Source organism: Molossus molossus, unplaced genomic scaffold (genome assembly GCF_014108415.1).
Source record: "Molossus molossus isolate mMolMol1 unplaced genomic scaffold, mMolMol1.p scaffold_m16_p_1, whole genome shotgun sequence".
NCBI classification, from domain to species: Eukaryota; Metazoa; Chordata; class Mammalia; order Chiroptera; family Molossidae; genus Molossus; species Molossus molossus.
Genome location: NW_023425344.1, coordinates 167,981,000 through 168,125,178, shown reverse-complemented (window position 1 = coordinate 168,125,178; position 144,179 = coordinate 167,981,000). Strand labels below are relative to the sequence as shown.

The following is a 144,179-nucleotide window of genomic DNA, read 5'->3' as shown; positions in this document are numbered from 1 at the left end:
CTGGCCAGGGCATAAATATGTGTTTTTATATAATTTTTTTTTTAACATTGCTAAATTTACCATTATTTGAAGCATTTCCGTGGTTAAAAGTGCTTGAAAATCTGTGACGGTGAAATATAAAAGAAGTTGTTTTTAATGTTAAAACATATTGAAACAAATAATAAATAATGAATATTTGAATTCTACAACATATTTAATTTTATTTATTTTAACCTCAAGAATATTTTCTAAAAGAATGTTACTCAGAGCTAACGCCACTGTTTCAATTTCCCATATCACTTTCCAGATTCCTTATATACATGCATATTTATAAATGTTTCTTTACATGTTTCTATCTCTGACTTCCAGATTCTTTTCCATAATGTTGATATGGCACAGTTCTTTATTGTTATTTTCATTAGTTGTACAGCAATCTGTTTCAATTACAAAAGATTTTGTATTTTAATTTTCTACAAATTGATTTATATAATTCCTACAGAAATGAAAGTTCAATCATTTTAATATGATGTGATTTGTTACATTTAGATTTGTTTTTTATCTATCTTCCACATTCTGCTTATATTAGCCATACCACTTATTACATAGTTTGTGATATTTATCAGTTATTATGTAGTCCTTGTATATTATATTGAGGCAAAGGCTGCAAGCTGATTTACTTATTCTTACATTCCCCGCAGTGCCTGAGACATAGTGGAAGCTTAGTAAATATTTGATATAGTCAGTCCCCCTATGGTATTCAAGAGCATCAAAATATAAATCTAAAACACGATATAATTTAATTCAGGTTTTGAGATTATCAGCATAGCACTTGTAGTTTGCATATACCGAGGTGAAAAGTCATGTCTCTCTTGCCTACTCTCTTGTCTCTCTTACCTCAGATCTTTCTGGGTACAAGTAGCAGTATTCTCTAAGGAAGCCACTGTGCCCACAGGGAGCAGTTTATCCTACTAACGTTTTATCCATCTCTCTACATGTTTATTGGGATAAAAAGAACTAGTTCACTCTTCCAAGAACAAAATTTAACTGATATGAATACTTCCTAAGAATTTTTTTTTTATCCCCAGAACTCTACATTTCTCCAAATTTAAGCTTTTATCTCCCATAAAATATCAGACTTTTCTGCCATTGGTCCCTCAGCTGTCACAAACTGCCTTAAAAAATAAGAGTATAGTTGTTCATCTGCTTTTTGCTCTAAAGTGGATGCCTTAAATGAACCCTTATTTCTCTTTTTTTTAATTTTCTTTCTGTATTGATTTTTAAAGAGAGAGATGGAAACATTGATGAGAAAGAACATCGACTGGCTGCTTCCTACATGCCCCCCAGTGGGGATCAGGCCCACAACCTGGGCATGTGCCCTGACCCGAAATCCAACTGGCGACCTCTTGCTGCATGGGTCAATGCTCAACCACTGAGCCACACCGGCTGGGCTTATTTCTCTTTAATATGATTTCCTGGATTATTTTAGAATTACCTCTTTCATTTTCCCCAAATTACCTCTCTGCTATAACTATCTTGATATTTCAGTAAGAATTTTTGAAACAAGATTTTTCTTTAAAATTCCAAATATTAACAATAGCCATTCTGACAGGTGTGCATTGGTATTTTATTGTAGTTGACTTTGGGTGGTAGGTACACAATGTAATATATAGATCATGTATTATAGAAATGTACCCTTGAAACCTATATAATCTTATTACCCAATGCCACCTCAATACATTTAGTAAAAAATTTCAAATGTGATTTTTTCACCCAAAACTATAGTTGTCATATGTATTATCATAAAATAATCTACCCCAAAAAAATATATTTCACTATGCTTTCCAATTTTTGAAAGCTTATATTAAATAGCATTCTTATATTACATAGCATTCTTTTAAGTGTTATAGCATTGAAATGTCAAATTGAGAGCACAATATTTCTTTGTGGTATTGGAAAATTTATAATTTAGTGTTATTTTTAAGAACTTCATATAATCAATGTAATTTATAATATAGGAATATTTGCACTAGTTTTGTTTTGCTAGTAAAGGTTCTGACATTAAAATGATTTTTAAATGATCTATAAAGTTTGGGAAGATTAGTGGTATTTATCTTTAATTTCCTTTATGGTTAATAATTACTTTGAACATCAATAGTCTAAATGCACCAACTAAAAGACAAATTGTCAGACTTAGTCAAAAGAAACTCAACTATATGTTATTTATAAGAAATTCCATTTTCTATAAAGACATAGATTAACATATACCAGGCTAACATTGATCAAAAAAAAAGCAAGACTAGCTTATTAATTTTAAATACAACAGACTTCAACGCAAGGAAAGATATCAAAGATAAAGAAGGGCATTACAGAATGATAAAGCACTCCAATTCTCTTAGAAGATATTATAATCCTTAATATGTATGGACCCAACAACAGAGTGACAAACTACATGAGACAAAAACTAATAAAACTGCAGGGAGAAATAGATAAATTCACTATCATAATTGGAGACCTCAATACCCCTCTATTATAAATGGACAGATTTAGCAGGCAGGAAATCAATAAAAGCAATGAACTGAATATAATTAACATTTATACACTACAACAGAATACACATATCATATCCAGCTAATTTATAGGTCCCAAATTTAAATAGTACAGGGGCAGCAAACTACCACCCATGGGATAAATCTGCCCTGCCATCTATTTTTGACCAGCCTGCAAAACCGAGAATGGTTTTACAATTTTTCAATCATGAAAAAATCAAAAGAATATTTTCTGATGTGAAAATTAAATAAAGTTTGAATTTCGCTGTTCATGAATAAATTTTCATTGAATTGCAGCCACATTTAATTGTTCATATATTGGTGATAGCTGCTTCTGTGCTACAAAGGCACAATGGAATCGTTTTAACAGAGACCAGATGCCGTGCAAACCTGTGGTGTTTACCATCTAGCTCTTCACATGAAAAGTTAGCCAACTTCTGTTTTAGTACAACACAAGCAGAATCAACAACCTGAGAAATCATACTAATGCTTTACGGATTTAAAGGCATTCTTCTGGATCAATAGCTCAATGTCTGTTATGTCTAGAAATTTCAAGTACAACAGTTTTTTTTTTATCAAGTAATATATATTTTTTTCAATTCTATCTATGAACTTCCATCTTTTTTCACTAGGTTAGCCAAACATATACAAAGTTTTATGTAACACATGACATCTAATACAGAAACTTTCCTAGATTCATGTTATTTTCTGGAACTCAAATTTATCAGCAATTTAAACCACTTTTTTTTCCCATAGTTATGAGAGCTTTAAGAACTAATTCTGAACTTTATGCTTCTTCCTCTATTTGAGTTGAAGAAAATTAGAAATCCCCTTTAATATAAAAAAAATAACCTTCATGGAGTACATTACTCATATATTAAGTCTCACTACAAAAGCATGTGAACTAGAGTGCCTTAAAAACAGAATGTATTACAGCTGCTGAAACTTTGCTCATTTTCTTATCAAATTTTAAAAACATGAATAAGAAAGCTTTGATAAACACTTGACAGCAAAGTCTTTTTTTTTTTTTTTTTTATCCTCACCCGAGGACATCCTTCCATACTTTGTTCAGATAGAGTGGGAGGGAGAGAGAGAGAGAAACATCGACGTGAAAGGGACACATCAAGTGACCGCCACCTACACAACCCAACCAGGGCCAGGGACAAACTGCAACCGAGGTATGTGCCCTTAGGGGGAACCAAACCTGAGTCTCTCTGGACCACAGACCGACGCTCTAACCGCTGAGCCAAACCAGCCAGGGCCAGCAAAATCTTTTATTACATTAAAAGGCAGCTTAAAAGTATGTGATATGTAAGGCTGGCAAATAATATTTTGGATAACATCTGTAAGGATACTTTCAACACTTACTGTCATTTTATGCACACTGGTGGAATGAGTTCTCCTAAAAATTGTTGTGGTTTTTTTCTCTATGGGGCAAAACATTTTTAAATTTTAATTCAAAAAAATTTAATTACATTTAAAATTAAATGTTTTTAATTAAAATTTAAATTTTTTAAATTACAGTTGAAATTCAATATTATATTAGTTTCAAGTATACAGTATAGTGGTTAGATATTTATATAATTTAGGAAGTGATCCCCCCAATAAGTGCAGCACCTACCTGGTACCATGTATAGTTATTACAATATTATTGGCTGTATTCCCTAAGATGTACTTTACATTCCCATGAATATTTTATAACTGCTAAATTGTACTTCTTAATCTTTTCACCTTTTCCACCCAGCTCCCCTAATCCCTTTCCCATCTGGCAACCATCAACTTGTTCTCTGTATCTAGGAGTCTGTTTCTGTTTGTTCACTTGTTTTGTTTTTCAGATTCCACATATAAGTGAAATTATATGGTATTTGTCTTTCTCTATCTGATTTATTTAACTTATCATAATACACACCAGGTTGTCAAAATTGATAAGATTTTTATGTTTAATATTCCATTTTATGTACCACACCTTCTTTTCCATTTATCTTTAGATTGGAGCATTTAATTCATTTGCATTTAAAGTAATTTTTGATAGGTATGTAGTTATTGCTATTTTATTGTTTTTGTAGTTCTTCTCTGTTCCTTTTTAATTCTCTTGCTTTCTTATATGTTGATGACTTTTTGTATTGTTGTGTTTGGATTTTTTTCTCTTTATTTCTTGTACATCTCTTGTAGATGTCTGGATCGTGGTTACCATGTGCTTCATATATACCCAGCTATGTATACAGCAGTCTATTTTAAGTTGAGGGTCACCTAAATTCAAACACATTTTACATCACTATCATTTTTACTAACCAGCCCATTTGCTTTATTATCTTTAACTTAGTGTGCTTCTGTATATACCTTAATTTACTGTTGTAATTATACATGATCTTCCTACTTCTGCCTTTCAACCTTTATACTAGCTTTTTTTTATTATTAACTTATTTTTGTTACAGATGTTTCGCCTTTTTTCACCATTGACACCTCTTTCCCAATTCACCCACCCTGTCCCCAGCTTTGTTGTCCAAGTCTATCGGTTATGCATCATACATATAAGTTCTGGGTTTATCTCTTCCCTCCCTTCCCACCTCCTCTTTTTTTTTTTTTTTTTTTTTTTTTTTTTTTTTTTTTTTTTTGATATGTGCCCCTAGCGAGAACTGAACCTGGGACTCTGGTCCACAGGCTGATGCTCCAACTGCTGAGTCAAACCAGCCAGGGCCCACCCCCTCTTCTGAGTTTTGTCAGTCAGTACCCTATTTCCACATCTCTCGGTCTACCCTGTTCCTCAGACTGTTATGTTCATTATACATGATCGTGAGATCATGTGATATTTGTCTTTCTCTGCTTGGCTTGTTTTGCTTAGGATAATACTCTCCAGATCTCTCTATGTCATCTCAAAGGATAAGAGATCTTTCTTTCTTACAGCTGCATAGTGTATATGTACCACAGCATTTTTATCCATTCGTTTACTGATGAATACTTGGGCTATTTCCAGATCTTAGCTATTGTAAATAGTGCTGCTATGAACATGGAGGTATGTATATTTTTTCTGATTGGTATTTCAGGCTTCTTAGGGCATATTCCTAGAAGTGGGATCACTGGGTCAAATGGCAGTTCAATTTTTAACTTTTTGAGGTAACATCATAGTGTTTCCCATAGTGGCTGCACCAATCTGCATTCCCACCAGCAGCGTACTAGAGTCCCCTTTTCTCCACACCCTCACCAACACTTGTTGTTTGATGATTTGTTGATGGTGGCCATTCTGACAGGTGTGAAGTGATACCTCATTGTTGTTTTAATTTGCATCTCTCTGATGATTCGTGATGTTGAGCATTTCTTCATATGTCTCTTGGCCATTTGTATGTCCTGTTTGGAGAGGTGTCTATTTAGTTCCTCTGCCCATTTTTTATTGGGTTCTTTGTCTTCCTTTTGTTGAGTTGTTTGAGCACTCTATATATATTAGAAATTAACCCCTTTTCTGATGTATCAATGGCAATTTTGCCCTCCCATACAGTGGGTTGTCTTTCTACTTTGGTGGTTGTTTCTTTTGCTGTGCAGAAGCTTTTGAGTTTGATGTAGTCCCATGTGTTCATTTTCTCCTTTGTTTCTCTTGCCATAGGTGATGTATCAGTGAAAATTCTGCTCTGTATGATGTCCGAAATTTGTTGCCTACATTTTCATCTAGGATTTTTATGGATTCACGGGTCACATTTAAGTCTTTTATCCATTTTGAGTTTATTTTTATGTATGGTGTAAGTTGATGGTCTAGTTTCATTTTTTTGCATGTAGCTGTCCAATTTTTCCAACACCATTTATTAAAGAGCTGTCTTTAATCCATTGTATGCTTTTGCCTCCTTTCTCAAATATTAATTGAGCATAGTGTCTGGGATCAATTTCTGAGTTCACTGTTCTGTTCCACTGGTCTATAAGCCTGTTCTTGTGCCAGTACCAGACAGTTTTTATTACAGTAGCTTTGTAGTATAACCAGATATCCGGTATTGTGATCCCACCTACTTTGTCCTTCTTTTTCAAGATTGCTGTGGCTATTCGGGGTCTTTTTTGGTTCCATATGAACTTTTGAAGTATTTGTTCTAGTTCTGTGAAATATGTCATTGGTATTTTGATGGGGATTGCATTAAATCTATAGATTGCTTTGGGTAATATGGACATTTTAATTATGTTAATTCTTCCAATCCATGAACAAGGTATGTGCTTCCACTTTTTATATCTTCCTCTATTTCTTTTTTCAATATCCTGTAGTTTTCTGCAAATAAGTCCTTTATTTCTTTGGTTAAGTTTATTCCTAGGTATCTTAATGTTTTTCCTGCAATGGTAAATGTGATTGTTTTTTTAGTTTCTCTTTCTATGAATTCATCGTTGGTTAACAAGAATGCCATCAATTTCTTGACATTAATTTTATATCCTACTACTTTGCCAAATTCATTTATTAAGTCTAGTAGATTTTTGATGGAGTCTTTAGGGGTTTCTATGTATTATATCATGTCATCTGCAAATAATGACAATTTCACTTCCTCCTTTTTAATATGGATCCCTTTTATTTTTTTTTCATGCCCGATTGCTGTGGCTAAGACTTCCAGTACTATGTTAAATAAGAGTGGCAAAAGTGGGCATCCCTGTCTTGATCCTATTCTTAAGGGAAATGCTTTTAGTATTTGCCCATTGGCTATGATGTTGGCTGTAGGTCTTTCATATATGGCCTTTATTACGTTAAGATATGATCTCTCAATTCCCACATTGCTGAGCCTTTTTATCAGAAATGGGTGATAGATTTTGTTGAATATTTTTTCAGTGTCTATTGATATGATCATGTAATTTTTATCTTTCATTTTGTTTATGTGGTGTATTGCATTTATTGATTTGCAAATATCGTTCCAGCCTTGCATCCCTGGAATGAATCCCACTTGGTCATGGTGAATAATATTTTTGATGTATTGCTGAATTCGACTAGCTATTATTTTGTTAATGATTTTGGCATCTATTTTCATCAGGGATATTGGCCTGTAGTTTTCTTTCTTTGTAGTGTCCTTTTTTGGTTTCGGAATTAGAATTATGCTGGCCTCATAAAACAAGTTTGGAAGTCTTCCTTCTTTTTGAATTTTTTGAAATAGTTTGAGGAGAATGGGTGCTAGTTCTTTTTTGAATGTTCAGTAAAACACCCCATGAAGCCATCCTGACCTGGGCTTTTCTTTGCTAGGAGAGTCTTGATTACATCTTCAATTTCCTTAGTTGTTATTGGTCTGTTCAAGTTTCTATCTCTTCCTGATCCAGTATTGGGAGACTATGTGTTTCTAGAAATGTGTTCATTTTGCTTAGATTGTCGAATTTGTTGCCATATAATTGTTCATAGTATTTGTTAACAATACTTTGTATTTCTGTGGTGTCAGTTGTTACTTCTCCTTTATTTCTGATTTTGTGTATTTGGGTTCTCTCTCTTTGTTTCTTGGTGAGTCTAGCTAAGGGTCCATCAATGTTGTTTATCTTTTTGAAAAACCAGCTCTTTGTTTCATCGATCCTTTGAATTGTTTTTTGGTCTCCATGTCATTTATTTCTGCTCTGATCTTTACTGTTTCTTCCCTTCTACTTGTTCTGGGGTTTTATTTTTTTTGCTTTCTAGTTCTTTACGTTGTGAGGTTAGGTAGTCAATTAAAAAATTTTTTTGTCTCTTGAGGTGGGCCTGTAGTTCTATGAACTTCCCTCTCAGAACTGCTTTTGCTGCATCCCATAGATTTAGTGTTCTGTTGTGTGTTCATTTTCATTGGTTTCAAGGAAGTTTTCATTTCTTTCTTGATCTCCTCAATAACCCATTCATTGTTTAATAACATGCTATTTAGCCCCCATGTGTTCAAATGTCTTTGCATGTTGTTGTTGCCATTGATTTCTAATTTCATGCCATTGTGATCTGAGAAGATGCTTGATATGATTTCAAACGTCTTGAACTTGTAGAGACTTAGTTTGTGTCCTAACATGTGGTCTATCTTTGAGAATGTCCCATGTGCACTTGAGAAGAATGTGAATTCTGCAGTTTTGAGGTGTAATTCTCTGTAGATATCTATTAAATCCATTTGGTCTAGCACTCATTTAGAGTCTCTGTTTTCTTGCTAATTTTTTGTCTAGAGAATCTATCCAGTGATATCATCAGGGTGTTGACATTCCCTGCTATGACTGTATTGCTGTCGATTTCCCCTTTGAAGTCTTCCAGAAGATTTTTAATATATTTTGGTGCTCCTATATTGGATACATATATGTTTATCAAGGTTATATCTTCCTGTTGGATAGATCCTTTCAATATTATGTAGTGGCCTCCTTTGTCTCTAGTTATGGCCTTCATTTTGAAATCTATTTTATCAGATATGAGTATTGCTACCCCAGCTTTATTTTCCTTTCTGTTTGCTTGGAAGATTCTTTTCTACTCCTTCATTTTCAACCTATGTGAGTCTTTTGTTGTGAGATGGGCCTCTTGTAAACAATATATATATGAGTCATGCTTTCTTATCCAATCAGCTACTCTGTGTCTTTTTATTGGAGCATTCAATCCATTTACATTTTTGTTTAGTGTGGTTATATTTTTCTTCCTATTTCCTCTACTAATTACCACAGTCCTTTTAACATTTCTTGCAGTGCTGGTTTGGTGCTAATGTATTCCCTTAGCCTTTTTTTTTTGTCTGGGGAGCTCTTTATTTGACCTTCTATTTTGAATGATAGCGATGATGGGTAGAGTAGTCTTGGATTCAGATCCTTGTTTTTCATGACATTGAATACTTCATGCCATTCCCTTCTGGCCTGTAGTGCTTTTTTTTAGAAGTCATCTGATAGCCTTATGGGGTTTCCTTTGTAGATAACCTGTTCCTTATTTCTTGCTGCCTTTAGGATTCTCTCTTTGTCTTTAATTTTGGGCATTTTAATTACTATGTGTCTTGGTGTGGGGCTGTCTGGGTTCTTCTTACTTGGGGCTCGCTGTGCCTTTTGAACTTGAATGCCTTCTTCCTTCACCAAATTAGGGAAGTTTTCTGTCACTATTTCTTCAAATATTTTCTCTAACCCTTGCTCATTTTCTTCTTCTTCAGGGACTCCTATGATGCAAATGTTATTACGTTTGAGTTGTCCCATAGTTCTCTTAAGCTGTCTTCCTGTTTTTTAATTGTTTTTTTCATTTGGTTTTCTGATTGGTCGATTTTTTTCTACCCTATCTTCTAATTCATAATCCGGTCCTCAGTTTCCTCTACTCTGCTGTTTAGTCCTCCCAATGTGTTCTTTATTTCTACTATGTCATTCTTCATTTCCACTTGGTTGGTTTTCAGTGCTTTTATATCTTTACTCATGGTGTTGAGGTCTTACTCATGATGTTGAGCTTCCTCAAGATCATGGCTCCGAACTAGATTTATCCTTTGATAACTTGCTTAACTGCATTTCATTTATCTCACGTTTGGTAGAGGTCTCTTGTTCCTTCATTTGGGATTTGTTTCTTTGTTTCACCGTTTTGGCTATCTCAGTGGGTTTTGTAGCCTGCCAAATTTTTTCTGTGGGTGTTTGTGTTCTGCTGTTTGTGGCTCCCTCTACTGGGTTTGGATGAGTATGGGAGGACCCACGTTAAACACCACTGTCAAGTCTTACTTTCCTGGGTAGATTTGCAAGCCCAGGAATGGTTCAGTTATCCTCTAGCTTTTTGCCTGGAGGCTATTAGTCTGGGTTACATGAAGTGCCTTGGGTTCTCAGTCAAATGAAAAACTCCCTCAGATGTTCAACATAAGGGGATTTCCCAATAGTGGGGCAGATGCTGTTTGTTAATGAGCCTCAATTTGCAATATTTTGGCCCACTGGGTGGGTTGAATCTCAACGGGAGGGGCTACTGCCTCTCCCCTGATCCCTGGGAAGGAGTAAGATGGCCACCATCCTGCGTGGCCACAACTCAGCAAAAGCTCTGAGTGCCCTCCAAATCCCGACTGTCCCCACACAGTTTCAGTCCAATCCGCCCTCCCTCTGCTGGAGCCAAGGTGAGTGGCTGTGGCTAATTTTGTGCTCTGTCCCGGCCCTCTGCACTGTGGAGCCGGCTTGGGATTTTAACCCCGAGTGCGCTGCTCACAGCTAAGATTACTACTGTCCATTTGCTCCCAGCCCCCTTCTCATGCCTCTGCAATCTTACCAGGATCAATTCAGTGTTCCTGGTTATATGGTCCACACAAGCTGCTTTTCTGTTGCTTTTTCCTGACAACTTATCTTTATTTTAGTTGTAATTCCAGTTTGGTCCTGGGAGATGGTTTGCATAGCTTCCATTCATTCTGCCACCATTTTTTCTCTATACTAGCTTTACTGTTGATTGATCCACTACTTTCATTATGTTTTTGCCTCCATCATTATGAACTGTTTTCTTTGCAATATTTTCTTATCTTAATTGTTTAATTTTTTTCCTTTTTCTTTTCAAAAAAGGCCCTTAATATTTCTGTTAATACTGGTTTGGTGGTTATGAATTTCCTTAGCTTTTTCTTGTCTGGGTAGCTCTTAATATTTCCTTGTATTCTAAATGACAGTCTTGCTAGGTAAAGTAATCTTAGTTGTAGGTCCTTGCTTTTCATCACTTTGTGTATTTCATGCCAATCCTTTCTGGCCTGCAAAGTTTCTATTGAAAAGGCAGCTGACATTTTTGTGGAAGTTTTCTTGTAGATAACTGTATTTCTCTTGCTGCTTTTAAAATTCTCTCTTTGTCTTTAACCTTTGGCATTTAAATTATGATGTGTGGTGTGGGCATCTTTGTGTTCATCATGTTTGAGACTTTCCACACTTCCTGGACTTAGGAGTTTATTTCCTTTGCCAGGTTAGGGAAGTTTTCAGTCATTATTTCTTCAAATGGTTTTTTAGTCCCTTGTTCTTTCTCTTCTTCTTCTGGTACCCCTATTATGCAAGTGTTGTTAGGCTTGATATTGTCCTAGAGGCCCCTGAAGCTATCTCATTTTTCTGGATTCTTTTTTCTTTTTGCAGTTCCAATTGGGTGTTCCACTATCTAATCTTCTGTTGATTTCATCTAATGGATTTTTCATTTCTGTCTGGTTGTTTCTTTGTTGTTGTTGACTTTTTAAATTGAATTTATTGGAATAACAATGGTTAATAAAATTATATAGGTTTCAGGTAAACATTTCTATAATACATCATTTGTATATTGTATTGCATGTCTGGTTCTTTTTTATGTTTTCTATCTCTATTTTTGTTTCCTAATTCTTTGTTCAACTTCTCACAGAAATCATCTCTTCTTCTCCTAAGTTTATTGAGCATCCCTTTTAAACATTGCTTTGAAATCTATATCTGGTGATTACTTGCCTCCATTTCATTTAGTTATTTTTCTAGAGTTTTATCCTGTTCATTCATTTGGGACATCTTTCTTTGTCTCCTCATTTTGGCTGCCTCCCTGTATTTGTTTCTTTTTATAAGGTAGATCTGCTATGTCTCCCAGTCTTGGCATTGTGGACTTCTGTAGTAGGTATCCTGTGGGCCACATTGGCACAGTCTCCCTATTCACCTAAGCTGTGTGCTCCAGGTGTGTCCCTTCTGTGGGTTGTGTGTGCTCCTGTTGTAGTTGAGCCTTGATTGCTATTGGCATATCAGTGGGTGAGATTGACTCCTAGGTTGACTAGCTATGAGGACTGGCCATGAAGACAGCCAATGATCTGTTGTGAGGGGGCCGACCCTACTGAGTGGGATTCACATCAAAGTTCTAGTGCCTTCTAAGTTCACCTTCTAGATGTGTTATTTGTGTTGCTAATAAGGTGGTGCTCTGGTGTGGTCTGAGGCAGACTACCAGATGTATTGGTTCTGGAATCTATTGGGCGGGGCTGTGGTATAAGCCAAGTTCAACTGCTGCCTGTGTCTGTCCTGGGGTCCCCTGGTAGGAACTACAAAGTGATCTGTGGTTGGTAACTGCTTGTGCTGGGCTTGGAGGTGCCTGGAATTGGTTATGTGAACCCAGTCTGGCTGCCACTAGTGCCAGGCCTGGGGCTGTTTAGCAAGGGTTACAGGGTATGCTGAAGCTAACTGCTGCTTGTTTGGGGTTTGTGGACCTTTGAGAGATTTAGGAAAGTCTGCAGCACAGGCCCAGACTGGCCGCTTGTGTTGATTAATCTCTGAAAAATTTTGGGTGCCTCAGGGTCTAACAGAATCATTGGGGTGGGGCAAAAGGAAGAATGATGTTAGCCAGATTTGGTGCCTGCTGACTGTGTGTGTGTGCAGGGGGTTGAGGGGGGTGCTGGTCAACAAAGGAACAGTGGTTCCTGCCTAGACCATAGTCCCAGAGAGAGCTGCCCCTCCACATTTTGCCCCGAAGGCACACAATTCAGTTTCTCCCCATGTGTTCCTAGCATGTTCATGGTGTTTGTCAAGCTGCTGTCCATTCTCTAGAGCTTAAGGCCAATGTTTGTGAGTGAGTCTGTGTGGAGTCCCTTTAAGAGATGCAGCAGTTTGCATCTCACCAGACACAATTCCCACCGATTTTTACAGCCAGATGTTGTGAGGACTCCTCTTCCCAGCACTGGTGCTCTGTACTGGGGAGTCCATTATGAGGCTGGGACCCCCTTGCTCCTCAGGGGGAACCATTGTAGCAGAGATATCCTTTCTGATTCTTAATTGCCTCACATGGGTATGGGATCAACCTGTTTTGCATCTCTGCCCCTTCTACCAGTCTCAATGTGGCTTTTTCTTTATATTCTTAGTTATAGGAGTTCTGCTCAGTTAGTCTTCAGGTGCCTATCACAGGCTACTGTCAGGAAAAATTTACATTAAAAAAGAAGAGATCACATTTCTTAAAATTCATGAGTCAGCATTAGGGCTGCTAGTAATGGTGACTGACACTCTTTTCTGTTTGGATCACCTTTTTGGATCTTTTAAACAAGATCCTTAAAGCCCTGGCCGGTTTTTCTCAGTGGTTAGAGTATCGGCCCCCTGGACCAGAGAGTCCCACGTTCGGTTCCTGCTAAGGGCATGTACCTCAGTTGCAGTTTGTCCCTGGCCCCGGTTGGGGTCCTGTGGGTGGCAACCACTCGATGTGTATCTCTCACATCAATGTTTCTCTTTCTCTTCCTCCCTCTCTCCCTCACTCTATCTGAAGACAAATGCAAAAATGTCCTCGGGAAGGATGAAAAAAAAGATCCTTAGATTCCAGGGGCAAACATGCTGAGGTTGGATCCATATCACAAAATAGCATGTTACCTGATTTTGAAAATTTTCTTTCATTACTGTACTAACTATTCTTTTTGTTTAATTTTCCTCTTTACTTTTTGTTTTTACAAATAGAGCCTTGCTATCTGTTTTCATGTTAAAATATTTACATAAAGGTTTTAATAACTTTACTGATCAATGATTTATTTAATGATGGTATTGTATCCACAAAGGTATGTGTGAAAGGGTTTTTTCAGTCACAGGATCATTTTATGCATATCTATTATTTTATACAAAATAATTATTGACTTCTATATGGTGCTTTATTCATATATGGATCTGGTTGCTTGGTAGGTATATTATAAAATAATGAAATTTTATCTTCAGGGGGAAAAATTGATTTCTTATATATAGTATAAATACTTTTATTTGAACATCCAAATTTACATGTATCAGTGAACTGATCGATTTCATAGCTGTGTCGCAGAATCCAGCTTCAGTTTCATCTCAATTTGCTATTTTGGTAAAAATACCTCTAAAAATTTAACAAAAATTCATTTTCTGATCATAACTGAGGGCTGACTGGTATACTAGGTATACTTTTTGTGTATCCTCATGGCACACAGGTAATACTAATACTCAGCATCTTCTCATACCAAAATGCCTATCAAAACATTTACCAAACCCTTCTCTTACCCAGGCCTCTGTTTTCCTTTCTTTTGCTCTTAATTTTTTGCTCAGGTATAAAAGTTGCAATATCCGTCCCAATCAGGTAGTGATGAAGATTTGAAAGTACCAGTGTTATTTCGAGCAAACATCTTTGACAGAGCTGAAGATATCTTTGCCAACATTTTAGATCCTTGTTTGGAAATACTGTCACTGGGAGTTTCTGTGGATAAAGCAAAAAAGTAATATGGATATTTATTTGGCATTTTAATACTACAGCATTAATTATTTAGAATTTAGAAATTGACATTTATAAAATACTTCATTGGGTTGAAAATCATTTGCAACGATTCTTTATTTTTCTGTGAATGAAACAAGAAGAATGATATATCTATTTTTGGACACTGAATATTGATGAGGTCAAATATCTTGCCTAAGGTCACATGAGTAGAAAGTGGCCAAGGTAGGATTAGGGTCCAGCTTTCTGACTCTCATGGCATCATTATACCTACTGAACTCTGATGCGTCTTTAGTCAGGTATGCAAAGAATGCCTTTCTTTTTCTAACAGAAAACTCTGAAAAAGCCTGATGAGCTAAACTCACCAGGGAAACTAGCTTTCAGTTCTATACAGTGAAGGTACCTATTTCAGAGTGGTCAAATGAGAGCAAAAATGCCTTAAAATTGCTATAATTTGTAGTAAATTTTTAGTTAACTAACTTCGTAATTTTTTTTGTCATGTGAAATAAGACTGTATAGATAATAAGAGTACTCATCTGAATTCATTTGTCTGGACCATTTATTTAGCATATGGACTCTTCGAGAATATATTTTTATTTAACAAAATTATTTTATATGTAAAGATAGAAGTGAGCATTTAAGTACTTTTGTGAAACTTTATGATACAATGTGATAGGACATGAAAACATACAGCAAAAGTTCATGTTTTCTTAAATCGAGTTCATGATTTACCTCCTGCAGTTACCTATATTTGCTTTTTCTAGCAAGGTATATCTTCTATGGTTAAAGCTAGAATAGCCAACACAAATATAACCATAAATAAAGATCAGGAAAGTCTGTTTATGGTTGTTGTTTTTTAATGACATAAGAGTGAAAGAGGAAAAGGCCACAATCTACAGCAGTGAAAACAAAAGCATGGATGAAAGAGAAAGATGTGCATCTGAAAAAGCAAGATATAAATTTTACTAACATGATTGAGGCATTGTTGCAAGATTTCTGAAGTTCTCATTTGCGTTGTAAAATCCATATTTGTTCTTGAAACTTGGTGGTTTCTTTTAAAATGTAGATTCATGCCCTGGCCAGTTTGGCTCAGTGGTTACAGCATCGGCCCGCAGACCAGAGAGTCCCAGGTTCGGTTCCCGCTAAGGGCACGTACCTTGGTTGCAATTTGTCCCAGCCCCAGTTGAGGTCCTGTGGGTGGCAACCAGTCGATGTGTGTCTCTCACATCAATGCTCCTCTCCCCTCCCCGCCCCCCATCTTCCTCCTGCTCTATGTGAAGATAAATGCAAAATAAATAAAATAAATTAAAAAAAATAAAATGTAAATTTTTGGACACTAGTACTCAGAGTTGTTAACTTAGCCAGTCTGAAGAGGGTCCTGGAATTTACATTGTTAAAAAGTATCCTGGATGGTTCTGCATTCGTTATTAGATTCTTGCATCTTTTTCAAGACTGGTGGGTGGCTGCCCTAGCCGATGTGGCTCAGTTGGTTGGGCATCTTCCTGAAAGGTGCCAGTTCTATTCCCAGTCAGGGCACATGTCCGGGTTGTGGGCTTGATCCCCTGTAGAGGGTGTGCAGGAAGCAGCTAATGGATGTTGTACTCACACATTGATGTTTCTCTTTCTCCCTCTCCCTTCCTCTCTCTAAAAATCAATAAAATATTCTTTAAAAAAAAAAAAAAGACTAGTGGGTGGCTGATATCCTAGTCTGGCATACATAAAACTCATCTGCAGAGAGTATAATGAACACTTATACCCTTATTAGTTAATAGTTCTTTTCACAGCAAAACTATAAGCTATCTTTGGTCATTATCCAATGTGGCCCTCATGCTGGGATGCTCTGGCAACTATATGGAGCCAAAATGTGGAGGGAAGAATGTAGGATCAAAGTCAGAAGACCTCTTTCTGAGCTCTAAAGGCTGTACTACATTTTTTGACTGTGTAACGTCAGGCAGTTATTTATCTCCATTCTCCCTTTTGTAAATTAGGGTTTTGAGACTTGCAGAGGGGAAATAGTATGGTGTCGTGGCTATGGACAGGTTTTTGGAGTTTTGTTGTGTTTTTGTTTTTGTTTTTGGTCCACAAAGCATTTCACAAGAGTTTTGAATTATATGATAAAATTTAAAAGTCAGGAATTTTCACATAAAACTTTCATCTCCAGCTTCTTTTGAAAAATGCTTAGACCTGAATTGGAAGACCTGGCAACAATCCAGCATGCCAGTGACTGGACCCGAGTAGCAACTGCCACCTTTAAATGGGGCATGACGCCTCCAGTGGACCACAGACCCCCTCGCTCAACCTACTGCTGCTCATTTATGTTACCTGCCTGGCTCCTGTGAACATTTGAGTGTGTGAACTATCGTCATGTTGAATGAGCTTAGGCTTTGAAGTTGGGAAGATCAATGTTTGAATCCCAGCTCTGCAGCTTATGAGCTATGGAGTGACCTTGCGTAACCTGCTCTCACTTTCTTCCTTAAAAAAATGGGGATAGCTGGTACTTAATAAATGTTTTTTTCATGATCTATTACTGTCCCTTTGGTTTGAGTTAAAGTAAGAGAACTACAAAATAAACTGCAAATTGCTATACATATAAATAGTAAAAATATTATTTCAATCTCATATTGATAATAGGTATAAATGTTGCAAGGGAGGAGCCACTCATTCCAGGAGGAAAGTTTTTAAAAAATAGTATATTTTGTTTCTGAAATGACTTCCTTTTAGGGTTACACACTGCCAAGACTATTATTCTTTCCTTCAGAGATGGTGATAAACTGCCAAGACAAATCAAAGTACTTAACTTAGTCTTTTGTTGGACACTAACACTAGAGATACCTAAAAATTTGCTGAGACTTAGGCCCATAATTTTTTGCAATATTTTGCCTAGTATTGACTATTTGGACCTTGGCTACCATTAAATTATTATCAAAGACTCAAACACCTTACGTCACAAAAAAATATCAGCTGTCTGGCTCCTCCCTCCCTTGACTAAATTGGAATAATTTATAATTTATAAACTCTTTTCTAATAATAGAGGTAATGATAAGGAGAGAAGAAAAATGGATGTTCACTAAATAACTCCAATTTCCTTTACTGAAAATGTTAACTCTGAGGTCTAGAGCAATAAAGTGGCTGTGTAGACCTGGTAGGCTCAATACTAGCTTTACTCTGTGAACCTTTATCACCTCCTGGAATGCAGAAGCAGCAATTTGCTTAGAAAGGCATAGAAAGTCTGAGGCAGAGAGCTGGGCTTCATTGTAAATATTCCATAATGCTAGCAATTAAAAACCAAGTGAAAAATCAATGAAATAAGGCCTAACTAAATACATGCAACATAAAATAAATTGTGTATAGATTATGTACAGACTTGAGGCAGTTTATACATTAAGATATTTTAAACAGAATACCTGAGGAATAGAATAAAGCAGAGACTATCTAAAATACTGATTCTCATCATTGTCTGCATAATAAAGTTATCTGTGAAATTTTTTTTTAAATAAATTCCTGGATCACACACCACCAATTAAATGGAAACCTCTAAGGGCAGATATTGATACTTAAAAATAAATGCCCGCATACTCTAATGTGTGAGAATAGTGTTAAGAATCCCTAATTCAAAAGCAGGGAGCAGATGCCACCATGTGTCTGAGATGAGTAAATATACTTAAGTTCTGTTCAGAACATCTGTCTTTCCATTTGATTTTAGTGTATCTGCTGTTACATCATGAACATTTTTATAATCAGAGCTTTAAAATTCTGGCATGAAAATTTCAAAATCATGGCTACATTGAATGTTCACATCTCTTGTCCTTTCCCTTAAAAGTTGTAGGCATTGTCTTGGTTCTTTGATGAAGAGCAACGGAAAAATGCTTGATAGTTGAGGATCTCAAATATTCAGGTTTAAGTTATTTGAGATCTTACTGTATATATTATATAAAACTAAGACTGTGTGTGTTCAGCCCTGATGTCTCCATTGATCTCCAGACTTAAATATCCTATTGCTTATGTGACACCTGAAGTTGAATATCTAATGCATACCTCAATCTCTCCAAAACCAAAACAGAATTTTTGTGCCCCTCCCTTAGTTACACCCATAGTCCCTCCTATTTTACTAAATGTCTCTTCCTACAATATGCCTGTTTTAGGCTCTTGGAAACGCAGCTGAGGTCTTCATGGAGTTTATATTCTAGAAGGAGATAGTGAATAAAACAAGCGACAGATAATAACAAAATGCCTGGGAGAAAAACAAGCAAAGAAGTAGAATAGGTAGTGCCACGGTATAAACAAGGTTACAATTTCAAAGAGTTTACTCAAGCACCTCACTGAGGTGATATTTGAGTCAAGATCTGAAGGTGAGGACTGAGTAATGCAGACATTGGAGGAAGAGCACTGCACAAGGATCAGTGAGTGCAAAGCCTTGAATATCTGGGTTGTTTAAGGAGCAGCAAGGAGGTCAGTGAGGCTGGAGCAGAGTGTGCCCAAAAGAGACTCCGACGAGGTGGTAGAGAGGTCATAGGAGAATTGGGGTAATGTCCTGATAATGTAGGGTTTTGCAAGCCATTGTGGTTTCTTTGGTTTTTGTTCCAGATGAGATGGGAAGTTCTTTTTATCTGAAATTACCCTGTTCATATTCTTACTCTTTGATGCCCTGCCCTCAAGTTACAACGCAAATTCTATGAGAGCAAGGACTTTGTCAGGTTTGTTTACACATGGGATATAACACAAAGGAGATGCTCAGTAAATCTTTGAATGAATGAACAAATGAACGAGTGAATGAATGAATTGGAAAGCTGCTGTGGGGTTGGGGGGTTGGAGGATGGATGTTTTATAACCTTGTGTTAAGCACTCTCAACCTTGTGTTAATGCATTCTCGGAATCCTAGCCCAGGGTAGGGGGGAAACCTGGCCAGCCCAGGTATGTTAGGTGCTTCATTTGCATGTGAATAAGGGTTTGTTATCTTTTGGCTTCAAGGTCTCTTCCTGTAAAAAGTAAGAGACAAAGCTAGGGTGTATGCAGTAATGCCATCTCAAGGAAATAATTTACTTAAATCCACTTGTGACCTGGGGGTACCAATCTGCAAATAAATGGGACTGCATCCAGAGAACTGGAGCATTTTGCTACCTTGCAGAGCTCCCCCTCACTCCAAGCAGCATGTGCTTGTAGTTTCATTGTGTTGCACCAATCCCAGCAGGTCAAGAGACTGCAGCTGCAATATTACTAAAGGATATAAGAATTAAGCATGATCATTGAAATGAAGTAGGAAAAAAAACAAAACAAACTGAATTTATGGGTCTAGACTAGACTCTGCCTCTGACTGAAAGAGCCTTGGACAAGTCATTTTCTCATCCTGAACTTGAGTTTCCTCATGTAAACAATGAAGGACATTGTATTAAGTAGTTTGTGTCTGACTCTAACAGCCTATGATTCCATAATACAGGTATCTAGTGATTATTGCAACACCTTCTGGTTATGGTGTGTTCATAGAATTCTGGCATGCTTACTGCTATGCTATGAACCATCTTAATGAAAATGATTTTCACTTCCATTTTATATTTCTCAACTAACTCCTTGAGTGGGTTGTATGTTTGAAATAGCCAAGGTAAACCTGCAGTTTGAATTTCAAGGCCACTTAACAGTAAACACAGCACTCTGTCTCTTGTACATGCTATCATTGTTAGAACCACATTGATCTTCTGAGGATTCAACAGAGAACCAAAAAGTCTTCACAAATGTTCTAAGGAATCGGTACTAAGAGATTTTTTAAAAAGTAAGGTCCATATTGGCCAGATGTTAATGTCAGCAAATAGATTTAGCTTGAAAAGTCCCCCCCACACACACATACACCCCGCTTTTGGTACATTTTTGTAAAGCTAAGCCAAAGGAATAACAACCTCTCAAAAAATTGTTAAATCCCAGTATCATGGATTCTGGCTCAGATAGCAATTATGCTATGTTAAAGCCTTCTTTTGTGGATGTCTCACAGGAGCATGATAAATGTAAATTCATAATATCATGCCATATTCTTGATCAAAATCCTTAAAAAAATTTAATAGCAATTCAGACAAGACAAACTAGTTGGCTCATTTTAATACCTCAGTGATGTAGGACTGGATCATATTTCCAAAAGTAGTTTAACTCACAGAAAAAACAAAACCATGTCAGATTTAATTTGATACCTAAAAAATGTATCAAAGAAGTAAACAAAGTCCTTTTTTGAATGCTTTCTAATTTAAGTTAAAGAAAACAAATCTAGCCCTGGACAGTTTTGCTTAGTGGTTAGAGCATCGGCCTGCAGACCAGCGGGTCCTGGGTTGGGTTCCCGCTAAGGGCATGTACCTAGGTTGCAATTTGTCCCTGATCCCGACTGGGGTTTGTGTGAGTGGAAACCAGTCAATATGTCTCTCACATCGATGTTTCTCTCTCTTCCTTCCTCCCTCCCTCCCACTCTATCTGAAAATAAATGCAAAACTGTCCTCAGGTGAGGATAAAAAAATAAAATAAAATCTAACCTTCTAATATTTTAGCATTTTATTTTCAGTGTATTTAATGAATGAAGGAATTACCGGTTAAGCAAATGAACACTATGTCATTCTTTGTATGAAAGTAAACTTGAAATACTATATCACTGAGTTTCCAAATTTATAAAGATGATTTCTAAATTGACTTTTTTCCCCCCACTTAAAATTTTTGGTTGAACACACGTAACATAAAATTTAACATTTTAACCTATTTAAGTGTATAGTTCTGTGCTTGAGTACGTTTACATTGTTGTGCAACCATCACCATTATCCATCTCCACTCTTTCATCTTCCCTACTGTTAGCTCTAACTTCCATATTACTGCCCCAAGCCTCTTAAATCTTTTACTTTCATATCGATGCCCCACGCCTCTTATCATTTAACCTTGCCCTAAGCCTCTCATTCCAGGAAACCAAAACCCATCACTCCAGTCAGGCGGAACGGAATGACAGAACTACCCTAACCCACCCAAAACTGCAAACCCTCCCTCAACAAGAAAAACAAGTTTCAGCCCTGGCCAGTTTGGCTCAGCGGTTAGAGCGTCGGCCTGTGGTCCCGAGAGACCCAGGTTCGGTTCCCGCTAAGGGCACGTACCTCGGTTGCAGTTCGTCGGTTGCAGTTCGTCCCTGGCCCTGGTTGGGTTGTGTGGGTGGCGACCACTCCATGTGTCCCTTTCACGTTGATGTTTCTCTCTCTCTCTCCCTCTCCCACTCTATCTGAACAAAATATCAAAAAATGTCCTTGGGTGAGGATAAAAAAAAAAAAACAAGTTTCAGGAGGCCCCAGCCCCGACCAATCAAGGATGACCACGATGACCACGACTCCTTGGCTGAACGACCACCCACCCCAGCCCTAAGTTTAAAAATCCTTAGACTGGCCCTGGCCGGTTTGGCTCAGCGGTTAGAGTGTCTGTCTGCGGTCCGGAGAGACCGGGTTCGGTTCCCGCTAAGGGCATGTACCTCAGTTGTGGTTTGTCCCCGGCCCTGGTTGGTCGTGTGGGTGGCAGCCACTCGATGTGTCCCTTTCACATCGATGTTTCCCTCTCTCTCTCTTCCTCTCTCTCCCTTCCACACTGTCTGTACAAAAAATGGAAAAATGTCCTCGGATGAGGATTAAAAAAAAAAAAAAAAAAAAATCCTTAGTCTGGACGAGCCGGTTGCTATTTTCTCCTTAGAGGTAGCCTGGCAGCTCTTTCCCTCAATAAACCTGCACTCTTCTGGTTAATCAGCACTGCCTTGTTCTTACACCTACTGATACTCTGTACCCATTAATTATTAACACCCCATTTTCCTCTCTCTTTATCCCCTGGAACCATGTTTCTACTTTCTGCCTTTGATTTTTTTTTTTTTAGGACACCAAGTTTTTTTAAATTATTTTTTGGGGGGGAAGGGACACCACACTTCTACTCAATTAAAAGAAATATTTTTTATCAGTACAAAGGTCTTCTTTTCACAGTTATCATGCCATGAATTCATAGGGATGGGTTCCATCAGCCCGGGCTCCTTTCCATTGGCTCTCACAGAGTGTGCTTCTCTGGGTGGAGCAGGCTGATGCTTCAGTTGAACCCAGGTACCTTTCTCTTTGGCTTCCTTCCTTTTCTGATCATTTTTCTTCACATGTTTCAGGAAACTATCTTGGCTCTTAGAGTGTTTAATATGCTCAATACGTACATTCATTCTCTTGGCAAGAATCTTGCCCTTAACTTGTTTGTTCACAACAATGCCCACTGCATGCTGGGTGACATTGTAGACTCTTCCAGTTTTGCCATGGGAATATTTGTGGGGCATTCCATTTTGAACAGTGCCCATTCCCTTTATGTCCACAATATCACCTTTCTTATAGATTCGCATGTATGTGGCCAAAGGAACAACCCCATGTTTTCTAAAAGGCCTAGAGAACATAGAGCAGGTGCCTCTCCTCTTTCCCTTTGTGTTCGTCATTTTGGCAAATTACTGGAAGGTGGAGAGGTTCTGGCTGAAAAGCTCTGCCTCTGATTTGACTGCTCTAAGTTTCTCATATAAGTGGAATCATGTAATATTTGTCCTTTTGCAAACTGACTTATTTCACTTAGCATCATGTCTTCAAGATTCATATATGTTGTAGCATGTCTCAGAATGTCCTCCCTTTTTTAAGGCTGAAGAATATTCTGTTGAATGTATATAACATTTTATTTATCCATTCATCCATCAGTGGAGGGGTTTCTGTGGTTTGTATTATGTATAATGCTGCTGAGTACAAATATCTGTGTGAGTCCCTGTTTTCAATTTTTTGGGGTGTATACTCAGAAGTGGAACTGCTGGATCATATGGTAACTCTACATTTAATTTTTTGAGAAACTGTCATACTGTTTTTCACAGTGACTTCACTCTTACATTTCCAACAGCAATATATGTTTCAATTTCTTTACATTCTTCATGACACTTGTTTATCTTCTGACTTTTAAAAATAATAGCTATGCCCTGGCCAGTTTGGCTGAGCAGTTAGAGTATAGACCTATGGGTCAAAGAGTTGTGGGTTTGATTCTGGTCAAGGGCATGTACCTTGGTTGCAGTTCAATCCCTGGCCCTGGTCAGGGTTGTGTGGGACGCAAACAATGGATGTGTCTCTCTCATATCAATATTTCTCTCTCTCTCTCTCTCTCTCTCTCTCTCTCTCTCTCTCTCTCTCTCTCCCCTTCCCTCCCTCACACTGTATCTGAAAATCAATGGAAAAATATCCTCAGGTGAGGATTTTAAATAAATAAATACATATGTAAGTAAATGAATAAAAATAATAGCTATTCTAATAAATGTGAGTAGCGTCTCATTGTGGTTTTGATTTGCATTTCCCTAATGATTAGTGATATTGAGCATCTTTTCATTTTTGAAGGGTATTTTTCTCATTTAACAGGTGTTTTTTATTTTTCTTTTAGTCCTTTATATATATATTTCAACCACTGCCTTTCAGCCTGAAAGGTTGCTTTTGAGGATTTCACTGATAGTTTTACAGGAATCTCTTATACATGACATGTCATTTCTATTGCTTCTTTCAATATTCTCTTTTTGTTGCTGGCTTTTGACAGTTTGATTATAAATGTCTCTGTGTGTTTACACTACTTGAAGGTCATTGTACGTGTCTATTCATACCTTTTTTTCAAATTTGGGGAGGTGTTAGCCATTATTTTTTCAAATAGTCTCCCCACCCCTTTATATCTCTCTTCTTTAGGAATTCCAAAGATGCATATACTGGTCTGATGACGTGAACCATAAGCCCTCAGGCTTTGTCCCCTTTGTTTTCAGTCTTTTTTGTTTTTTGTTTTTGTTTTGCTTCTCTGCTGCAATAATTTCAAATGACTTGTGTTCAAATTCACTGATTCTTCTTCCTGATTGAGTCTTCTCTTGAATCTTCTCTTAACTTTCTCTTGGTTGAGCCATCTAGTGAATTTTTCAATTAAATTATATTTTTCAGCCCCATATTTTCTGTCTGGTTCTTTTTAATAATTTATATCTCTTTGATTTTATTCTCATTTTGTTCATATACTTTTCCTCTGAATTCCTTTAGCTTTTGTGTGTGTGTGTTTTCCCATAGTTTTTGAACCTATTCAGGACTGTTGTTTGAAATTCTTTGTCATGTATGTCCAATTCGCGTGCTTCTTTATGGACATTTTCTAGAGCTTTATTCAGTTTCTTTAAAATGGCCCAATGTCCATGTTTCTTTGTGTGCATTGTGACCATATGTTGGAATTGGGCATTTGAAGAAACAGCTACTTCTCCCAGTTTGGGGAGATTGGTGTGGAAGCCCTTCACTGATTAGCAGGACTCTGAACCTTGGGAGCGGCCTGAGGTAGAGCTCTAACCAGGCACATGTCCTTCTGGGCCTATTTGTGTGTGGGGGTGGTGTTTGTTTGTTTTTCTTATTTAATTTTTCTGATCTACTTTTAAATGTTTTATTTCCCAAGAGTCTTTATCGTGTTTCTTCACAGGGTTTTAGATGGTCTATTGTATTCCTCTGCCCATAGTCAAACTCTTGCTTTTGGATGCTTATGCATCTGCTATCCCCTGTGATTTTCATGCACTGTGGCACCCATCAACTGCCTTCTGTGGTTTCCAGGCTTAGATCCAAGCTGTGCCACAGCTCCCAACCCGAGCTTCTATTCATGCAAGACAGAAACCATTCCCTCAGAAAGTTTGCAGATAGGCCAGAATATTACAGACAAGTTCAAGACTATTCTTTCCACCCCAAGAGAAAGAACTGGGAATTGGGCTATTTCTACCAAACTATGCCTTGTCATGTTACAGAGGGGGTTGAGAAAGGGCAAGTAAAAATCTGTGGAATTTCCTATCATTTTGAATGTAGATTTTCCTTGATTGGACATTCATTTGATTGCTGCTTACATATGACTGGTTTTCAGAGCTTCTGTGAAGTTGTTTAATCAGTCTGTAGTTGTTTATTTTTTGTTTGCCTGAGCAAAAAACAAAAGCCTGCAGTTTCCTGGTCTTCCATATGGTTCTCAATTGACTTTTATTTGGAATTTTCTCTACCCTTGTCTTCATCATTGATATAAATAGTAGAAAGGTGCTTACATTACTAATTATGTATGTTTAAATAACCACTATGCAGGAATAAAAGGCAATAATCGCCCAGGAATAAATGTCCCAAAATACGGTTAGTGTCAGTGTTAAAAAGAAATAATTCCTTCATGCTGTGTGGGGAAAAAACTATAACCAAGTATATTTTTTTTCCTTATTCCCAGTGCTTTTCCCACAATAGAAAATGCTACATCTCCCAGTTTATGCATATTCTTATAAACTTAAGAACAGTTTTAGATAAATTTTAACTGTTTTAGATGTAGTTATTAATTAGATGTCAAGTCTACAGTGCACTTTGTTATCTGTCCTCTATAAATGCCACACAGTCCAGTCTGCTCCTATAATCATCCTAACTTGGATTGGCTTCTCCTCATAGAAATGCTGCCCATCCTTACAATCCCACACCAAACTCCAGTGCTTTCTAGAATTATCTCTGAATTCCCCAACTTATTACACAGTTCCCTCTCACCTTTGGATTCTTCTTACAGGCAGTAATACTAAGAAAGAGATTAGAGCAGGATGCCTTTGGGCAGGTGACGCAGATGTGACTGTGACCCAGTGCTTATCTCTCATGTAAAATAAACAAACACACTAGTAAATTCTTGATCCAAATCACTGCTGCACTAGAAAGGATGTAGAGGCCAGGAGAATAAAAAATGGGGTATCAAGTAGAAAGGGGAGTCCTTCGGGAAGTATCCACAGTGGGGAGCTACAGGAGGGAAGAAAAAGGAATGAGGGAAGGTCCAAGACTGAATAATTGCCCAATCATAGTTTTATCAGGGAACCCATTCTTCCTATAAACATGACTTTCACCTCAGATTTCTACTTTTGTATTGCTTTAATTTCATGTACCTGGAAGATGAAATCAGTCTTGGTTGTATGAAGATGAACCCATAATTCCATATCTGAAGTGATGTGTTGGTTCAATAATAGTTCTTTCTTCTTTCTGAAAAAGTAAAAACCAGGTAATACAGCAGTCTAATCTACAATATGAGAAAAAGTTGGGTTTTTTTGTTTTTTTTTATCCTCACCCGAGGATATTTTTCCATTTTTTGCACAGATAGAGTGGGAGGGAGAGAGAGGAAGAGAGAGAGAGAGGGAAACATCGATGTGAAAGGGACACATCGAGTGGTTGCCACCCGCACGACCAACCAGGGCTGGGGACAAACTGCAACCGAGGTACATGCCCCTAGCGGGAACCGAACCCGGGTCTCTCCGGACCGCAGGCGGATGCTCTAACCGCTGAGCCAAACTGGCCAGGGCGAGAAAAAGTTTTAGAGATTATTTAAAAGATGGATGCACCCTTTAATTGTGATTAATTAAAATGTCTATTTTCAATATAATTCTTTGGAATTGGCTCAATGAAGATGATCTATATTATAACATTGGAGTTTAAATGGATTTTAAAGTCAAACCTAGCACAATGTTTGAAGAATATAGTTTTCCATTTCTGCACTTTACTAATACTTTTAGTCATATCTTACTGAGTTTAAAAATAAAAGGAACAGATGTATCTCAGGTTAATTCAGAAGCTTACCAGGTCAATCATTAAAACCAGTGCTCTAATCTATTTCTTGTGAAGTCATCTGTAATTTCATGGCCATAACTTTTATGAGAATACCTTTATTTTAATGTTTGTTAGAATCTCAAAAAAGGCTATTACTGAGATTATTATTCACACAATCTATTTTGACTTTTGCTAATGTTACACTAAAACATTGCTTTTCTAAAAATATAATTATGGCCCTGGCTGGTTTGGCTTAATGGTTAGAGCATCAGCATGTGGACTGAAGGGTTGAGGATTCAATTCTGGTCAAGGGCACATACCTGGGTTGCAGATTCCATCCCCAGCCCTGGTGGGAGTCATGCAGGAGGCAACCAATCGATGTGTCTCTTTCTCTCTCCCTCTTTCTTTCCCTTTAAAAAACCAAAATATATATGAATATATATATACACACATATATATATAATTATGTAAGTTTCAGGTATATAACATTATAATTCAACATTTGTTTATACTAAAAAATAATCATTTCCAAAAGTCTCATTACTATCCATTACTATACAATTTACTCCCTTCTCGGCTGTCACCAATCACCTTATCCTTTTACCCTTTGTCACCACCAATCTATTCTCTGCATCTATTCAATTTTTAATGTTTTGTTTGTTTTTATTTCTATTTTTTATTTTCATATATGAGTGAAATAATATGGTATTTGTCTTTCTCTTTCTGACTTATTTCATTTAGCATTACACCCTCAATATGAAAGACACATTGATTTGTTGCCTCCCATACGACCCTGACTGGGACTAGGGATCGAACCCGCAAACCTGGTAAGTGTCCTTGACCTAGAATCGAACCTGTGACCCTTCTGTCCTCAGGCCAATGCTCTAGCCACTGAGCAAAACCAGCCAGGGCACAACAACTTCTTTATCCATTTATTCATTAGTGGGCAAGTAAGATGCTTCCATATCTTAGCTGCTATAAATAATGCTGCATGAATATAGGGGTTCATATATCTTTCCAAATTAGTGTTTTTATATTCTTCAGATAAATATCAGAAATGGAATAGCTGGATCATGTGGTAGCTCTATTCTTAACTTTTCAAGGAAACTTCATACTGTTTTCCATGTGATTGCACCAATTTATAGTCCCACCAACAGTGTATGAGGATTCTCTTTTCCCCATATCCTCGCCAACATTTGTTGTATCTTATCTTTTTTATAATAACCATTCTACAGGTGTGTGGTTTAGATTTGCAATTCCCTAATAATTAGTGATGATGAACATCTTTTCATGTGCCTGTTGGCCATCTGCATATCTTTGTTTGAAAATTTTCTATTCTGATCCTCCACCCATTTTTTGATTTTTTTTATCCTCACCTGAGGACATTTTCCTATTTTTTGTTCAGGTAGAGTGGGAGGGGGAGAAAGGAAGAGAGAGAGAAACATCGATGTGAAAGGGACACATCAAGTGGCTGCCACCTGCACGACCAACCAGGGCCGGGGACAAACTGCAACCGAAGTACGTGCCCTTAGCGGGAACCGAACCCGGGTCTCTCCGGACCGCAGGCCGACGCTCTAACCACTGAGCCAAACCGGCCAGGGCTCCACCCACTTTTTAATCAAGTTTTTTTTTTTTAATTATTATTGAGTTGCATAAGTTATTTATTTATTTTTGGCTATTAACCCTTTATTGGATGTATGATTTGCAAGTATCTCCTTCCATTCATTAGGTTATCTTTTTGTTTTAATGAAGGTTTCCTTCACTGTACAGAAGCTTTTTAGTTTGATGTAGTTCCTTTTATTTATTTTTGCTTTTATTTTTATTTTGTTTCCCTTGCATTTGGAGTCAGTTTCACAAAAACATCCAGGAGCTTGCTGCCTCTGTTTTCTTCTAGAAATTTTATTATTTCAGGTCTTACATTCAAGTCTTTAATCAATTTTGTGTTAATTTTGTGTGTGGTGTGAGATGGTGGTCTAGTTTCATTTTTTTGCGTGTGGCTGTCCAGTTTTACCAACACTATTTATTGAACAGAGTCTTCTCCATTATATGCTCTATATTTGTGTGGTGTGTTGTCTGGTTTAGTATGAGGGTGATGCTGGTCTTGTAAAATGTGTTGGAAGCATTTGTTTGTCTTCAAGTTGGGGGGCAATTTTTAGAAGGATTAAGTATTAATATTCTTTGAATGTTTGAAAACATTCATCAGTGAAGCAGTCTGTTCCTGGACTTTTATTTGTTGGTAATTTTGGTTATTGATCCAAAACTTTTACTAATAATTTATCTTTTTTTTTCATGATTCAGTCTAAGAAGATTGTATGTTTCTAGTAATTTATCCATTTCTTCTAGGTTGTTCAATTTGTTGGCGTATAATTGTATGTAGTAGTCTCTTGTGATCCTTCGTATTTCTGTGGTATCCATTGTAACTACTACTATTTTTTTTCCCCCTTGATTGATTTTAAAGAGAGAGGAAGTGAGAGGGAGAGAGAGATAGAAACATCAATGAGAAAGAACATCAATTGGCCACTTCTTGCATGCCCCCACTGGGGATCGGGCCCACAACCTGGGCATGTGTCCTGACTGGGCATCGAACCACCAACCTCTTGGTCAATGCTCAACCACTGAGCTACACTAGCCAGACTACTTGTCTTTCATTTCTGATTTTATTTGAGCCCTTTTTTTTTCTTGGTTAGTCTCGCTAAAGGATTTTTTAATTTTATCCTTTCAAAGAACAAACTCTGTTTCATTGTTTTTTTTCTATTGCCTTTTTAGCTTCTATTTTATTTATTTCTGCTCTGATATTTATTATTTCCTTCCTTCTACTAACTTTAGGCTTCCTTTGCTCTTTTTCTAGTTAATATAGATGTAAAGTTAGGTAGTTTGAGACTTTTCTTGTTTCTTAAGGTAGGCCTGTATTACTCTGAACTTCCTTCATAGTACTGCTTTTGATGCATCCCATAAATTCTGGTCTGTTATATTTCTGTTTTCATTTGTTTTAAGGTGTTTTTTTTATTTCTTCTTTGATTTCTTTTTATGACTCATTGATTTTTCAGTAGCATGTTGTTTAATTGCCATGTTTTTGTGGGTTTTCCAGTTTTGTTTTGTTGGGTTTTTTGTCATTGATTCCTAGTTTCATACAGTTGTGGTCAGAAAAGATGCTTGATATAATTTCATTCTTTTTGAATTTATTGAGGCTTGTTTTGTGACCTAACATGTGATTTATCCTGGAAAATGTTCTAAGTCCACTTGAGAATAATGTGTATTTTGCTTGTTTGGGATTGAATGCTGTGTATGTGCATGTACAGGGTGGGGCAAAAGTAGGTTTACAGTTGTGAGTACAAAAAACAGAATTTATTCTTGTATTATTATTTATTAGTTGTATTAGTTTCCATAAAAAACTGTAAACCAACTTTTGCCCTACCTTGTATATATTTATCTGGTATAATATATTATTTAAAACTAATGTTCTTTATTGATTTTGATCTATCTATTGATATAAGTGAGGTGTTATAGACCCTTACTATTATTGTACTGCTGTCAATTTCTTCCTTTAGGTCCATTAATATTTTGGTACTCTGATATTAAAAAAGTGCGCATATATATATTTATAAATGTTGTAGTCTCTTGCTTGGTTGCACTCTTTAGCATTATGTAGTACCATGCTTTGTCTTTTATTACAGTCTTTGTTTTAATGTCTACTTTGTTTGATATGATTATATCTATACAGCTTTTTGTTTTCATTTGCTTAGAATATTTTTTCCATCCTTTTATATTCAGTCTGTGTGTGTCCTTACTTCTGTAATGAATCTCTTGTAAGAAGCATATAGATGAGTCTTGTATTTTTATCCATTCAACCACTGTCTTTTGATTGGTAGATTTAGTCCATTTACATTTAAAGTAGTTATTGATAAGTATGTATTTATTGCTACTTTGTCACTTGTTTTCCAGTTGCTTTTGTAGTTACTTTGTTTCTTTCTTCTCCTCTTTCTCTTCCTTTGTGGTTTGATGGTTTTGTTTAGTGTTATGTTTAGACTCCTTTCTCATTTTCTTTTGTGTTTACTATAGTGTTTGTGTGTGGTTCCTGTGAGGTTTCCATATAACATCATAAATATATAACAAGCTAGTTTAAGTTGTTAGCAACTTAAATTTAAACACATTTCAAAGCTTTATATTTTTATTTCCCCTTTGTTTTATTTTTTATGACACCTTTTACATTTATTTTACTTTATGCTTCCCATAATTATTGTGATTTTAGTTAATTTTACTTCTTGTATTTCTTAACCTTTATTCTTGTTTTATAGATGATTGATAAACTACTTTTACTATATATCATTCCAGTGAGATTTTTACTTTCATGTGTTTTCTTTTTTTTTTTTTTTTTTTTTTTTTGGTACATTCCCCTAGTGAGAACTGAACCCGGGACTCTCTGGTCTGCAGGCCAACGCTCCAACCACTGAGTGAAACCAGACAGGGCTGTTTTCTTATTATTAATTAGTGCATTTTCTTTTCAGCTTAGAAAAGTCCTTTTAACATTTTTTTGTTAGGCCAGTTTAGTGATGATGAACTTTAGCTTTTGCTTATCTGGAAATCTCTTAATCATTCTTTCAAATATGAATAACCTTACCAGATAGAAAATTCTTGGTTGGAAATGTTTTCTTTTCAGCACTTGGCATAGATCATGTCATTCCTTTCTGGTCTATAAAGTTTCTGCTAAAAAAAATCTGGTATCCTGATGGGATTTCCCTTGTACATAATAAGTTGTTTTTCTCTTGCTGCTTTTAAGACTCGCTCTTTATCCTTGTTTTTTACTATTATAATTATAATATGTCTTGAGGCTCTCTTTGGGTTCATCTTATTTAGAACTTTCTAGACTTCCTGGAGCTGGATTTCCCAAATTAGGGAATTTTTTAGTCATTATTTCTTCAAATAATTTTCAATTCTAAGCTATCTGAATTTGTGTGGATCTTTTTACTTCCTCCTACCTTGGCCCACTTTCTGGTTACGTCCTACCTTCATAAGCCTTCTCTCCACAGAATTTTCAATGGGTATTTACTAGCTAAAATACAACAGGGCTGGAATCTAAAGTAATAGATATAATTAGCTTTCACTTCTCTTAGATGGTTTCCATTTTATGTTCTCCTTGGACTTCTAACTAATCTAGTCCTCTATTATCTGCATTCCCTCAGTTGAGTTTTATGGTTAAATCTGTTAATTATTTCTCTTATGCTATAAATATTACCAGGTTTAGGAGAAGACTAGAACCATTTTAGTATTCTTTTATGCCAAATTAAGGTACATTCTGGACAGAATTTCTAAAGATTTCTACTCTTTCCATAGATATTTGGTCACTGACAGTCACATTTCTTATGCTGTGGCTTTTTCTCCCAAGAAGAGTCTGTTACAGCCATGGTTGTTGAGCATGTGGACATGTCAAGCTCAGCAACAGGTCTTTTAACTTCTCTCTCCTTGGGTTCTATTACATGAACTGATGTTGCTTCAATGCTTTGAATTTGCTTTTGTGGCTTCTTTCATGTTCTCCCCATCGGAGGAGCCACCCTGGACTTACCAGCCATCACCACTGCCACCAGCTACCACAGCTACCCTAAAGCCAAGCCGCTGGGCCCCACCCCATCAGAGGTCAAGGACAGGAACTGTGCTTAAGGCTGGGGAGGGAGCTATAGCCTCCCCAGCCCGGGGTTTGCTGGAATTGAGGACCAGACAGAGATTCAAGAGGCTGCAGATCTGTGGGTAAGACGGGAGTGCCTGGCACGGAAAAAGATGACACGGAGGGTGCTGGCTTTGGAGATCTCAGACTGGCTGCAGCAACAGAAGCCTGGTGCTAAAATCCCTCATTGGAGTTGCACTAGCTTCCACTGATGTCTAGCCTGGGAAGTTGGCCTTCATCTGTGTCAGCAGGAAGGACCACAGAGTGGAACTCGGGGCCAGCCTCCAATGGAGTGTTCTGAAAGATACACCCAGCATTGAATCTAGGGGACCCTTTATTTCTTGGAGAAACTTATGCTAGTGTGCAGAACAGGGACTGGACAGTAGGATCAGGAAGGAGGATCAGCCCTGCCCACTTGGAGCACAGGGGAGGTGCCCTCTCTCCTACCAGCAGAACAGCTGCTTCTCACCCACCTTGCAGTGACTTGACGCAAGGGGGAAGAGCCTGGGGCTGGAAATCTGTGCCCCTGCAGGTGTCAGCGAAAAGGTGCCAGCAAGCCAACCCCAGATGAGGCACAGAAAGGAGAGGAAGTGCCCAGCCCACCCTCCTACAAGCTATGGGCACCACCGCCAATACAAGTCTGATCAAACAATCCTGGCCAAGACTAGGATACCCTAGCAGAGCCCAGCTCTATGGGAGAAGGGAGAACAGCCCAGAACAGGTACACTCAAGGTGGAAGACCTAACCTCTGGGCTAAGAAGGCCCTGCCCTCCAGACTACTTGGGGCTCCAGCCTATTGGGCCTCAGTCAGGCTGCCCAGGACCAGAAAGGGACAGCAACTCACATTGGTCTGCACTAGAGAAGCTCCCAGAAGGCCTAGGTTAGACATATTAAGGGACAAGATTCAGCAACAGAGCTAAATACAAGCTCCACAAATAGCAGATCCAAAGGTGTGTGTGTTTTTTTATTTGGGGAACTTCTGGTATTTTTTTTTTTCCTCCATTTTTGTTCTTCCTTCTCTTTTTTCTTGCATATCTCTAATTTTTCTTTCCTTTTATTCTATTTTTGGTTTCTTTCTCTTTTCTTCTTTTTATTATTACTTATCTCATCCTCTTTTCTTTTCCTGGTTTACTTTTCCTATTTATATGTTCTTATATCCATTATTATTATTATGTTCAAATATCATCATTATTATTATTTCATTTGTTTTCTTTTCTTTTTCAGTCTTTCTTCTTTGTTTCCATATTCTATTTTTTATTCTTTCTTTATATCTCCTCTAAGTCTTTGCTCTCATGTCTTTTAGTATTCTTTTTTTTTTTTTTCCTTTTTAGCCTGTTTTATTGTTGCTTTGCTTAGTTTGCTTCTCATGGTGTTTTGGTTTGGTCCTGTTGTACCTTGTTTTTTTCTGTCAGCACCTGTATAAAAGCTAACATAAGGTTGGGGTTGACCCTCAGTCAGCAAGTCAGAGGGGATATCCCACCCACAAACAGGACATCAACAATCAAATTTCAATTACAGCAGAAGATCCCAAATAACTCACACAAAGGACATGCTTAAAGCATCCAGCTAAGGAGATCAAAGAGACTGCACCACTGGGCCCCTCAAGATACTTTCTACATAAGGCATCCCACAAAGACTGGAAGGCATAACAGGTCCATCTACTACATAGAAACAAACATAAAGAGACAGCTAAAATGGGGAGACAAAGAAACAACCTCCAAATGAAAGAAAAAGAGGAATCTCCAGAAAAGAAACTAAATGAAATGGAGGCAAGCGAATTATCAGACATAGAGATCAAAGCCTGGTTGGATTGGCTCAGTGGTTGAGCATCGACCCATGCACCAAGTGGTCTCAGTTATATTCCCAGTCAGGGCACATGCTCATGTTGTGGGCCTGATCCCCAGTGGGGAACATGAAGGAGGAGGACAATCAATGTTATTATCTCTCTCTTCTTTATTCCTCTCTCTCTAAAATCAATAAAGAAAAATTATTTTTTTCAAAAGGTAATGGTTGCCCTGGCCAGTTTGGCTCAGCAGTGAGAGCATCAGCCTGCGGTCCAGAGAGACCCGGGTTCGGTTCCCAGGCACGTACCTTGGTTGCAGTTTGTCCCCGTCCCTGGTTGGTCGTGCGGGTGGCAGCCACTCAATGTGTCCCTTCACGTCGATGTTTCTCTCTCTCTCTCCCTTCCTCTCTCTCCCTCCCACTCTATCTGTACAAAAAAATGGAAAAATATCCTCGAGTGAGGATAAAAAAAAAAAGAAAAAGAAAAAAAGACTCAAAGGACTCAATATATTTTTCTCACATTTAAGATTTATTACAAAAAAAGAATACACTATAGGGTAAGTAAGGGGAAAAGACACAGGCTGAGTCTGTAAACAATCCATGCATAGTCTTCCTTATGCTCTCTCTCTTCTGTGGAAGGGCATGCTTGGACATTTTCTCTTCTCCAGCAATATAAAAAAAAATGCAGAAATGAGTGCAATGTTTCTGCCCAGGGAAATTCATTATAAACTTAGTACTCAAGTGTTGCGGTTCCTGTATATTGGGAAGAAGGGAATGAACACAGAACACAAGACACACACAGACAGTATATAGCTGCAGCCCCGAGTGCTTGCAGCAGTTTATTTTTAAAGGCAATAGTTTGGCAACCTGCCCTGCTTACTGTTCAGCTTTATTGGACTTTGTTCCTTATTCTTTCCTTGAACCCTTTATCTGAATAACACAGTCCCTTGTCTGTGCATGTACTGTTCTTAGTAAGAATATTCCCAGGAAGGTCAGTGCGTGCAACTGCTCCTTCAGGCTCCTCCTGTTTGCAGCATAGGAGCACCTGAGCTCGTTTGCAAAACTTCAGGCATGATCATGGGAATGCAATAAGGTTCAGCTGTTTGCAGCTGCCCTAGTTGTCTTTAGTACGTGGATCTCAACTTCTGTGATCCTCAGAACTCCTTCACTCAAGGTTTTTCTTTAAAGCTGGTCATGAAGACACCCCGCCTTAGTGCATACGAAGTTTCCAGCCTCCCAAAAGGTTATCACATGTTCAGCAAAAATTACATTCTTTTCAGAATCTAGGTACAGTGCCCCACCTATTCAGTTAGAAAAAGTTCTATGTCAGGTAGGGAATATTAGAAAAGCCAAGTTCCAAAACATTGGCCAAAAGCCAACCGTGCAAGCAGGCCCTTCTAAAAACTAGTCTCAAACCTGCTATGTTGACTCTTTTCTGAACAATAGTGTTCACTAGTATTCTAAGATTAACTATCTCTGCCCTGGCCAGTTTAGCTCAGCGATAGAGCATCAGCCCATGGACCAATGAGTTGCGGGTTTGATTCTGTCCAAGGGCACATACCTTGGTTGCAGTTCATGCAGGGAGCAATCAGTTGATGTATCCCTCTCAGGTTGATGTTTCTCTCTCTCTCTCTCTCTCTCTCTCTCTCTCTCTCTCTCTCTCTCTCTCTCTCCCTCCCCCCTTTCCCTCCCTCTCTATCTGAAGATAAGTATAAAAATATCCTCAGGTGGAATATTAAAGTTTTTTTAATAAATAAAATTAACTATCTCTGGAGTGCACTGATCAATAAGGAAGTTAATCAACTCAATGGGACAAAAAGTTAGTTTTTTAACAAAGCTAACAATATAGGAAAGTAAGTAACGTTAGAAAACACATCAGGTTATCTGAATACATAGAGACATAGCTCTCTAGACTTGTCCAAGAATTCAACCTGCTCGTGGAGGTAAATCCAAAGTAATAGACTTCTCTTTTTTTTTATCCTCACCTGAGGACATTTTTCTATTTTTTGTTCAGATACAGTGGGAGGGAGGGAGGGATGGAGGGAGGGAGGGGGAGAGAGAGAGAGAGAGAGAGAGAGAGAGAGAGAGAGAGAGAGACATCAATGTGAAAGGGACATATCGAGTGGCTGCCTTTCGCACAACCCAACCAGGGCTGGGGACAAACTGCAACCAAGGTATGTGCCCTTAGCAGGAACTGAGCCCGGGTCTCTCTGGACCGCAGGCCAATGCTCTAACCGCTGAGCCAAACCGACCGGGGCAGCAGTACATTTTCTGACAGTGGTAGCCTGTGTACAACATGTTGGAAACAGGATGAATAGTTACATTAATGAAATGCTGTTTCTCATAAATTAGATATTTATGGACATTTGATACTCATTTAAGATCAATGTGAATGGAAAATTTAATAATACACAGATTACCCAAAAAGAGTCAATTATAAAATATAAACACTGTTTTCAAAGGAGCTTTTTTGTTTTGTTTTGTTTTTAGTTAAGGACATAGCTTTAGAAATGTGTTGCACAGTATGAGAACTTTAAATGTCAAAGTTGTTAAATATTCTTACAACCCTTAGCATACTTAATGTAGATAATGATGTAGAATACTGAACTTTAAAATATTTATTTATACTAAAACACCACTACAGAGAAGCATACCGTAATATACATTATAATAAACACACAACATTTTATTTTATTTTAATCCTCACCCAAGGATATTTTTCCATTGATTTTTAGATGGAATGGAAGAGAGGGTGGGAAGAAGAGAGAGAGAAAAACATCAATGTGAGAGAGACATATTGATTGGTTGCCTCCTGCATCACTGCAACCAGGGCCAGGGATTGAACCTGCAACAGAGATACATGCCCTTGACTGGGAATCAAACCCATGACTCTTAGGTCTGCGGGCCAAAGCTCCCAACCATTGAGCCAAACCGGCCAGGGCAACATACTATATTTTAGAAGTGATGCATAATGTAGTCTGTTATATATTATGCATTAGAGGACACAGAAAATGATGCCACTTTTCACCCTCATCAGGTAGAATTCATTTGGAAAGAATTTAATAAATTTCCAGTTTACTGAAATCTCTATCAACCTATGTTACCTCTTTAGCACAGTTGAACCAGTTAACACTGTGCTACTAACGGAATGGAAGATGTAATGAGTCCTATAATAACAAGCTGGCAAGCCATAAGGGGAAATTATGTTGTATGCAGAAGCTGTACCCTGAATCTTTGCTGGCAGCTTTCCAACAGGTAACTGATCACTGGTCAAAGGGAATTGGGAGAGATAGTATGGCTGTCTTTGAACAATCCAGTCAAAGTCAATTAAAGAAACGCAATTTGATACTTCCTCTTAAGGCCACTGGTACATTCTGTGAACTGCCATGTTGTACTCTAGGAAGGATATCCTAGGACTATTAAAATGTTATGGCACAATTAATTGCAGGGAATAAAGCTGTTCTGTATGATCACTTTATGAATTTTTTATACCAATGATGATGTTAAGATGGTTCCTCATTAATTCTGTTTGCATTTGGGGCAAAAAAAAAAATATTATATCCGTCAACTTTTGTAGGACCTAAATAAGAATATGAAGGTCTGGGAAAAGTTCGTATGGGTGAAATTTGAGCTGAAATAGTTGAATCCTGAGCTGAGATGTACATAAGTCCTAGAAAAAGAAGAGCTATTTTTAAATATGAGAACATACTATTGCTGGAACAAGAGTGAATATTAATGAATAGAATTGATGCAGTATTCTCCCTGCTGAGAAACCACAATCACTGGATTACCACAATGGGGTATTTATTTGAGTTAAGGAAGTGTCTAAAAGGATAACATGACCTATTTTAATGATCACTGCCTACAAATTTCCAGTGGTTCACCATCAGTTCCAAGGACAAGTCTCAAATTCTTAACTTCTGATCCTAATTTATTTACTATCATGACCAGTTTAACCCCTATAACTAACCACAGACCATGGCCAGAAAAACTGTTTTCATTTCATTCAGTCTGCAATGGAAAACCACTAAAAACTTGAGTAACCAAAGCTGTCTTTTAGGAAGATTGCTTTCACAGCAAATGTTTGGTGGATTGAAAAGAGGAGGAAGAGCCCAGCTGGTGCGGCTCAGTGGACTGAGCATCGTCCCATGGGCTGAGCATCATCCCATGGACTGAGAGGTCCAGGTTCCATTCACTGTCATATGCCGGGGTTGTGGGCTCCATCCCCAGTAGGGGGCGTGCAGGAGGCAGCTGACCAATGTTTCTCTCTCACATCGATGTTTCTCTCTCTCCCTTCCTCTCTCTAAAAAAATCAATAAAAACATATTTTAAAAAACATCTTATTTAAGTATGATTAAAATATAATAAACTATGGTTATTTAAATTGAATGGTTTTATCAGTTTTTAAATGTCTACAACTGTGAAATCATTACTGCAATCAAAATATTTCTAATACCCTCAAAAGATTTCTCACCCACCTTTGTAATCCATCCATCTTTCTTCTACCATCCTTTGACAACACTGCTCTTCTCACACAAGATTATCTTGACTTTTCTAGAATTTTATATGAATGAAATCATATAGTATATACTCTTATTTTTTTGCCTGGCTTCTTTTACTCAATATAATGTCAAATGTATTAATAATTTATTCCCTTTTTTTCTGAGAATATTTCCAGTGTACAGATAGGTCACAATTTTTTTTATTCATTTTCTATTGTTTGGGTTGCTTACAATTTTGGCCTCTTGCAACTAAACCTTTATGAATTTTCATGCACAAGTCTTTGTGTGGACATATTTTTTTCATTTCTGTTGAGTAAATACCTAGTAGTGGGATGACTGGGTCATGCAGTATATATGTGTTTAACTTTTAAGAAATGCCGAACTGTTTTCTAGAATGGTTTTACCATTTTACATACCATTTAATAGCGCATTACATTTTAATTCTTCCACATCTTGTCAATACTTAGTAAGCAGAAAAAAGGAAATAGTAAAGACCAAAGTAAAAATCAAGGAAATAGAAAAATAAAAGAGAAAAATGAAACTAACAGCTGACTCTGAGATCAAAAAGAGATAAGCCAGATTGATCAGAAAAAAGAGAAGACACAAATTTCTAATATCAGAAAAATAAGAGATAACAGCACAACAGAGCTTACAGATAATACTAAAATAATAATGGAATACTATGAAAAATGTATGGCAATAATTTAAAAATATTTATATGCAAGTAAAAATTCCTAGAACACAAACTACCAAATTTCATTCATGAATAAATAGATAATATGAAGAACCTCATCTCTATTAAAGAAATTAAATATATAGTAAAAAACATTTCCACAAAGAAAACTCAGGCTCACGTGACTTCACTTCTGAATTATACCAAATAGCTCAGAAGAAATTACACCAATTCTATACAAACTCTCCCAAAAAAAAAAACTGAATACGAGTAGATGTCTTATCCAAATCATATTTTGAAACCAGGATCACTGTGATACCAAAATCACTACAAGAAAAGAAAACCTTAGGCAATATTCCCCATGAGCAAATACAAAAATTATAAATAAGCTGAAAAATAATGTATAATAAAGATAATGAATAAATAAGGTTTATCCTAAGAATACAGGGTTGGTTTAACATTCAAAAATAAGTCAAAGTACTCATGGACAAGGACAACAGTGTGGAGACTACAAAGATTGGGGGGGGGGGGTAGATGGAGGTGGAAGAGGACATAGAGGGGATAAACGGTGATGGAAAAAAATAAATAATTTTTAAAAATAGGTCAAAGTAATTGACCACATTAAGTGAAAAAAGGAGAAAATTTAGATCATTATCTCAAAGATGCACAAAAAATAATACGATAAAATTCAATTCCCATTCATGACCAAACCTCTTAGTAAACTAGGAAGATGAGGGGGCGATGTCCTTTCTGTGAGAAAAGCTGTCTTCAAGGATCTAGAGCTAATATTCGAATTTCTATCTATCCCTTTCCCTTATGTTTTGGAACAAGATTAGGATGTATGTACACAATCACGATTTTGTTTAACACCACCTGGAGGTCCTCACCAGCAAGAAAAAGAAATGAAAGATAAACCCAAATAAAATCCCAACCGACTATGTAGAAATTGGAAAGCTGGTTCTAAAATTTCTATGGAAGTGCAAAAGCCCTTGAGAACTAAGTCAATCTTGAGAAATAACAAATGTTGGAGAACACAAACTGCCAAATTTCAAAATTTATTATAAACTTACAGTAATTAAGAGAATGGTGTTAAGATTAAGACAGACAAATAGATCAAGAAAACAGAAGAGAATGTCCAGAAATAGGTCCATCTATATATGGTCACTTTATCTTTCCAAAGATGCCAATAAAACTCAATAGTGTTGAAGCAATTAAAAGTGTACAAGATAAACTTGGATAATCCTGTCTTTCCAGATAGCAAAAAATCTATCAAAAATCATTAGGGTTATGTCACAAAGGACTCAAAGAGTTATACTTAAGGGGCTCCCATGGGCCAGAGCTGTAACAATTTCAGCATTAATAAACATAATAACAGCAACATATTGAAGCACATCAAATTTATTTAAATTCATGAATTCATAATGACACAAAAAATAATTGCTTAATATTGGAGGATCCTACTAAACCATTCATTATATTGAAAACTAATAAATGATAGTAAAATATTAAGCATCAGTCTGCTTTTCCTAAGCATCCTATACCATAGTGTAACCAAACATTAATTGAAGGGAAGTTTCTTTTTGCAGAAATATTCCAGCTTATCTACGATAAAGGAATGATAGAATTTAAAACATTCCAAGATCTGGGTTTTGAACATAAATGGCAGCTAATACCACAAAGAGAAAGACAATGAGATATTACATGCCTCCTGGTGAAAAGACACCCCATCATGTATTAATCAGTTTTGCTAAAAAAAAAAAATGAAACTAAAAGTGCATAGATCTAATCAATATTTATAGGAAATACAGAAGAAATAACATACATAATTACACCATATAGATGCAATTAGCAAAAGTTCAGTCTGAGGAGCTCAACAGGACAAGTAACTCAGCTTATTCAACAAATACAGTACAGCTTACAAAAAGAGGTGGCAGGGAGGTAGAGGGATATATAGGACAAACTATTGCAATGTGCATCAACACAGATTCAAACTAACATTAAAATATTTTATGATATTCACGATAATGGAAAGTTAGTGATTAAATATTTGATTACATTAAAGAATTATTAATTTTTGCAATGTAAAAATGATATTGTGGTTATGTATTAAAATATAATGTTTAGCCCTGGCCAGTTTGGCTCAGCAGTTAGAGCGGCGGCCTGCGGTTAGGAGAGACCCGGGTTCGGTTACCACTAAGGGCACGTACCTCGGTTGCAGTTTCTCCCCGGCCCTGGTTGGGTTGTGCAGGTGGCAGCCACTAGATGTGTCCCTTTCACGTCGATGTTTCTCTCTCTCTCTTTCTCCTCCTCCCTCTCCCTCCCACTCTATCCGAACAAAAAATGGAAAAATGTCCTCAGGTGAGGATAAAAAAATAAATAAATAAATAAAATATAATCTTTCAGTTACATCCTGACATACTGATGGATGTGCTTTAAAACAATATGGCAGCAGAGAGAGATTAAGTGTATAGACAAAACAAAACTTTTCATGAGTTACTGCTGAAGTTAAATAAAAGGCACATAAGGGTTCTGTTGTTGTTTTCTTATGTTTGAAATGTTTAATAAGAAAAGCTAAAAAAGTCATCGACAAAACTGTGGAAATATTTGCCACATAAATAAGACAAAAGAGTAATACATTTGCCATATCAAAGGTTACTAATATAAATTGAACTCATAATGAAATAGCCCTGGCAGGTTTTCTTTAGTGGTTAGCATGTTAGCCCATGGCCTGAAGCGTCTCAGGTTTGATTCCCAGTCATGGGCATACCTGTGTTTCAGGTTCAATCCCTTGCCCCAGTTGGGGTTGTATGGGAGGCAAACAATTGATATGTTTCTCTCACATTGTTGTTTCTCTTTCTCTCTCTTTCTCTCTCTCTCTCTCTCTCTCTCTCTCTCTCTCTCTCTCTCTCCCCCCCCCCTCCCCATCTCCCTCCTTTCTCTTCCTTCCTCCCTTCCACCCTATCTAAAAGTTAATGGAAAAATATCCTTGGGTGAGGACTTTTTAAAAAGTAACAAAATATACACACTATGAAGGAACACAATGTAAAATTTTATTATATTGAATCAAGAACTTCTTTCTATACATCAAAAGATAAAGAGAATATGTCCAGTCAGTGTGGCTCAGTGGATTGAGCGTCATCCCATAAACTGAGAGGTCCTGGTTTGATTACCGGGTCACTGCACATGCCCTGGGTTTCGGGCTTGATCCCCAATGGGGCGGGGTGGGGGGGGAAGGGGGGTGTGCAGGTGGCAGCCAATCAGTGTTTCTCTCTCATATGGATGTTTCTGTCTCTCTCTCTCTAAAAAATCAATAAAAACATATATTTTTAAAAAAAGAAAGATGAGAACAGAAACAAACCATAAATTGAAAGAAAGCTGCTATACCATATATATGTATATTTTGAGTGTCTGGTATTACTAAAAAAAAAAAAATCTTTCAAATCCATAACAAAAACAACCCAGTAGAAAAATGGACAAGATATTTGAAAAGATAATTTCTCAGAAGAGGAACATGACTCATAAATCCTATACCTAGGTATATAACCCCTAAAGAATCTCTTGTCCATGAGTACCAGCAGTTATATATGTACAAAAATGTTCAGCATAAAATTATTCAAATAACAGATAATTCTATCAACAATAAAAATCCAATGTGTAAATTGTGGTACATTCACATAATGGGATAAAATTTATAATGAAATGAAGTGTCAGGCAGCACATAGATAAAACTTCTGAAAAATAAAGCAGAGTATAAAAAGCAAGTGACGACAGCATATTAGTTACATAAAATATCTTAATAAAGGTATCTATACATATATGTCTACATATGTTTAAGGGTACATATCCATGTAGTAAGTATATTTTTAAATAATGGTTATGATAATCACCAGATTTGGATAATAGTTTTCTTTGTTCAGGAAGGAGGTCTGCTTAAGGAAAATTTGGCAAAAAATAAAAACAATTTAAAGAAATTCAGTGAAGGTTAAAGAGGGGGAGAATGTAAACAAAACAATCCACATCAAGATACATCATAAACTGCTGAAAACTACCCCCTTACAAAAACAAAAAATCCTAACCACTATAGAAAAATGTCACATTACTTACAGAAGATTAACAATTCAAACACTGTAGTTATTTCATTGGAACCATGAGGATCACAATAAAGTGAAACATTTTTTAAGATCTGGAAAAAGAAAAAATAGCACCTGTCAACTTGCAATTCTATATCAAATGAAAAGAGTATCTTTCAGGAATGAAGGTAAATAAAGACAGTCTTAGATGAAGAAAAACTAAGATAATCCAGTCCCAGAACATCTGTTCTAAAAGAGATGTTAAGAGAAGTTCTATAGATTGGTGAAAGAAAGAAACCTGGGATATCAGGAATTAAAGGACAACCAAAATGGTAACTATTAAAATCAAATGTATTACATTGTCTAAGTGGATGCGTGGTGTATGTAGACGTAATACATAACAACTATAACAAAGGGGAAAGAGATAAAGAGCCATATATAGTGGTAAAGTTTCTACATTCTACTTTAAAAGGTAAAATATTTATTCATAATTTATTGTAAAATGCTAAGCAAGTACACTGTTACCTAGAACAATACCTAAATAAATATATGTGTGTGTGTGTATATATATATGTATATGTATACACATATATATGTATATGTACACACACATATATATATTGTGTGTGTGTACACACACACACACAAAAATATAATAACAATAGCCATGGACCATTGGAAGCCAAATTTTAAAAATACCATGTATAATAGCATCACAAAATGATTTATAGGCGGCCCTCGTTTATCGCAGTTAATCAGTTCCAGACTCTACCATGATAAATGAACTCCCGCAAATTAGGATTCTTTATTTATATACAGTCGTCCCTGGACGCAAAAGTCCAAGGGCAAAGTGGCGAGGGACGACTGTATGTATAAATATAACACAACGTATACAAGATCTCTGTGCGGAAAACTACAAAATCTGTATGAAAGAAATCAAGGACAACCTAAACAAATAGAGATACCATATTTATGGACTGGAAGCTCCTGTATAATAAAGACTTCTTTTCTCCTCAAATTGATATGTAGATTGATTTAATGTACTTCATTCAAAATCCCAACATAATTTTTGTAGACAAGCTGATTATAAAATTTATATGGAAAAGGCAAATGAATTAAAATAGCCATAAATATTGTAAAGAAAAAAATGCATTTGGTGGAATTATACCTGATTTAAGACAATAAAAAGCTACAATAATCATACAGTGCAGTATCTGCAAGGAATAATCAATGGAACAAAAAATGAAAAGGCAAGTCACAGAGAGAAAATACTTACAAATTACATATTTGAAAAAGACTTGATTACAGAATATATAAATAACTCTCAAAACCCAACAGTAAGAAAACTAGCCAATTAAAACTGAACTAAAAGCTTCAAAAGATACTTTTCCAAGCAGGATTTACAAAAGGCAAACGGCATATTCAGCATCATTATCCATCAGGAAATGCAAATGAAAACCACAGTGAGATACCACTACATCTATTAGAATGGCTAAAATGAAAGTTGCAGATAATACCAATGGTTACAAGGATGCATAGCAAACGAATCTCTCTTGCACTACTGATAGAAATGCAAAATATTATAGCACTCTGGAAAACTGGGACAGTTATTTATAAACTTTAACATACACTTACTATATGATCTGATAATCCCTTGTTCACACAAAATGCTGAATACAAATACTAATAACCTTTCTATTCATAATCACCAAAACCTGGAAATAACCCAGATTTTCTTCAACTGGTGAATATATAAACTCTGTATACATACAATGGAATACTACTCATTAATAAAAAGGAGTAAACTACTCACACAAGCAATAACTTAAATAAATTTCAAAAGCATTATGATGAGTGAAAGAAGCCATTATCAAAAGGTTCAATACCTTGTGATTCTGTTGTTTTGTTTGTTTGTTTGTTATCCTCACCCAAGGACATTTTTGCATTTATCTTCAGATAGAGCGGATGGGAGGGAGGGAGGGAGGAAGAGAGAGAGAAACATTGACGTGAGAGAGACACATCAAGTGGTCACCACACACATGACCTCAACCGGGGCCAGGGACAAACTGCAACTGAAGCACATGCCCTTAGCAGAAACCTAACCCGGGACTCTCTGGTCTGCAGGCCAACGCTCTAACCGCTGAGCCAAACCGGCCAGGGCCCTTATGATTCTGTTTATAAGACATTCTCTAAAGGAAAAAAAAAACAACACCATACTGATGGAGAACATATCAGTGGTTAAATGGGGTTATTAGGGAAGGAGATGTAACTACAAAAGGAAATGTTTAGAATGTTGGAACTGTTCTTATGTGATTGTGACAAATGTCACACAAATCCATGCACATGTTAAAATTCATGAAATTGTACCAAAAAAAAATTCCATTTTGCTTTAGGGTAATTTAACAGCAAATAAATACCACAGGATCTTTTTTGAGAATGAAAAAATGCACAGACAAGACCAGAAGCAGGGGCTCGAGGGAATTCAGGGCTCTGACTCTACTTGAGAGTTGCCAGCTACAAACTGCGGAGCCCACTGCCCATAAGGGCATAAAGGTGGTGACACTGTACAGAGTCTATACTGAGGGTTCAATGATAAAATTGAAACTAGAAGGTTTGATTATGGTGAATGTGAAAGAGAGGCACTTCCAATAATATATAACTTGTGATATCACTACTGTACATTTCTAAAATTCACAAAAAAGAATGACTCACATGCCATTCTTCTTAGAGTGGAGAGTAGATAGATAACCCCCACCCCCCTTCCCAATATGTATCAATATAGTTTTAGAATTCATCTTTTAATAGAATATGTCTCCCAACTATGCTTAAATTTACAGGTGTGATCCCGGACAGTTGTCAGATAGACTGGTAACCCGGTGAGACTGAAAACAATATTTTCCATCTAGCATCCCTTTTTTGAATTCTACTGAGATTTTTTTCTATCAGTAAGACCAGTCTGGGCTGCATTAAACCCTAGAGTTTTAGAAGACCATCCTGTGTGAGACAACTGCTTTAGATACTCAGAATTTAGATTGATTGTCCACATTTTGGTAGATATGTGGCTGGTGTTGTCATAACTGTTCGGTGTTTTATACAAAAATCTTGAATTTAAAAATAGGATCCTTAAGCTTAGAGATAAATTACCTCAACCTCAGTGGTTCTGAGAATGAAATACAGCTTCAGCTAAGGCAACCCTGTTTATTCCCAGATTTCTGAATCTTGTTGAGACTGACTAATCAAATTATAGACTCAGGGAGAAAAGATTTTGGACTTTATTCTTGAAAGAATTAGTAATGTTTTAAAGGGTAAAGGTAAAAGCTTGCAAAAGGTGGAAACTGTGAAAAATTGTGTTGTTTGCATGACCTTTGCTCAGCCTTCTGTTGAGTACAGATAAGGATTATCTGGATTATCTGCAAGGCAATGAATCACCCAGCAGATGCAGGACAAGATACTAGACCAGTCCAAGAAAAAGTGGACAATGGGCCAGGTAGAGTGTGTCAGCAGGAACTGCCAGAAGCTAAAAGTCGAGTATATAACCTACATGCCAACTGTTATTTGAGGCTCAACCCTTTTCAGCTCAGTCCGCCTGCACCCAAGCACATGCAATAAAGCTGGTTTGCTCTACATTGGCCTTGTGTTGTGGATGTGATCTCCCATAGGCTCAGACCTCTTAATTCTTTAGGTTTTAACTGATAAAAACAAAGAGATTTAACTTTTATACTTCAATTTTTTTCCCCTGGAAATTTAATAGTGGGAGAAGATTAATACTGTTCGATTTTGATCAGTCTTTTACTTCTGATAGTGTAATATTTGAAAGATTTTTATGCTGTCATTTTGGCTCCAGTGAGCTCTAATAGACAACATGAATCAACACAGTATGAGATGAATAATAAAGTGATATTTCAATAGGGTTCATGGTGGCTGTGTTATAGGATAGTAAGAAGTGAGGATAATTTTAGGGCAGGAGGAATAGGGAAACCGAGACAGGAAAATTAAACAAAGCTAAAAAGCTTTGCAGGCACATGTAGCAGGGTCTTATCTTGAGAACGAAGGGTTAAAACCTCTCTTTCTCACAAAAGAATGTAGAAGAGGAGGGGGAGGGAGGGGAGAGAAGAAGAGGAATCCTAATTCAACTTCTCACTAACCAAAGACTGAGAGCAAATCACCCTGAACCTATTAAAACAGCGAGGAGTGGGGAGAAGGAGTGGGGGGAGGAGTGGGGGGGAGGAGTGGGGAGGAGTGGGGGGGAGGAGTGGGGAGGGGGAGTGGGGAGGAGGAGTGGGGGGGAGTGGGGAGGAGGAGTGGGGGGGAGGAGTGGGGAGGAGTGGGGGGGAGGAGTGGGGAGGGGGAGTGGGGAGGGGGAGTGTGGGGGAGAGGTGTGGGGAGGGGGAGTGGGGGGAGTGGGGAGGAGGAGTGGGGAGGAGGAGTGCGGCCTCATCTCATCCACTGTTTAAATAGAGAAGTCAACATGATCTCACTTATTTGTGGAATATAATGAACAAGGTGGGCTGATGGACGAAATAGACCCAGAGACATAAAGAAATATGGTTCAGACTGACAAACCTCAGAGTAGGGGGTGGGGCGGGGGATGAGATGAACCAAAGAACTTATAGGCATGTATGCATAACCAATGGACACAGACACAATGCTGGGGGGAGGCAGGATGGGGAGGAGGGGGTCTAGGGGGGGAAAAGGAGAAACATCTGTAACAAAAATAAATTAATATCTTAATTTCTTAATAAGGAAAGAAAGAAAGAACAGAAAATGGAGAAAGATGAGAGAACAGAAGAGAGGAAAAGAGGAGAGAGAAAGAGAAGAAAATGGAGGAAAGATGAGGCAAGAGGAGAGAGAGAGGAGGAGAGAGAGAGAGGAGAGAAGAAGAAGAAGAAAGAAAGAAAGAAAGAAAGAAAGAAAGAAAGAAAGAAAGAAAGAAAGAAAGAAAGAGAAAGAAGGGAGGGAGGGAGGGAGGGAGGGAGGGAGGGAGGGAGGGAGGGAGGGAGGGAAGTTAACAATCTTGGAATTTAATTGCCAGCTTCTTCTCATAAATTGTGGAAAAGCCATAACAAAGAAGAGACCTTCACAGTTAACCTGTACCCAGATATCTACCAGATGAATTTTTAAAAAACTTATAGACAGGAGGGTATAGAAGGCAGAAACCCCCACCCGCCTCACTCTTCAAATTAGCTGAAGGCCATCTGCACTTCCAACCCAGATGTATAGATTTGCTTGCCTTGCTTCTTTAATAAATGTGCAAGCTTTAATTTTCTTAATAAATTCACTTTCTTTAATTTTTTTAAATAAATTCACTTTAACACAATGCAAATATTATCTGGAGTCATTCGTTTGAATTTATTCCTACAAACATGACAAGAATTGAGGTTGGAACAGCCCTCTCCCTATGACTCAGGAGACACCTCTCTTGTGTCTGTGAGAGGTACCTGTCACAGTTTTGCAGTTAATGTACTTAAGTTATGACTCACTTCAGAGTTTTCTAAAATCATTTTGAACATTAAAAAAAATTATTTTGCAATTTGTTGTTTCACGTACTGTTCATTTAATAGCAATAGACTCTTTATTTAATTTTTCTAAAATGATACCATGTTAAGTTCAAAATACTAAATCAGTAACTTTAGATCAAATTCTGAAAGCAATAGAGGTTGCATCATAGTTGTTAAGGTTCACTCTAAACCAGTCATTCGACAACAGAGAACAGAGGATTTATCTGCACTTAAGCAAAAGAGGCCATCTAAACAGTCTTTTCCCAAATTACTATTTAGTATTTCTTATCACACTATTCAATTACTATAAACTCTTTTATTTGCTTTCTGGTCACTAACAGGGCAAGTTATCTTTATATCATCAGAAATTTTCTTTTTCTTCTTTAGAGAATAAGCTTAAAGAAATAAAATATTTTTTAATAATATAATTATTTTTAATAATAGTGATGACAAAATTACCCAAGACAGACTATTTTTTCATGCCCCAGAGGAATTAAGCCATATGCTCATTTACATGGGGGACTGTGGGGAAGTACTAGAGAAGACGGAGAGATGTTAAATAGAAAGAAAGACAATAACTCTTGAAGTACAATCCCTTCAAGTTCAATGAAGGAGAGAATTTTCTTCTGGCAGAGAGGAAAAGCTACACCCAGCTCAACTGTAAAACGTCATCGTCTCCTTGTGGGGATGCATACCAGCACAGCTGCTGGCTGGAGACCCACCAGCCCAGAGTGACTACTGCAGTTCTTTGATGTGCCCCACAGCCTGGCATAAGCAACCATATCCATATCCCTTCTTCATGATCCAGATGATTATAGTTCCTGTTCCTACCCATTTGGGAGGGCAAAGGATCCTCACAACCTGTGAGTTCAGTGGATTTTATTAGCAATATAAAATGTGAGAGCAATCTGCCTCTCCACTGGAGCAGATTCACTGGATGGTCCCTCCCTCTCCCATTCTCTCTGTGTCCCTCTCGAAGCTGTTTACAGGAGTATAATTCCATTTCACTTGTGAAACAAATATTCTTATTCTCTGTCACCTTGATAGTGTAAATTAATTTATATTCTACTTCAAAAGAGGGGATTTGAGGTAACAAATGTTTAAAATATCTACTTGAAACTTTTTTTCCTATTAAATGAGAAAGTTAATGTTGAAGACTAAGGAATGTATATAGTTACTGAAGTGATTTCTTTTCTGAAGCATGACATTGCTGTCATTATTTCAATGAGCTGGATAGATTAAATTAGTTCATTCAGGAAATATATATTTAGCCTATACTTACAAGCATACATACAGTACTAGGTGATCTGTGAAACACAAAGGTTATAATATCATGGGTGATTAAGACAATTGGATGTAATAAGTGCATCAAGAATGACACAAAGTACCATAGGGATTCAAAGGGGGGAGATGTTCCAATTAGGGTTATAAAGAAAGACTTTATGGAGTTTCATTTACAGTGGATCTTAAAAACTGTAGGATTTGGATAGATGGTTAGTGAGCATGTCAGTCCAGGCTGAGAAAATTGGAAAAGTGAGGCACAGAAGTATGAAATGTAATTTGTATTTTAGGAATGTCAGTAGTCTCATTTGATTGGACAATGAAATAAACTGAGTGTTTATTATGGTCTAGAATTTTTAAACTCTTTATAGGAATTATTTAGGAGTATTATCTTTATTTTCCAATGATGAAACTGTGGCTTAGAGAGATTAAGTTATGTGTCCAAGTTATTTACATGGTTAGAAAATGAAAAAGCAGGGCTTGGAGTTCAGTAATTTGGCTCAAGAGTCTATATGTGAAACACTTAAATTACAACTGCCTTCTTCAAGGAGATATGTGAAATAAAGTTTAAAAAGTTAGATTTGGTTGGGACTCTGGATGGTGATGAATGGTTGGTTGCCTAAGAAGTCTGAGCTTCATTTGAGAGGGAATGGGGATCTTCAAGTTTGGGGGCCAGGAGAAGAAACAATCAGAAGAGAGTTTAAAGTATAATTAGGTAGCAGTATAAAAAATGAATTTGAATTAGGTTAAATTAAGAGCCAGTGGAGATTATTTAGTAATTTACTGGAAAGACATACGTAGGCTCTCACCTAGAAAGAGGATTAATGGGACAGAGATAGGATTGATGGGATGCTATGATGATAACGGCATGGAAGGTGATCATGTTTTTTCTTATACTACATAGTCACAGATAATTAAAACAAGTCGACATTTCTGCCTTCTGGCCATGAAGTTAAATTAATATTATTGATTAAATTGATTTGATAAAGTTCCCTACAGTTTTATAATGTTATAAGTAAAATGAAGGTGGTAGAGATCAGGCATAGCAAAGTTATGACCTGATGTTGCTCTAAACTTTCTTAATTTCCCTTCATCCTTCCTTACTACCCTTCCTTCTCTAAATCCTCCCTTCCTTCTTCCCTTTGTTTTTCTCTGGTACTGTCTACTATTCTTTCTGAATGGCAACAGAGCAGAAAACTATGTTGGTATGTAATACCATTATCTTACACATGACTTTTTCAAGTTTCAGTAGCAAAAATTACATTATTTTAAGTATAGGGAAATTGGTTAGAACTGCAGTATACAGTGATACCTCGGTTCTCGAACATAATTCGTTCCAGGAGGACGGTCAAGAACCAAATTGTTCGAGAACCGAAGCAATGAAACCCAATAGGAAATAATGGAAACTGGATTAATTCGTTCCAAGCCCCAGAAAATGCCTATTTACTGGCCTAATTCGTATATAATATGTAGAAAAACATAAGTCTCAACAAGAAATAAAAGTGCACAGTATGTATTAAAAAAAATAAAATAAAATGTACTGTAAAGTACAGTAAATTGTGTTTCATTTACTGTACCTGTACCAACCTTTATTGTCTTGAAGGGGAGTCCTCTTCAATAAAAACAGAGGGTAACTGCTCTTCGGGTGTTTCTGTTCTCTGTATCTTTTGCTGAGGAGAATCAGAATCTTTCTCTGCAGTTACTTGTCTGATTTCTTTACGGAAGAATTTTTCAATTGTTTGCTGTTTTTTTCTCCTTTCAGAAATTTTGCGGAAAGTGGACATAACATTGTCATTAAAAATGTTAACTGCTCTATTTGCTACCACTTTATCAGGGTGATGTTGTTCTACAAAGTTTGCGATTTCTGCCCATTTTGCACACATTTCATGAATAAGGCCACTAGAAATATCCTCCACTCTCTCCTCTTCTTCAGAAGAAATTTCTTCCACCATATCCTTCTGCTGCTGTTGTTGTAGGTGCATCAGTTCCTCGGCGGTTAACTCAGCAGCGTGACCTTCCACAAGTTCGTTGATGTCATCTTGTTGGATGTCAAGGCCCATGGTCTTTCCTATGGCCACAATATCATCAACTACAGCAACATCTTCATCAACGACAGGAGCTGACTCAGCTTCTAAACCCTCACTGTCCCTTTCGGGCCATAGTTTTCGCCATGCCGCATACAATGTGCGATGAGTGACATTACTCCAAGCAGTGTCAATCAAGTTTACACAATTTAGGATGTTGAAGTGTTCTTTCCAAAATTCCCTCAGAGTTAACTGTGTGTCATTTGTCACTTCAAAGCACTTCCGGAAGAGGGCCTTTGTGTACAATTTCTTGAAATTGGATATGACCTGTTGGTCCATGGGTTGCAGAATAGGGGTTGTATTGGGGGGTAAGAATTTTACTTTGATGAAGCTATAGTCATCAACTAGATCTTCCTCTAAAGCTGGGGGGTGAGCAGGAGCATTGTCCATCACTAATAGACATTTTAAAGGCAATTTTTTTTCTGCCAGGTATTCCTTCACTCGAGGTGCAAAAACTTCATGCACCCACTCTGTAAAGAATTGTCTGGTAACCCAAACTTTGGTGTTAGACCGCCACATCACAGCCAATTTACCCTTCATTACATTGTGCCTTTTGAATGGCCTGGGATTGTCTGAATGGTAGACAAGCAAGGGTTTTACCTTGCAATCACCACTTGCATTTGCACAAAACAAAAGAGTAAGCCTATCTTTCATAGGCTTGTGCCCTGGTAGCGCTTTCTCCTCTTTGGTTATGTAGGTGTTGGCTGGCATTTTTTTCCAGAATAATCCGGTCTCATCGCAGTTGAACACCTGCTCAGGAACAAACCCTTCTGCCTTGACATAGTCACTAAATTCTTTAATGAAGTTATTAGCAGCCTCCTGGTTTGCACTAGCTGCTTCCCCATGCCTAGTGACGCAATGCATGCCACTTCTATGTCTGAAATTCTCAAACCAACCTCTGCTGGCTTTAAACGTGAAAGCACCTTCACCACTTGTACCAGGTGTTTCTTTGTTCAGATCACTGAATATTTGTAGTGCTTTCTCACAAATAACGACCTCATTGATGCTGTCACCTGCTAACTCTTTTTCTTTAATGAAAATAAGGAGCAGCTTCTCCATTTCCTCCATTATCTGAGGCCTTTGCTTAGTTATCAGCGTTACACCTTTGGCAACATTGGCAGCCTTTATAACAGCTTTATTCTTAAGGAAAGTAGAGATGGTTGATTTTGGCACGCCATACTCAGCAGACAGATCTGAAACACGTGTGCCCTGTTCATATTTGGCAATGATTTCTTTCTTCAGCTCAATAGTTGTTCTCACAGCTTTCCGCTTACCTTTGTCTGCATTACCACTTCTGGCTTTCTTTGGACCCATGTCTAAGGGTTAAATTCAGTGAAAGCGTGACTCTCTCCACAAAGCGTGACTCTCTCTCTGCACTCACACTGATGCCGCAAGCAAGGCGCGCTGGGCCGAATGAACGCCATTCGGCTCAACTCGGCTCATCTCGGAAGTTCGAGTTCCAAATATTTGTTCGGATTCCAAGACAAAAGTTTCTCGAATCTCCTGGTCGAATACCGATTTGGTCGAAAGTCAAGGCGTTCGAGAACCGAGGTATCACTGGCAAGTGTGTCCACTGAACCTCTTGGTTTGTTTTAATTTTTATATATATGTCTACTTTTTACCTTGAACTATAATAGGGAAATGCCTACAACTGTGCCAAGTACAAAGCAAGTAGAGCAAGTATAAGCAAAGTTTTACAAAAGAATTTTTATATAAATACACAGAAAAGTACTTTCTACAGAACAACAGCTTTTAACGTTCTTACATTCACGTGTTCCATCTTGTCCTCTGTAATCAGATATATGTTTTCCCATTATCTTCTTTTTTAAAGCCATTTTCTTGAATTTTTTTTAAATGATAAGTCATTTTTTTCTCTAAAAGGGCTTGTTTCTAAAACATTAAAGAAAATATATTGGTTAACATCAACTTGCTATTTAGAAATGCAAAACAAATACTTATGACAGTATATTGGAAATGAACAGTCATTCCTGTCTTGTGACTTGTAAGGTCACTCTGAGTACAAATTTGGGAAGGTAGTGAAGGGTAAATTCCACTTGTGGTCAAACATGACGAATATACATATTTATCACGTAAATGCAACTTACGTCACTGCACATATTCAGGGAACTGGTCCAGTTTCAGATCTGATAGGGTCTGTGTGTGGTGTCAGCCTCGTTATCATAAAAAGTTCAGGGAGAGAGTGTGTGTATTTGTGTGTGTGTGTATTTTGTTTTATTTTTTTACCATCACCATTTATCCCCTCTATGCCCTCTTCCACCTCCACCCATCCCCCTCCCCCCTGCAGTTACCACACTGTTGTCCATGTTCATGAGTTCTCTCTTTTTTTCTTTTCTGTTCAATCCCCTCACACCCCCACTCCCTGATCCCCTACCAGAGCTGTCTGCCTGCTCTCTATCTTTGAGTCTGTCTCTATTTTCCTTGGTAGTTCAGTTTCTTCATTAAATTACACATTAAGAGTCGAATCATATGGTACTTGTCTTTCTCTGACTGGCTTATTTCACTTAGCATAATGCTCTCCAGGTCCATCCATGCTGTCACAAAGGGTAAAATCTTTCTCCTTTTTAAGGCATAGTATTCCATTGTGTAAATGTACCATAGCTATTTTATCAGTCCAAGTTTCCATCAGTAGATGAGTGGATAAAAAAGCTGAGGGAATTTCTAAATCAACTGCAATTGGAGGATTTATGAGTGACTTAACCACAGTCATTCAGGCCTACCACAGTTAAACATAATATAATACATGAAATGTGACTTCCCTCTGTGAATCTCTGGACTAATATTGATCCTGCATGTACCAGAAGGGATATAATTGCACAGAGCAAGAACCTCAGAACTTCTCAGATGGTTCCCTACATAGTCAGTATATGCATGTGAAAAAACTACCCAAGGCCACAGAAAGGGCCATCCTAAAGGCTGTCTCCCACACCACCCCAACTGGCCAGGGATCAAACCTGCAACCCAGGTACATGCCCTTGACAGAGAATCAAACCCATGACCCTTCAGTTTGAGGGTCGATGCTCTAACAGCTGAGCCAAACTAACCAGGGCTAAAACTACTTCTATTTACAGACAATATGATCATTTATATAGAAAATCAGTTGGCATCTGGAGAGAGATTTTAAAACGTATTAAATTTTAAATTTGGAGAGAAGAAATAAAACTGCTTTTATAAGTTTTAAAACGTATCTTCCTCACACTAAGGACTATAAGGGGAGTTAAATGGTGTCTAGTAACTTTCACAATCATCTCTTTAAGAGCATATATTGGCTCAGCTATATAGCGTGTGGTGTCAGCCTTGTTATTTCATGTAACAACTCGTATACTATAGCTGTGAAGAGAGATTAGTGTAGATAAATTATTTAGACCTGAAATGACTTCAAGAAGTATAATAGACAGCTAAAATTATTTACAAATAAAACACTGCACACAATTTTTCTCTTAATAATTTAAATGTACTTCTCACCTCTTTGTTTTTTCTATGAAGACTAAGTTTTCTTGTTTGTCCCACTGTCGTCTTTCTTCTCTGCCCATGCAGAGTAGCTGCTGCTCTTCTGCTGTGCGTTCACATTGTTCCTGATCCAAATGTCTAAATAAAAGTGCCAATACAAGTGAAGGTGAATTGGATGTTTTCCTTTCGGTGGCATCAGCTGTTTAGATATGCCCAAACCACCTCCTCATTCACTTTTTATTTCTTGAACTACTGGAATTTTAGTTTTTCTATCAGTTCTGTTCATGGACTTGTAAGCCAGCTCTCACCATATTTTGTTACACAGATCTCCCTACCATTTGAGTATCTGTTCTTATGGCCAAGACAATGGTAAATAGTGGAGCAGACTCATTAAAAACATTTTGCACAGTAATTATTCATAACTCAGTGGGATTAGGGATATGAGTTTGCAAAGAAGGCTAAAATAACTGAAAACTGATTTCAAATCTGGAAAAAACAACAGATTTGAATTTCCTAAGAAGATGTATCCTGGGTTCCCTGCGACTTACAAAGCCTTGAACAAATCTTCCATCTATAGTCTGGGTCTCTGGTATGTCAACAGCTTATGGCGCTACCACAAAATGAACCCATGGAATATAAAAGTCAGGCTGTGCAGGCCCATCCCTCACCTTAATGAAGGAGAAAAGAGGAGAAGGGGAAAAAATGTAAATATCCCTTCACTTCCTAAGATATGGGCTTGACCACAGAATGATAATGATTGAACATGAGTAGGTAGTATCTGAAGAGCTTACATATTTTCTTTTAGGGACAATGCATATTTATATTGGCATTAGAAATACTTTAATCAAATCTCCATTTTTGACTTTGCACTAACTTCCTCAAATTTAATGCTGTCGGCCCTTAAAGATGAATCATATAAAGCTACCAGTAGGGGCATGTGGTAAAGGATTCTTTTCCTCCATTTCCAACTACAGGAAGGATTTGGGATCTGATTTGTTCTTTAGTTGTCAGTTTGGATTAACTCTTAATCTCCCAGAAACCCTGTAATCTCCAGTGGATACTGCTCTTCCTTCCCTTGGCATCAAAGTTCCCAATTTCTGTACCTCTTGATCTTCCTTCCTCTCTATACTGAGGGCAATAGTGGAGTTAAATAGTGGCTGGTTCACCCTAGCCAGTTTGGCTCAGCAATTAGAGCATCGGCCTGCAGACCAGAGAGTCCCAGGTTCAGTTCCCTCAAAGGGCACATGCCTTGCTTGCAGTTTGTCCCTGGCCCAGATTGGGATCATGTGGGTGGTAACCATTCCATGTGTCTCTCTCGCATCGATGTCTCTCTCTCTCTCTCTCTCTCTCTCTCTCTCTCTCTCTCTCTCTCTCTCCCCCCCCCCCCCTCCGTCCCTCCGTCCCTCCCCCTCTCCCTTTCCCTCCTGCTCTATCTGAAGATAAATGCAAAAATGTCCTTGGGTGAGGATAAAAAAAAAAAAATAGTAGCTAGTTCATTTAAAAAATGCCTAAGTCCAATTCCTTCTTATATTTTTCCAACTTATTTGAGTCCACAATGTATACATAAAGTATGCATTAACTTCAATCTTACCTGGGCCTTATTAATCACTCCTGGTTTTTAAAAGAGTGGGTATTGGCAGTGAGGGAGGGGACCATGGGAAGGAAAGGCTGAGACACGGGGGAAAAAAATAAAATAAATAAATAAAAGAGTGGGTGTTCTGCCCTGGCCAGTTTGGCTCAGTGGTTAGAGCGTAGGCCCGCGGACCAAAGAGCCCAAGTCCAATTCCAGCCAAGGGCACGTACCTCAGTTGCAGTTCGTTTCCAGCCCCGGTTGGCATCGTGTGGGAGGCAACCAATTGATGTGTCTCTCTCATATCGATGTTTCTCGTTCTCTCTCTTTTCCTCCCTCTCTCCCTCCTGCTCTATCTGAAGATAAACAGAAAAATATCCTCAGGTGAGGATAATAAATAAATAAATAAATAAATGGGTGTTCTCCTATAACAACCAATTTTCAAACTGTGCAACATCAGAAAGTCCAGCTAGTTGATTGTTTTCTTGTAGCTTATTTACTTGTTTTGCAAGTGTTTTCTATTTTTAAAAAGTGGGTATCATATATATGCATGTATCTGTATGTATGTGTACATATTTATATAAAATGGTTTTTAAATTTAAAGAAATAAAACTTTGATATGCATTTTAATTTAGTTTAGTAAAATTCCTGTACTTTCTAAATAACTAATTCTGTTTAACTGAATTTAAATCTATTTTGAATCTATACAGACTATTAACTAAACCAAAGTAAAAATTTCTCTCTCTCTCTCTGAAAATGAAAGATAAGTATTTCATCATACATTTCCAATGTTCCTGAAAAAATTAAATGAAAATATGGAAGAAGGGCAGGATAAACTCTAGACACGGAGGGGGAAATATAGAACACTTAAAGGTATAGGTTAAGTTATTTTCATTTCTATACCACTCTCTCAACCTTTGAACAAAAATCTGTAAAAGTACACACACACATACCTTTATAATTTTTATTCAACCCTCTTGATCCTAAACCCCAAACTCACTCATGGATGTGTTTGTGCATCACACACACACACACACACACACACACACACGAACTTCAAGTCAAAAATTGAAAGGAGCCTGGCCAGTGTGGCTCAGTTAATTGGGTGCTGTCCCATGCTGAGAGAGATTGCTGGTTCAATTCCCAGTCAGGACATTCCCAGTCAGGGCATTCCCAGTCAGGGAACATGCCTGGGTTGTGGGCTCAACCCCCATTAGGGGGTGCAGGAGACAGCCCATTGATGTGCTCTCTTATCAATGTTTCTCTCCTCTCTCTCCCCCAAAAAATGAATAACACTATTCTTTAAAAAAAAATAAAAATAAATGGAAAGGAAGTCACTATACCCACTCACTCTATACCCAATCATTCCACTTTACCTTTATAATATAATTTTTTACTTGATGAACACAGCTGCACGTGCGTGGGTACGAGCACAGTGTATACATGTTCTTTGAGTCGCCCGTAGGACATTGCAACTATTCACACTGGTCCTCTCCTGTTACTCAAGCTCTTTTGGGTTCCAGCTTAATAATCTTGCTGCCACAGTAGACTCTTCCTATTGGCCCCAACTCAGATAAAAGGAATACACTGGAGTAGCAATTTAATTACTAAATTATATCAACTACCACTGACATATTAACATATGACCTAGTCCCTTTCCTTTTCTTGGCCCAATAACGCAACCTCAAATTATTATTTATTCCTACTTTAAATTTTCATTTGGAAAAAATACGTAATTCATTTGTCAAAATTAAAGGTAAAAATATTATAAGAAAATACTTTTCATACAAATAAACCTTTCTTCCAAACCCTACATAAGAAATCAAGTATTTAACTTACTTGTTCTCTTGCATAGTTTCTTTCATAGTCTTATTTTAAACTGGTAAGATATTGCCTGAATGTATTAAATTCCCTCAAGTCACATACAACCTAAAAAACAAAAAATATATATATATATAAATACAAAGATTTAAAAAGCATAGCAATCATTTTCATGAGGAAAAACATTGTAATAATATATAATTTTGATAACATTTTGGTATCAAGAGTGAAAAAATTGCTAACAAATTTTGTAAGTAGTATCTCTCTACAATTGTTAAACAACAAGAAAGATCTATCCAAATCTCATTGCTTTCTAAAATATGACATGAATTTAGTACACACAATTGGAGTTATTAGAATAAAGTACCAATGTAATAATAATGCTCAATACAAATTAGAAAATAATACTATTCTTATGTTCTATCAAGATTCTATCAGGCTAATTTTGCTGTATTCTATTTTGTCTCAAGTTTTTAAAAATTTCATAGGACATAATCCCTTGACAAGCATACAGAACCATTGGAGACAGAGAAAGATAATTATGATACAGTTGAGAAATTATCTTTATATCCTCAAATTATTTGGTAATCATCTTTTGATTTTACCAAAAAAAGAAAAAAGGTAGAAGAAGTAGTATCATTTAGAAACAACTGTTGTCTGATTTCCCTTGACCTAAAATACTAAATCATTTATAGAATTTCTTATTAAGGATCTCTCATGACCAAGTTAAAGGTGAAGTCCTACCCCCCACCCCAGTGAGGTATAGAAGCAAGCTTACATCAAGTCTTGAAGTCTTTAATGATTAAAAATAAGTACTCTTCAACCCACTTTATCACTAGTGATATAGCTGTCTTTCTTTAATTTCCTCAGGATAGATTTGCGTGAATGGTATTCTTCCTTTTTTTTTTTTTTAATCCTCATCCGAGGATACTTTTCCATTTATCTTCAGATAGAGTGGGAAGGAGGGAGGGAGGGAAGGAGGGAGGGAGAGAGAGAGAGAGAGAGAGAGAGAGAGAGAGAGAGAGAGAACATGTAAAAGACGCATCGATTTGTCGCCTCCTGCACGACCCGACCCCGACCAGGGCTGGGGATAATCACAACCGAGATACGTGCCCTTGACCAGAATCAAACTCGAGACTCTGGTCTGAGGGCCAATGCTAACCACTGAACCAAACCAGCCAGGGCAATAATATTCGTTTAAATGTAGATCATGGAGACCATTTTATTGCCTTTCCAGAAGTCAACAATAAGGATCAGTCAGGTTAAAACCATAAGAAGGTCGAAAAGGCTACAAACATAGATTTAAAAAGATGACAAATGTAAAATTAATGAATTTCATTTTTAAATATTAACCTATTAAAATGACTAAAATGTTCATTAAAAATAAAGCATGCAAGAATCTGAAGTGGGGAAAACTAGCAACAGAAAGATTTGGAGTGAGTAATACTAATTACTTATTCCTACCCCCCCCCCCCACCGGAATTATTCTAAAAACCCACCCTCACCAGCCCTTGGCCCTGAGCCAGACGAAGAAAAAAGAGAGAAAAAGAAAGAGAATAGGGTAACATTTGTTGTAATATATAAAGCTAATGCTTAGTTTCTCCATTTCCCTCCTCCCTCTTCCAGGTCAAGGCACTGTATTCAAATAATAAATAGATTAATATTAATAATGACTATTATATCTCAATAATCTGAAAATAAAGAAAATGGAAAATCTTTTTCCAAGATGCATGGAAACAAGTTTATCAAAAAATAGAGCCCTGGCCGGTTTGGCTCAGCGGTTGGAGCGTCAGCGGCTGACGCCTGTGGTACAGAGAGACCCGGGTTCGGTTCCCGCTAAGGGCATGTACCTCGGTTGCAGTTTGTCCCCAGCCCTGGTTGGTCGTGCGGGTGGCAGCCACTCGATGTGTCCCTGCACATCGATGTTTCTCTCTCTCTCTCTCTCCCTCCTGCTCTATCTGAACAAAAAATGGAAAAATGTCCTCGGGTGAGGATAAAAAAAAAAAAATAGAAGTAAAATTCAGATGTTAAATATGATGGATTAAAGAGTTATTGTGTCTTGGGGTCTTATCTAATACAAGAAACCCAACAATCTGAGTGCTACCATCAGGAAAAAAAATTCAAGATCTGAATGATAAAGGTCAATATACTGAGGAGCCAGTTACAAAGGATATTGATAGGGGTTGAGATTTCTCCATATGTGTAGAGACCAAATACAACCTTGTGCAATAGCCATTAGCATATAAAAGAAGAAAATGTTCAGCTAATAGTCATATTTCTGTATCTGTTACTTTAGAGGAAACAGCTCAGTTATTTAATCTCATTTGTAAATTAAAACATTACCAAAGTGGGTGGGGTTTTGTTTTGTTTTTGTGTGCCTGTGTGAGTTCCCAATCCCTTTTTCAATAGCAGGATGGTGTTGATGCATTAAGGGAGAACCTGTGAAAGGGAAAAAGTGGAGGACAGAAGTAGGGGGTCGATATTGTCCCAATGTCTTTACATTATTTTTGTTTTCCTTTATGTGTTTTCGGCCAGGAAAACTAAGTTTTAGTTTAAAGTAATGTCAAAGCAGGAACTGACCCAAGTGAAAGGCAACTGAAATGTGTGGGGGATGTGGCAAACCTGAGAGCATCTGCCCTGTTTGCAGGCATCCAATTCAACTGGTAAGACTCCACAGTCCTGACCTGTGCAGGTACCAATTTCTGACCTCTGTGTTGTTCTGTCTGACAGTAGCCACATCAGTCAAATTCTAAACACTAAGGAGCCTGGCTGGGTGGGATCCTAAAAGGAACTCCCTGAAGGTAGATAGGAAGATGCTTCATACATGGCAAAGGGGCAGATTGATAGAACCTGATAGGATGCTAGTTTTTCTTTTCCATTTAAAGCTTTCTTGGAAAATTCCTATTCTCTTGCTTAACACCAGACTTTAATCCCTCCCAAGGGGCCTAAATCATAAAATGTAATAATTTCTTAATCGCCAGTGCTTCCCTGAGAAGACAAAGAAAGGAATTCTATAGAGCAACGTCTTAAATTCAGTGAAACCAGATATGAAGCAACCAACAATCATGAGTCAAGGGTTGATCTAATTGTTTCTTTTAGATGTTGACAATTAGCTGTTGACTTATTTTAGATACTGACTTTTAGATGTGATGAGATGTTTCTCAAGATCAAATCTGGGCTACTGACCTATAAACAAAGAACACCTTTTAAACAAATCCATTCACTGGAGCCAGGGTTAACTTTTGCTGTCAGTTAAAACAACTGCTTTGTTTCCCTTTTAAAAATGAAAAACTAAAAGTATAAATGTAAAGCATTACTCCATTGAGGAGCTTTCACTGAAAGAAAAGGAAAGCTGTCACAAAGACAGTCTTCAAGGAAATAGTTTGGTTCTTAAATATAATTAAATGAAGACAGTTTGGGGGAATAAATGTAATAAAGAATAGAAAGAACATCTTTTTAAAAAGTAGTTGACAAATAAATTAATATTTGACAGAAAATGGTAATATAGCGAACAATATATTTGAGGAAGCAGACAAAAAACACAAAAGAGTGATACGGGTTTCAAGCATGTTTTCGCTAGTCTGTGTGAATGTGACTCAGTTAAATCAGATGAGGTACGCATGTTTTTAATTAGCTTACTCTATCCTAGTAGAACAGATTCATTTTTATTTGTTTTTTAATTTACACATTTTATTAATGACACATTCCCCAAACATTTTTGAAAGGTGGTATGGTTGAATTTAAAATGTCCAAATGTGGCACTGAAAATCAAAAGACATTATTCATTCATGACTGAAAGAATTCCACAAATTATAATAATTGAAAATGGCTTTGATCTATACTTTGGGAGTTTAGACCTCTCCTAGAAAAATTAATGCCTATTTGTTCACATAGACCCATAGGGCATGGGATCTAGTATAATTAATTATGACACTTATTAAACAAGGTTTTTTCACAGACATTTGATGATAGGGGTAGGGAACAGATTTGTTTTTAAAAACAAATGTTTCCCAGAAGCAAAACTTGCTTTAAGAAATCATGTTTACCAGGCAAGTATCAAATGCTAGTGATTGAGTCAAGGGTTGGGGAGGTTTGAGGGTGGGAGTAGCCTTGAGGACTAAAAACAAAAAAGGGCTTGAGGGAAGTACACACTATAACCCAGTGGAATTTAAGTTATAAAATTATAATCATAGAATTGTCTTGTTGAATAAAATTATACAAACCAAGAGCAATACAAATTATAAGGAAATATAAGCTCATTGATAGTTCAGAATAAAATCTTGAAAGATGACTGAAATTCATAGATTTTCTCCTCAGAGGAGAGAAGGGTATGCCAGGTCTGGGAGCAAGGTCAATAAAGGCATAGAAGCATTAACATGGTATATGTGGGAGCATATAGAAGATCCCAACTGGAGAAAGCTGGGGTTCTTGGTTGGAATAAAGACTGGATAGAAAGATTGGGGAAAATCATGGAGTCTCCTCAGAGGCAGAGCCTTCTTCCATTAAAGTGAGGTTAAAGTACCTAAACATGTTAACTCATTTCAATTCGTTTTTCCTAAAATCATAGAGAAGTTTCTATATTGAGGGTTTTGTCCAAATTATTATTAGTTAAAATCATAACATAATTAAATGCCAGCCAGTATCAGTGATTTTCTACCTTTGAACTAAACATTTATTTCTAATAAAATCTCACTAGATATATCTTGTGTTGTTATAAAGAAAAGTTAACATGCTTCCATAAATTAAGAGAGGACTAAACATCTAAACTTTCTAGGCCATGATTTTGTGCAAGCCTTACTAGATGAGGATGTTTAGCATGAATCCTAAACAATACTTGGTTTTAGATGTAGGTTTGATTGTTTTGATGTTGTTTTTGCTGTGAATGTTAATACATATTCCCTTAATGGAGTTTGTGGAATGTAGCAAGCAGACTTTAACAGCAAGCAGAAATAGGCAAAGACAACCAATGTTAATACAAAAATTACCTTTTCACTTAACTTCGTAGTATAATATAAAGTATTGCTGCCGGGGATCTCACGCAGCTTGACCTCAAGAAGCGGATCCAGTAGTTCAGTCGCTCCAATGCCTGGAAAGTGGGTTTTGTGCACGCCCTGTCAGGAACAATTGGAGACTTTTGTCTTTCCTTCTAGGCTTTATTTACTTAGTTTAGGGCGATCTACTCCTACTTTAAACAAAGGAAGCGAAGAGTCGACGGTCTAGGTTGAAGGGTCCCGCCCTGCCAGAGAGCCCTGAAGACCCCACCAATCCATCACCAGCCAGTTGCGGCCACTGTTACCCAACGCGCTGCTGCGCCGCATGAGGGCACCCGAAGCCCGATGGTTAGGAACCGCGGGACCTGTCTGAGGCTCTTCCTGCCCCGCCCACCGGAAGACAGAGCCGCTGGGCATCCTGCCACTCATATCTCCGCAGTGCTGGCTACGTTAAGCCAGACTGCTGGTGGCCGTCTTGGTGGCAGCAACGCTGGCAGCTTTGGAGCAGAAGCTGAGGTATAGTTCCATAAGAGGCCCGGGCCCCTTCCCTCCTCATCCCTTGTCCTCAAGGGACCCGGAATAGCCAGTACCCCTCATCCCCAGGACCCCACCCTCAAGGCGGTCCAGGTTGAAATGTGGAGGCCCCCAAAGGGCGGGATGTTCAGGGGGCTGGCCCCTCGCGCGCGCTGGAGGCTTGAGCACCCGGAGTTGGAGAAATCAATCCTAGGGCCTGGTGTAAAAATCATTTTTCTTTGAAACCAATACCAAACCAACATTCAAACCAAACCAAAAAATCACAACATACTTTTGTTATTTTTTAAATTATATAAGCTTAGGGAATGAGTAAAAGGAAAGTAGTGGCCAAGTTGCTTATTATGAAATAACCTGCAAATTATTATGATTTTTGTATCGTTTAAAAATCAAAGCAAAATCTAAAACTCATAACAATCATATGTATATATTTAGCCTAAAATGTATCAAAGTTCAAAATAATCTTGAATTTATCAACCTGATTACTACAAAAAGAGTTAAGACGGGAAGGCCTGAGACTGCTATATTTCAGAAAAATGTGCTGGCAAGGTTCTCTCTGGGCTAGCATCTGGAAACTTGGCAAATGAGCCATTGCACCATATTTGATCAAATGTATGCAATTAAAACAATTTTTAAATGTAATTCCATCTCACAGTTTAGTTTTGTAATGAAATTTTATTTGCTTTTTTACAAAAGATATAGACTTATAAATACATCTTTATATGATTGTTGTTGCAAAAATTATTTTTATAATTGCTCTAAATTGGTAATATCAAACAATGTTAATTGAAATGTGAAGGAAATATGCTTTATGTCATTTATTTTGTTAAATACAAGTGAACTATTGGTAATATACTTTTGAATTAACATTTAGAAGCAAATTAGTGGCAAATTGCTGGCAAAATTTTTTGTATTATTTAAATCTTTTACACTATTTTTTTTATTTTTCATTCTCTCTACTTTTATCTCTCCTCCCTCTCCTACTTATTCTCTTTCCTTATTTCTTCCTTTTATTGTTGTCAAATATCTAGAAGGCAATTTGTGGTTTGTAATTTTTTTGTTAAAATATGCTTCCTAAGAAGATATTTTCCACTCAGTAATTAGAACAAAATGAATATAAGAGGAAATCAACAGTTTTGCATTTTGCAAAACTAAGTACATCTTTGATTTTTCTACATTACTGTCAACCACTTGTTGACAGTAAATAATATGAATTGCTATTAACACTGTTAATATTTTAACAGCATTGTACTAAGTGCTTTACATGGATTAGCTCATTAGAGTCTTATAAAAGCAGCTAGTATGTGTTATATTGATATAAATATGTCATATCAAATATATTATTGATAAGCAATATATAGTATATATGTATTATATCTTTATGACCTATTGTATATATTATACAAGTATCATGTATATTATATATTTTTTATAATGTATATATTTGAGAACAAAAGACTAGTGTGGATGTAGATAGGATCCCAGACCTCTCCCTGCTTTGCTTGTGCTTTTTTACTGTATCCTTGAAATTAATTAGGAAAGCTTTACTCTAGGTTAGATCTCTGAATTATGTAAGTCTGATTTGAAAATGGAAACCTTTGTGTCATCTCAGAGTTAATAACTTGTTCAAGTTTACAGAATTAGAGAGTATTTCGTATCTCACTCCAGAGTTCTTATATATTAGTGTGTTTGTAAAAATAATTTATTTTTTCATACTACTATAAAAAAATCTCAACAGGCTTTTTCTACATGATAGTTTGAAGTTCACCTTTACTCTTTTAACTTTTTTTTTTTTTTTTTTTTTTTTTTTTTTGTGGTACGTGCCCCTAGCAGGAACCAAACCCGGGACTCTCTGGTCCACAGGCCAACCCTCAACTGCTGAGCCAAACTGGCCAGGGCTCTATTAACTCTTAAATGAATGGGCTGTGAACCTCAGTTCCTTAATTGATAAAATGGCAATAATATTAATATTTATTTTAAATCATATGGTTTTAAGAAGATGGAATATCATATGTAAAGAAGCTGTGCAATGGTTTACAGATAGCCCTAAATAAGTGTAATTTTTCTTCTCTTCTCATATATATATATATATTTTTTTTTCCTTTTTTCTCTATGAAAGTAAGAATTCTTGTTAGTTATAATGTCTGCCTATGACCAAAAGTTTCAAATACATATTCAGTTTCTTTGGGTGCTGTTCACTTTTCCACTAATTTTTTACTCAAATGATAGTTTTCTGTGAGTTTTATCAAAAATTACTTGAAATATAGTATTTAATCACAGCTATTAGACTATTTTACTACTAAGTAGGACGCTCTTACCAATGAATATCTGGTTGTCCAAAGATGGTTATTTGGCATATTTAAATTCCTACCTTAGCCCTCGCCGGTTTGGCGCAGCAGTTAAGAGCGACCACCAGAGGACCAGAATCGTGGATTCGATTCCAGTCAAGGGCACGTACCTCAGTTGCGGTTCAGTTCCCAGCCCTGGTCGGGTGGTGCAGGAGGCAGCCAATCGATCATAAATAAAAATACTTTTTTACCTTTGCTAATTGACATCATTCTAACATTGCAAAATTCTAACTTTGCAAACTTTTATTATCTATAACTATTAGCTTCATAAAGTATATTTCAAAATAAAAATTATAATAAGTGACTATCCCTGTAATCTTCATAAAGTTCAAGAATTAAAAAAATATATATTTATTACAGAAAATAATTCAAGTTTTTTCACTATGTGGTGCAGTTTACAAAGTCTTTTAGAATGATAAAGGAAGCAAACCCACCTTTAAAATTAAGAAGTTTGTTGCAATATTAATTGTATGTCCATACAATTACCATATAGAATATAGAGAATATTCATTCTTGTCTAACATTCATGTAAATCTATAGAGGCAGAAAGTGGATTAATGGTTGTGAGGGCTTGGGAGTTTGGGGAAAATGAGGAGTGTCTATTAATGGTGATGGGATTTCTTCGTGGAGTGAAAAAATGTTCTAAAAATGTTTGTGAAATGCTAAAAATGTTCTAAAATTGATTGTGACTGCACAACTCTGTAAATAAACTAAAAACTACCTAACTGTACACTTTTGGTAAACTGTATAAGGTATATAAATTTTACTTCAGTAAAACAGTTAGAAAATACTATTTGTCATCTTTGGATGGTAAATACTAGTAATTTTTATGTTATTTATATCTTTTTGTGATTTCCAAATTTTTGGCAATGACTAGGTGTTTTTTGTTTTTGTTTTTTGTTTGTTTGTTTGTTTTATCCTCACCCGAGGACATTTTTCCATTTTTTTGTTCAGATAGAGTGGGAGGGAGAGAGGAAGACAGAGAAAAACATCGACGTGAAAGGGACACATCGAGTGGCTGCCACCCTCACAACCAACCAGGGCCGGGGACAAACTGCAACCGAGGTACGTGCCCTTAGCAGGAACTGAACCCGGGTCTCTCTGGACCGCAGGCCGACGCTCTAACCGCTGAGCCAAACCAGCCAGGGCATCAAAGTGATTCTTGTGAGAACTGGAGTGATATTATATTAGGAGTTCAGATGGAGTTGCCATTTATAGTCATTTAGTTATTCACTCATTAAACACCTCCTATTTGCTCCAGGAATTGTCCTAGCATGTGAAAAGTCGTAACTCCAAGTCAACAAATTACATCAACTTAACACAGATAAAACTTCTATGTTAACTTCAAAGGATAAATTATGCATCACACCACCAATGACTTTGCTGTCTTAATTTTGCACCAAGGGTTATATTCAATTATGTCAAAAAATCTCAGAAAATCCTTTCTCTGTTAAAATAATTGTTTTCAAATTTTAAAACTCATTTTAATGTTAAAAATAAAATCACTGCAACATACAACAGTTTAATAGCAGAAAAGATATACCAAAAATTCAACTAGCAACAAGAGATAATAACTCAAAAACACTGAGTTAATCATTTCTTTAAGATACTTTTGGTGGCAGGTCAATCATTAAAACACTCTTTATGTAAAACTGTTAGCAAGGAAAAAATTAAAACAAAGTCAAAAGAATTCCTTTGAAATAGTTTGCCTTGAAGTTGAAAAGAACATATGGAGGAGGAGGGATAAGTAATGGGTTATTTCAGTGACTTTTAGGTAACACTTATCAGCTAAAAATTAAATAATCAGAATCTTCAAGGATATTCACGTCAGGTTTTCACAGGAGTGGCTTCATCTAAATTTTTTATTAGAAGAGCAAAACAGGGTATCTATGTTTCAAGAAAAATTTGAGAGCAAGGAGACTACTTACACTAACAATACTCCAAAAATCTAGTGGAGAACTAGGGAAGCAGAAGGCAAAATGGAGAGAAAGGGTTGGAGTCAAGAGCCAGCCCATAAAAGCAGAATCTATAGGACCTACTGACCAAACAATTGTGGAGAATGAAGGAAAAACAGAAGGCAAAAATGACTAAGTTCTCCAGACTGAAAAACCAGATGGCTAGTGATGCCATTAGGCAATGATTGGAAGGCCAAAAGAGAAGACGCTGTTTTGAAAGTTAGAGTTACTAGAGAAAAGGTTCAAGGAGTTTAAAGGCTATTTGTAATGTTCTACTACTTAAGTTGAATTTTGAATACATAGGTATAGACTTTATTATCCTTTTTTTTTTAATTGAACATACAAATAACATACAAAATTCAACTAGAAACAAATGGCCAAAACTCAAAAACACACTTGGAAATCACTGCTTTCATACACTTTTGTATCTAAGACACAGGTAATAATGAAAAAGAAGATGGAGATCAGGAATTTGGTTTTGGACCTAGACTATTTGCAGAACTAAAGAACTATATCACTCAGAGATAAAAGTTAAAGAAAAAGATTTGGAAATGGTTGGTATATATGGATAATACCTGGAAGCTAAAAGGTCTTAGCTGGTGGGAGATCACATCCACAACACAAGGCCAATGTCTCTAGAGCAAAACGGTTTTATAGCATGTGCCTAGGTGCAGGCGGGCTGAGCCGAAAAGGTTCAGCATCGAATCAGGGTTGGGGTGTCAGTTGTATACCCTACTTCTAGCTTCCAGCAGTTGCTGATGACATACTCTGCCTGGCCACTTTGCAATAGGACTGGTCTGGTATCTCGTCTGGCATCTGCTGGATTATCCATTGCCTTGCAGATAATCCGTATCCATACTGGACAGAAGGCTGAGCAAAGGTCATGCAAGCAACACAATTTCCACAGTTTCCACCTTTTGCATACTTTTACCTTTACCCTTTAAAACATTACTAACCCTTTTATTCCCAACTTTTGATGATGATTAAAAAGGGGCGGGGGGCAAAGTTTTGTCTACTTCCTGCAGATGCGGGGTCGTTGTGAACTCCTAAAAAGAATTTGTTAGATAATTTCCTGGGGAATGGGGTCATAGGGTCTTTTTACCTGTGCTTGAACAAACTGTCCAACTGTCTGGTTGACTAAAATCTGCAGTCAATTTTGTACAAACCTGGTGATCAGGCGCAAGAGGTAGGGTCCGAAAAGCAATAATGAGGCTAATACCTATGAAGGGGAGTAGCCAGGTTAGTTTCGGCAAGACTGCCTCTATACTTGTTCAGATAGATTGGGCTAGGTGATCCTGACTGAATTCTTTTAGCCACTGGGCATTATCTAGGATTCATTGTGTCCTCTCTTCAACCTGTCCAGTTGAGTTAACATAGAAACAACATATATTTGCTATCATTCCTAGAACTCCTTCTTTGACCAGTAAATAATCTAGTACAATGTGATTATCTACTACCACGCAGGCAAGAGAGTCAAGGGATTTTTAAAGAAGTTTGAAATTTTCACCTGTATCTCTACCTATATTTGCCATGGTGGCGGTTACATTTTTTGCTCTTACAGCATTTTAAGTAATTCCTCCCATGAGGCCTCAGTGGTAATTGCAGCTATCACTCCTGCTATGAGGAGACTGATTTCCCTTTTTGCCCTATGATAGCTCCCGGGCTCAGGGCTTGCTGAGGTTGAATTAAGGGTGAAGGAATAGATTAAGGTATTGGCTGGGGTGACATATCCTACTGCCCATAAGCCACCCTGTTATTCTGGGTTTAGGAATTGAATAGCAATTCCTCTCCTGGGGACAGAAATGTTTAGTGCACCTAAAAACATCGTTCCCGCTGGTAGGCAAAGCAGTCCAGTCATATTTGGGCCTAGGGAGGTGTTCCCACAGTAAGTCTTGAATGATTAAACCACGATAGAGGGAGGAGAGGGCTAGTGCAACTAGCAGAATTGCACCCTGGACAGTGACTAATTTCCCTGGTATGATTTTTTGGTATTGCATCAAGTTCCTCTGAGCTTGCACATATAAATTCCCATTGCAGGGGTAAGACACATCATGAATAGTTAGATTACAGGTACCCCTTGTAAGGTTATAGTGAGAGGTATTATGCGTGGTGCCTGCTTTCATGGTCTGTATTCATACTGAGAATCAAGATCAAGGGAGTTTTTGCCCTTCTGCTCCACAGGAGGTTTGTCTTCCCTGAGATTGCCTTAGGACTCCTGCCTTATCAATTGACAGGTGTACTGTCCCAGTCAAGCTCCCCAACTAGCGCTGTCCCCAAAGCAGGTAGCGCCCAGCCAGCCCAGCCAGCAAAGCCTAGCACTTGGCGCCAGATGCGAGAGCCCCTCGGGGCTTGTCCCCCATGCCCCGCCTCACTAGGTGAGTGAAAAAAAAAAACAATAAGAGTAGTGGTATTTCACCAGAGGCCATCAAGGCCAGCAGACCCCACCCTGCCCTGCCCCCTCAAGGGGACAGAGGGGCTCCGAGTGTTTATGTTAGGAGAGGGAGCAGATTCTTAGAGGAGACAAAGTAAAGAATGAGAGTGGTTGGTTGAGAGAGAAGGAGTAAAGGTTAAAGTAGCATGTAATCTAGATAGAATGTCTCACCCTAACAAGGAAGTGGGGCAGGCTGGTAACACTAAAAAAAAAGAGTGGAGAAAGATGTAAGGGCCTAAAGAATAAGTTGAGTGTCTGAGTTGCCCTAGGTTGCAATATTTGGCTGTCAGTTCCCACAACTGAAACCCCAGAGCATTGAAGAGGTCCCCTAACTCAGGGAGGGCAGAGTAGGTTGCCCAAGTAACAATTAAGAATGAAATTGGCCTGCCCTGGCCGGTTTGGCTCAGCGGTTGGAGCGTCGGCCTGCGGTACAGAGAGACCCGGGTTCGGTTCCCGCTAAGGGCACGTACCTTGGTTGCAGTTTGTCCCCGGCCCTGGTTGGTCGTGCGGGTGGCAGCCACTCGATGTGTCCCTTCACATCTATGTTTCTCTCTCTCTCTCTTCCTCTCTCTCCCTCCCGCTCTATCTGAACAAAAAATGGAAAAATGTCCTCGGTTGAGGATTTAAAAAAAAAAAAAAAAAAAGAATGAAATTGGCCTACCTGCTATCATCAGAGTTACCCAAGGTTCAGAGTTCGAGATGATGGTTGGGGCATCTGTTCCTGGGCACCTTCAATCATCAGCCACAAGGCCAATCAGATCTAGGCCTGAATTGCCTGTTCTGCCAGCCAGAGGAAGGGATGAAGACTGACTCTGTGCAGTCTGACTTCCAGTGGGGTCCGCCACATTGAGGACCTGGCTTAGGCAGTGGTCGAGGATTGGGGCATTGCCTCACCCAAGGGCCAGTCTGATTGCATTTGAAGCAGGGACCTTGGGGGTCTGCTCTGCTGATCCTGGTGGGTGCCCTTCTTCTGTCCCCTGAAGAGGGTTTGCTGACCCCTTTGATTAGTGGGGCCTCTGATGGCAGAGGCAAGCATTGGAATTCTGCTATTCTTTGCTGTTTAGCCTCTTCATCGCGATTATTAAAAACCTTAGAGGCTAGCCCTGGTCAGTTTTGCTCAGTGGTTAGAGTATTGGCCCATGGACCAGAGAGACCCGGATTCGGTTCCCACTAAGGGCATGTACCTTGGTTGCAGTGAGTCCCCAGCCCTGGTTGGCGTTGTGTGGGTGGCAACCAGTCGATGTGTCTCTCTCACATCAATGTTTCTCTCTTTTCCTCCCTCTCTCCCTCCCACTCTATCTGAAGATAAATGTAAAAATGTCCTTGGGTGAGGATTAAAAAAAAACCTTAAAGGCTAGATTTAGAAGTTCCCATTGAGGGGTTTGAGGGCCATCTTTAAGTTTTTGTAACTTTCTCCTAATGCCTGGGGCTGACTGAGAGATGGATCTCAGGTTTAATATGGCAGTTCCTTCTGGGCTAGTGGGCTCTAAGCTAGTTTATTTTCTCAAAGCCTGTGTAAGTTGGGATAGAAAGGTTGCAGGTTTTCATTCCTTTCTTGGATTTTTTTCAGACAGTTTTTCATAGTTAACTGCCCTGTGTGAGGTGTCTTTAAGTCCCTCAATGAGACATATTACAATATGGTCCCTGGCTTTCCTACCCACCCCACTGTCCTGATCATTCTACCTGGGGTCCTGGCTAGGGACTGCTTCGGCTCTTACTGGGTTAATGGGGGCCTATCACCTCAGGTTATTGGCATGGCCCTAAGCATTAACCCAGACTCGATTTTTATCTTCCGGATTAAGGGTGGAAGAGAGAATAACAAGAATATCATTCCAAGATAGATCACAGGACTGGGTAAAGTACTTGAATTCCTGAGTATAATTGGTGGGATCCTCAATAAAGGATCCTAGTCTTTTATTTATTTGGGACAAATCTGAGAGAAGGGGACACAAACTCTGACAATCCCTTCAGCTTCTGCTACTTCCCTCAGGGGGCATTCTAAAATGGGGCCGAGGTAGGGGATGGATAGGGACCAAAGATGGTTCCCGATCGCGTATGTGAGGGAGTTGTTTGCTGCAGTAGAGGAGTTAGAGCCAGAGTAGGAGGTTCAGGGTAGGGTGAGGGCCCACAGAAGGGGTTGGAGGAGGAGGGGCTGAGGGAGGAGGCTGAGGAGCAAGATCAGCTGAGTCAAAGGAGGAAATAGGAGAAGTTAGCAAGCTGTCTTCAGAGGGAGGTTTGGGAGGATGAAGGCAGAATAGGAAGATTTGGGAGGGGGAGCAAGAATCGCATAAAGAGGGGTGTGATCTGAGTGCAAAGGGGCCTGGATGTGAGGAACCTCAGACCGTTTTCCTTGCCTTTGACAGAAATTGTCTAGGTTGGTGGACTGTCAAAAGTGCCGTTCTCGGGCTATTGTGACCCATTGTCTAATTTGTACTGAGGCCACTCAGTGTTGCAATAAAAAATGAGTCACGTGGGACATAAGTCCTGAGCGAGCCCTAAGGTCTGTAGATTTTTTAGGAGACATCCTAGGAGTGTTGTGCCATATTGCGGTATGAGATGTCATGGCCTAGCGGTCTGATGGATACAGTAGAGGAAGAAGAAGGCATCCCCCCTTCTCCGCTAGAGTAGAGAGACATGCAACTCACCTATATCAGGAGTCCCTAGCTATATGGTGAGCTGAGGGAACCTAGTTCCCAAGGAACATGTCCCAACCAGCGCTGGATTTCAAGAGGGGCGATCACATAGGCATGACCAAGAGACCTGGCTCTCATGTCCTGGACGGGGGATAACGAGACAGCCCGGAGAATCAGACTGGTAGGCAAAAAAAAATACTCACCAGTGAATTAGTGTCTGGTGTTGATGCTGGACCGGCAGGAAAGGTTGGAGGTCCGGTATCTATCTGGCTGAGGATGTGATTGATCCCAGTCCAACAGGAGGCCCAGAGGACTCTGGGGACCCGCGGTTGCCCCCTATGTGGGATCCTCACACACCTCCCGGGTTTCAGCACCAAATAAAAGGTCTGAGCTGGCGAGAGATCACATCCACAACACAAGGCCAGTGTAGAGCAAAACGGCTTTATTGTATGCGCCTGGGTGCAGGTGGGCTGAGCCGAAAAGGGTTCAGCATTGAATAAGGGTTGGGGTGTCGGTTGTATACCTTACTTCTAGCTTCCAGCAGTTCCTGCTGACATACTCTGCCTAGCCCATTGTCCTCTTTGCAACAGAACTGGCCTGGTATCTTGTCTGGCATCTGTTGGATTATCCCTTGCTTTATGGATAACCCAGATAATCCTTATCCATACTCAACAAAAGGCTGAGCAAAGGTCATGCAAGCAACACAATTTCCACAGTTTCTGCCTTTTGCAAACTTTTACCTTTACCCTTTAAAACGTTACTAACCCTTTCAGAAGCCATGAGTGTAGATGAAAACTCTCCAGGAGAAATCTGTAGAAGACCATTTGGGTTATAGCAATGGCAAAGGGCCAACTAAAAGGAGAGAGTCAACTGAGATTTAGAACAAAAAGACAGAAGCTTTTACTAATTCCCTTTCCCTCCCCAAAGGCATACAGAAGGGAATCAACTTTAAAAATTATAAAGTCCTGGCCAGTTTGGCTCAGCAGTTGAGCATCGGCCTGCGGACTAGATAGTCCCGGGTTCGGTTCCCGCTAGGGGCATGTACCACAAAAAAAAAAAAAAAAAATTACAAAGCTAATATTTATGGTTATCTTACTATATTCCAGTGGCAGGTCCAGAATTTCCAAATAGCTGGAGTTAGAGGAGTAATCTGTTTGAACGAGGGCTTGAAGATGCTTTTGCATAGAACTAGATTAAGCCAGAAAATACTAATTGTCCATATCAAAAAATCAAGGGAAAGAGGTCCACTGCTGTACTGTAGGAATTGCACCAAACATGTTACCTAATCTTTCAATCCTCATATCTTTCTTTTGTAAATTTTAATTAATAGACTTTACTTTGGGGGCAGTTTTAGGTTCGCAGCAAAATTTAGTAGAAAGTATATAGTTTCCATATAACCCCTGTCCCCACACATGTACAACCTCCTCTTAATAAACTTATTGGGTAGATGTGGAAACTGACGCTAGATTAGAATTGCAACTTTGCTTCCTCCAGGTCACAAATCACCTGTAGCTCTCACCTGTATTCCCACAGCTCTCATAGTTCTTTATACCTTACTAGAGTTCCTCATCACTCATCTAGATACAGAGTATATTTATGTGCTTGTCTTTCATTGTACTGTTAGCTCTTCAATGACAGGGATTGTGCCATTCATTTCTGTATCCCTATAGGTAAGAATGGGTAAATATTTTGTTGAATTAAGCATATGAAAAAACTGGGTGAGAATAGCATCAAGAAAGCCAGTAGGGGAAAGAGTTTCAAGAAATGTAAGGATAGTAGTGTCGAATGCTACAAAGAGCCATCGGTACATCCTAAGTCATCATTGACACTGAACTGATATTCTTTATGCATTTATTGAACACCTGCTATATGAAGAACAATGTGTTAAGCACAACAAACATGAAAGGTTTTCCGGGAAGCCGTCATACCTAAAGTCTTGATCGGGAAAACAAATCAAAGAGTTCAGGCCTGAAATTGCCTACACATGTAATATGGCTTTGGGTAAATATGAGGTCAACTTAAAAGGGTTACAGTGCATCTTTAAATAAAACTTCTGATGGGGAACATGAGATGAAAAAGGGCCCGAGCACCTCAGGGTCGGTGAAGACAGCAGGTGGCCAGGAAAGTGGAGTCTCCGGAGTCTCTAGCCCCCAAGCAGGGTTGGGGCTGCCGCCAGCTGCCAGCCTGCGGTGGGAAAAGGCACACACTTACCCCAAGAGCACCGCCAAGGCCGTGGCCCAAAGGGGCCAGGAATTCCTTCGCGAGGCCCCACGCCGTGGGGTCAATCAGAGGAAAGCAGGGATCAGACAGGCAAGTACGACGCCACAGACCGACTTTCCAAACTATATAAACGAGGGTCCCAGAGCCCAGCACCGCGACGCCAACTCCCACCAGCTGGAAGACGGACGACTGCCACCGAACCTTCCGCCGAGAGGATGCACTTCCGCTTCCGGGTCACCCGTAGTGTTCCTTCAGTGCGTTTATTGAAAGTGTGTATTGAGATGCGTCTTCGCTCCCACTGGCTTTTGACATTCCTTTTCTGTCGCTCAACGACTGCGGCAGCAAGGTGAAGATAGGAGGCGACCTCGGGAAAGGAGTCGGCCTGGAGGAGCCGCCTGAAGAAAAAGTGACTGAGCTGAGCACTGCTAGCGAAGGGGTATGATGAGGGCAGTTACGTGTGGGGATTCCCCGCACCCCTGAGAACTCCGAGGGGGCGGGGCTTAGGGATAGCGCAGCCAGGAAGGCGGGTTCCACCCCGGGCCTGATCAGGTGTCGCGCTGCCTCTCGCGTGCGCATGCGCGATGCGGCCCTCCCCCGGTGGCGCTTTCTGCTGCAGCATGGAATTCCGCTCCGCTCGGCAAGCGATACTGCAACTGCTTCGTACCGTGGCACCGGCCGACCTCCCAGCGCTGCTCAAGTGGATGAGAACTACCCGTAAGTGACCAGAGCCAGCGGCAGGCGGCTGAGTCAAGGATATGTTATGGGGACTGACTTTGGGGGCTTAGGCTGAGGCCAAAAGCCCTCCACAGGGTCTCTACTCTGCTACCAGTCAGGTTGAAGGGGGCACATCTCAAACCTTGGCAGGTTCAGAGTCCAGTGTGGGAGTAGGTGCACGAAGATTAAATGCAGGCTCTGTCTGGGTTGTTTGTGATTGCGCTGCAGACTTCAGACAAGCCGCTAGAGGCTCCTTGTGCCTAATCCTTTTTCTGCAGGATAAAAGTGGGGAGGGTAGCCCTCATTGCCCCCCATAACTCCCGCAAACTTGTGACAACCAGTAGCGGACTACCTGAAAAAACACTTTGAAAGGGAAATTTTAGGCTGTAGAGCTGGAAGCTTTCACCCTGCAGGCAAAATCACCTGTAGTCAGTGAATTTATTTTCTCAACAGTACTATGCACCATTGATTTAATGAAACTTGTATGAAGGGGAGAGAAAAAGGGGGTAAAGATTTTTCTTTTTTTCTTTATTGATTTTTTTTTTTTTTTAGAGAGAGAGGAAAGGAGAGGGGGAGAGAGAGATAGAAACATGGATGAGAAAGAACATGGTTTGGCCGCCTCTTGCATGCCCCCTACTGGGAATTTGGCCTACAACCTGGGCATGTGCCCTGACCCAGAATCAAACCAGCGACCTCTTGGTGCATGGGTCCATGCTCAACCACTGAGCCACACCAGCCAGGCTAAAGATATTTACTTTAAACTGTTAACAAAACTAGTAACAGTAGCCCTGGCCAGTGTGGCTCAGTGTGGTTACATCTGCCTCTGGACCTGAGTCCTGGATTGGTTCCAGCTAAGGGCAGGTACGTGGGTTGCAGTTTGTCCTCTCCCGGGTTGGGGTTGTGTGGGTGGCAATCAGTTGATGTGTCTCTCTCACAAAGATGTTTCTTTCTCTCTCTTGCTCCCACTCTCCCTCCTGCTCTATCTGAAGATAAATGCAAAAATTTCCTCGGGTAAGGATTAAAAAAAAAAAACTAGTAACAATAATATTAAAAAGCACAGGTTAGAATCGAGGAAATGTGATAATTAGGTCTAGTTATTGAACAGTGGGATCCATCTATGTACGCAAAGTAAGGCCTGGTGAAGGCACAAGAAGATAGGGTATTGCTTTTGTTTGGGAAGTATGCCAAACCATACTATACCTCTATGCCTCTAAACGTTGATTCCCATGTTTATTTTCATCCAGACTCATGACTTGAAATACCTGTTTGCTAATGACTCCCAATTTTAGACTTCCAACCCTGACTTCTTCCTGGAATTCTCCATGTGATGTTAGAGACAGTCAGTAGATTTGGGTATTATTATTATTGTTATTATTATTGCTATTATTACACACTTGGGGGATCATTTTAGATAAGATGCCTAATTAAAATTAACCTGAACATCTAATACTAAGGTTGTAGCCTGGAAAGGAGAGAAAACCAGAGACTTAGCTTCATATTTATGCACATATGATTTGCAATAGGAATTTCCAAAATGTGCTGAGTCTCCTGTAACTTAATTTAAACCTGTCTTGCTCCATCATATCCCCCCCCTGTTTATAAAACAATGCCAATTTCCATTTGTTTTTGGTTTTGTTTTTTGTTTTCTCTGCATTTCTAAACACAAGATCTTTCGAAAAACCCTGAGTGCCTACAAAAATGCCACCCATTGCCTTGTTCTGGCAACTGCACATATGCTAAATAATCCTTGCCATCAAGATTTCAGTTCTTTGCAACCATTTGTAGTCTAAATCTTGAGTTTTACAGGCATCACATGAGACTCCATTTTTCAAAATCAGGAACATTTCAATGCATGTTTTGGGAGATTAGAATGTGAACAAGAAGACACAGTTTCAGTGGCTAAAAATACATTTTTATTTTTTTTAAAGCACTTTCTCTGCCTTTCTCCAGCAGACCCTGTAGTTAGAGGAGTTCAAGCAGTTTTGTTAAAAAAAAAAAAAAAATTTAGAAAACTACCTGAGTTTCTGAAGAATGTTATTAACATGAATATTTTTAAGTAATTTTTCAATTACAGTTGATGTACAATATTATATTCATTTCAGGGTTGCAACCCAGTGATTAGACATTTGTATAACTTATGAAGTGATCACCCTGGTAAATCTAGTACCCATCTGACACCATACATAGTTATTAAAATATTACTGACTATATTCCCTATGTTGTACTTGACTACATTTCCATTACTGTTCTGCAGCTACCAATTTGTTCTTAATCCCTTCACCTTTTCACCCATTCCCCTATCCCACTCCCATCTGGCAATTGTCAGAATGTTCTGTGTATCTATGAATCTGTTTCTGGCCTGCTTGTTTGTTTATTTTGTTTTTTAGATTCCACATGTAAGTGAAATCATATGGCATTTGTCTTTCTCTGTCTTATTTCACGCAGCACAATACCCTGTCCATCCAGACTGTTGCAGATGGCATGATATTCTTTTTTATAGCTGAGTCATTTTCCATTGTATATGTGTACCACATCATCTTTATTCATTATCTTCCATTGCATATATGTACCACATCTATATTCATTCATCTATTGAAGGGCACTTTGGTTACTTTCATATCTTGGCTATTATAAATAGTGCTGCAATGGACATATGGATATAAACTGTGTGGGGCAAAAGTAGGTTAACAGTTGTTCGTATGGAAAATACATAATAAATAATAATGTGAGAATAAACTGTTTCATATACTCACAACTGTAAACCTTCTTTTGCTCCACCCTGTATGTCTTTTCAATTTAATGTTTGGGTTTCTTCAGATAAATGCCCAGAAGTGGAATTTCTGGGTCCTTCTTTATCTCTTGTTGTAGCCTTTTCCATCCTTTTACTGTCAGTCTGTGTGTGATTCAATCTGAAGTGAGTCTCTTATAGACAGCATATATAAAGGTCTTGTTTAGTTATCCATTCAGCCACACTGTGTCTTGTGATTGGAGCATTTAATCCATTTACATTTAAAGTAATTATTGATAGATATGTAGTTATTGCCATTTTATTCATATTTTTTTATCTTTTTCTCCTTCTTCTTAAAGAAGTCCCTTTAGCCCAGCCAATGTGGCTCAGTGGTCAAGCGTCGACCCATGCACCAAGAGGTCACCAGTTCGATTCCCGGTCAGGGCACATACCCAGGTTGTGGGCCCAGTCCCCAGTGGGGGACATGCTGGAGGCAGCCAATCAGTGTTCTCTCTCATCGATGTTTATCTCTCTGTCCCTCTCCCTTCCTCTGTCTAAAATCAATAAAGAAAAAAACATTTTTTTAAAAAGACTCTCTCTTTGTCTTCAACCATTGGCATTTTAATTATGATGTGTCTTGACATGGGCCTCTTTGGGTTTATCTTCTTTGGGACCCTCTGTATTTCTTGCACTTGTATGTCTATTTCCTTTGCCAGGTTAGGGAAGGGTTTTTTTGTTTTTCATCACTTTTTTTTCAAATGAGTTTCATTTCCTTATTGTCTCTCTTCTTCTGGCACCCCCACGATGCAAATATTGATATGCATGAAGTTGCCCCAGGATCTTTTTAAATTATCCTCATTTTTTTTTTTTTTTTTTCTGTTTTGATTGGGTGTTTTCTGCTTCCTTATCTTTCAAATCACTGAGTTATTCCACTGTTTCATTTACTCTACTGTTGATTCCCTCTAATATACTCTTCATTTCAGTTATTATATTTCTGCATGGTGTTTCTGCGTGGTCATTTCTGACTGGTTCTGGTTATGTTTTCTATCTCTTCACTGAAGTTCTCACTAAGTTCATCTGCTCTTCCTCTTAAGTTCATTGAGCATCCTTATAACCAGTGTTTTGATCTCTGCATCTGGTATATTGCTTGTCTCCATTTTGTTTAGTTATTTTTCTGGAGTTTGTTCTATTTCATTTGGGACATGTTTCTTTGTTTTTTCATTTTGGCTGTATCCTTGTATTTGTTTCTGTGTATTAGGTAGAGCTGCTACATCCCCCAATCTTGGTAGAGAGGTCTCATGATGTAGGTGTCCCATAGGGTCCAGTGGCACAGCCTCCCAGTCACCTGAGCTGTGTGCTCTAAGTGCACTCTCCACCGCCCCCCTTATGCCTGGTGTGGGCTGTGTGCACCTTTCAGTTGTAGTTGAGCCTTGATTGCTTAGGTTGGTCAGCTGCAAGGACTGGCCTCAACCACTGTTGAGGATCTGCTGTGCCTCAGCTGACCCTGTGGAACAAGATTCAGTTCAGTAGGGCTTTGGTCCACCCACTGAGTGTGTCATTTGTGGAGCTGGTGGGATGGTGTTTCTGCGTGGTCTGAAGCTGTCCACTGGGGCCTCCTGGGAGGTGCAGGCCAAGATCATGTGCCACAACAATCTGAAGATGGCTGCTACTTGTGCTAGGCTTGGAGATGCCCAGGAGAGGCGAAGGTGCAAACTGAGGCCAACTGCTGCTAGTGCCAGAACCAGGACCACTTATCAAGAGTTGCAGGTCACGAGATGCTGCTTGTTTGGGATTTGCAAACCTTTGAAAAATTTTAGGGAAGTCTGAAGCATGAGCCAGGACAGGCTGTTTATATGCAAAAGCCACTGGAAATGGCTTGGGTGGGCCCACACATTGGGTGGGACAGGGTCTCAGGGAATCACCAGGGCAGGGTGAACAGTGTTAGCCAGGTAGGTGGAGACTCAGATATGGCACCAGCCTGCCAGCTTTGTGAGGGAAGGGCTAAGCAAAGGAACAATGGCCTCTGCCAACACTTCTGTCTGAGAGAAAGCTACCCCTCCAGCCCTCGCCCAAAGCCAGATAATGCAGTTTCTCCCTGTATGCCCCTGGCATCTTTGGGGCTGCTGTACCAAGGGCTGGAGCTCACAGTGAATGAGTCTGAGTAAGTCCATGCACAGGCCCTTCAAGAGGAACGCCTGAGACTCCAGCAACCTTCTTCTCACTCAGCTACAGCCCCCACTGGTTTCATAGCCAGAAGGTATGGGAACTTCCTGTTCCCAGCACTGGAACCTTGGGCTGGGGAACCTGTGTGGGGCTGGGACCCTCCACTTTTTAAGGGGACCTCTGAAGCTGTGATGTCCCTCTCAATTTTTAAGCACCACATGTGGGTGTGGGACCAGCCTGTTCTGCATCTCCGCCCCTACTACCAGTCTCCACATGGCTTCTTCTATATATTCTTAGTTATAGGACTTCTGTTTGGCTAGATTTTAGGCGATTCTGAATGATAGTTCTGTAATTTAGTTGTAATTTTTAAAAATATTATTATTATCATTTAAATCCTCACTAAGGATATTTGTTATTGATTTTAGAGAATGAAGAAAGGTGTGGAGAGAGAGAGAGAGAAACTTCGGTCAGTTGCCTCCCATATGCACCACAACCGGGGATCAAGCCCACAATCTAGGTGTTTGCCCTGAACAGGAACTGAACCCACAAACCTTTGGTGCACAGGACAATGCTCCAACCAACTGAGCCACCCAGCCAGAGCTAGTTGTAATTTTGATGTGGCTGTGGAAGGATTCCAGTGCTGTGTTTACCTACTCCACCATTTTAACCAGAAGCCTCAAGTTAATGTAAATATTTTTTAAAACATGACTATTGCCCAGCTGGTGTGCCTCAGTGGTTGAGCATCAATCCATGCACCAATAGGTCACCGGTTTGATTCCCGGTCAGGGCACATGCCCAGGTTGTGGGCCAAATCCCCAGTTGGAAGCATGCAGGAGGCGGCAGTCAATGTTCTCTCTCGTCAATGTTTCTCTCTCTCTCTCCCTCCCTCCCACTCTATCTGAAGATGAATGAAAAAAATATCCTTAGGTGAGGATTAAAAAAAAAAAAAGAAATGTGTCACTTAGCTTAAAATGAAGTAGTGTGGTTTAATATAAATCTTAAATAAAAGTAGTGTAATGTATTAGAGTACCTTTTCTAGTGGTAAAATATACATAACATAAAATTTACCATTTTAGCCATCTGTAAATGTACAGTTCAGTGGCATTAAGTGCACTCACATTGTGCAACCGTCACCACCCAGCGGCTCCAGAACTTTCTCATCTTTTCAAACAGAAACTCTCAGTAGATCTTTTTATGAAGTGGCTTTAAATACAGCATGGAAGATTCTTTCATTTTGTATTTTTCTAATTAATTTCCTTCCAGGAGAAGTCATTTTTTTATCTCTAGCATTAAGTCATTTGCATTATGTTATGTCTTACTTATATGGCATTTGTTTAGACCTTTAGTAATTATGACTCTCCTTGAATTTTTATATCATTTAATGGAATATCAAGAGACAGTAATAGTAATATGACTTTGGTTTTGAGTTTCATAGAGTTTAATGAAACTAACAAATATCTGCTAGCAGGTAAAATCACAATAATTTTAAACACACAAAAGGCAGAATAGTATTCTTGGTCTTTGAAAGAATGGTGGGATTATTAAATCCTGGGATCATTTAGGATCAGGTTGGTAGAACCAGAAACTTGAACCAAGGCAGAGCCAAGCACATGTCAGTGTCTAATGTAAACTGAAGACATACAAGAAATAAAGGTAGAAGCCTACATTTTTACCTTGGTAACAGCTTAGGCCAAAGGTCTAGGAAACAAATGAATACCGTTATAGGAAGGATGGACCAAGTCTGAGGGACAAGCACACAAGGATACCCCCCAAAAATGAGTGAAAAATACAGCAGGACCTCAGCTCATTGATTATGATCTTGTGGCAGGGAATCTGTATGTGTATAAAGGGGGCTCTTGATCTCGATTTCAAAGTGTAGGAGGGTGATTGCAATCCATGAAGGAAGCTGAGAGCCAGACCTGCAAGTGAGATCTCCCGTAAGCACATAAAAAATATATTGGAACAGCTAACTGTTAACAAATGCTATTCTGAAGACTCTGAATTTTTTCAGCATTAGCAAATACAAATGAGGAAGTCAAACCAACAGCCCATAAAAGTTTCTATTAAGAATCAAGTTAAAAAAGATAGAAAATTGTATTTTGCTACAAGAAAATTAACAAAATCGTCAAGAAAATATTTAAATGCTTCAGGAAAATAACAGTAGGTTACTAGAAGCTTTTAGAAGCCTCTCTCTATCCTATATTTTAAATATACCTTCACTGAGCAGAGTTGGACATGTTGCTGAACATCAGCTACAGAGCTGTTAAAGATTCTTTGAAATTCCCACAAATCTTAAAAAGCAAAGCCTGAAAAAACAACAATAAAAAGGCTCACTTAAAAAAAATTAAAATAAAAAGCAAAGCCTTTATCTACTTCCATTTGTCAGACAGGAGATTGCTCCACTGAGGTAGTATCCACATAACTTAAAGATTTTCCTGTCTTTATTGAGACCATATGAATTTGTGAGAGTTATCAAGTATACGCGGCAATAAAATAGATTGTTTTTTTCAAAAACTAAAAAAGTATATCGATCAAATGGTTACTTCTTAAAATTTTTTTATCAAATAAAAATAGTTGCACTTTTTTCTCTATCACATTTGTTGTATATTAAAAATGGCCATGCCCTGGCCAGTTTGGCTCAGCGGTTAGAGCATCGGCCTGCGGTCCGGAGAGACCCGGGTTCAATTCCCGCTAAGGGCACGTACTTCGGTTGCAGTTTGTCCCCGGCCCTGGTTGGTCGTGCGGGTGGCAGCCACTCGATGTGTCCCTTTCACGTCGATGTTTCTCTCTCTCTTCCTCTCTCTCCCTCCCGCTCTATCTGTACAAAAAATGGAAAAATATCCTCGGGTGAGGATAAAAAAAATAAAAAAAATAAAAAAAAAAAAATGGCCATGATACATCAAGAATGAGTAGATTTATTCCAGGAATGCACTCTTGGTTTAACATTAGAAAATCAATCAAAGGAATTCACCATAGTAACTAACAATAGATACTGTCCAGGCCAGTGTAACTCAGTTGGTTAGAACGTAGTCCAATGCACTGGAAGGTCTCAGGTTCAATTCTCAGTCCGGGCACATACCTAGGTTGTGGGTTCGATCCCTGGTTGGGGTGCATATGAGAGGCAACTGGATCGATGTATCTCTCCTACATTGATGTGTCTCTCTCCCTCCCTCCCTCCCTCTCTCTTCCTTCCCCCCTCTCTCTCTCCCTCTTCCTTTCCCCCTCTCTAAAATCAGTTTTAAAAAAGAAAAGCTATGATTATCTCAACAGATATTGAAAAAGCATTTGACAGTATCTAGCATCTTCACCAGATAAAAACTCTCATCAGACTAGGAATAGAAGGGAACATTCTCAGCCTGATAAACGGCATCTATGAAAAATCAAGTATGACAGACTTGATGTCATACTTGAATTCAAGACTAATTTCTTTCCCCTACGATGAGAAACAAGACTAGGATGTGTCATCATCACTTCTGTTCAGCATCGTAATAGAGCATCTAGCTAATCCAATATGGCAAGAAAAGGGAAGAAGGGAGGCATCTCAATTAGAAACAGGTGAATGGATAAACAAATTGTGTATCTTTATAATGGAATACTACTCAGCAAATAAATGGAGTAAAGTGTTTCTAAGTGCAACAACATGGGTGAATTATGATAAGTGAAAGAAGCCATACTAAAAAAGGACTGCATTCTATATGGTTTCAATTATATAATACTCTGGAAAATGCAAACTAACCTATAATAATAGGAAATAGATTGCTGGGGGCTTGGTGGATAGGGGAAGATTGGAGAGGAGTAGGAGAGATTACAAGTGCACATGAGGAAGCATTTGAGGATGAGGGATATAGTCACTATCTTAACTGTAGTGATGGTTTCATGGCTGTATACATACGTCAAAACATGTAATTGTACATTTTAAATGTGTACAATTTATTGTATGTCAATTCTACCTCTATAAAGCTTTTTTTTAATGGCCACAAGTTCTTTGACCCTCATTCCATGAGAGGTCAAGTCTGTGTTCTCCTTGAATCTTGGTGGGAGCTGTGACAACTTTGGTCAATAGAATATGGCAGAAGTGACAACATGCCAGTATCAGACCCAGGACTTAAGAAACTGGCAACTACTATTTTCTGTCTCTTGGAATGCTTGCTCTGGGAGAAGCTAGTCATCATGTATGTAACCCGACTACCCTGAGATTATCATACTGTCAGGAAGCCCCAGCTAGCTATGAAGAGTGAGACGCCCAACCAGCCTAAGTGTTCTGCCATCCTAGCCTAGGCACCAGTCTTGAGTAGTGTATCCAGCCCAGTAAAGCCTTTGTTACAAATAATATTTCTGTGAACATTCATGTGCAGATTTTTGGATTAACATAAGTTTTCATTTGTCTGCGATAATGTCCAAGAGTGTGATTACTTATAGTAAGTGCAATTCTAGTTTCATAGAAACTGCCAGACTGTTTTCCACAGTGGCTATACCATTTTACATTTTCAACGATATATGTGTAATCCAGTTTCTTGTCAGCATTTTGTATTATCAGTATTTATTTGAGTCATTCTGATAGTTGTAAGTGATATATCATTGGGTTTTAATTTCCATTTCCCTAATGATACAGAACATCATTTCATGTGTTTATTTGCCATTTGTATATCCTCTGATGAAATATTTGTTTGTCGTTTTTACTATTGTTTGGGGAGTTCTTTAGATATTCTGCATATAAGCCCTTTGTCAGATACGTGACTTGCAAATGTCTTCTCCCTGTCTATTTTGTCTATTCATCTTCTTAAACAGGCTTTGCTTTGCAAAAGTTTCTCATTTTGATGCAGTCCAATTTATTTATTTTTTCTCATTTGATATCAAGTTTAAGAACTCTTTATTTAGCCCCAGATCCCAAAAATGTTTTCCTTTCTTTACTTTTCTCTTTGTTTAAAAATTTTACAACACTACATGAATAGTTTCAGGTCGTGGTTTTGTTTTGTTTTTGCCTAAAGGAATTGTGGTTTGTGTCTTACATTTAATTTTTGTACAAGTTAATATTTGTACAAGGTATGGAATTTAGCCGAAGTTTGTTTGTTTTTCTCCCTAAAGATATCCATTTGCTCTGGCTTGTTGAAAAGGATATCCTTTCTCCACTGAATTGCTTTTGCATCTTTGGAAATTAGCTGGACATTTTGTGTGGATCTATCTCTGAGTCCTCTATTCTCTTCCATTGTTTTATATCTCTCTCTGACCAGTACCATACTGTCTTGATTACTGTAGCTATTATTATTTAAAAGTGTGATGTTTAATTTCCAAGTGTTCAGAGGTTTGTCTTCTGTCTTTCTGTTACTGATTTCCAGTTTGACTCCATTATGGTCAAGAACATACTCTGTATGATTTTTAAATTTTTGATATTTGTTCTATGACCCACAGTATTTTTTGGTGATTGTTCTGTGGGTACTTGGAAGAAACTATATTCTGCATTTATTTAGTTGAGTATTATATAAATACCTATTAGATCTTGTTGGTTGAAGATATTTTCAGTTCTTCTATATTTTCTGCCTAGTAGTTCTATCAGTTGATGAGCGTGGAATGCTGAAGTCCCCAGCTATAATTGTGGATTTATCTATTTCTCCTTTCAGCTCTATCAGTTTTTACTCCATGTATTTTAAAGCTCTGTTGTTTGACATATGCAAATTTAGGGTCACCGTGTCTTCTTAATGGATTGATTCTTTTCTCATTAGGTAATGTTCCTCTTCGTTCCTAGTAATTTTCTTTGCTTCAAAGTCTACTTTGTCTCAGTAAATAAATAAAGTTTACTTTATCTCATATTAATATAGCCATTCCTATTTTTTAAACTAATACTTGTGCAGTATGTTTTTTCCATCCTTTGACATGTTTGAAGTGAATTTCTGTTGACAGCATATACAGTTTGGTTGTGTTTTTTATTTTTTATTTTTCTTTATTGTTGAAAGTATTACAAAAGTCCCTCATTTTTCCCCGGTTGACACCTTCCTCCCCACCCCACCCCACCCCCACCTTCACTGCACTGTTGTCTGTCCATTGGTTATGCATATATGAATATAAGTTCTTTGGTTTATCTCTCCCCACCACCCCACTCCCTTCCCTCTGAGGTCTGTCAGTCTGTTCCCTACTTCCATGTCTCTGGATCTATTTTGTTGGCCTGCTTATTTTGTTCACCTGCTCATTTTGTTCATTATATTCCACAAATCAGTGAGATCGTGTGATACTTTTCTTTTATGACTGGCTTATTTTGCTTAGCATAATACTCTCCAGGTCCCTGCATGTCACCTCAAAGGGTAAGAGATCTTTCTAGATCTTAGCTATTGTAAATAGTGCTGCTATGAACATAGGGGTACATATATTCTTTCTGATTGGTGTTTCAGGCTTTTTAGAATATATTCCTAGAAGTAGAATCACTAGGTCAAATGGCAGATCAATTCTTAATTTTTTAAGGAAATACCATATTGTTTTGCGTAGTGGCTACACCAGTCTGCATTCCTACCAGCAGTGTACTAGAGTGCCCTTTTCTCCACACTCTCTCCAGCACTTAATTGTTTGATGATTTGTTGATGGTAGCCATTCTGGCAGGTGTGAGGTGATGCCTCATAGTTGTTTTAATTTGCATTGAGCCTGAAACCCAGGCACGTGCTCTGATGAGGAATCTAGCTGGTGACCTCTTGGTTCATGGTCGACATTCAACCACTGAGCCACACCAGCTGGGCTTAATTTTTATAATCCTCACCCAAGGACATGCTTAGAAGGAGGAAGAGAGAGAGAAATATTGATATGAGAGAGAAATATCAGTCAGTTGCCTTCCATATGCACCCCATCCAGGGTTCAAACCCACAACCCAGGTATGTGCCCTGACTGGGAATTGAACCAGCAACCTTTTGTTGCACAGGACAGTGCTCAGCTAGCTAAGTCACACTGGCCTATCTGGGTTGTGTTTTTTAAATCTACTTTGCCAACCTTTGTCTTTTTTTTTTTTTAATCCTCACCTGTGGATATTTTTCCATAGAGTGGGAGGGTGAGAGAGAGAGAAACATTGATGTGAGAGACACATTGATTGGTTACCTCCCACACAAATCCTGACCTTGGCTGGGGACCCTTGACCAGAATCGAACCCAAGACTCTTTGGTCCAGGAGCCAACACTCTAACCGCTGAGCCAAACTGGCCAGGGCCAATCTTTGTCTTTTAAATGATATATTTTGACCATTTACCTTTAAAGTAATTGTTGATATGTTAGAACTTACGTGGCATTTTGTTTTCTGTGTATTCTATTTCTCAACATCTTTTTATTTCCTCTTGCCTTCCTGTGGGTTATAAGCATAGTTTTAGAATTTTATTCTGATTTATCATGTGTCTGAGTATATCTCTTTATGTAGTTTTATTGTGGTTGCTCTGAGTATTACAGTATAATATGCAACTTATCAACATCTGGTACCAACATTTTATCACTCGAATGAAATATTGAAATCTTCCATTTAGATCCTTTTACCCTCCCCTACTTTTTAAATATTACTGGTTTATGTATTTCCTCTATATACACTGAGCACTATATTACATGGTTTTATAACTTTTGATTTAACCATCAAATATGGTTTAATAAACTAATAAGGAGAAAGGTAGTTTATATATTTATTCTATTTTTACCCATTTTGTTATTCTTTCTGTAGTTCCATGTCTTCTTCTGCTATTTCCTTTTTGTTGTAGAACAACCTATAGCCATTCTTTAAGGGTAGGTCTGCTGGCAACAGATTCTCTTAGTTTTCCTTTATCCTAGAATATCTTTATTTTTCCTTTATTCCTGAATAATAATCCCCTTAGTCCTTTTTTTCCAGCTCTTGAAAAATATTGTAACTTTATTCTTGCTCCTGTAGTTTCAGGTGAAAAATTCATTGTTGTTTGAATTGGTATTCCCCTATACATAATGAATCATCTCTTTCCTGTTGCTTTTAAGGTTTGTTCTTTGTCTTTTATTTTCAGAAGTTTAATTATGATCTGTCCTTGTGTGGATTTCTTTGGTTCTATCCTATTTGGATAGGACATTCAATCTGTAGATTTATGTCTTTCACCAAATTTGGGGAGTTTTTAGTTATATTTTCTTCAACTACTTTGTAGCCTACACTCTTTTTCCCACTTCTAGAACTCTTATACTAATGTAAGGTCCTTTGTTGTTGTTCCACAGATCTGTTCAGTTTTTGTTTGGGGTTTTTGTTTTTTTAAGTCTATTTTCTCTGTTTTTCACATTTTTGTTGCTCTGTCCTCAAGTTCACTAATTCTGTCCTCTCATCTCTATTGAGCACATCCAGCAAGTTTTTATAAATTTTTATTATTGCACTTTTTAGTTCTATAATTTCTATTCTAATATTTTTTTTACAACTTCTATTTGCTGAGATTTTCTGTGTTTTCACTTGTTACAAATGAATTTTTAATTGCTTATTGAAGCATGTTTATGATGGTTGCTTTAAAATCCTTGTCTGATCATCCAAATTTTGATTCATTTGAATATTAGCATCTGGATTGCCAGATTCAACTTATGATTTTTCCTGTTCTTGGTCTGGATATTGTGCTAAGACTCTTTATCTTATCAATTCTTCTATCTTAGTAGGTAGTTGCCCTGCTTAGGTTCAACCAGTTGGTTCTGGCCTACTTTGGTGGGCTGCAGCTTTAATTACAATTTATTTTTTCAGTGCCCTTGCAGTGTTATTTAGGTCTGCTTTGGCAGTATCGTTTGGCACTGCTGGGATTCTTGCTCAGTCTATGTTGGTGTCATCTGCATAGAGAAACTCACTTTCCTGAACTGCTCATGTCACTGAACTGCCTTCCACTGGTTAGGAAATGGAGACAAGCAATACAGGGCCTGGTTTGCTCTCTGCCACTAGGCAGAAGTCTGGGAGCTGCCAAGTCTAGGTCTCTTTATGCAACTAGGTAGAGGGCCTGGAGACAGCAGGCTCCCCTGATACTGCCAGATGTAACCTGCCACTGCCCAGAGGTGTGACACAGGGTATTGGGGCTCCTCAGTAGGTCTCTTACTCCTCCCCTTTATCAGCCTTTGGTAAGAGAAAGCAGGCTTTTCTTCGTTCTCTTTTTGGTCTTTGCCTATTGGTGGTTCTGGAATGCAGGTCTCTCCAGTGCTCAGTCCAGGCTATATGGAAGATAACAATAAAACCCAGGGAACTCACTCAGTGACCTTCCTTAAATTCTGAGGCACCTAGATAGTTCATATTCTTCTTTCTAGCTTTTAAAGTCCTTTATGAATTATTTCCAGGATATTTCGTGGTATTTAGAGGGGAGGAGCAGGGGACAGTCATGTCTAGAACCAGAAGTCACTTCAGTAAATTTTTAAAGTTTGAATAGGAACTTCAGAGTAATATATGATATGAATGAATAATAGTTAATATATAACCCAATGTTTAATTATGCATCATAAGTCATTAGAGGTAAGGGTATGGGTGAGTGAAGGCTAGAGATCAAAAGTAAAGCTTCATGGAGACAAAGTAACTTGGACTGATCCTTATTGCAGAAAGCAACATTATACAGTTGAAAGGAACAGTATGAACAGGAGTGAATATGAAAAACAACTGAAGAGATTTGCCTATCTTGAGATTAGTTTAAAATAGGTGTGTAAGGTATTTTATAGTGAGGAGAAACTGATGTTAAGGAGCTAGTTGTGCATTTGAAATGGTATTCTAAGTCTGAGGTGATGTCTGTGGCTATGAGGTAGTTGAAATGGGAATAGAGGAAAGTAGAATTTAAAAGACAGCCCTGGCCGGTTTGGCTCAGCGGTTAGAGTATCAGCCTGCGGTCTGGAGAGACCCGGGTTCAGTTTCCGCTAAGGGCATGTACTTCAGTTGCGGTTTGTCCCCGACCCTGGTTGGGACGTGTGGGTGGCACACGTGTCCCTTTCACATCGATGTTTCTCTCTCTCTCTCCCTCTCCCTCCCTCCCACTCTCTCTGAACAAAATATCGAAAAATGTCCTCGGGTGAGGATAAAAAATAAAATAAATAAATAAATAAAAGACAAAGTGAGGGACTTAATACCTGACTAGATATAAAAAGTGGGGTTTTGTTTATAGACTATCAGCTTTGGTGACTTCTCTTTTTCCATATATTTAATTAAATATAAGTAGGAAAAAATTTTTACTGATTTTTAGAGAGAGAAGAAGGGAGCAGGAGAGAGAAACATCTATGTGAGAGTAATACATCATTTGGCTGCCTCCTGCACACCCCCTACTGGGGATTGAGCCTACAACCCGGGCATGTGCCCTGACCAATCAAATGGGCAACCTTTTGGTGCACAGGATGACGCCCAACCAACTGAGCCACACTGGCCAGGGCTAAGTGGGAAACTTTTAAAGCATTAATATTACCCTTTAGAGAAGTTCTTCTTTCTCTACTCCCTCCCCGTCTACATACACAGTTTGAGAAAAACTTTACTGTCCTTAGGCAACTGATTAACACCTTTCTTTAATCTTTCTCCAACCAACATACTGTTACCACACATTCTGAAATAGCTATTATACGTGTTAAAAGATGTTCAGCCTCACTAGTAATTAAAGAAATGCAAATTAAAACAACAAAGTTTGTTTTTATGGTAATATTCAATGCTGTAAGAATAAGAAATATTCTTCTATGTTAAAGTAAATTGGCATAATCTTTCAGGAAACAAATTTGACAATATATAGCAAAAAGCCTTCTAAGAATTTATAATAAGGAAATAGTCAGAAATGCAGAGATAGTGTATATCAAATTGTTAGTTGCAGTGTTCCAAATTTTTCACAATTATAACTATATCTGAATCTGTAGTAAGTAGTAGGAGTAAATGGTTAAGGCATTGGTGGGGGCGGGGTAGAGGGGTTAGTGGGGGGGAGGGGACATCTGTAATACTTTCAACAATAAAGATAAATTTTAAAAACTATACATATAATGGAATATTTAAATAACTTTTAAAAATAATGTTTAAGGAACTTAATTTTAATAACAGAGTAAATACTTATGTGTTAAGTAAACTCCAGTTTTACATACTTCAGTAAAATCATATGCCTTTTTGATGTTTTATAGTTGTTGTTAGGACAAAAATATTGTTCTTCTTTTCAGAAATTATTTGCCAACCACCACAGATAGATAATAAAACTAATTTTAGCCCTGGCTGGTTTGGCTCAGCGGTTAGAACGTCGGCCTGAGGTCCAGAGAGACCCGGGTTCGGTTCTCACCAAGGGCGTGTACCTCAGTTGCAGTTTGTACCCGGTCCTAATTGGGTTGTGCGGGTGGCAGCCACTTGATGTGTCCCTTTCACGTCGATGTTTCTCTCTCTCTCTCCCCCCTCTCTCTCCCTCCCACTCTATCTGAACAAAAAAATGGAAAAATGTCCTTGAGTGAAGATAAAAAAAACAAACAAACTACTTTTAGCCTTATTGAGCTGAAAATTTCCACAGTGCCTTATATGTAGCATTCAATAAATACTGGCCATAATTTTCAAAGACCTCTTAAGAACTTTCTTTCTAGAAGAGTATACATATTTATGTACACAACCAAGCATGCAACTTTAGACCCTTTATGGACCATATACAGCCTATACATGGATCCTCTTAACCTGGGCCATATTGAAGAATCTCTGCTGTAACTGAAGAAATCTCTTTCACCCTTGAATGTGGTTAAATCAGAAGTTGTTGTCCAGGACAAGAAGTGCCAATTCTCATTTTTACTTGATATCTTTGATATTAAGATAAAACAAATGCAGTCCTCATTAATACTGCCTTTTTAAATGACTGAGTATAATTTAATAAATAATTTTATGGTATCATCTTGACTGGTGATACATGTTTATTGGGGGATTGACTCCCAAATAAACGTATTTAACTACGGAGATGGCTAGAAATCCATTGTGATGGTTCAGATTTCGCAGGCATTCTCACCTTTCATTTTCCAGCTCCCTACAGCTTCACGTATTACTATTTAAGACATTTGCCCTTCACTAATACCACCGTCACCGTCACCCCTTCCAAATCTATTAATAACCCAGTTGCAATAGCGATCAGGGTCCTAGATGTTACAAAGTGATAGACGAAAATAAACTGAAGTAGTAGTGGATTAGAGAACTAGATTGTGCCAAATTGTGTTCATTCTAGGGCCATGCTTAAAGGATCTGTTGAACACGAAGACAGCAGTCAGATGGCAAAGGATATGGTTGTCACATCATATGAAGAACCATGGTCAGAGCTAGGGAGAAGAGAAGACTAAAGTAGTGATAGAACTGTTACAAGCCAGCTGCCTTGTTTGCCACTTTAGAGAAGCTGTATGGTATAGTAATTAAAGAGTTCAGGGTTAGACCTGCATTCAGTCCCAACTCAACAGTTTTCTAGATGATATGACCTGGGGCAAGTAACTTAATCTCTGACCTCATATATTTTTTTAATAAAATAGGAATGATAATAGTATCACCTATAGGATTCTTAGGTGTCTGACTGAAAAGCACTGCTCAAAATCTAACGTGCTGTAAGTGCTCATTCAATAAATGTATAGCGTTAAAGATGATATTTTCTCTCAGGCTGAACTTGAAAAAATGAATTAATGTTATAGAGAGGCAGGTTCTGGCTCAGCATGAGGAATAAATGCTGACCCTGAATGTGTTCAAACAAACACTGAACAACTGTCATCAGAGATGGGTAGGTGGATTCTGCCATTTAGTAATAGGTCATAGTCTAAGTTCCTTTTCCACTGTAAGGCTCTTGTTTTATAAGGCATAGCCACATGAAAATTCTGTTTTATTAACATGGTTATTTATGCTACACGATTAAAGTCCGAAGGATATGGGCTATGAAATATCTTAGTTTAACATAATGAGATTTTTTACTGGCTTCTGTAATCATACTATTTAAAAATTGAGAGATCTTGCTAAGGATCACTGGTGTGAGTGATATTATTGGAATTAAATGTGAGTCATAGAGGGTTCTAGTGGTTTATCATTGGAGGCAAGCTAAGCAGATGCTAGGTATTAATTAGCACCTTGAAATAACTTAATTAGATTTTGAAAATGAAAATGGCCAGGTTTTTTTTTTAGTGCATCACAGATGCTATTTAAGTTCCACCCAAAACAACCTGGAATGTTTTTTTGGGTTGTTTTTTTTTATTCTCACCCAAAGGCATGTTCATTGATTTTTTAGAGAGAGGGTAAGGGAGACAGAGAGAGAGAGAGAGAAACATCTATTGGTTGTCCCAGCCAGGGATCAAACCTACAACCTAGGTATGTGCCCTGACCAGGAATCAAACCCACGACCTTTCTGTGTACAAGACAAAGCCCCAACCAACTGAGCTACTCCAGCCAGGGCTGGAATTAATCTTAATAGTACTTTTGTTTTGCTAGAATTCATATTCAGCCTCCTTCCGGAAATACTTTAAAGCACCCACTTAGACTACACTGTATAGGTAAGGAAAGAAAGAAAAAGACCTAAAATACCTTCCTTCCCACGTCAGTTCAAAGAGCCAAGTAATATATCTTTATAAATACCACTGCTGCTTAAAGGGAAATTATGCAGAGAAAGAACCTTTGTATGTAAGGACACAGAGTGAAAAAGAGGAGTATCTTTATTTAGAGGCAGAAGACCTAGGTTATTTCCTTGCACTGCCATTGGCCTGCTTTGTAACTTTTCACAATTCATTTAATTTTAGAAGACTCATTTACCTTAGCTATCAATCAGGCAATGTAATCTTGCTTTGTCTTCCTCACATGGATTTTTATAATAGTTAAATAATCTTGTTTCTGTGTGAAAGAACTTTGTAAATGATAAAATATTATAAATATTAATTGTCATTTGTGATATAAAAACAGCATTCTGAACAAACACAAGAATTATTTTATGTTTAAGAGGGGAATCATGAGCTTACTTAAAAACAACAACAACAAAGATCTAGCCTGGCCAGTATGTGGCTCAGTTAGTAGGAGCATTGAAAAGGTCTCGGATTCAATTTCCAGTGAGGATACAGTACCTAGGATGCGGGTTCAACCTCTGGCCCCAGTTGGAGTGCCTGCAGGAGGCAACCAATCAGTGTTTCTCTCTCTCTATCTCCCTTCCCAGATCTTTAAAAACCAATGAACATGTCTTTGGATGAGGATTAAAACAAATAAAGATTTGGGTGGGCAGCGGATATGGCGACAGATGACCTTTTTTTTTCAGGATCTTTATGTTTTCCTTCTACAGTTATTTTAAAACAGTAAGAAAGACACAGTCCCCTTCGGCTCCTTTTACTCTAGTGAGAATTCAATATAAGAAAGTCTTTTAAGAGAAATGTAAAATATTGTCATTAGTAGTCCTTTCCATTTACATTTGGCATCCCAGACAGTAGCTAACTTTAAGAGTATTTTACTTACACATAAGTTACATCCTATTTAAAATTATATATGAGCTACTTAGAAATCATACATTTTTAGAGACAATTAAAATAATTCAAACATTCAGAGAACAAGTAACACCTATTCTCCTCAAACTATTCCAGATATTCAAGAGGAAGAAAGACATCCAAGCTCTTTTTTTTTTTTTTTTTTAATTTTTTTTTTTTTTTATCCTCTCCCAAGGACATTTTTCCATTTTTTGTTCAGATAGAGTGGGAGGGAGAGAGTGGAAGAGAGAGAAACATCTATATGAAAGGGACACATCGAGTGGTTGCCACCCGCACAACCAACCAGGGCCGGGGACAAACTGCAACCAAGGTTCGTGCCCTTAGCGGGAACCAGACCTGGGTCACACTAGACCGCAGGCCAATGCTCCAACCGCTGAGCCGAACTGGCCAGGGCCATCCAAGCTCTTTTTATGAGGCCAACATAATCCTAATTTCAAAACCAGATAAAGAACTACAAAGAAAGAAACTTACAGGCCAGTATCCCTGATGCATGTAGACACCAAAATCCTCAACAAAATACTAGCAAATCGGATCCAGCAATATATTTTTTAAAATTATTCACCATGACCAAGTGGGATTTATCCCAGGGATGCAAGGCTGGTACAGTATTCGCAAGTCAATAAATTTGATACACCTCATAAACAAAATGAAAAATAAAAATCATATGATCATATCAATAGATGCTGAGAAAGCATTCAACAAAATCCAGCACCCATTTTTGATAAAAGCACTCAGCAAAGTGTGAATAGAGGGATCATACCTCAACATAATAAAGGCCATATATGACAAACCTACAGCCAACATCATATTCAATGGGCAAAAAATAAAAACATTTCCCTTAAGAACAGGAATAAGACAGGAATATCTGCTTTCACCACTCTTATTCAACATAGTACTGGAGTCTTAGCCACAGTGATCAGACAAGAAGAAAAAATGAAAAGCATCCAAATTGGAAAGGAGGAAGTGTAACTGTTATTATTCACAGATGACATGATATTGTACATAGAAAACACTAAGGACTCCACCAAAAAACTACTAGAGTTAATAAATGAATTTGGCAAAGTAGCAAAATACAAAATTAACATCCAGAAATCGATGGCATTTTTGTACACCAATAATGAATACTCAGGAAGAGAAACATTTTTAAAAATTCCATTTGAGAGATTCCAAATTGGTGGTAGAGTGAGTGGAAGCAACAAAGACCATTTCCCAGGACCAAACTGGAATTACAACTAAAATAAAGACAAATCGTTGGGGGAAAAAAACAACAGAAAAGCACCAGGAGAGGACCCATATAACCAGGAACAGAAAAAGGACACTAAATCGAGCCTGGTAGGAACTATGGAGGCACGAGAGGGTGGGCTGGGAACCCACGACAGCATCTGTTTCTGCTGTGAGCCACTCCCTCAGGGTTAAAATCCCAAGCTGGCTCCACAGTGCAGAGGGCCAGAATAGAGCACTAAATTAACTACAGCCACTCACCTTGGGCTCAGGCAGAGGGAGGGCCGACTGGAACTGTGTGGAGAGACTCGGGACTTGGAGGGCACTGGGAGTTTTGTGCTGAACCACTCCCACACAGGACAGTAGCCATCTTTCTCAAAGAGCCCCTTCCCAGAGCCCTGGGGAGAAGCAACAGCCCCTCCTTCAGGAATTTAACACCACCTGGCCAGGCCAGAGAAATGCAAATTGAGGTTCATTATCAGCCAACAAGCATCTGCCCCACCCACTGGAAATCCTCTTACCCTGAACACCTGAAGGATTTTTTCATTCATTTGAGGGCTACAACCCAAGGCTCATCAAGTAACTGAGATTAATAGCCTTCAGGCAAAAAGCCAGAAGATAACTGAACCTTCCCTGGCCTTGCAGACCTATCCAGGAAAGTAAGACTTGACAGTGGTATTTAACTTGGGTCCTCCCACATTCATCTAAACCTAGAAGAGGGAGTCACAACTAGCAGAACACCAACACCCACAGGAAAAATTTGGCAGGCTCCAAAACCCACTGAGACAGACAAAATGGTGAAACAAAGAAACAAATTCCAAATGGAAGAACGAGATAATTCGACAGAAGATGAAATAAATGAAAGGGAATTGAGCAAGGTATCAGAGTGAGAGAGTTTAGAGTAATAATCATGAGGAAGCTCAACAGCATGAGTAAAGATGTAGAAGCACTGAAAACCAACCAATCGGAAATGAAAAATGACATAGCAGAAATAAAGAACACATTGGAAGGAATAACCAGCAGAGTACAAGAGGCCGAGGATCAAATCAGTGAATTACAAGACAGGGTAGAAAAAAAATCACCCACTCAGAGAACCAAAAGGAAAAAAATTAAAAAACTGGAAGACAGCCTAAGAGGACTGTGGGACAATATGAAACGGAACATATGCATCGTAGGAGTTCCAGAAGAAGAAAATAAGCAAGTGTTGGAGAATATATTTGAAGAAATAGTGATAGAAAACTTTCCTAACTTGATGAAGGAAAAAGGCATATAAGTACAAGAAGCACAGATAGCCCCAAGTAAGAAGAACCCAAGCAGGCACACACCAGTACACATAATAATTAAAATGTCAAAAGTTAAAGACAAAGAGAGGATTCTAAAGGCAGCAAGTGATAAGCAAAAGGTTACCTACAAAGGAACCCCCATAAAGCTATCAGCTGCCCTCTCAACAGAATCACTACAGGCCAGGAGGGAATGCCGTGAAGTAATCAAGGTCATGAAAAACAAGGATCTGAATCCAAGACTACTCTATCCAACAAAGCTGTCATTCAAAATAGAAGGTGAAATAAAGAGCTTCCCAGACAGAAAAAAAAAAAAAAAAAGGCTAAGGGAATATATTAGCACCAAATCAGCACTGCAAGAAATGTTAATGGGACTGCTGTAATTAGTAGAAGGAATAGGAAGAAAAATATAACCACAATAAACAAAAATGGCAATAAATAAGTACATATGAATAATCACCTTTAATGTAAATGGATTGAACGCTCCAATCAAAAGGCAAAGTAGTTGATTGGATAATAAAGCATGACTCATATATGTTGTTTACAAGAGACCCACCTCACAACAAAAGACTCACATAGGTTGAACATGAACGAATGGAAAGAAATCTTCCAAGCAAATGGAAAGGAAAAAAGAGCTAGGGTAACAATACTCATATCTGATCAAATAAACTTCTAAATGAAGGCCATAACTAGAGACAAAGAAGGCCACTACGTAATATTGAAAGATCTATCCAACAGGAAGATATAACCTTAGTAAACATATATGCACCCAACACAGGAGCACCAAAATATATTTTAAAACTTCTGGAAGACTTCAAAGGAGAAATCACAGTAATACAATCATAGCAGGGAACTTTAACATCCCACTGACATCACTGGATAGATCCTCTAGACAAAAAAATTAACAAGGAAACAGAGGCTCTAAATGATGCACTAGATCAAATGGATTTAATAGATATTTATAGAGATTTACACCTAAAAACTGCAGAATTTACATTCTTCTCAAGTGCACATGTGACATTCTCAAAGATAGACCACATGTTAGGATACAAACTAAGTCTCTACATGTTGAAGATTGAAATCATATCAAGCATCTTCTCAGATCACAGTGACATGAAACTAGCAATCAATTACAACAACAACAGTCAAAAACATTTAAACACATGGAGGCTAAATAGCATGTTATTAAACAATGGGTTACCAAGGAGATCAAGGAAGAAATCAAGAACTTCCTGGAAACGAATGAAAATGAACACATAACAACACAAAACCTATGGGATGCAGCAAAAGCAGTCCTGAGAGGGAAGTTCATAGCACTACAGGCTACCTCCAGGAAACAAGAAAAATTTCTAATTGACTATCTTCACAACTTAAAGAACTAGACCATCTGGACGAATTGGACAGATTTCTAGAAACACATAGTCTCCCAAAATTGAACTGGAAAGAGATGGAAAACTTGAACAGACCAATAACAACTAAGGAAATTGAACATGTAATCAATAAACTCCCAGCAGACAAAAGCCCAGGCATGGACGGCTTCACCAGGGAGTTGTACTGAACATTCAAAGAACTAACACCCATTTTCCTCAAACTATCCCAAAAAATTCAAGGAGAAAGAAGACTTCCAAAATCGTTTTATGAGGCCAGCATATTCTAATTCCAAAACCAGATAAAGATGCTACAAAGAAAGAAAACTACATGCCCTGGCCAGTTTGGCTCAGCGGTTAGAGCGTTGACCTGCGGTCCGGAGAGACCCGGGTTCGGTTCCCGCTAAGGGCACGTACTTCGGTTGCAGTTTGTCCCCGGCCTTGGTTGGTCGTGCAGGTGGCAACCACTCGATGTGTCCCTTCACGTCGATGTTTCTCTCTCTCTCTCTCCCTCCCACTCTATCTGTACAAAAAAATGGAAGAATATCCTCGGGTGAGGATTAAAAAAAAAAAAGAAAGAAAACTACAGGCCAATATCCCTGATGAAAATAGATGCCAAAATTCTTAACAAAATATTAGCAATTCAGATCCAGCAATACATTAAAAAAATTATTCACCATGACCAAGTGGAATTCATCCCAGAGACGCAAGACTGTACAGTATTCACAGATTAATAAATGTGATACACCACATAAATAAAATGAAAGATAAAAACCATATGATCGTATCTATAGACACTGAAAAAGGCATTTGACAAGATCCAGCACCCATTTCTGATAAAAACACTCAGCAGTGTGGGAATAGAGGGATCATATCTCGACATAATGAAGGTCATATATGAAAAACCTACAGCCAACATCATATTCAATGGGCAAAAACTAAAAGCATTTTTCTTAAGAACAGGAACAGGCCCTGGCTAGTTTGGCTCAGCAGTTAGAGCATCAACCCATGGACTGGAGGGTCCCAGGTTTGGTTCCCGCTAACGACACCTACCTTAGTTACAGTTTGTCCCCAGCCCTGGTTGGGGTCATGTGGGTGGCAACCACTTCGTGTGTCTCTCTCACATCGATGTTTCTCTTTCTCTCTTCCTTCCTCTCTCCCTCCTGCTCTATCTGAAAATAAATGCAAAAATGTCCTCAGATGAGGATTAAAAAATAAAAAGGACAGGAACAAGACAGGGATGCCCACTTTCGCCACTCTTGTTTAACATAGTACTGGAAGTCAGCCACAGCAATTAGACATGAAATAAAAATAAAAGGGGGATCCAAATTGAAAAGGAGGAAATGAAACTGTCATCATTTGCAGATGACATGATATTGTACATAAGGAAACGCTAGACTCCATCAAAAATCTACTAGATTTAATAAATGAATTTGGCAAGGTAGCAGGTAAAAATTAACATCAAGAAATAGCATTCTTATACAGCAATAATGAACTCACAGAAAGAGAAACTAAAAAGCAGTCCCATTTACTATTGCAGCAAAAAAATTAAGATACCTAGGAATAAACTTAACCAAAGAAGTAAAGGACCTACTTGCAGAAAACTATAGGACATTGAAAAAGGAAATAGAGGAAGGTATAAAAAAGTGGAAGCATGTACCTTGTTCATGGATTGGAAGAATTAACATCATTAAAATGTCCATACTACCCAAAGCAATCTATAGATTCAATGCAATCCCCATTAAAATACCAAGAACATATTTCACAGAACTAGAACAAAAACTTCGAATGTTTATATGGAACTGAAAAAGACCCCGAATAGCCACAGCAATCTTGAAAAAGAAGAACAAAGTAGGAGGGATCAAAATACTGGATATCAGGTTATAGGACAAAGCCACTGTAATCAAAACAGCCTGGTATTGGCACAAGAACAGGCAGATAGATCAATGGAACAGAATAGAGAACCCAGAAATTGACCCAAGACAATATGCTCAATTAATATGTGACAAAGGTGGCAAGAGCATACAATGGAGTAAAGACAGCCTCTTTAATAAATGGTGTTGGGAAAATTGGACAGCTACATGCAAAAAGTGAACCTAGATCACCAACTTACACCATACACAAATATAAACTCAAAATGGATAAAAGACATAAATGTGATTCGTGAATTCATAAAAATCCTAGAAGAAAATGTAGGCAACAAAATCTCAGACATCACACACAGCAGAATTTTCACTGATACAACGCCTAAAGCAAGAGAAACAAAGGAAAAAATGAATACATGGGACTACATCAAACTAAAATGCTTCTGCACAGCCAAACATACAACCATCAAAATGCAAGGGGAACCCAGTATATGGGAGAGCATAATTGCCAACAATACATCAGATGAAGGGCTAATTTCCAAAATACAGCGTATTCATACAACTCAACAAAAGGAAGACAAAGAACCCAATTAAAAAATGGGCAGTGGACCTAGACACCTCTCCAAACAGGACATACACATGGCCAAGAGACATATGAAAAAATGCTCAATGTCACTAATCATCAGAGAAATGCAAATTAAAATGACTATGAGGTATCACCTCATACCTGCCACAATGGCTGCCATCAACAAATCATCAAACAAGTGCTGGCGAGGGTGTGGAGAAAAGGGGACTCTAGTGCACTGCTGGTAGGACTGCAGACTGGTGCAGCCACTGTGGAAAACACTATGGTGTTTCCTCAAAAAATTAAGAATTGAACTGCCATTTAATCCAGTGATTTCACTTCTAGGAATATATCCTAAGAAGCCTGAAACACCAGTCAGAAAGAATATATGTACCACTATGTTCATAGCAGCACTATTTACAATAGCTATGATCTGGAACAGCCCAAATGCCCAGCAGTAGACGAATGGATTAAAAAACTGTGGTACATACACACAATGGAACACTGTGCAGCAGCAAGAAAAAAAGATCTCTTACCCTTTGAGATGACATGAAGGAACCTGGAGAGCATTATGCTATGTGAAATAAGCCAATCAGAGAAAAAACAAAGATCACATGATTTCACTTATTTGTGGAATATAATGAACAAAAAAAGCTGATGAACAAAGTAGACCCAGAGACATAGAAAGGAGTATGGTTCAGACTGAGAAACTTCAGAGGAGGGCGGCAGGGGGATCGTTTTATCTGCTGTTCAAATGCAGTAGAGCAAGATGATTTTTGTAAAGTTTATGATACAGTTGGCACCAGCTGTTAATTGCATATTATCTGAAGTCCTTGGATACATATTTTTGGAGATAGGGATTCTCAGATTAAAGTTATTTTCTTAGTAATTCCTGTGTGATGCCTCCTAACCGTCTAAGATGTGGTTAGAGAAGGAATATTTGACTGCTTACTGGTGAGTTTAAGACCCTAAAAACTAATGGTAGTGCTATTCTTGAGTAAAAGTAGTTAAAATACTACATTTTTTAAATGCCTTTGTTTTTCTATAACATGCTGAAATAGTTAAGCTTTACATTTTTAAGCAGTTTGGGAAAAAGAAAAACCCAACATTTTTCATGGAACATCTGTTACAATTTGAATATTTCATTGGCTAGAAGGTTTATTTATTTTTGATGAATTGACATCAAAAATATCTGGTGGAAAATATGCCCACTGTAATGACTTAGTCTAAGTATGACTACAGCCATAAAAGCTATTTCTTTCCTTTTTTGTTCCAGGAGATTTTGATGAGTTCACTCAAGATAATAATGACAGTATCTTGAAAAACATAGCAGATGATCTTCGGAATTGCTTACCTCTAGAAACCATGCTTTTCTCAGAACGTCTGGCCCTCCAAAAAGTAAATACATTATTATTAATTTACTCTTAGTGCTACTTGAGGATTCTCCAATTCTTCCCTAACCTCCCCGCCTGCTTTAAATAATTTTTTATTTGGTGCTTCAACCACGTTCCCATTTCTTTTGAGTCTCCAACCCTCTGGTTCCCCAATACTGTTCATTCAACAAATAACATTCTGTTTGCCAACCACTCAGCTGCCCCCACCCCAGGTCAAGGCCTAACAGTAATCTGATCCTGCCTACAGCACTGTCCTGGTTTTCTCTTCCTTGTTCCATTTCCCTGGCTTTTATCTATGGTGAAGTTTACCTCTTTGTTTCCTTCTCCTACTTTTGCACTATACAATTTTTGCTTATTTTTTTATTCCCTTATGCCTAGAATTAGTTCTCATTTTTCTTTTCCAGACAATCCCTCATTCAAGTCCTTTCCAATCCCAACTCCTATGGGATACATATGCTATAAATATTGTTTCCTAAAGTAAAGCTAATGATAATAATCTCTTCTCCCACTGATCTGAAGACAGCAGCCCTCCATATGGTTTTTCAGCATGTAAGTTCCTAAGCAGAGGAACTAAATCCTGTACATTTTTAATAGTGTTGTGCACATTGTGAACGCTTAGTAGATCTTAGCAAAAATTCACTCACTCAGAGTGGATTCTCAAAGGAGGAAAATAGTGGATAGTATTAAAACTGAGAGAAATATCTATAATACAGTTTGAGTGTTATTAATAAAACAGTCTTATTAGTATCATGATATATCACAATACATAAGATGAGGAAAACATATTCATTGCATGTTAATAATCAACCCACAATTTCCTATCCTAAAATAGTGTTTTTATCTTTCTTTCTTTCCTCCTGGTCTTTGTGCATGTTCATACATTTTAAATACTGGTAATATAGAGTGTGTGTGTGTGTGTGTGTGTGTGTGTGTGTGTAATATTGTAGGTTTCCAGGCAAATAGGTTGATATTTTACTATATTTAAGGTAGAAGGAATCAGATATTTTTTCTCTATAGCCACTTATTATTACATCATGTACCACCAGTATTAATAAAGGGCCACTATTTTTAAGCATGAAGTTTTACCAACGTTGTTATTATTTGAAAGCTTTGACTGTAGGCAAAGATTACTTGCTAAGTATTTTCATGGGTAAGTCACTGACACATGGGACTCGGATGATCTGGTATTAGTTTCCATCCTTACCCCTCTTACTAGGTATAGTCATTTCTTTGGAGAAATTTCTCTGGGTCAGTTTCTCTGTTTGTAAAATATACTGTTTTAGATGGACAAGATGGTCTCAAAATACTCCTTTCAACTGAAATTTTATATATTTCTCATGGCCATGTTTTATATCATTACAGATCAAAAAGTTGGCCACTGACAAAATGGCTCCCATTTGTATGACTTAATTGAGACTCATTACCTGAATGAGCAGGTGAAATCTATCAGACTTGAGTGACCATGCAAGATCGGGGCTTCTGATCTGTCATGGCAGAGCGTCTCTTTGACAAGCACACCCTGGGAGACAGTGATGAGAGCTGAGCCTTAGGCTGGCTTCCCATAGTCAGAGGAGTGACTTCCCTGGTCACCAAAGCAGTACGGGCATGTTAGAAGTACCTTTACCTTTTCTATAAGTTGTACCCAGTTATCCACTTATATTCTTTTATTTGTATCATTCCTTCAAATGAAGTAATTTAGTACCCCCACACCCCAAAAAGTCTCAGAAATAAAATGAAAGAAGAGCAGAGTTGCTGACATAAGCGAAACTAGTCTTTCTGTGTCTTGTTGCTGGCAGAATTTTAGCATATGAACCACTGATGTTTTGCCTTATTTAGCAATAAAAAGAGACTTCTTTGTACTTTGTTTCTTTTGATGTGTTTCTTCTCTCCACCAGATACAGCAGCGGCCAGAACCCACAGTTCACGTTGATGCATTCCTTTATGATGAAGATTTTATTGATTCATTATGTGAGGAAGGAAAAATGAGCAGAAACTACTGTATGGTGTGTGGCTCACACCAGACAGCACCTTTAGGTCGGCACTCACGTATGCAAACTTGATGACTCTGTGTGTACTTTTCCTTAGATGTCAAGAGTATGCAAATTATTGACAAAGTCTTTTGATGTTTTCTGAAAGCAAAAGGCCAACCTACTGCATATCCATTACCAATTATTGCAGTTAAGGAGACTAAATAGAAATATTGTCTGTGAAATCTAGGCCGTTCAATGTCTCCCAGGAGGGTATCTCTACTTTTCACAGACACTGTTTAATCAGAAGTGACTTTTCAGGTCCAGAAATTAATTATAAGTGACTGAGTACAGGGAAACTGACTCATCCTTTCCACACTCAAAAGAAAGTCCTGTATAAACCATAATGCTGATTTATTTATAAGAGAAATATAGTTATATTAGTTAAATATAATCAAGGGGGACGAAATGTTCTCCCTATGAAAATGTCTGCTTGAGAAGTCAGATATTAATCAGATATTGTTGGATGAACATGGATTCAGAGGACAATGATAATCTTAAGAAATGATTTATTGCCCTGGCCGGTTTGGCTCAGCGGTTAGAGTGTCAGCCTGTGGTCCGGAGAGACCCAGGTTCGGTTCCCGCTAAGAGCGTGTACCTCGGTTGCAGTTTGTCCCCGGCCCTGGTTGGTAGTGTGGGTGGCAGCCACTCGATGTGTCCCTTTCACATCGATGTTTCTCTCTCTCTCTCTCTCTTCCTGTCTCTCCCTCCCACTCTATCTGTACAAAAAATGGAAAAATGTGCTCGGGTAAGGATGAAAAAAAAAAAGGTTTATTTATGCCATGATTTGACCTAATAGAGCATCTCCAATTCATGACAGGAAACCAACTCTAGTGACAAATTCTCCTGCATCTCTGCCCCTCAGATGCAGCACCTTTGTCCCAAATGGCAAACTAAACTGAGTCCATGCTGCTACTATGTTAACTCTTCTGTTAAGGTAGTCTTTGTTCAAACTGGATATGATTGTCTAGGCTGTTACTTTAGACATGCTATTTCAATCTCCCTGCTACCTTAGATTTACTGCTTAGAGTGGGCTATCCTCCAGGTAAGTAACCTTGTGTTCATATTATTGATCTTAAATAATATGATTCTCACAAGTTTACTACTACCAAATTGATAATATGTTGCTAGTACAAATATATTCTACCTATATTATAATTGGGGATTAAACTTCCCTGATTTACTGGTTTAAGACTGTTTTTAAATAGTACTTATGGATTCCTTTGGAAGTAGGTGAAATTCACAGAATGGAAAAGGACTTAGACAAGAACAATAGAGAGAAAACGAAAAAGTGAATTATAACTATAATACCATATCAGAGTATGCCCTGGCTGGTGTGGCTCAGTTGGTTGAGCATCTTCCCATGCACTGAGAGGTCACTGGTTCCATTCCAGGTAGGGGGCATGCAGGAGGCAGCCAGCTGATCCATATTTCTCTCTCATCAATGTTTCTCTTCCTCTCTCCCTCTCCCTGTCCCTTCCTCTCCCTCTAAAATCAATAAAGACATATTTTGGGGGTGGGGGGATTATAGAAGAGCTATGCTTGACAAATAAAATGTGAAGATTAGAATGCATTTTCCCACAAAAATCAGGTTGTAAATAGTGACTGGGTATGCATGCCAGCCCAGATAACTACAATGAATCTGAAACAGCTGTCACCATGTGGGACTCTCCTTCCCTTTAAGACAGGGTTGTGTAGCTACTGGTGATGACTCTGTGGTCCAGGGCAGAAGCACTAATGTGGCACGGAGGGTAGTGAAGATGAAGATCATAGGGAAATAAGGACTACAGTAGTCAACGCCCCACCCCCATTACTTCTGAGGTTTAGATATACCCTTTATTTTATTCCCACTGATTAACCTGCCTGCTTCCATTTTCTTTGCCATAATCTGTTATGACCCACGTTTCTTTCCTTCCAGACCATTATGTTATGTAGAACCTAACATAATAAGTCTCTGAGTACCTCTGTATCAGAACAAAACTGGCTCAGGCTCTCCCAGACACTTCATAACAGAAATAATGGAGTGAGCCGATGGGGTAAGAGGCTAGAAATTGTAGCAGTTAAACTAAGGAAAATAGGAACAGTTTATGGGAGTATCTCAGCCTCCTCCCATACTGCCCCTTTCTGCACTCCAGAACACACTTAGGTTGGTCAGGGCTGCCACATTGCACAACTCCAGAGATGGTCATTCTTGCTAGTCTACAGTCTATGCAGCAATGTGTGGCTGTTCTGTGGTTGGCTCTGGGGTAAGGTGAGAAAGCCAGATAGTATGGGAGTTAAGAAGCAGTCCCAACGAACAACAGGTCATGGGGGGCGGGGATGAAGGCACAGGGATAGGGACAGGCACCTGAGTAGCTGTTCCCTAGAGGCCTTTTAAAATGTCAGACACTTCATATTTATTCTTCTCCAATACAAGTCAAAGTGAATGAGTGAAGAATTATCACATAAATTTTTTCTAAATAACCTCTGAATGGCTTTCATTGAGTAAGAAAATAAAAACTTGAAATATTATAAATATAGGTGAAGATTTAGAAATACAGAATGGAATTATTAATAACCAAGTAAAATTGATGTTCATTCTTTTCTAATTCTCCAGGATTTATTTCTCATTCCTTCTCTCTCATGGAATTGAAGTTCATTTATCATCATGTGCTCCCTGACCTGTCGGGAAAGCTCTTGGTTGATGTCGGCTCCAGGCTTGGCACAGTCCTTTATGGGGTAAAGTCCAGCTTGTGGACATACTCAACATTTGGAAAATACTTTCTTCTGCTAGCAACAGTTTTGCCTGCCACCATCCAAGGTGACAGCTTGGTTTTATTTATTAGAGTAACAGTAATAAAGTTAAAATATTATATTCAAAGGCCAGCTCTCTAATTTCCTTTATTAGTTTTGTCTCTGTGACACAGATAAAGGAATATCAACAAAACAGAAGCAGGTAACCCTCATGACACTCTGCTACTTTGTTAGTCACCTCTGCCTTTTAACCCTGTTTTCTTTGTACTGCACTAATATATATACTAGCTTTGATAAGAGCTCTTTTAAAACTGACAAATTTGCTTGACCTAGGAAATTGCGCATGGCCATAAGCAATCACCTAACACTTCTGGGCCTCAAGTTCCTCCCCTGTGAGCAAACTAATGATATCCAAGGACACATCTTGTTCCAATTTTCTGCCATCCAAAGTTTGAATGTAGATATTTATTTCTGAAATATCACTTCAATGTGGCTTTTTTTTTTAAATCATGAGTATTTTTAATGTTCTTAAATAGTTTAATCAAAAAACTGAAATGTGGTTTCTGGTTGTCATTAGCAGACTTGTTTAAACATGTGGCCAACAGCAGGAGAGGCTCATGCCAGAAACAGGCACAGTCAGTTCCCAGCATCGTTGCCGGCTCTAAACAGGAACAGCTACCTCTTCCATGCTTCATTTATTGTTGTGTTCAAACTTTTATTCTGTAATTAGGAAAGATAGCCATAATGGAAAAATACACAGTTGTCAGATGGTTTTGTTTGGAGAACATTACGAGATTATGATTGTTTACCATATTCTGTCCACTGTTGTCCATTTTTTAAAATTTGTTAAAGTATATAGCTGAAATAATTGGCTATGCAGGTATGTGGCAGCATGAATAAATTTAAACATATTGTAATTTTTCTTCATTTTAGGTCACTAATTCAGTCAACAAAAATATTTGAATACCTACATATGCTCTGTTGAACACATTCTAAAATCCATGATAGCTATAAATATAAATTTGGTATATACTTAGGTGTTCGTTGCTGTCAAATGATATTCAGAATATGATTTGACCTTTCCTTCCAGGTATTGTTTTGTTATTGACACCAAAATAGATGCATAACAATATATAGTCAATTCTTGATTTTCCTTGTTAACTAATTGGTCATTATTTTGGCAGATTGCCAGACAACAGGCTGACTTCCCTAAGCCAAATAGAACACACCTCCAGCTATTTTCCTCTATTGTCAGGCTGTGCATGATTTTCCAGTTGTTGTCCCCACAGGTTTACTCCTTTCTTGCTTTTCCCCTGATGCAACTTCCAAAGAAATTGCAGAAATAGGGTATTAAATAGAGAATCTATATGTGATCACTATTCTCATTTTCACTTTTATTGAATGCACAGTTTTTATTAGAAAAGGTAAGAAATCAGTCTTTACAAATATAATTACTTTTAAGTAATGGAAATTAAGTACAATTCAGTTCTTGATCAGTAAGTCTTTAAGTTCTTAAAGTTGTAAGTTTTACATAAACTACAAGATGTTATTTATCTTTTATTTTTATTTTATTGAATTCTGTTTTTAAATTTCAAGTAGTATTAAACCCACAATAAAAAGTTAATTAATTTGCATCCTATTGTATTCTCATATTTTAGGGTTATCTTTACAGTTCAGCATTGCAACTGTATGGAGTAGAATTGAATGGAGACTTTTGCCAGTTGCAGGAAATGATCATAAAAAAGTACCAGTTCACTGACAGAATAAAGGTATCCTTCCAAATATATATTCTGTTGTTCATTGTACAGCATAATTTAGCCAAACTTCTTCCTCATTGTAATTGGAAAATCTTTTTTAATCTATTCTTGGTTGCTATTGTATAGAAACAGATTTGAGTTGGCTTAATATTTTAAAACATTAATAAAGTTGAATTATTATCATTATATTCCACTCACATATTTCTCTTCCTCCTCAGTTTTATTAGAAAGTGGTTTTTTTATTTTTCCTTAATTTTCATCATATCATCTATAGTATTGGTAGCAGCATTTTTGAATGTCTAGAAGTTGGTCACAAGTGTATTTAGTTAAACTCTGAATGTAGAAAGTAGGCAAAAAGGTTAAGTAATGCTCACAGCTCTTTATTTTCTGTTTTTTTAAGCTTTCAGGAGGAACTGTGGATGCCACAGAATAGCAGTTCATGGGGAATGATGCCCTGGGTTAGGCTCCAACAGAAGTTTCCTCTTTTTCCTATATGTCAGCAATTTTCAACCTTTTTCTTTTTCTTCTTTTTAATCTTTATTGTTGAAAGTATTACAGATTTCCCCCCATTGACCTCCTACTCCCCACTCCCACCCGCCTCATGCTTTCCCCAAATCTCATGGCATACATAAACTAATTACTAAATATATTTTTTTTGCTGGCTTGATAGAAAATAGGTATAATTTTGATTGACTTACAAACATAATAATAATAGTAATTACCTACTCTTTTTGCTCCAAAGTGACTTTTAAAAATATCAGGCCCTGGCCAGTTTGGCTCAGTGGTTAGAGCGTCAGCCCACAACCAGAGAGTCCCGGGTTTGGTGTCCGCTAAGGGCACATACCTCAGTTGCAGTTTGTCCCCAGCCCGGTTGGGGTCGTGTGGGTGGCGACCAGTCTGTGTGTCTCTCTGACATCAATGTTTGTCTCTCTCTCTTCCCCCCTCTTTCCCTCCCACTCTATCTGAAGATAAATGCAAAAATGTCCTCGGGTGGGAATTAAAAAATCAGATGACTATACTTGTATATAAGGATTTCTGGTACCAAGAATTAACCACTTAAACACACCCTTATTATGTGATATTACCAGTAAGATGCAACTCTGTTATATGACCTATATATTTATAGTTCAAGACAGGGCATTCACACTGATGGCTACTGTTGTGTTGGCTGTTGTCATTTTTTCATTTGACAATCTAAAGAAAAAGAAGTCAGTGCCCCTGACTAGTCAGGTATTGCATGTTTTAAAACTTTTTACAGCATACTGGTTGAAAATCGCTGCTATATGTAAAGGGAAAAAAAGCAAAAAGGAAAAGGAAGTTTTTGGTTAATGAAGTAATTTTTATCATTTCAGTAATGATTCTACACTTTTAATGGCAATGCAGAGAAATATTGAGTATCTAATGATATCTGATGGTAAGAACAACCTAATGTTGAGAGTCATATCTCAGTAAGATTAAGGATCTAGCCTTGCCCTTTTATATAGAAAGAAATTTCATTTTTTCTCTCTCCTTCTATCCTTCCTTCTTTCTCTCATCTTAGAAGTAGAGAGGCAAATGATCAAAGCCAATCCATTGTCCAATAATAAATTCATGGATTTTTCTCACTATCCCATGTATATTGAAGCAAAACACAACTTTTGCATAATAAGAATCACATAACAAGAATATCATCAATTTAATTGGAAATGAGATTTCAATATTAGGACCTCTTAAGAATCACAGTTTAGCCCTGGCCGGTTTGGCTCAGCGGTTAAGAGCGTCAGTCTGCGGTCCAGAGAGAACCGGGTTTGTTTCCCACTAAGGGCATGTACCTCGGTTGCAGTTTGTCCCTGGCCCTGGTTGGGTTGTGCGGGTGGCAACCACTCGGTGTGTCCCTTTCATGTCAGTGTTTCTCTCTCTCTTTCTCTCTCTCCCTCCCACTCTGAACAAAAAAACGAAAAAATGTCCTCGGGTGAGGATTAAAAAAAAAAAAAGAATCATAGTTTATAAATGGACAACCAAGTAATTTTGTTGTGGTTTTGTTTTTGTTTTTAAAGAAGATGTTAAAGGCTTATAAAATAAGTATTAACATTTTAAAAGATATTTACTCTTTGCTTTTCAAAGGAGTACATGGACGCACACCCATGCACATACTTTCCCACTTATAGCTTTTGTGGTCATTAGCAACCCAATGGTAGAAAGCTCTTTTTATACCATTTATTGGCAACTTTAACAGTTAGTTTCCTTTTGTGAAACTAAAAACAAATGTTGGATTTGAGGGGCACTAAGACAACAAAAGGAATTCTAGGATTTTATTTTTATAGTATCTGTTGAAATCAGTTAGCCTTCAAGGCTCAGTCTTTGCTTTTCTGTTTTGTTTTTGTTCTTGTTTTTTTGTTTTGTTTTTTTTTAACAGGGCTTTCCTTAGAAGTCTAGGAATCCTTTATTGTCTGTTCATACTTAAGAGTGAGAAACAAAAATTCTAATTGAAGTTCTTTTTTTTATTATTGAATTTATTGGGGTGGTATTGGTTGAAGTTCTGACTGAAGCACTTGAGTGGAGATTCTGAGCACTGTGGGCTTCACTGTTGATTCATATCCTTTGGGTAATTAATTAGTTGGAGAATATCTGATGAAGTATCTTAAGATCTTTCCTCTTGTGCTGGTCTGATTGCCCAGAGAAAACCTTTTCAATCTCCTTACTGATTGGCAAGCAACATATTGGGAGCAGAAAAAAACTAGAGAAAGGTATGGAGTTCTCAGCATCTTGTCTGCATATTTCCTTAATTCCTTTGTTTTCGGCATATTATCATTTCCTTCAGCTAGGTCTGGTGTCCCCTGGCCCAGAGACCTTCTGTTTTACCCTTTCTAGAAAATAAACCTCTATTCTTCTGCTGCTGGGGTAGCAGAAAGGTATATAGGGATCTGGCTGTTTCTTAAATGAACTTTCAACTAAATTACCTTATTTTTAGCATTTCTTCTGACTCCACTCAGAGATAATTGGTACCACCAATTGTGAGCCCTTTGAAGATTCTGTAATATAAATCACATTTAGGTCTCAGCTTTCCATATTTTTAGCTTAGAAATCAATTTTCTCAGGTCTCCAATCTCTTTATTACATCCCCATTTTTTTCTGACTTATAAATTTTATGTATGTATTTTTATTCCCATTCTCCTCGTCCTGGGAAAGTACACCTTATATTTTAAAAACCTGTTATTGTTAATGGAGTTTCAGGGAAGTACAAGAGTGCGTACATGTGTCATCCATGGAAGACCCATTGATTTAAATTCTTTCTTCCCTTTCCTCCAGGCTATAAGTAAACTTCCCTTCCTTCATATCTGGCTCAGTTTTTTTATGGTACTTTTATATAGAGTTATCAGCATAGCTGTTTCATCTTCTTACCAGATTTCAATGTATTTGAGAGTAGATATTATATCTCATTCACCATGGTATGTCTCCCTACACAGTATCTAGGAGATGCCCATTAGAAATTGCTTAAATTGATTTTGGTTGCCTTGTGGCCTCTGCATTGTTCCATTCCAGTTTATCCAGAACCATTCCCTGGGATTTCCCTGGGACTTCTAGAGCAAGCACCTCTGTCAGTTGCAATAACTAATTGATCACCTGATTCTTTTTTTATCTTACCTGTGGGGTGGGGGACTGAACAGAGACGGGAAAGAAAAAGAGGAAATTGTGTGAAAGCTGTGCTATATCAATAGGTTAATTTACATACCTATTTTATATCTAAGCTACATATTTAGAAGTTTAAAGTGATTAACTGACTGTTTTTTCTGTGTTCAGGAACATACCAAACCTATGCTTCAGAGGTTCCAGGCCATCTTAATTTAAATTATTTTAGTATTTTTATTACTTTAAAAAAAGATAAAATAATTTTTTAAATCAGTCTACACAACATTCTGAATATTATATATTTGTAAGACTAATTGTTTATTTGGAAAGAAATCATGTGATACAAAGTAGATAAACTTTTTCTCTTTCTAAAGTAAAAGTTGTTTGCCCTACCTGAGTGGTTCAGTTGGTTGGAGCATCATCTCTAGCACCAAAAGGTTTTGGGTTTGAATCCTAGTCAGGGCACATCCTAGGTTTCAGGTTTGATCCCCAGATCAAAGTTTCTCACCTCTCCCTCTCCTCTCCCCTCTCCCTCTCCCTCTCCTCTTCCCTCTCCCACTTCCCCTTGCCCCTCTTTCCGTCCCCTTCTCCCCCTATTCCCCTCCCTCTCTCCCATTCTCTCATCTTCTCTTTCTAAAATCAATAAAATTGCCCTGGCCAGTTTGCTAAGTGGTTAGAGCACCGGCCTGCAGTCCAGAGACCCAGGTTCGGTTCCCACTAAGGGGGCATGTACCTCGGTTGCAGTTTGTCCCCGGCCCCAGTTGGGGTCATGTGGATGGCAGCCAGTCGATGTGTCTCTCTCATGTCGATGTTTCTCTCTCTCTCTCTCTTCTTCCTTCTGTCCCTCTCACTCTATCTGAAGATCAATGCAAAAAAAAAAAAAAATTTAAAATCAATAAAATCATATCCTCAGGTAAGAATTTAAAAAAATAATAAATAAACAAACAAACAAAATAAAAGTTGTTTGCTTTGCTCATGAGCAAATAAATGTTTTTTCTTGTTATATTGCCTGTATGTCTATAAGACTTGGTGATTGTGGTCTAAGGTAATTTTTTAGGTATATAGCTTTTATGTTGTTGTTGTTGTTAATCCTCACCCAAGGATATTTTTTCATTTATTTTTTTAGATAGAGTGGAAAGGAATGAGGGGGAGAGAAAGAGAAAAACATAGATGTGAGAGAGACATATCAATTGGTTGTCTCCTGCACAACCGGACTGAGGCTGGGGATGGAACCTGCAACCCAGGTACATGCCCTTGACCAGGAATCAAGCCTGCGACTCTTCAGTCTGCGAGCCAATGCTCTAACCGCTGAGCAAACCAACTAGGGCTGAGGTGTATAGCTTTTAAATAAATTGTTTTTGTTTGCTGTTTTGGATAGATAATATATTCTATTATATTTTAGAGGAAGAGTTGGACAAGGCCAATTAACATATTATGTTAACATTTTATAATTTATGTTACTTTTTTTTTTTATCCTCACCCGAGGATATTTTTTCATTTTTTATTCAGATAGAGCGGGAAGGAGAGAGAGGAAGAGAGAGAAACATGGATGTGAAAGGGACACATCAAGTGGCCGCCACCCACACAACCCAACCAGGGCCAGGGACAAACCGCAGCCAAGGTACATGCCCTTAGCAGGAACCGAACCCAGGTCTCTATGGACCGCAGGCTGACGCTCTACCGCTGAGCCAAACTGGCCAGGGCATAATTTATAAGTTACTTTTATGGTCCCAATTGATCTATGAATCAAGACAGATATTCTATTTTATTTATGAGACCCTGACTACCTAAGTGTACAAACCTAGTTGATGATGGAGCCAGAACTTGATGACTCTTACAACTAGTGGTATAGTCTCCCCTTATCTGTGGGGGATACATTCCAAGACCCCCTGAAACTGTGGATAGTACCAAGCCATATATATAGTATGGTTTTTCCTATACATACATACCTATGATAAAGTTTAACTTATAAATTAGGTACAATAAGAACTTAACAATAACTAATAATAAAATAGAACAACTATATTGTAGTAAAAACTATGTGAATGTGGTCTCTCTCTTCAGTAATTTTCATATTTTTCAGTTCAAACCATCTACTTTCAGTAAACGTCATGGTGTCACTTGTTTCAGGGGATCACTTGCTGAATGAAGTCTTTGTGTAGGCTCAGTCTGGCACAACACATTGCTGTCAGTGGGAACAAGTTTTCTGTTTATGTCTGCCACCCACAAATGTAATGATCCTTCCATGTTAACTAAGCACTCAACATGCACTGTGGCTATAACTTTTGCAGTTTGAGATGCAATGCAAAACTAGCATAAATTTCTTTTTTCTTCTCCACAATTTTATAGATAGATTTGTTCTTACCATAGATCTTAACAATCTCAGCATATAATTTTTTTTCTTTTCTTATTAAGTCTAGAACTTTTACCTTTTTATCTAAAGGGAGAACTTTAGGGCTTTTCTTTGGCATATCTGAATTGCCAGCGTCACTACTATTGCTCTTAAATAAAATAAGGGTTACTTAGACACCAGCACACTGATATCTCGACAGTCAATCTGATAACCAAGACGGCTGGCTACTCAGTGACCAACAGGCAGTACCATCTACCACGTGGATGTGCTGGACAAAGGGATGATTCATGTCCAGGCAGGATGGAGTGGGACAGTGTGAGAGTCCATTGTGCTACTCAAAACAGTCCACAATTCAAAATTTATTATGAATTATTTATTTCTTAGATTTTACATTTAATATTGTCAGACCATGGTTGACCATGGGTAATTGTCACTATGAAAATCAAAACCGCCCTGGCCGGTTTGGCTCAGCGGTTACAGTGTCGGCCTGCGGTCCAGAGAGTCCCGGGTTCGGTTCCCACTAAGGGCACGTACCTTGGTTGCAGTTTGTCCCCGGCCCTGGTTGGGTCGTGCGGGTGGCAGCCACTCGATATGTCCCTTTCACATCGATGTTTCTTTCTCTCTCTCCCTCCCCACTCTATCTGAACAAAAAATGGAAAAATGTCCTCGGGCGAGGATAAAAAAAAAAAAAAGAAAAGCAAAACCATGGATAAGGGGGAACTACTGTAGTGGATAAAGCTCTATACTGGGAGTCAAAAGAGCATACTTATGACTATATAAATTCCACCTAAAACAAATAAACAAATTTTCACAAGTTTATGGTTTTTATTAGATATTATATCTCATAGGCAGTAATATTAAATAGACTGAACTTTCTCCCATTTTAAGAAGGCTTAATCCTGGGGGGGATGACAGGAGTAGGTTGGAGGGGGTCAGTGGGGAAAAGGGGGGAGACATCTGTAATACTTTCAACAATAAAGATAAATTTTTTTTTTTTTTTTTTTTTTTTAAATCCTCATCCGAGGACATTTTTCCATTTTTTGTACAGACAGTGTGGGAGGGAGAGAGAGGAAGAGAGAGAGAGGGAAACATCGATGTGAAAGGGACACATCGAGTGGCTGCCACCCGCACGACCAACCAGGGCCGGGGACAAACTGCAACCAAGGTACACGCCCTTAGCGGGAACCGAACACGGGTCTCTCCGGACCGCAGGCGGACGCTCTAACCGCTGAGCCAAACCGGCCAGGGCAAATTTTAAACATATATATATATATATATATATATATATATATGTATGTATGTATATGTATACACACACACACACACATATTTCTTTTTAAGAAGGGTTAACTTCACATATTACCTCACAGCATTATGGAAGCAATAGATAGTTCTTCTGTGATTCTATGATATGGTATCTTTGTTCACGTAAATGAACTCTTTCGTCTTTAGGTGCTTCATGCAGACATCTGTACCCAGGATGCACTTCTGCAAAATGCCGATGTTGTTATAATGAATAACGTCTTCGAATATTTTCTTGATGAGGTAGAACAAGCCAGGTACGTTATTTATTCAAGCAAGAAGAAGTCTGTTGTTATCTAAAGTATGTAAAAGGATTGATGAAGTAGAAATGTTTTCATATTAAACTTTTTTTTTAATGGCCTCAACTGTGAGGAGATTATATTAAAAAGAAAATGTATTCTATATAAAACAAAAATAAAAATAAACTGCCTAACTTTGTGAAATATTACATCTAATTTTAGGCAGATATAAAATGAGATCATGACCCAAGCATTTGCTTATCAGTCAAGGATGAATTAAGATTTCAGTGCCTAGTGGGCCTTTATACTTACTCTTTCCTGCTTCAGTTTTCTTTTCTTGCAAAAAATATGCCATATGCTATCCTATCACAAAATGTTGGGAATTAACTAAAGCCTATAAATGAATATAAAACAAGATATAAGAATAATTAACCAAAATTGTGATTACTTGTCAAACTTGAAAGATGTTTTTAAGGAGTAATAAATAGTAGGTTCCTGGAGTTTATTCAAGTAATGGAAAAATTAGCAAATCTACAATCACTTCTTTCTGCCACAATTTAATGCTTTGTGACCCATAAGGACTTAGAGGTCCTTTGATTAGAAAATTAGAAAATTCCTATAGTCTGTATTCTGAGACACTGATTTTCTGGCTAGTTAGGCTTGCTGACTTCTTATTTATCATAGGGTCATATGTATACTCTCAATGCGGTAAAGCTCAGCTCCTTTCCATATGTATGAAAGGGAATTACACAAATGTTTGGATTACCTCAGAGAAATAAAAATGCATATAGAGCAGACCAGAAACATTTAATAGTGGAATTTTGAATGGCTAAATGTCTTTACTCTGCCACCCCTTACCTTCCATATGCTGCCCCTGACCACCACTTTTTCTCTCACACACATGTACAGCTCTGCCCATTATTAGGAGTTAAGGTCACTACAAAATTAACTATTTAAATAGTTTAAAAATAAACTGCTTCATCAGAAAGCTAATCATATAATCAAAGCTGAGCCAGAATGAGTGATGATTTTTGGTCACAGGCTAAAGATAGAAGCACAACATGAGCAACGTTGTTTTAATCATAGTGTTCTCTTTAAGCTTAATTTCCAGTGGACAAAGTATGCTTAGCTTTTACCTTTTTAAATTAATGACCAGTAGCCAAAACATTACATAATTGTTGGAGAATGAAATATTCCCAGGTTTGTGTTGTATAAGAAGTTTTGAAACACCTTAAACTCTTTGGAGCTTTATTATAGACAGATTTTGAATGTTGAATGATGAAAGCTCCTGTTGAACTCGATACTGGAAATACTGCATGTTTGGATTGTTTTAAAAGTTCTCAGTGCATTTGATCACAAAATCTACATGATTCACTGAGTAGGTATTGACCACCTGTGTTAGTGCAGTCATTTTTTTCCTAAATTAGTCTCGCACAGTAAATTCTGAATCTAGATAAGTTATAGCCTCTTATGATTAGTTATCTCCATCTTGAATGATAATTCATAAGAGAAAGGTTAGACGATACGGTAAAGCATTCTGATACTGGAATTGTTCTGAGAAAACTGATCATTTACCCATATTAATTCCATATTGTAGTAAGTACAAGAGAATACACAGCACAGCATATGGCCTCCAAAGATTTGTAACCTTAATGAAGTGGAATGGTACTGCCATAGGAGTTAGTACATAAGGGAAAACAGATATATCATAATAGTAGAAAATGTGTACTCAGGAAAGGCTCAGCCTTCAGAATAAGTTAGACCTGATCACAGAGTAACACCCAGATTGTAGAGTAAGTATTAGTTTTAAAAATGTCTCTATGGCCCTGGCCAGTTTGACTCAGTGGTTGGAGTGTTGACCCGCGGACCAGAGAATCCCGGGTTCGGTTCCCACTAAGGTCACATACCTTGGTTGCAGTTGGTCCCCGGCCCTGGTTGGGGTCATGTGGGTGGCAACCAGTCTGTGTGTCTCTCTCACATCGATGTTTCTTTCTCTCTTCCTCCCTCTCTCCCTCCTGCTCTATCTGAAGATAAATTCAAAAATGTCCTCAGGTGAGGATACAAAAAAAATTTTTTTAAATATCTCTATGGCCCTGGCCAGTTTGGCTCAGTGGTTAAAGCATCCGCCCACAGACCAAAGAGTCCCGGGTTCTATTCCGATCAAGGGCACGAACCTTGGTTGCAGTTTGTCCCCGGCCCTGATTCGGGTCGTGTGGGAGGGAGCCAGTCAATGTGTCCCTCTCATGTCCATGTTTTTCTGTCTCGCTCTCTCTCCCTCCCTCCCACTCAATCTGAGGATAAATAGAAAAATACCCTCCGGTGAGGATTAAAAAAGAAAAAGCGCCTCTATGTATTTATTGTTTTAGTAGGTGACACAGATACAACTACTACCATGACAGCTCCCAGATGCAGTTAAGTACTATTTTGAGAGCCATGCCCAGTATACTCAGCTTCTTCATTCTTATTAAATAAACTTGTAAAATATGTCATTTTTAAGAAACCACATAAAAAAACACACACATGCAACAACAGCTCTAGCCCAAACACAGTGATATTTATTATCAAACTCTGCCATATGATTTTAGATCCAGCCTGAGAAAAAAACTATCATTTTGCCTAGTGAGCTCTAGAATGTACTAAACTAATATCCACTGCTATAGTAACTACAATAAGTGCACATGACACAGCTGCTCACCTGCCCCACTGCAGGAGATGCACATCTCTGCTTTGCTTGACCGTTGCTCCCAGTAGTGGGGCGTGCTGTAGAGGCTCAGCGTAGAGATCCAGTCATGTCTGCACTAGATTAATCAGAGCTGGTCAGGCACTGCCCTCTGACACATGCACATGGCCTTCCATCGTGATTTAAACCTGGCTGATCCCACTAAATTCTCAGGTGCCAAATTGTCCAGAAGTCTTCCCATTGAATATTTTTTTAATTTTTTTTTTTTTTTATCCTCACCTGAGGATAGTTTTCCATTTTTTGTACAGATAGAGCGGGAGAGAGAGAGAAGAAGGGAGAGAGAGAGAGAAACATCGATGTGAAGGGACACATCGAGTGGCTGCCACCCGCACGACCAACCAGGGCCAGGGACAAACTGCAACCGAAGTACGTGCCCTTAGTGGGAACCGAACCCGGGTCTCTCCGGACCGCAGGCCGACGCTCTAACCGCTGAGCCAAACTGGCCAGGGCTTCCCATTGAATATTTATGACAACCAAATAATGATTTCACTTTTGATTTATTTTTTATAAAAACCTAATCTCTATATTATATACCTTATTGTTCATTTTCACTTGGTGTCTGGTTTCTGTGGCCTTTCTCCATGACTGTTCCCCACCTCTACCCCTCAGTCCAATTCTCTACTGCAGAACCATTTTTGATACCCTTCATAAAGAATTTAAGGGCCTCTAACTGATACAGTTTGACTTCTGAATCCGTCCTTTTTTTTTTTTTTCCTAATTGGTTCTGAAACTGAGTCTTGGTTTCACTCACAACACTTTGTAGTAACCCAAATCACAATCTTGTTAAATCTTATCAGTACTATAATGTCGCCGTTTTGCCAACACCACCCCCCCTTCAGGAACTGAAGAATTTACCAATTTCTAGTACGTTGCTGCAGTCTTGTTTTCTACAAGCAAACATTTTTGACTGCCTGGATTTCGAGACACCACCTGTGCTGGATTTTCTTTTGTCATCCTCATTTTTTTTAATATCCAGTGTCTGGTAAAACCTAACATGCAGTTTTTAATGTGTTGTAGAGCCTGGGAATATATCAGCCATAATGTAAGGAAACAAGGATCCTTATTAGTGACAGTACCAAGTATTGAAGAGTCTCTCTCAGGTCTTCAGGTATGTAAGCCTTCCCAGCATTTTTATTGTCAACATTTTTATTCTACTTTTTTCTGATAGCTGTTAACAATTTTCTAGAAACATTCTCTCTGAATAATGTGACACATGATAGAAAGTAGCGAGAACGTATGGCTTAAGAACTGGTTTGTGCTGTGTTAACTGGCCTCAAGAGCTCTCAAGTTGTCTTTCTTATGCTGATACATACTCCCTTGCGGCTTCACTCCATTTTCCAGCTGTGGGGTTACACTTTTAGGATGACATATGCTAGTAAATGTTTGTTAAGAGGCTTTGAACACCCACATCATAACTTTTCAAGTTATTCAAGGTTGTAGAATCAAATAAGTAAACTGGAGGCCACGCAGTTTAGCTTCTAGGTCAATTTAAAATCTCACACAAACCACTTTTCCTCAGATTCTTCGTATAAAATAAGGTTGATGTTTAATAAGAAGATTCAGCCCAATAAACTGATTCTTGTATAAGGTTGATTAGTATTGGTAAAGCTCTTTGAGATCCAGATGAAAGATACTGTTATATTTCTTAATACAGTATTATTATTTTCTTTAGTAGTGTTTTCCTTATATATAAGCACTGCCAAATTTAAGGATCTAATTTTTTTTCTTTAAAAAAACTAAATAATCATCAATAATACCTTTTAAAGATATTTGGTCAAGGAGAAACATCTGTAACAAAAATAAATAAATTGATTAAATAAAAAATAAAATAAAATAAATAGGGGTGGAAATAGTTTTGCCATTCATTGATTGTTCATGAGCTTTAATAAACAAGTGAAATATTAAAAAAAAAAAAAAAGATATTTGGTCAATCGCCTAAATTACAAAAGTAATTCATGTTTGCCATGACAAGGGAAATAATCCATAGATACATAAAGAAAAGATTAAGTTAGTCTCCCCAATTCCCCGCCCCCTACTTAACTCTTTCCCATGAGATCCCTACCCCTTGAGTGTGTGATCCTACTATACTTTTCCATACTCATAAAAACATACCTTTATTTTTTTTTAATCCTCACCCGAGGATATATATTTTTACTGATTTTAGAGAGTGAGAAAGAGAGACATTGATGTGAGAGGGAAACATTGATCAGCTGCCTCCTACCAGGGAGATTGAACCCGAAACCTAGGTACGTGCCCTGACCCTGAATCCAACCCACAGCCTTTTGCTGTTGGGGTCAATGCTCCAACCAGCTGAGCCACCCAGCCAGGGCAAAAACATATCTTTTAAAATATGTGGTCTCCAATTTATAATCTCTATATATATTGAAACAATTCAGTTATTTTACAAAAATAACAACTTTCAACCAAATGCATAAATTTGTCTAGATAACCACTGGAAAGTAATATTTATAAAAAGAGTCTTTATACATAAATTCCTTAATAACTTGATAGCTTTCCTATTTAATGAAACTTCTTTAAACAAATATATATCTATTGGTGACTCCAGAACTTCTGTCATGGAGACTGAGTTTGCAATGTGAAGGGAAGGGCCTGATGAAGGTTATGGAGGGAAATTAGCCCTGTTCATGCAACCGCTTAGCACTATCAGTGTGTATATATGAGCAGTTTTCCATGTTTTCCCACTGTTGTTTTAGTATTTTATTTTTTAAGCCTCATGATAATTATTAAACTATTTACCTTAAAACAATTATGCTATTCTGTATTTTCTTTATTCTTTAAAATTCCAAAATCAGAGTAAATGAATTAAATCCCTGAATCCACAGACCATTTAGTACAACATGTACCATTTAGTACCACAAAGAATTGTTCATGTGGCACCACGTAGACCTTAGTCCTGCTCATTGTAATAAAAATCTGTTGTGTTTAGTTAGTCATGATTTCTTCCAGAAAATAGTATTATTCTACAATATTTATGTTTGTCATCTTTTTTTTTCCAGGTTAATATACAGTTATCCCCCTGGGTAGAAGAGGTACCACTGAACTATGACGTATACCCAGGAAACGATATTGACAGGGAAGCTCTTGAACAAATACATTTATATAAGATCCTCCAGCAGTAGAATAGCCCTACCTCAGTGTAATGTTTTTTGAGCATATTACAAAATAATGAAAAAGACACATAACCCCAATACCCAACACATATTTTTCTGTGTATTCCTTGCTAGCTTTGCATATATGTTTACATATTTATAAATAGTTGCATATGTATATATATGCAACTTTGATTTGTGTCATAATTTAATTAAAATATTTATCTGAAATTTTTTGTTTTCCTCTGGTTCCTTTTATTCCATTACAAATATAAATGTCTTGAGATTTGACGAGCTCTCACGAGACCTAGGTCTCTTCTCAGGCCGGCGCTCACCAAGGGGAAGGCCGTGTTCAGCTCAAGCGCCAAGTTCGTGAAGCCCAAAGGCGAGAAGCCAGACGCATTCGAGTCCGGCATCTCCCAGGCTCTGCTGGAGCTGGAGGTGAACTCGGACCTCAAGGCCCAGCTGCGGGAGCTGAACATCGCAGCGGCCAAGGAAATTGAAGTTGGTGGGGGTCGGAAAGCTATTATAATCTTCGTTCCGGTTCCTCAACTGAAGTCCTTCCAGAAAATCCAAGTCTGGCCGGTTCGCGAGTTGGAGAAAAAGTTCAGTGGGAAGCACGTTGTGTTCATCGCTCAGAGAGAATTCTGCCCAAGCCAACGAGAAGCCATACAAAGAAGCAGCAGAAGCGTCCGAGGAGCTGCACACTGACCGCAGTGCACGATGCCATCCTGGAGGACTTGGTTTTCCCGAGTGAAATTGTGGGCAAGAGGATCTACGTGAAGCTAGACGGCAGCCGGCTCATCAAGGTGCATCTGGATAAAGCGCAGCAAACAACGTGGAGCACAAGGTTGAAACTTTTTCTGGTGTCTGTAAGAAGCTCATGGGCAAGGACGATAATTTTGAATTCCCAGAGTTCCAGTTGTAAGCAAAAATGACTAAATAAAAGATCCTTCTCAAAAATATATATATATTTTATATATATATAATATATATGTATATATATATATATCTTTCTTTAGTCATTACCTCTGTATACCAAGTCCAGATACAATAATTTTTTTAAAAGACCAGAAGTAGCTTATATCAAGAGAAGGGTGGAGAGGGAGGTAAGTTACATTGTATCCCAATTATTAGGTCTCTATTCTGTAAGATTCCTTGTATACAGCTTTATCTGAAGAGTCTAGCACAAGGACTGAAATAAAAAATAATTATAGTTGCTAGGGAAAAGCAAAACTAGAAAGGCAGCCTCCAAAATATAGAGATTATATCTAGGTGGAACAGTTACTGGTGTTTTTGTTTTTGTTTTTTCCTTCTCTATGCTTCTGTATTTTTTTTTTCCCCTATAATGACTATTTCTTTTGAAGTCAGGAAAAGGAAATTTTTTTTTTTTAAGAGTACAATGGAACATCAAAACTTGAACACTTAACTTGTTCTAGTAATCTCATATTTAGTATTCTATTTAAATTACTTTTTTAAACTAAACTAACCCACATTTTGGAATTGCAGGACCTTTTGGAGATCTATCTGTTGAAAGGGTTTATCTCATATATTTTTTGTAATTACCTGCTTATGAAAAAGAATTGGTAGTAGCAGTCAATTCTAACTTTCAAAAGGAAGTTATTGGTCAATAGCTAAACAAAATGTTAGAAAGACAGATATTTGGACTTTTACTGTTGATATTAACAATTTTAATATTTAGGATTTAGTATAATACTGAATATCTGAATAAATGCTGGAATTCCAATAATTTCTAATTTCATACAGGCATTACTTATTCCTGCTAACTCATTAAACATTTTTTAAAATTAATTTGAAAGAGAGAGATTGATTTGTTGCTCCACTTACTTATGCATTCATTGGTTGATTCTTGTATGTGCCCTGACCAGGGATCAAACCCTCAACCTTGGCATATCAGGACAACACTCTAACCAACCATGCTAATTACCCAAAAAGAAGAGCAGAGTTTGGAAGTCACTAACAATTTCTGGCATCAGTAACAATTGGTGGATGTTTCCAGGATGTTATGCAGAATTTCTGAGATTTTGGAAAAGGATTTCCAGAAAAAGAGAAAAAAATTACAAGTATTTTTTTTATTTTACTTTATTGTTGACAGTATTACAGGTGTCTCCTGTTTTCTCCAAAAATTACAAGTATTTCTAAATAGCTTGTAGCTGTTAGTCATATGATTATTTATACATAATTAAATGTATTTATTGGTTTATCGTGATAACATATTTAGGCACCTAAATTTCACATACAATAAACAATACTGACTGTAGCAAATAGTGAGAGCATTACATAAGGTATGCATAGTAATCATCCATGAAAAAATGAATTTATTAGCAATATGGCACATATTCACAAACATGTAACAATTACTGAATTTCACTTTATGCTGTACCTATTCTTAAGAAACTATATTTCCTAAACTCTGAATCCTAGTTGCCATGTTTATTTGAATGTTTCTCAGAGCATGAATATGCTCTAAAGCAAAATATGTTGCAATAGCTCTTGGTGAGTGCCAGACTCCCATTCTTAAAAACCCTGGATGGACAGAAGGAGAGGTAACACTAGCAACACTCAGGACGATGAAGGGGGGATCATTAGTCCCTCATCTGTAATATAAAAATAAGAATTCAGGCCCTGGCCGGTTTGGCTCAGCGGTTGGAGCGTCGGCCTGCGGTACAGAGAGACCCAGGTTCGGTTCCCGCTAAGGGCATGTACCTCGGTTGCAGTTTGTCCCCGGCCCTGGTTGGTCGTGCGGGTGGCAGCCACTCGATGTGTTCCTTCACGTCGATGTTTCTCTCTCTCTCTCTCTTCCTCTCTCTCCCTCCCGCTCTATCTGAACAAAAAATGGAAAAAATGTCCTCGGGTCAGGATAAAAAAAAAAAAAAGAATTCAGCGTGGCCGGTGTGGCTCAGTAGATTCAGCATCGTCCCATGGACTGAGAGGTCCCAGGTTGATTCCCGGTCAGGGCACATGCCTGGGTTGCAGGCTCGATCCCCAGTAGGGGTTGTGCAGGAGGTAGCTGTTCGATGTATCTCATATAGATTGTTTCTATCTTTCCCTCTCTAAAAAATAAACATATTAAATATAAATAAATAAGAATTCAGCTGTCAGTGGAATATATAGTCAAGAATACAGGTTATAGGTGGTTACCATAGATAAGTGATTAAAATTACAGAAATAATGGGCAATATTGTTTAAAGATTGTCTTTGCTATGATTGTAGACATGTCAAAATTAACTATGGATTTTTAATTGATGGAGTGAAAAAAAGTTATAAACAGTCTAAAATCTTGGAAAACATCCCGTGTGATAGGTATATACCAATAAATTTTTAAATAAATGCCTGAAGCAAATTAGAACTAGAGGATATTGAGGAGGTATCTCTATACCGGTATTAATATTCTGCATGTAGAGTTACTTAGCTTTATTTTTTAATGTTTATGTTTGTCTAGAGACAATTACTGTGGTTATAAAGGCTAGGTTCTTATTTTAGGAGAATTTTTGGTGTTGAAGTTTTTCACTTCTCACAGCTTGTCGCTCCTCAGACTCCATCACCCTCTCTACTCAGTGATGTCCATGCAGTGTGTCTCAAAGGCAAGGAGGGGAGGAGAGTTAAGATATTTTCATATTTCAGCAGCAAATGAAAAATACACAAAAAGAAAGACATTTTTTCATATAGCATTACTTGTGTTCAAACAACTGAAAACATTAAGGTTACAGTGAATATCCAAATTATTTAGCTCTTTACCTCATAAAATATATGACAAATTTGATAGAAAACAGAAAATTAAGTTGCTTATTAGGACAGTAGGACTTTTTCTCTGCCAGTGTTCCTTTAAAGTTAGTCAACTTCACAGAACTTTCCCAAGTTGTGTCACCTCTTTCTCTCACCTAACCTCCAGTCCCCTCTCCTAATGAAGATGCCTTTGAGGTCCTGTCTGGGGATAGCACAACATAAACATTCCAGAATTTAATGAAATCTTCAAAATCAGTAGACATTGTAGTTTCTACTGATTGCAAGTTTACAGCCATGCAACTAACTATTAATTGCGCTAATCACGCAAACACATATGAAGCTCACCACTGTACATCTAGCTTTCTGTCACTCTGCAGGTACAAAAATGGAACACTTGCTTCCACCCTGACGGATCTTAACTGTAAGGAGCCAGAGAAACACGTTGGTTTATTTATTTATTTATTTACTTATTTATTTTTGTTACAAATGAGAAGTGTCGTTTTATTCAGTACATAGTAGCAGGTTTCTGGACCTGAACTTGAAGACAAGTCCTTGTCTAGCCCCTCACCTTGAATTGGGGAACAGGCTCAGGCAGGGACACATTGTTTAGATGTAGGGGAAGGAAAGATAGATGGTCCTGGTAGAGGGAATAGCCTATGCAGAGGCACACAGCATAATGAGTAATATATATATATATATATATATATATATATATTTTTTTTTTTTAATTGTACTTTACATTCAATATTATTTTGTATTAGCTTCAGGTGTACGGCATAGTGGTTAGACAGTCCTATACTTTACAAAGTGTTCCCCTCAGTATTTCCAGTACCCACCTGGCACCATACATAATTATTGCAGTATTATTAACTATATTTTCTTTTTTTTTTTTTTTTTTTTTTTATCCTCACCCGAGGACATTTTTCCATATTTTGTTCAGATAGAGTGGGAGGGAGAGAGAGAGAGAGAAATATAGACGTGAAAGCGACACATCGAGTGGTTGCCACCCACACGACCCAACCAGGGCCAGGGACAAACTGCAACCAAGATACGTGCCCTTAGCGGGAACCAAACCCGGGTCTCTCCGGACCGCAGGCCGACGCTCTAACCGCTGAGCCAAACCGGCCAGGGCTACTAACTATATTTTCTATGCTGTACCATAATGGGTACTTTTGTATGACTAGAGCCCAGGGTAGCATTGCATGAGGTTGGTGAGGTAGATGGGTGCCAGGTCAGGAAGGACATGGTCTGCCAAGCAAACAAGATCACATTTTATTCTGAGAGTCAGGGTGAGCCATTAAAAGATTTTTAAGCAGCATATTGATATGACCACAATAAAATTATAGAAACAGAGACCTAGAGACATTATGTAGGATGATTAAAGGCGAAAAACAAGGGGCAATGAGATGTGGAAGTCACTGTGGCGGTTCAGTGAACCCAGCAGGAATGAACCAAGGCGGCAACTCAGGATGGAGGGGAAAGAAAGGTGTAGAGGTATTTATGAGGACTCAGCACTTCTATGGGGATTACATAAATCCAGAACTGAATAAAGTTTAAATTTTACATTTATGAAGAAAATCATGTGGCATTACAACAAATCTATTAAAAGTTAAAAGCAAAGAATCTACTGAATGGAATCTTATACCATCAGCATAAAAAATATCTAAATACTAAGTCTATGGCCAAAAAAGAATGGTAGGAGGCAAATGCTAAGACAATAGCTTGAAAAGGAACCTGCCAAGGGTGAAACACACACACAAGATAAACAAGGATATTTGCACTGAAGAGAAGAATTTGGGTGGGGCATAAAATTCCAAACATTTTTCATGTAAATAAATAAGAATCCAGCTGGGGAGTGCGGGGGACAGTTAAGGGTTTCACTGCGTACATGCTAGCACTGAAAAAGATTTCTGCTTTTAAGAGGAACTCATTTCCCAGATACAATATTAATGAAACAGCCCTTGGAACTTGGGCTGCTGTTAACTTCCCTAGACTTGTCCAGATGCCTTAAGCAACTCAACAACTTTTTTTTTTTCAATTACAGTTTACATTCAATATTATTTTGTATTAGTTTCAGGTGTGTAGCATATTGGTCAGATAATCATATACTTTACAAAGTGTTTCCCCTGGTATTTCCGGTACCCACTATAGTTATTACAAGATTATTGACTATTTCTTACGCTGTACTTTACATCCCATGACTACCAATTTGTGTTTCTTAATCCCTTCACCTTTTTCATCCAGTCCTCCCTCCAACCCCCCTCTCCTCTGGCAAACATCAGTCTGTTCTCTGTATCTATGAGTCTGTTTCTATTTTGTTTGTTCATTTATTTTGTTCTTTGGATTCCACATATAAGTAAAGTAATATGATATTTGTCTTTCCCTGACTGACTTCACTCAGTATAAAACCCCCTAGGTCCATCCATGCTGTCTCAACAACTTTAGCCTGCAGTTTACCCACTTGAAATATAAATAATGTTTTGGTATTGTGAATTTCACAGAAGTATTATGTATATTAACAGAACGATAAACACCTTGAGATACACACACAGAAAAGCACATAAATGGAATACAAATTGGAATTTATCTTAGTCTCTTCTTCTAAAGAAGTGTTCCAAGAAAATTGATAGGTATGATAATCACAGTTGAATCAAGGATCCTCATTTCCAAGAGCACTGAAGTTCAAGTTTCTCTTTGCTAACAAAAATGGTCATCTGGTTGTTAAATTCTCTAAAACTTGTTGTTTTTCTTCAATTTTTATTTTTTCTTTTTAGGGAGATGAGGAAAATAAAAATACACCCAAGATAACTTCCTAGGAATAAATTGAATGTGGGTTAATGAAAATGTAATCCTGTAGACTAAAAAGAAAAAATTATTTAAAAATCTCAACTGAATCTAACTGCAGTAAAAGATCAAAGGCTATGAAATCAGTTCTTAAGCAGGCTCTATTAAAACACTTCCATATTGACCTAAATCAAAGACAGACTCCTGGACCAGAAAAGCGATATATATTTAAATTCTGAGCCCTTAAGGAGATTCTTTTTTTGGGGGGGGGGGGGCCTAGAATTTATTGACACATAATTTGTACACAATATATTAGCTATTGAAGATAGCAACCCAATAAAGTAGGAGCCATCAATCCAATTTAATAAGTAAACAGAGTTTTAGTGAAGGTAAAAAAAAGCGTTGCCAAAAGCTGTACAGCTTGAATATGGTAGAGCCAGGATTCAACCCTATTTTCTATCTGAACTCCAAAGCCCATGCTCTTTTGTTATGGTGCCTCTATATTTTAAGTTTCATTACCTAATATTAACCACAAAATCAACAGATTCTAATGGACAGCAGCCTCCTCATTTTGCCTTTGGATTCCTCATTAATGTGAGAGTTGCTTGAGTAATTGTCAAATATATGAGCTATAGCTGTCATTGATAAAAATGTATGGGGTGCTTAAGCCAAGGAAAAGAATGTCAACTAGATCATAGTTTAAAATTTGTTGTTCTTGAATAAAAGAGATACAACATGACTTTAATATTATAATTGGTATTGCTTAATACTGTGAATATAATATCCTAGATTAAAATTTTAATGTGATACTCTCTCTTTGAGAGGCATCCTCATTTTTGGAGGCCTTGTTTCGACAAGGCTGAAAAAAAATGTTTTAATGTGATTCTGTTTTTATGTTGAAATTTACCTACATAGAAAGTAGGTTCCATCTTTTTCCTTTTTCTTTCCATTTTCTAAATTGTTTATATATTGTAAAATAATACACACAAACTTTTTTTTTTTTTTTTTGTTCAGGTAGAGTGGGAGGGAGAGAGAGGAACAGAGAGAGAGAGAGAAACATCGATGCGAAAGGAACACATCGAGTGGCTGCCACCCGCACAACCGACCAGGGCCGGGGACAAACTGCAACCGAGGTACGTGCCCTTAGCGGGAACCGAACCCAGGTCTCTCAGGACCGCAGGCCGACGGTCTAACCGCTGAGCCAAACTGGCCAGGGCGACACACAAACTTTTTAAAAGCTACGGAAGACAGAAAATATGCCAAGATTTTGACTTACAGGCAGAAAGAACTAGTAGAGAGACTATAAATGATTTACTTAAAACAATGACTCAGTTTTTGGGCTCCAGCTTTGTTTACTATTTTTCTTACCAAACAGACATCATGATTCAAGTCAAACTGCAAAATGATAATAAGAAGAACCATTCTTTCTGTTGGAAGATAAAGAATTCAAAGAAGCACAGACTTTTAGATTTAGAAGATACCTTCGGATAAACTAGTCCAACTCGATTTTCTTAGAGAAAGAAGATTATATTTGGAGCTTCTTTGTAAAAAGAAAAAGCAAATTCTTTAAAATACACGTGCATTCTGGGAACATGGGACCCACAATTTATGGTAAAATGAAGCTTGAAAAGTATTTAGGTTGATGTTGAGAAATTAGAACCTTCCTATATTGCTAGTAGGAATATAAAAAGGTGCAGATGCTTTGGCGAACAGTTTGGCAGTTCCTCAAAATGTTAAACATAGAATTACCATATGACCTAGCAATTCGACTCCTAGATACATAACAATGAGAAAGGAAAACATACATCCAACATAAAAACTTGTAACAAATGTTCATAATACATTATTTATAATAGCCAAAAAGTAGGGTAGGGGAAACAAATATCTATGAACTGATGAATGGATACATAAAATAGATAAATGAAATAAAATTCAAAATAAAAAGAAAGTATTGATACATTCTATGACATGGATGAATCTTGAAAACATTATTTTAAGTAAAAGAAGCCAGTCACAAAAGATCACATGTATAAGTCTATTTATATGAAAAGTCCAGAACATAGATACATAGAGACAGAAAATATAATGGTAGTTGCTTAGGGCTGGGAGGGGCACAGAGGGACAATGGAAAGTGACTACTAATAGATAAAATATTCTTTTGGGGGTGGTAACAGTCTAAAGTTAGATTATGGTGATCGTTGTAGAACTCTGTGAATATACTAAGAACCATTGAATTGTACACTTTATGTGGTTCAAATTGTATATTGTATGGTATGTGAATTTCATCTCCATAAAACTGTTTTAAAAAGAAAAAGAAAATGAGGTAGAAAATAAAGTGCCTTAGGTTGTAAACAATATCTGTGGCTTTATCCTTGTAACAGTTGGGTAACTATTTAGCACAAATGTGTTTATATTATTAAATCATAAAATGAGAGGACTACCTGTACTTAGTTTTACAAGTACATGCTTGATTTTCAGAAAGCAAATAATTGCATGAAAAATTATGCTAATCTCAGTAGATCCTTTAAGAGAAGTGAGATCATTTTAGTATTCTCACATGATTTTATGTATATGTGGACATAAACTTCTAACTATGAAAACACTATAAAACCAAGAGTCCTTTATTCCTCCTCTCATGCAAGTCCACTGGGGACCCTGGATGAATGACCAGCATTTTCATAGGCTTAAAACATTTTTTAGCACTAAAGATAACTTTTACATTTATGGCCGTAGACATGAAACGAGATCTGGAATGTATCTGGCTTACAAAGTTCAAAAAGAAAGCAAGCTGCCCAAAAACCAGTGAGGCAGCAGGCCTCTGTATTTAGTAAGGGTTTGCTGGGAAGTTGAACATAGGTATTAACTGGTAGATAGATAGATATTCTCAAAACTGAAGGGTCAGAATGACTCAGGTAGGAAAGAGAGAGCACTGATAAAATATATCTTTGAGCACTGCAAAAGGACTAAAATTTTTGCAGTCAAACAATTTGAAAAAAGCAATTTACGGGGCTCTATTAAGACACACATTTAGAATTCTAATGAGTTCTTTTAAGAACTGCATCTTATGTTAATATTGCCATCAAACCATATAGCTTTGTTGAGATGTAATCATACAATAAGCTGCAATAAGTACACTATGACATATGTATACACCTCTGAAACATTGCCATTCCTCTAGAGTGTTCTCTGATCTCTTTGTCATCCATTCCTCTCTTGACCCCTGCCCCAGACAAACCTGATCTGATTTCTGTTATGGTAGATTAGCTTGCTTTGTATAAATGAAATCATATTGTATACACTTTCTTTCTCTAGCTTTTCTCATTTTGTACAAGAATTTTAATATCTATCCATGTTGTAGCATATATCAATAGTTTTTTTTCCTTTTTATTGATGAATAGTGATCTATGGTATGTATACACTACCATTTTATATCCATTCATTGGCTGATGAACTTTAGGTGGTTTCCAGTTTGGGTAAATACCAATAAAGCTGTATGAACACTTGTGTTCAAGTTTTCACTGGAATGGCTGGGTCATAGGACAGATATATGTTTATATTTTTAAATAACGACAAACTGCATTCCAAAGTAGGTATATCATTTTATACTGCAAACAACAGTGCATTCAAGTTCCAGTTCTTCCATATTATCAGCAATACTTAGCATAGCGAGTCTTTTTCATTGTAAGTATTCCAGTAGGTATGTAGAAATATTTCATTTGCTTTTAATTTTCATTTCCTTAATGATTAATGATCTTGAGCAACTTTTCATATGCTCATTTGCTATCTATACATCTGTTTGGGGAAAGTGTCTGTTCAAATATTTTTCCCATTTCTAATTTTTTTTTTAATTTATTGATTTGAGAGAGAGAAACGTCAGTTTATTGTTCCACTTATTTATGCATTTATTGGTTGATTCTTGTATGTGCCCTGACTGGGGATTGAACACACAAGCTTGGCTTATCCAGGTGATGCTCTAACCAACTGTGCTACCCAGCCAGTATTTTTGCCCATTTTTATTAATTAATTTATTTTTGTTACAGATGTTTCTCCTTTTCTCCCCATTAACACCTTCCTCCCGATCCCACCCCCACCCTCAGCATTGTTGTCTATAGCCATTGGTTATGCATATATGCATATAAACTGTTTGGTTTGTCTCTTCCCTCCCCCCACCCCACTCCCTCCTCTGAGGTTTGTCTGTCTGAGCCCTCCTTCTATGTCTCTGGGTCTATTTTGTTTATCAGCGTATTTTGTTCATTATATTCCACAAATAAGTGAGATCATGTGATTTTTTTTCTTTGATTGGCTTATTTCGCTTAGCATAATACTCTCCAGGTCTCTCCATGTTATCTCAAAGAATAAGAGATCTTTCTTTCTTACAGCTTCATAGTATTCCATTGTGTATATGTGCCACGGTTTTTTTTATCCACTCATCTATTGATGGACACTTGGGCTGTTTCCAGATCTTAGGGATTGTAAGTAATACTGCTATGAACATAGGGGTGCATATATTCTTTCTGATTGGTGTTTCAGGCTTCTTAGGATATGTTCCCAGAAGTGGGATCACTTGTCAAATGTTTGCCCATTTTTAAATTGGATTGCCTTATTACTGAGTTGTAAGAATTTTGTCCATATTTTGAATACAAGTTTTTCAATAGATAAAAGTTTTAAAAATATTTTTTCCCAGTCTATGGCTTGACTTTTCATTTTCTCAGTGGTATCTTTTGACGAACAAAAGATTTAATGATGTCTACTTTATCAATTTTTTCTTTTATAGTTTGGGGGGGGGGTTCTTCCTATTTAACAAATCTTTGTCTAACCCAAGGTTACTAAGATTTTCTTCTATGTTTTTTCTTCGTGTACTTTTTGCTCTTACATATATATGTGGTATAAGGTAAAGAACTAGTTCTTTTGCTTATGGGTATACAATTACTTAACACAATTTTTGAGAAGATTATCTCTTAAGAGCGTCCGCCTGCGGTCCGGAGAGACCCGGGTTCGGTTCCCGCTAAGGGCATGTACCTCGGTTGCAGTTTGTCCCCGGCCCTGGTTGGTCGTGCGGGTGGCAGCCACTCGATGTGTCCCTTTCACATCGATGTTTCCCTCTCTCTCTCTTCCTCTCTCTCCCTCCCACTCTGTCTGTACAAAAAATGGAAAAATGTCCTCGAATGAGGATAAAAAAAAAAAAAAAAAAAAAATCAATTAGCCACATATGTGTGTCTATTTCTGGACTGGACTCTATTCTGTTATACCACACTATCTTGATTGCTGCAGCTTTATAATAAGTCTTGTATAAGGAACTGTAGATCTTCCAACTTTTTTTTTTTTTCAAAATTGTTTGGCTATTGTACGCCCTTTGCATTTCCATACAGATTTCAGATTCCGCTTGTAAATTTCCACAGAAAAGTTTTCTGAGATTTTCACTGGGATTGCATTAAATCTATTGGAGAAGATCAACATCTTAATGATATTGAGTCTTCTGACCTATGAAGGTATATCTTTCCATTTATTTAGGCCTTCTTTAATTTCTCTCTGCAATGTTTCATCATTTTCAGTGTACAGGTCTTGTACTTCTTTTGTTAAATTTATTCCTAAATATTTCATATTTTTAATGAATGGCATTTTTTAAAATTTCAACTTTTTTTTTTGTTCATTGCTAGTATATAGAAATACAGTTGATTTTTGTGTAATAACCTGTATTCTGCAATCTTGTTTCATTTACTTATTAGTTGTAGTAAGTTTCTTGTTGATTCTTTCAGGAGAAAGAAAGTTTTACTTCTTTTCTTCCAATCTATTTACTTTTGTTTTTGTTACTTATCTTTTTGCATTAGCTATGACTTCCAGTAAAATGTTGAGCAGAAGTAATAAAACCAAAACTCCTTGTCTTATTTCCAATCTTGGGAGACAGCATTTGATCTTTCACCTTTAAGTATGATATTATTCTAGGTTCACAGTTTTCTCTTTCAGTGCTTAAAGATGTCTCTCTGTGTTCTGGCTTGCACTGCTTCTGTCATTCGTTGTTTCTCTGTCCTTGTATATTGTTTCTCTAGCTTCTTTTAATATTTTCTCCTTTTTTACTGGTCCTCAACAATTTCATTTTGATGTGCATTTGGTGTGTTTTTTATTTTATGTTTATTTTGCTTGTGATTTATTAAGCTTCTTGGATCTGTGAGTTTATACTTTTCATCAAATTTGGAAACATTTTGATCATTATTTCTTCAAATATTTATTCTATGTCTTCCCCTTTTGACACTCTACAGATATGTTAGTCTGCATGATGTCACACAGTTCAATGATGCTTTGTTGTTTTTCCCCAATTCTTTTATCTTTCTGTTTCAGTTTTAAATCATTTATATTGCTATGTCTTCAAGTCTGCTAGTTTTTTCCTCAGCAGTGTCCAATATGCTGATAATACCATTCAAAGTATTGCTCATTTGAAACATTGTTTCTTTTTTCATCTCTAGAATTGTGATTTAGGTATTTTTATTTTTATTTTTTTAATATTTTTCTTTATTGATTTTAGAGAGAGGAAAGGAGAGAGAGAGAGAGAAAAACATCAATGAGAGAGAACATCGATTGGCCACCTCCTACATGCCCCCCACTGGGAATTTGGCCCTCAACCTGGGCATGTGCCCTGATCGGGAATCGAACTGGCGACCTCTTATTGCATGGGTCAACACTCAACCACTGAGCCACACCAGCCGGGCAGCTTTTTTATTTCTTACATACTTCTTATCATGCTCACATTTTCTTCTGCCTTTTTGAAGATATGGAGTATAGTTTTTTTGTTTGTTTGTTTGTTTGTTTGTTTGTTTTCTTTATTGATCTTTAGAGAGAAAGGAAAAGAGAGGGAGAGAGAGGTAGAAACATCGATGAAAGAGAACATCAATTGGCCACCTTCTGCATGCCCCCATTGGGGATTGGGCTCACAACCTGGGCATGTGCCCTGACTGGGAATCTAACCCATGACCTCTTGGTGCATGGGTCGATGCTCAACAACTGAGCCACACCAGCCGAGCTGCAATATAGTTTTAATAGTTGATTGAATATCTCTAACTAATTCTATTTCTGTTTCTATTAGTTCATTTTTTCTCAATAAAGATTGTATTTTTCTGCTTTTTTTGAATACCTTATAATTTTTTTTCTTTATTGATTTTGAGAGAGAGAGGAAGGGAGAAAGAGTTAGAAACATTGATGAGAGAGAACATCGATTGGCTGCCTCCTGCATACCCCCCACTGGGGATTTGGCCCACAACCTGGGCATGTGCCCTGACCAGAAATCGAACTGGCGACCTCTTGGTGCATGGGTCGACGCTCATCCACTGACCCATGCTGGCCAGGCCCTTATAATTTTTTTTTATTGGATGTCATTATGCTGGAGTTTTTTGTACCTTTAAATAATTTGGGGCTTTGTTCTGGGATGCACTTATATTACTTGGAAACCATTTAATCCTTTCAAGGCTTGCTTTTAAGCTTTGTTGAGCAGGTCCCAAACAACCTTTAATTTAGTGCTTATTTGGCCCAACTACTAAGGTAATAACCTTCTGAATATTCTGCTCTATGCCCTACCTATGAAGAGTTCTTTCCACTCTATCTAGTTGGAACACAAATTATTCTTGGCCTTGTGTGACTTCAAGTTTTGTTCCACTTATTCTTTCCTAGTGACTCTTTCTCCAGCATTGGTAGTTTTCTCACATGCATGTCCTGATCAGTACTCAGCTGAAGACTCAACAGGAACCCTTCTGAGCTCTGCTTTTGTGCAGCTCTCTCCTCCGGTTTTCACCCTCAAATTCTGATGCCTTTGCCTCCCAGGTCTTCAAACTATGTTTCCTCTACTCAAAGAGGTGGTTGAGGTCTGTGGGTTTCCCTTCCTTATTCTGCAGCCTGGACAATTTCCTGCAGCCAGGGGCAATGGTAAAGCTAACCATGTTTGTTTCCTTCTCTGAGAAATCACTGTCCTGCAATACCTGCTACCTGATATCTGAAAACTTCATACATTTTGCCCAGTTTTTAAATTAACTTAGGTGAGAGAGTAAGTCTGGTCCCTTTTACATTATTCTTGCTAGTAGCAGAAGTCATACCATAATTTTTTTATTTTTTAATGTTTTCTTAGTTAAATAAACAATACAAATTTAATTTCTTATTTCACAAGATAGAGGAAACTAAAAACGTGGGAAAAGCTTAATATTAATAGTTGAGAAATGAGAAAAATAATCGTGATACTTTGCCATAATGCAGTACTAGCTTATAATTAAGCAACTTCAGTAATACCTCAAAGGCTTTTAAGAAACAAGTCAAAAATTATTTTAATCATTTATTATATATCAATTTTACAGCTTTAAATATTAAACAAATTCTAGGACTAGCAGCTTTTAGAAAACCTACCCTTCCACTGCAATTTAGTTCATCAATAAAATTTGAGAAATCTGCTTGAAATTATGGAAGACATGAGCATAAAAGTTAATTTTCAAGTGGCCAATTGTTACTCTAGTGAAGCCAAAAATAGGTAGGATCATTTTCTACCACAAGTTACAGAATAACAGAGCAGAGAAGCAACTCAGGAGAAATTATTTCAGGATGACACTCTAACCAACTCAGCTACCCGGCCACAGCTTTTAAAAGAAAACTTTCAAAGTCAAACAATATATCTTTTTCCCCCATGTTTAAAAAAAAATCACCTCAGATGAGTTATCTCACATTTTTCAAAGAAAAAAACAATCATCTTTGGTGTGGAAAGTTTCAAACACAGTTTTCATAAAGAATGGTGAAACTGAAAAAGGATTGTAATATAGGAGCCTCTCCAGTAGGCTTCTTGGACCCTAATCACCTAAAAACTGCATTGTCAGCATTCCTGTCAAATGGATGAAATGAGCTCAGAAGGCTACCTCCAATATAATAGAAGGCACAGTAGAAATGTTACTATGTAAGGGTGCCAATGAGTTGGGGATGTGGTTATTATTCTCTACTAATTGCCTGAGAACAAATCATCATCTGCTCCTTTCTGAGGCTCCCAATGATCCCCACCTCTGGGTGTCAGTTCCTCCTGTTGGAAATTATAACTGGATTTAGTGACTTGCTTCTAATGAATAGAATATGGCAAACATGATGGAATATTATATCTGATATTTAAATTACAAATTACTATGACTTCCTTCTTCCCCTCTCTCTCTTGCTCTCACTTTCTCATTCTAATGAGGGATGCTGCCATGAACCGCCCAATGGGCAGATCTAGAGAATCTCCAGACAGCCAGTGAGGAACTGGGGCCCTCAGTGCAATACCCTGAGAGGAACTAAATTCTACCAACATCCTCCTGAGTGAGACAGAAGTGGATCTACCTCCAGTCAAGCATTAAGACTAACAACAGCCAATATTTTGCCTCCTTGCAAGAAACCCAGAATCAGAAGATCCAACTAACCCATGCCCAGCTTCCTTGCTCTCTGAGATAAAAAGATGTGTTGCTTTAAGCCACAAAGAAGTAATTGTTATGCGGCAATAGATAACTAATACAGATTCCATTTGATAAATATTAACTTACCCCCAACTCATATTTCACTTAATTACAGAAGAAATTAATGTGCATCTGAGAATATTTATTCTTTACCCAAAGTAATTATTTCCCAGAAGAAAACTTAAATACTTGCCAAATGATTGTACCATGATTTCACTTTCAGTTTAGAAACTGATCTTAAAGAATTAGTTTCCAATCATACTTTTCCATTAAAAAACCATGAGATTGTATTTTTACAAGCCACAGGTAACTAATTAGTTCTCTGCTATTCTGAAAAAATAATATATTCCTACCTCTAGGAACAATGGTCAATTCTGGAAATAAGTATTCTGTAGTAGAAATTATCACTGCTGTGGATTTGAATAGACTTATCTATTTCATTAAACAGCCACCATTTTGTGAAAGCCAACAAACAGACAATCAAAGTGACAATGCTCACAGTTAATTTAAAAAATCGTTCTCAAGCTTGTGAATACATAGAGGTTTCTTTAGTTCTTATTTTTTTTTAATCTATATGTCTTACACACATTTCATAATAAAAATGAAGTTAAAAATCAAACAGGCTTTCTGCCTTATTCTGATATTTCAGACTTGGTTAAAATTCAAATGTTAAAGGGTACGTATGGTAGTCATCTAAGCTTTCTAAGCTTCCATTAAGTTTAACCTACTTTAATTAATTCACCTAAAATTGTGTAAATTGTCTATTTACTGAATCAGTTATGCAGGTCCTTCAGGTTTAATTAAGCCTTTCGTCTTGGATGATAAAGGATGAAGAAACAAAAGTTAAAGAGAAGCCCACAAAATCAGAAAAAGAGAAATTGCTCCGGTAATTACCTCCTTTTTCATCCTCTATACTATAGGCTTAAACACCTGCCCACATGGATTGATGATCTGCCCTTTCTCAAATGTTCAGTCAGAACCTCAAGAGTCAGAACCTTTGACTCTGGTATTATAAACCCTACTGTGCCTTTATTACTCATTCTGAGTTTTAACTATTACTATTAATATCTAATTACATTATTCATTGGACCAGTACTGCATGCTACCACTTTAAAGTTTGGAATTAAATTAAACTTGTAAGTCTGTTGACAAATCTGGTTTTAGAACTGGATGCCTTTAGAATTTTTGTTTATAGTATTTTTATGAATTCACTGCTGTTTTTTTACTCATTCAAAATGACATCTCTAGCCCTGGACAGTTTTGCTCAACGGTTAGAGCATCGGCCCATGGACCAGAGAGACCCGGGTTCGGATTCCACTGAGGGCACATACCTCGGTTGCAGTTTGTTTCCAGCCCCTGTTGGGGTCGTGTGGGTAGCAACCAGTTGATGTGTTTCTCTCACATCAATGTTACTCTCTCTTCCTCCTTCTCTCCCTCCCACTCTATCTCAAGATAAACGCAAAAATGTCCTCGGGTGAGGATACAAAAAAAAAAAGACATCTCTATTTTCTATTTCTTCAGCAAGTATTTCTAGACCTTTTACTACATATTTGGAACTGTACAGGATAGGAAGGCCACAGTGAACAGACGAACAAACTCATAGTCTTTATGGAGTGTAGATTCTACCTGGGCGGGGGAGGGATGGAGAGTACTAGACAACTAAAATAAATTGCCAACCAAAATGCTTGACATAATCTTTTTAATAACATATGACCTATTGTTATTCAAGGGTTATTATATATACTATATATACATCTATATATTGCTATATATCTCCTAATACAGGTTTATAATAAAGTGACAATATACTCATTTTTTTCTAAGTATGTCTTAACAGATTAAAACACATACCTATAACATCTATACCTTATATAATCAACATCTTAAATGATAGCTTTGAACTATCTCAATGATAGTTTGCACCACTCTAAAATTGAGATATATACATTTACTGACATGCTTATTAAAATGGAATGGAATTGCCCTGGCCAGTTTGGCTCAGCGGTTAGAGCGTCGGCCTGTGGTACAGAGAGACCCGGGTTCGGTTCCCGCTAAGGGAACGGTTGCAGTTTGTCCCCGGCCCTGGTTGGTCGTGCGGGTGGCAACCACTCAATGTGTCCCTTCACGTCGATGTTTCTCTCTCTCTCTCTCTTCCTCTCTCTCCCTCCCTCTCTGTCTGAACAAAAAAATGCAAAAATGTCCTTGGGTGAGGATAAAATGGAATGGAATTAACCCTCATCACACATATACTAAAAGTTAATGCCACTTGGTTTTGTTTTTCTTTTCTTTCTTTTTTTTTTTTTATCCTCACCTGAGGACATTTTTCTATTTTTTGTTCAGGTGGAGTGGGAGGGGGAGAGAGGAAGAGAGAGAGAAACATCGATGTGAAAGGGACACATCGAGTGGCTGCCACCCGCACGACCAACCAGGGCCGGGGACAAACTGCAACCAGGATACATGCCCTTAGCGGGAACCGAACCCGGGTCTCTCGGGACCGCAGGCCGACGCTCTAACTGCTGAGCCAAACCGGCCAGGGCTGTTTTTCTTTTAATAAAAAGTATATCATTTACAATTAAATATAAAAAGAAAATATCTTTGAGTGGGCCTGATCTTTCAGTCCATTCATATTTAATGAAAATGATGAAATTTGTTAGCACCTTTAAAGAGGAGAAGATTCAGGTAAGAAAGACCTATGTTGCCCTGGCTGGGTATCTGAGTTGGTTAGAGCATCATCCTGATGCACCAAAGTTACGGGTTTGATACCTAGTCAAGGTACATACAAGGAACAGCCAACAAGTAAGTTGAACAACAAATCGATGTCTGCCTCTCTCTCTCTCTCTCTCTCAAAATCAATCAATAAATAAAAAAATTTAAAGACCTATACTGTCCATCTGTCATAGACTGCTTAATATTGTATGGAAGGCATTTAACAGAAGCACACAGGAGAGGAAAAGCTTCCTTCCTCTTTGATCTAAGTATGTGTCTCACATGACAAAGTATGACACCACCTTGAATACAAACTTACTCTTTCCCATTCAAACACCACACTGGCAGGGTAGAATGGGTGAAGCACTGCATCTCTTCCTTGGTATGGCACTCTAGGGAGGAAAATCTCTGTGGTATAATTTTCTGCATCTTCAAAACAAATCAAGCCCTCAAATAAGAGATGGTGTCATGCCTAGAAAAGTTATACCCATCAGAATAGGAGATCCTCGCCCTGGCCGGTTTGGCTCAGCGGTTAGAGCATTGGCCTGCGGTCCCGAGAGACCCGGGTTCGGTTCCCGCTAAGGGCACGTACCTCGGTTGCAGTTTGTCCCCGGCCCTGGTTGGTCGTGCGGGTGGCAACCACTCGATGTGTCCCTTTCACATCGATGTTTCTCTCTCTCTTCCTCTCTCCCCCTCCCACTCTACCTGAACAAAAAATAGAAAAAAATGTCCTCAGGTGAGGATAAAAAAAAAAAAAAAAAAAGAATAGGAGATCCTCATACGTTGCTGATAGGAGTGGCATAAAAGCCTTAAAATGTTTAAGTGGCTTGACTAAACAGTTTGATTTCTTGAAATTTAAGAAAATAATCTGGTATTTATTTATAATAGTTCACTACAATGTTGTTTATAATGGTTAAAAATTGGACACACAAACTCGTCCTGGCCAGTTTGGCTCAGCGGTTAGAGGGTTGGCCACCTCGGCTCTCTTACATTGATGTTTCCCTCTCTCTCTCTCCCTCCTTCCCTCCCTCCCACTCAATCTAAAGGAAAAAAATGAACACATACTAAATGTCTAATAGCAGGAATTAAATACAGGTCATCCATATTCTGGAACTGACAATCAGGTATAGAAGAATATTTCAGGATGTAAGTAAATATTCCCGGCATATTATTAGGTTAAAAATGATGTTACACAAACGAACAAATAGACTCATAGACACAGACAATGGTATGGTAGTTACCGAAGGGGAAG

The 144,179-nt window shown here is 37.9% G+C and overlaps 3 protein-coding genes and 2 pseudogenes across 3 annotated transcripts; 2 read left to right on the top strand and 3 right to left on the bottom strand.

Annotated features, from left to right (window-relative positions):
* Positions 1 to 22,489: 22,489 nt before the first annotated feature.
* LOC118618294 (60S ribosomal protein L21-like) lies at positions 22,490 to 23,026 on the bottom strand. Its single transcript, XM_036244520.1, has one exon. It carries the CDS (start codon positions 23,021 to 23,023, stop codon positions 22,490 to 22,492), a length of 534 nt encoding a protein of 177 aa, XP_036100413.1. The 5' UTR covers positions 23,024 to 23,026.
* Positions 23,027 to 43,871: 20,845 nt separating this feature from the next.
* On the bottom strand, positions 43,872 to 53,120 carry LOC118620780 (tigger transposable element-derived protein 1-like). The gene is made up of 2 exons (XM_036247780.1): positions 52,211 to 53,120; positions 43,872 to 43,957 (listed from the first exon to the last, which is right to left on the bottom strand). The coding sequence occupies exon 1, from the start codon at positions 53,095 to 53,097 to the stop codon at positions 52,213 to 52,215; it is 885 nt and encodes a 294-aa protein (XP_036103673.1). The 5' UTR covers positions 53,098 to 53,120; the 3' UTR covers positions 43,872 to 43,957; positions 52,211 to 52,212.
* A 4,642-nt stretch (positions 53,121 to 57,762) lies between these two features.
* LOC118618238 lies at positions 57,763 to 77,251 on the bottom strand (annotated as a pseudogene).
* Positions 77,242 to 124,334, top strand: LOC118636816. The gene is made up of 8 exons (XM_036271825.1): positions 77,242 to 77,389; positions 104,257 to 104,378; positions 106,270 to 106,408; positions 108,998 to 109,119; positions 110,793 to 110,903; positions 118,306 to 118,412; positions 122,152 to 122,242; positions 124,152 to 124,334. Exons 1-8 carry the CDS (start codon positions 77,257 to 77,259, stop codon positions 124,272 to 124,274), a joined length of 948 nt encoding a protein of 315 aa, XP_036127718.1. The 5' UTR covers positions 77,242 to 77,256; the 3' UTR covers positions 124,275 to 124,334.
* On the top strand, positions 124,295 to 125,172 carry LOC118618183 (annotated as a pseudogene).
* The last annotated feature ends 19,007 nt before the right edge of the window (positions 125,173 to 144,179 follow it).

Coding starts and splice junctions, on each gene's coding strand:
- LOC118618294 (XM_036244520.1), bottom strand. CDS start 23,023: ATGACGAACACAAAGGGAAAGAGGAGAGGCACCTGCTCTATGTTCTCT.
- LOC118620780 (XM_036247780.1), bottom strand. CDS start 53,097: ATGGACAATGCTCCTGCTCACCCCCCAGCTTTAGAGGAAGATCTAGTT.
- LOC118636816 (XM_036271825.1), top strand. CDS start 77,257: ATGCGGCCCTCCCCCGGTGGCGCTTTCTGCTGCAGCATGGAATTCCGC. Junction 77,390..104,256: donor CAAGTGGATGAGAACTACCC/GTAAGTGACCAG, acceptor TTTTTGTTCCAG/GAGATTTTGATGAGTTCACT. Junction 110,904..118,305: donor AGTTCACTGACAGAATAAAG/GTATCCTTCCAA, acceptor TTTCGTCTTTAG/GTGCTTCATGCAGACATCTG.